Source organism: Neoarius graeffei, chromosome 6 (assembly GCF_027579695.1).
Source record: "Neoarius graeffei isolate fNeoGra1 chromosome 6, fNeoGra1.pri, whole genome shotgun sequence".
NCBI lineage: Eukaryota > Metazoa > Chordata > Actinopteri > Siluriformes > Ariidae > Neoarius > Neoarius graeffei.
The window spans coordinates 56,662,015-56,806,193 of NC_083574.1; the positions used below are offsets into that span (position 1 = coordinate 56,662,015).

At 41.9% G+C, this 144,179-nt stretch overlaps 3 protein-coding genes across 4 annotated transcripts in view; 1 reads left to right on the top strand and 2 right to left on the bottom strand.

Annotated features, from left to right (window-relative positions):
* Positions 1–7,021: 7,021 nt before the first annotated feature.
* On the bottom strand, positions 7,022–19,733 carry wnt2 (wingless-type MMTV integration site family member 2). 2 transcript variants are annotated; one of them, XM_060923912.1, is made up of 5 exons: positions 19,402–19,733; positions 18,228–18,448; positions 12,608–12,843; positions 9,650–9,914; positions 7,022–7,613 (listed from the first exon to the last, which is right to left on the bottom strand). In XM_060923912.1, exons 1-5 carry the CDS (start codon positions 19,482–19,484, stop codon positions 7,408–7,410), a joined length of 1,011 nt encoding a protein of 336 aa, XP_060779895.1. In that variant the 5' UTR covers positions 19,485–19,733; the 3' UTR covers positions 7,022–7,407. The 2 variants fall into 2 exon arrangements, with proteins under 2 accessions (XP_060779895.1, XP_060779894.1); XM_060923911.1 differs by having other exon boundaries at positions 12,608–12,885.
* Positions 19,734–27,467: 7,734 nt separating this feature from the next.
* Positions 27,468–90,051, bottom strand: asz1 (ankyrin repeat, SAM and basic leucine zipper domain containing 1). Its single transcript, XM_060922967.1, has 13 exons — positions 89,944–90,051; positions 89,697–89,787; positions 89,479–89,601; positions 75,547–75,661; positions 44,413–44,524; positions 44,031–44,165; positions 42,034–42,155; positions 41,844–41,916; positions 41,626–41,682; positions 36,768–36,880; positions 34,964–35,069; positions 32,049–32,162; positions 27,468–27,620 (listed from the first exon to the last, which is right to left on the bottom strand). Exons 1-13 carry the CDS (start codon positions 90,049–90,051, stop codon positions 27,468–27,470), a joined length of 1,422 nt encoding a protein of 473 aa, XP_060778950.1.
* Positions 90,052–109,470: 19,419 nt separating this feature from the next.
* Positions 109,471–144,179, top strand: part of cftr (CF transmembrane conductance regulator) — a 67,785-nt gene continuing 33,076 nt past the window's right edge. The window contains 11 exon segments of the mRNA XM_060922968.1: positions 109,471–109,523; positions 112,958–113,068; positions 116,433–116,544; positions 117,049–117,264; positions 117,393–117,482; positions 124,217–124,380; positions 124,828–124,953; positions 125,264–125,510; positions 126,036–126,128; positions 131,602–131,775; positions 131,953–132,144. Coding sequence (XP_060778951.1) covers positions 109,471–109,523; positions 112,958–113,068; positions 116,433–116,544; positions 117,049–117,264; positions 117,393–117,482; positions 124,217–124,380; positions 124,828–124,953; positions 125,264–125,510; positions 126,036–126,128; positions 131,602–131,775; positions 131,953–132,144 — 1,578 coding nt within the window.

The window sequence follows — 144,179 nt, forward strand, 5'->3', positions numbered from 1 at the left end:
AATCAAAATTGTTTACCTGCCTTAAAGCCACCTCACTGTGTACCAGTACTGTTACTCTTATTATACAGCAGTAATCTCATCTCATTATCTCTAGCCGCTTTATCCTGTTCTACAGGGTCGCAGGCAAGCTGGAGTCTATCCCAGCTGACTACGGGCGAAAGGCGGGGTACACCCTGGACAAGTCGCCAGGTCATCACAGGGCTGACACATAGACACAGACAACCATTCACACTCACATTCACACCTACGGTCAATTTAGAGTCACCAGTTAACCTAACCTGCATGTCTTTGGACTGTGGGGGAAACCGGAGCACCCGGAGGAAACCCACGCGGACACGGGGAGAACATGCAAACTCCGCACAGAAAGGCCCTCGCTGGCCACGGGGCTCGAACCCAGGACCTTCTTGCTATACAGCAGTAATGTAGAAGATAAAGATTAAAGAAAGCATTCATAAAACAGGGTGGCACAGAGGTGCAGTGGTTAGTACTGTTGCCTCACAGCAAGAGGGTTCCGAGTTTGAACCTTGTGACCAACTGGGGCCTTACTGTGTGGAGTTTGAATGTTCTCCTCACGCCTGCATAGGTTTCCTCCCACCAGTCCAAAGACATGTGGATTAGGTCAACCCATAGGTGTGAATGTGAGTGTGAATGGTTGTTTGTCTCTGTGTTCGCCCTGTAATAGATTGGTGACCTGCCCAGGGTGTACCCCACCTCTTGCCTGGAGTCAGCCGGGATTGGCTCTAGCTTCCCCTGTGACCCTGACAGATAAGTAGTATAGATAATGAATGGATTAATAAAATGCTGTAAAGTGTTTAGACAGTTTGTTTGCTACAGTAAAAACAAACCATAAATATTAGATCTTATTAAGTGGCCTATGACTATAAAAGCCTTTATGAAAAATCCAATTTAGTCTGATCAACTGCCAAAACATAGACTGCAATGGTCAGGCTGGTAGACAGGCTCTCTCTCTCGGTGTATGTGTGTGTGTAAGTAATTGGTGGATATTTGTTTGTGGCTATGTACAGATTGTGTGGTATGGTGTGGTAAATGTTTCCTTTCTACAATATCAGCTGGCAAAGACAGTCTGCTCACCCTATGCTTTGGCAGCTGGTCAGACTAAACTGTATTTTTTTTCCAGATAATTATTGACTGGCAGCAAATTCATTTTTGTGAAATAACTAAATTATGTAAGTTATCACAGAGAGCGTGAATGAATACAAAATGAACGCAGTTCAATAATCAGTTACTACAAAAGTTATTGAGTTATTGGATACTGAACAGGGCGGCACGGTGGTGTAGCGGTTAGCACTGTCGCCTCACAGCAAGAAGGTCCTGGGTTCGAGCCCAGCGGCCAACGACGGCCTTCCTGTGTGGAGTTTGCATGGTCTGCGCGGGTTTCCTCCGGGTACTCTGGTTTCCCCCACAGTCCAAAGACATGCAGGTTAGGTTAATTGGTGGCTCTAAATTGACTGTAGGTGTGAATAGTTGTTTGACTCTGTGATGATCTGGTGACTTATCCAGAGTGTACCCCGCCTCTCACCCATAGTCAGCTGGGATAGGCTCCAGCTTGCCCATGACCCTGTAGAACAGGATAAGTGGCTACAGATAATGGATGGATGGACACTGAACAGCTCTTTTGCTGCCCTCTAGAGGCAAAAAACACAAAAGTAAGCTACATTAGTAAAGATTTTATTTACATACAGCATACCTATTATTTTAAATATTGAATAACGTTTTCAAAGAAGAATCCCAGTGTTCCTAAGTTCACATTTTTTAAACAGATATTGCTTTCTCCACTCTGCATCTCAGATCACTTTGTACTCGCTATACCACAACCCCGATTCCAAAAAAGTTGATACACTGTGTAAAACGTAAATAAAAACAGAATGCAATGATGTGCAAATCCTTTTCAACCTATATTCAATTGAATGCGATACAAAGACAATAAATTTAATGTTCAAACTGATAAACTTTATTGTTCTTTGTAAATATTCACTCATTCTGAATTTGATGTTCCAAAAAAGTTCAGACAGGGGCATATTTACCAGTGGGTTACATCACTTTTTCTTTTAACAACACTCAGTAAGCGTTTGGGAACTAAGGAAACTAATTGTTGAAGTTTTGAATGTGAAATTCTTTGCCATTCTTGCTTGATATATGTCTTTAGTTGCTCAACAGTCCAGGGTCTCTGTTGTCGTACTTTGCACTTCATAATGCACCACGCATTTTCAATAGGAGGCTGGCAAGTCAGTTTAGCACCTGCACTCTTTTACTACGAAGCCACACTGTTGTAACAGGTGCAGAATATGACTTGGCATTGTCTTGCTGGAAGAAGCAGGGACATCCCTGAAAAAGAGATCTGGATGGCAGCACATGTTGCTCCAAAGCCTGTATGTACCTTTCAGCAGTAATGGTGCCTTCACAGATGTGCATGTTACTGTTACCCATGCCATGGGCACTAACACAGCTACATACCATCACAGATACTGGCTTTCGAGCTTTGTGCTGGTAACAATCTTATTTAGGTCACAGCACAACTATTAACTAATTTAGGCCAGAGGACACAACGTACATGATTTCCAGATACAATTTAAAATGTGGGATCATCAAACCACAGCACACTTTTCCACTTTGCGTCAATCCATCTTAGATTAGCTTGAGCTGAGGGAATATGGTGGCGTTTTTGGATGTTGTTGATATTTAACTTTTGCTGTGCGCAGTAGATGCAGTGACGAACTGTGTTTACCGACAACAGTTTTCTAAAGTGTTCCTGAGCTCATGTAGTAATATCCTTTATACAGTCATGTCAGTTTTTAATGCAGTGCTGCCTGAGGGCTCAAAGGTCACAGGCGTTCAATGCTGGTTTTTAGCTTTGCCCCTTACATGCAAACATTCCTCTGGATTTTCTGAATCTTTTGATATTATGGCTTGTTGATGCTGAAATCCCTTGCAATTGTATGTTGAGAAATGTTGTTCTTAAACTGTTGGACTATTTGCCCAGGCAGTTTTTCAGAAAGTGGTGAACCTCACCCCATCCTTGTTTGTGAATGACTGAGCCTTTCTAATTACCAGTCAACCTGTTGATCTGTAGAATGTTCCAACCAAGTGTTTTTTGAGCATTCCACCACTTTCCTAGTCTTTTGTTGCCTCTGTCCCAAATTTTTTGAAATGCATTGCAGGCATCAAATTCAGAATGAGTGTATATTTATAAAAAACATAGTTTGTCAGTTTGAAGGTTAAATGCTTTGTCTTTGTATTGTATTCAGTTGAATATAGGTTGGAAAGGATTTGCAAATCAGTGCATTCTGTTTTTATTTACTTTTTACATGGCACCCAATTTTTTCGGAATCGGGGTTATACATAGGCTTCTACTACTATTTGAGATCTACCCTCGCTTAGTACCTTCTGCCTGAATGTTTCAAAATGAAGCAAAGAATTCTTTACAAAGATTTGCATTTAGCCTCTTAAGATTAAGAACTTACCATATATATTAGAGCAATAGTCTACAATGTAAAATGTGTGCTGTATTCTCAAATCTATTTATATACAGTGGTGCCTGAAAGTTTGTGAACCCTTTAGAATTTTCTATATTTCTATGTAAATATGACCTAAAACAACATCAGATCTTCACACAAGTCTTAAAAGTAGATAAAGAGAACCCAGTTAAACAAATGAGACAAAATATTATACTTGGCCATTTATTTATTGAGGAAAATGATCCAATATTACATATCTGTGAGTGGAAAAAGTATGTGAACCTTTGCTTTCAGTATCTGGTGTGACCCCCTTGTGCAGCAATAACTGCAACTAAACATTTCCGGTAACTGTTGATCAGTCCTGCACACCGGCTTGGAGGAATTTTAGCCCGTTCCTCCATACAGAACAGCTTCAGCTCTGGGATGTTGGTGGGTTTCCTCACATTAACTGCTCGCTTCAGGTCCTTCCACAACATTTCGCCTGGATTAAGGTCAGGACTTTGACTTGGCCATTCCAAAACATTAACTTTATTCTTCTTTAACCATTCTTTGGTAGAATGACTTGTGTGCTTAGGGTCATTGTCTTGCTGCATGACCCACCTTCTCTTGAGTTTCAGTTAATGGACAGATGTCCTGACATTTTACTTTAGAATTTGCTGGTATAATTCAGAATTCATTGTTTCATCAATGATGGCAAGCCCTCCAGGCCCAGATGCAGCAAAACAGGCCCAAACCATGATACTACCACCACCACCATGTTTCACAGATGGGATAAGGGTCTTATGCTAGAATGCAGGGTGTTCCTTTCTCCAAACATAACGCTTCTCATTTAAATCAAAAAGTTCTATTTTGGTCTCATCCATCCACAAAACATTTTTCCAATAGCCTTCTGGCTTGTCCACATGATCTTTAGCAAACTGCAGACGAGCAGCAATGTTCTTTTTGGAGAGCAGTGGCTTTCTCCTTGCAACCCTGCCATGCACACCATTGTTGTTCAGTGTTCTTCTGATGGTGGGCTCATGAACATTAGCCAGTGTGAGAGAGGTCTTCAGTTGCTTAGAAGTTACCCTGGGGTCCTTTATGACCTAGCCGACTATTAGACGCCTTGCTCTTGGAGTGATCTTTGTTGGTCGACCACTCCTGGGGAGGGTAACAATGGTCTTGAATTTCTTCCATTTGTACACAATCTGTCTGACTGTGGATTGGTGGAGTCCAAACTCTTTAGAGATGATTTTGTAACCTTTTCCAGCCTAATGAGCATCAACAATGCTTTTTCTGAGGTCCTCAGAAATCTCCTTTGTTTGTGCCATGATACACTTCCACAAACATGTGTTGTGAAGATCAGACTTTGATAGAGCCCTGTTCTTTAAATAAAACAGGGTGCCCACTCACACCTGATTGTCATCCCATTGATTGAAACACCTTCAAATTAACTGCTAATCCTAGAGGTTCACATACTTTTGCCACTGACAGATATGTAATATTGGATCATTTTCCTCAATAAATAAATGACCAAGTATAATATTTTTGTCTCATTTGTTTAACTGGGTTCTCTTTATCTACTTTTAGGGCTTGTGTGAAAATCTGATGTTGTTTTAGGTCATATTTACGCAGAAATATAGAAATTCTAAAGGGTTCACAAACTTTCAAGCACTACTGTATACATTCACTGGCGATTTTAATAGTAACTTGTTCTTGAGTCTAAGATTCCTGTTCTTGGCTGGCAGTGGAACCCAGTGTGGTCTTCTGTTGTTGCATGCTGAGATGCTTTTCTGCTCACCGCGGTTGTAAAGAGTTGCTATGAGTTGCTATATCCTTCGTGGCAGCTCGAACCAATCTGGCCATTTTCCTCCAATCTCTCTTATCAACAAGGCGTTTCCACCTACAGAACTGTCGCTCACTCAATGTTTTTTTGTTTTTCGCACCATTCTGTGTAAACTCTAGACACTGTTATGTGTGACAACCGCTAGGGGATCAGCAGTTTCTGAAATACTCAAACCAGTCCATCTGGCACCAACACCCATGCCAAAGAGAAAGTCACACTTTGAGATCACAATTTTTCCCATTCTGATGTTTGAAGTGAACACTAACTGAAGCTCTTGATTTGTATCTGCATGATTTTATGCATTGTGCTGCTGTCAAGGGATTGGCTGATTAGAGAACTGCATAAAATGGCAGGTGGATGGGTGTTCCTAATAAAGTGGCCAGTGGGTATTTATGATCATATAAATAGCAATGACATGATTGTGGGTTTTCTGCTTGTATGGGTGTACTGTAACAGCACATAGTGCCAGTGCTGAATATACAAACAGTTCACCAACCAAAAATATCCAGTTTATAGTTGAGCTGTGACTAGAAACTGACACTGGTGAAGGGTGAAGGATTAACACATTTTGAATTTTGAAAAAGATGAGCGACAATCTTTAACCTACCTTGGTCCAGCAAGTCAAATAAATTGGTCAGTAGGCGTGGCCTGTTTAAAAACCCAACAACACTGCTGCACCTGATGCATTCATATTTTGACAAGAGGTTGATTTGATACTGATGGTGCTTTCACTACTTGTTTGATACAGTCTGTTAGCATGACTGCTTCCAGTGCAAGCCTAAAGAAGCAACATTTGGACACCAAAAAAGTCTTGGCATGAGTTAAAAGTAGACGGCCTTTCGATTTCATAAATTTAGTTCCCTTTGAAATTTGGTCATTGTGATATCTGTTTATTTTTGTAATATTTAAAAAAAAAAACCCACCAACAGGCCATTCTGTGGCTGGGAAGTCATTTAATTTAAGGGGATTCCCGAGCAAATAATATGCATGAAATCGCTCGCTTCGCGCAGTCAAGCAGACAGAGGAAGTCCGGTGTGCGCGCATGCGCAGGTTTACCTTTGACCGTGCACTGACCGTTCCATCATTCTGTCACTAAACGAACCGCTGATCACACCGAAGTGCTCGCTGACCGCTGATATTTATTAGTTTGGTCCTGTGTTTCATTTCCTTCGCACCATAACGTCTTTTCTTCTTGTTTTCCATTACTGTAGTCGGTCTTTCATGTTTCATTCGCGTCCTCCGTTTTTCTCTCCTGTTTCAAATTTGTATCCTTGCACAAACGGGGAAAGCCCACCACATGATGCATGATGTAGTATCTTGTATTGCGTCACGGTGAAGCAAGAAAAAATTGCAGAGAATTTAGGGCCACGTGGCCCTAAATTCATTAATTGTTCTATTAAAAAAACCCCGAATACATTCGTAAGTCTGTGATTCAAATTCAGTAGCTTTCGGTCCACTAAACAAAAATAATTGGGTGTCGGGGAAAATTCTTTTTATGACCTACACTTGAAAAATCAGAAAGGCAGTATAGCTTTAAGTAGAAAATTTGTTTAAACATCAGAATGATCCATTCTGATCACTGGGATTCTGGATAAATATCTGATCTGATCAGAATATGAATGAAACGCATAAACAATGCATATACATGTCAGCTTTATTTTAAATAATGTATAGCTTGTATTTACATTTCAACATTTATAATGCTGAAGATAATCACTCTTGATACAGCACTTAATAAATACATTTAATATGTTAAAAGGAACAACAAAAAGATGTTGGGAAAAAAAGTCTAGGATTTCTAAGACTTTAAACTTAGTTTACGTACAGATATGGTGTGTTTTGGAGTCAGGTATTGCTCATCAGCTCATTTCTTTTGTCCTAGTTTCTAATGATTGGTTCTAATATTAGACCCCAAAGCATTAATTGACATGGCTAAAATTTATAAAGGATATTAGTATGTGGGCTGAATTAGGGTGCAGTTCCTCACCTGCACTGTGATAGCTCTCATGAACAATAAAGCTAGTCACAAAACCTGATCCTGGATCAGTCCCATGCTACAAAGAGATGCTTTGTGAATACCAGCATCATGACTCTGGTTGGCAGTGGTCACGATTGGGCTTTGCATGTGTGGACGTCCACCTCTTCGTGGCAGTCCCTGCAGTGGACAGCGCAACACCAGTGGAACTTGCACTCACACTTGGTGGTGCGGCTCACACGGGAAGTGTCATAGCCCCGCCCGCAACACATGACCTCACAGCTGTCGGCTCCGTGTGAAGTCCGGTTGCACACACGCCCGCCTGTACCCACTGACCCTTCAAGAGAAGAGACAGACACATTCAGCACAAACGTGAACAATGTACAGTGTCGTATTTGAACACATAGTGATTCAAAGACTTTTTAAAAGACATTTTTTTATTTTACTGATGTCAATTAAACATGCAGTTCAGGCATACCACTCAAGGCATTTACATTCAACAATTCAACACACCTCATTATATCTTTCTTATCTCAGTAGTTAATACCAGAAGGAGTTTATGTCCAGCTTGCTGGTACAGTTACTTGAGATGTGTAATGCTGGGTTGAATAATTTGCCTGGCAGACGTCTGGCGCTCCTGAAGAAGCAGCAGAGCAGACTGCGCTGGGTAAGAAGATGACCGCTTGGTCCTTCATAAGATGAAGGACTGATGATAGAACCTATCAGCTGCAGCTGCAAGTCTTCATCGCGTGCTCATTTCAACAGCCCTAATCTAGACAACCCCACCCGACGTGGAGACTGGTGCGGCACTGATCGACCGCTGATATCGAAATTGTTAAAGACCTTGTATCAACCCTAGCTTTCATGTGGCATCCTGGGAAAATTCTCAAGGCTTTGTGCATGAGGGCTCTCAGAATGACGGCCCAACATAGCACTAGGAAAACAATCATGGACTATGAACACGTTGATATTAACCTTTACAAACACAACAGGGCATTCAAGCCAGCTGTGTCACGTAACCCTTTGAATTTGGAACTTGGATGATGAATGGATATGTTTTGAAGGTTCATTTAATTGCTAGTCCAGGCCCTGATTTGTCACTGCTGGTGCCTTGCACGTGATTACGAGCAGACAGGCATGTGCTTGGGTAAAGACCCTGCAGCCCCCATCCCCCACGCGACCATCCAAATGGCTGGTATACCAGGACGATTTTGGTTACATCATCACCTGAGGTGCATCTGCTTACTGAATTAAGATGTGAGGCATGCCACAAGATGATTTTAGCATGTGTGGTTATGGTAGGAGCCGGAATTGATTTCACACTTTCAAAGATGAAGAGCCCTAGCGGCTGCGTGTTGGGATTGCCCTCGAACAAACCTCTTCTTCCGAGTCTTTCTCATGCTGATCTGCACTGAGATCAATGTCAACACACTGTGCCATTTCACTTCAGCTGTGGTGTATCAAAACAATCCTGCCAGCATTTGTGCCAGGACACAAATGTCAAGGTGCATATGACTAAGGGTACCGGAATAACGTAGAATTTTCTGCATATCGGTATGTTATTTGATCATGCATTTTATTTATACATGGTCCTCTATACTTTCGGGAAAACATAATTCACAGTTCAGAAGAAGTTCAAAAAGCATGCGCCAAAAGATTTGTCAGAGAGATCATCATGCACCCTGTGGGAAGTTATGAGACATGACCTACGACTCGAAATATTTCTGCCCATTCAGGGGTAGACAGAAGAGAGGTGTGCTGGTGAGGCCAGTAATTTATAGTGGTTGAGAGCAGGGATCATGTTTCAGCTCCTGTGCTGTCCACAGATCTGTGGTAATGTGTCTTAAACACAGTGTTACTTGATAGCCCAGGATCATCTGTAGCCTGACAGGCACCTCCACCCGTCCCGCAGTCTACATAGGCACACCTGGTGTTATTCAGTACACTTCAACACAGTCATACACACAAGCACACGCACACATGAGAGATAGTCTGCTGCCTTGCGGGGACACTCGCCAACTGCATTCAGGTTTCTATTGTGACCACTATGACTGTTGTGAATGTAATAGCCAGCTAAATGGCTTCCATTCTCTGGTTACATTCTCACTGGGTTCAGGAGCAAGACTAATGCTTTACAGATTGCTCGTAGAGGAGCACAGCTGGTGGAGGAATACGCCAGGACTAACAAGGGCGTGTGATACTGGCTGGCAAACCCAAGTTTTTCCTCAATTTCTATCATACTTGTGCGTTCTCTCGCAGATAAAAGAATTCATGAAAGTTATACACAAAATAAACTCTATTAGGTGTGCACTGGCATGAAATATGTACAGTTTGTACGGTACAGTACGGTATACAATGCTCATCAAAGCTCACCAGATTCATGGTCCCATATGCAATAGTCAGGTGAGTCCTCAAAGTAGACCAGATCATTTTTTGTGGGCTTCCTGAACTTCCTGTGTGCGATGGTGAAACCCGTCCCATAGCGGTTCATCACCACCTGGGTGGCGCTGTTGTACTTCTTGCGCAGGTAGTCGCCTGTCTGTCTGAAGTCACCCATGGCTAGCCAGCATGTCCGAATGTTGCAGGACCCACTCACACCGTGGCATTTACATTCCAGAGTCATGAAACGTTTCACTGCCTGGATAATGGGGGAGCGGGAAAATACTTGGATTTAGGTGGTCCATATTATGAGCAAGTCAGTTATCATGGATGATTTTGTAATTGCGTTTTCATTGTGAATGGATGGTCTTAGATTATTGTTTAAAATTGTGAATTTTAAAATTGAGCTGCGACGTTTGAAATTCACAGCTAAGAACAATAATGTAGGGATGTGGAAGTGGTGCTTTATCATCTGTTACAAGCCAGCTGAGAATCTGCACGGGCACATGTTGCTCGCCTGTTTAAAAATATACTGTTGCAACTTTCATGCATATAGGAAGAGGTATGCACAGTTTTTACAGTGACATCCATCCATCCATCCATTGTCCGTAGCCGCTTATCCTTTACAGGGTCGCAGGCAAGCTGGAGCCTATCCCAGCTGACTACGGGCGAAAGGCGGGGTACACCCTGGACAAGTCACCAGGTCATCACAGGGCTGACACATAGAGACACACAACCATTCACACTCACATTCACACCTACGGTCAATTTAGAGTCACCAGTTAACCTAACCTGCATGTCTTTGGACTGTGGGGGAAACCGGAGCACCCGGAGGAAACCCACGCAGACACTGGGAGAACCTGCAAACTCCACACAGAAAGGCCCTCATCGGCCACTGGGCTCAAACCCAGAACCTTCTTGTTGTGAGGCGACAGTGCTAACCACTACACGACCATGCTGCCCTTTACAGCAACAATTCAATTCAATTCATTTTTATTTGTATGGTACTGAAGCATATTGCTGGTGGCACGGTGGTGTAGTGGTTAGCACTGTCGCCTCACAGCAAGAAGGTTCTGGGTTTGAGCCCAGTGGCCAACGGAGGCCTTTCTTGTGTGGAGTTTGCATGTTCTCCCCGTGTCTGTATGGGTTTCCTCCGGGTGCTCCGGTTTCCCCCACAGTCCAAAGACATGCAGGTTAGGTTAATTGGTGGCTCTAAATTGACCGTAGGTGTGAATGTGAGTGTGAATGGTTGTGTGTCTCAATGTATCAGTCCTCTGATGACCTGGCGACTTGTTCAGGGTGTACCCCACCTTTCGCCCGTAGTCAGCTGGGATAGGCTCCAGCTTGTCTGCGACCCTGCACAGGATAAGTGGTCACCAATAATGGATGGATGGATGGATGGATTATGTGAAACATTTCATGTAATAACATCATAATTTGGTATCATGTTATAACAGTTTGAATGAGGTGTACGGAGAATAAACTGGGTAATATGGCTCATTTATCAAGTTCTAAGTTTGCGCACCCTAAGAAGGATTTTAAAATACATGGGGCTGTACAGAAGGAAGAATGAGTCCGACCCACTGGAGGTAGCGTAATTTCTCTTTGATCAGCTGGAGAGGCACAGATGGCTCCATGGTTACAAGCTACCTCCAGTGGGTTGGACTCATTCTTCCTTCTGTCCGGCCCCATGTATTTTAAAATCCTTCTTAGGGTGCGCAAACTTACTACAATATCATCCACTATGTTCAGTAACAGCACAATCTCACCATATCTCAACCCAAGCATGAAACAGAACTTGATTAAATCATGTGAATGAGCCACATTACCCAGTTTATTAAATAAATTTAAATTTCATTGTATGTGAACATGCAGTGACCGTAAAGGGCATTCCGGCATTTATTCTCCGTACACCTCATTCAACCCACAGATTCAAACATGAGTTTAAATTTATCATATTATAATGTGATAAGCTTCATGTTTTAACAATATAAATGATCACACTATAACATGATGCCAAATTATCACGTTATAACTTAAAACATTTCACATAATAACGTGAATATTTCACATAATATTATTAGAACAATAAACTTTTCATGTCATTACGTGATACTGAATTTTTTTCTTTTTTCTGGTATGGCAGCAATATGCTTGTGTAGTATGGCACTTTTAACAAAAGATATTGTCATAAAGCAGTTTTACAGAAATCTGGCTATAGATTTAGGCCCCTAACGAGAAAGTCAGAGATGAAACTGTCAAGAAAAAATCTCCCTGAGGCAACATGAGGAAGAAACCTCAAAATTTTCATCCATCCATCCATCCATCCATCCATCCATCCATTATCCGTAACAGCTTATCCTATGCAGGGTCACAGGCAAGCTGGAGCCTATCCCAGCTGACTAAGGGCGAGAGGCGGGGTACACCCTGGACAAGTCGCCAGGTCATCACAGGGCTGACACATAGACACAGACAACCATTCACACTCACATTCACACCTACGGTCAATTTAGAGTCACCAGTTAACCTAACCTGCATGTCTTTGGACTGTGGGGGAAACCGGAGCACCCGGAGGAAACCCACGCAGACATGGGGAGAACATGCAAACTCCACACAGAAAGGCCCTCGCCGGCCACGGGGCTCGAACCCAGAACCTTCTTGCTGTGAGGCGACAGTGCTAACCACCGTGCCACCACCTCAAAATTTATTTTCTACAATTATATACTGTACTATAAACTGTTAAAACAATATTCAGCATAAGCATATTGTTAATAAGAGCCCTGGAATAAGCACAGGAATTCTTTTATAATCCCATCAGCAGTTCTTCGGAGAGATTATCTAGTGAAGCAAGGGTGAGATCTGAGCATGAACTGTTTTTGGGCGGAAACATGAGAAACTTACTGTTCTATGATTGTCATGAAAAAAAAAATGAAGCAAGCCATGCACAATTACCCTCCTTCCTGCACGATTGTTGTGCAGGTTCATGAGCGCTCGTGCATCCCTCTCCTTCTTCTCCTTGGCATCAACAAACGCCTGGGTGAACTTGATGGCGTGGTCCACGTGGTCACTACAGCCGCCCCAGTCAAAGGGCCCTTTGGCATCATGTGATGAGCCTTTTTTTCCCGGGTCACAGGAGCAAGAGTCCAGTTCGCCCTGACTGCAGGCTCTGGTCAGAGTGTGGACCATGCCTGCTGAGGAGATGGCGTACACAAAGGCAGCCTCACGACTGCCTGAGCATACGCAAGGTTGAAATATGAAAAACCGAAATGCAGGTAAGCATGTACAAGAAGTCGGCACAAAAAATGCCGAAAGCTTCGGCACATTCAATCAACTGACACATTTTGGCAGAGAAGCTTCACACTGTGAAGTACTCTTGCTATTGGTTTGCCTTCAAACCTGACGTAATTTTTTCCCCTGTTTTAGGATCAAAGACTCCCTAAAGCCGTATGATCAGGCTGTGGATCATGAGTGAGAGTGATCTTTGCGTGGATGTGCAAGTACAGTGGTGCTTGAAAGTTTGCGAACCCTTTAGAATTTTCTATATTTCTGCATAAATATGACCTAAAACATCATCAGATTTTCACACAAGTCCTAAAAGTAGATAAAGAGAACCCAGTTAAACAAATGAGACAAAAATATTATACTGGGTCATTTATTTATTGAGGAAAATGATCCAATATTGCATATCTGTGAGTGGCAAAAGTATGTGAACCTTTGCTTTCAGTATCTGGTGTGACCCCCTTGTGCAGCAATAACTGCAACTAAACGTTTCCGGTAACTGTTGATCAGTCCTGCACACTGGCTGGGAGGAATTTTAGCCTGTTCCTCCATACAGAACAGCTTCAACTCTGGGATGTTGGTGGGTTTCCTCACATGAACTGCTCGCTTCAGGTCCTTCCACAACATTTCCATTGGATTAAGGTCAGGACTTTGGCTTGGCCATTCCAAAACATTAACTTTATTCTTCTTTAACCATTCTTTGGTAGAATGACTTGTGTGCTTAGGGTCGTTGTCTTGGAGCATGACCCACCTTCTCTTGAGATTCAGTTCATGGACAGATGTCCTGACATTTTCCTTTAGAATTCACTGGTATAATTCAGAATTCATTGTTCCATCAATGATGGCAAGCCGTCTTGGCCCAGATGCAGCAAAACAGGCCCAAACCATGATACTACCACCACCATGCTTTACAGATGGGATAAGGTTCTTATGCTGGAATGCAGTGTTTTCCTTTCTCCAAACATAACGATTCTCATTTAAACCAAAAAGTTCTATTTTGGTCTCATCCGTCCACAAAACATTTTTCCAATAGCCTTCTGGCTTGTCCACGTGATCTTTAGCAAACTGCAGATGAGCAGCAATGTTCTTTTTGGAGAGCAGTGACTTTCTCCTTGCAACCCTGCCATGCACATCATTGTTGTTCAGTGTTCTCCTGATGGTGGACTCATGAACATTAGCATTAGCCAATGTGAGAGAGGCCTTCAGTTGCTTAGAAGTTACCCTGGGGTCCTGTGTGACCTAGCCAACCATTACACTCCTTGCTTTTGGAGTGATCTTTGTTGGTCAACCTCTCCTGGGGAGGGTAACAATGATCTTGAATTTCCTCCATTTGTACACAATCTGTCTGACTGTGGATTGGTGGAGTCCAAACTCTTTAGAGATGGGTTTGAAACCTTTTCCAGACTGATGAGCATCAACAATGCTTTTTCTGAGGTCCTCAGAAATCTCCTTTGTTTGTGCCATGATACACTTCCACAAACATGTGTTGTGAAGATCAGACTTTGATAGATCTCTGTTCTTTAAATAAAACAGGGTGCCCACTCACACCTGATTGTCATCCCATTGATTGAAAACACCTGACTCTAATTTCACCTTCAAATTAACTGCTAAACCTAGAGGTTCACATACTTTTGCCACTCACAGATATGTAATATTGGATCATTTTCCTCAATAAATAAATGACCAAGTATAATATTTTTGTCTCATTTGTTTAACTGGGTTCTCTTTATCTACTTTTAGGACTTGTGTGAAAATCTGATGATGTTTTAGGTCATATTTATACAGAAATATAGAAAATTCTAAAGGGTTCACAAACTTTCAAGCACCACTGTATATAAGTAACATTAATGTTTTGTGAGTGTGTGTGTGTGTGTGTGTGTGTGTGTGTGTGTGTGTGTGTGAGAGAGAGAGAGAGAGAGAGTAATAACAAAAGCAACTAATTCAGGAGAAGACCAGAGCAATAGGAGCAGGGGTTATGAGCGTTAGCTTTTCAGTTGAGAGCTTTGTCAGTATAAGGGAAGATCTGTGCCACCAAATCCCTGCAATTGTCCTAAATTAGTGCACTGACATTGACATTAAGTAGATTCTCGCAGCGCCACTGAGAAACCTTCCCTCTATAATGCCTTATGATGGGTCTGTGGCCTTCCTGGGAGGTCTGAATACCAAAGGGAATTATTAAAGACAGAGATTTAACTTAACTTTTATAAGTAGACCAGCTGAAAGGTCCTGGGAGACCGGTTTTGAGTGTCTATGTGGAATGGATGCTCCCGTTAATATGGTTTTACAACAGGAAGCGACAGAAAGTACTACTTAAACCTTGTCATGCACTGGAATTTTTTTTAAACACATTTTTAACAAGCTGCAGAGAAACTCACGAAATAAAACCACACACGTTTATTTATGCATACATGCTTCGCTAAGCACACTACTTTCTTAAAAGGATGATTTATATCAACTATCTGTTTTCAGAAGCAGAAGACTGATTAACTAAGGCGTGCCCCACTGAGCAAACAAAAGAAATTTAATCTGCTGTATCAGGTATGAGGTTTCTGTAACAGAGCCATGACATGATTATGGTTGAGGATTTTCACTGTGGATGCAGAGTCAGTGCAGTCCCAGTGGTATTATTTAGATCAGTGGTTTACTCTCTCTCTCTCTCTCTCTCTCAGAAAAAAAAAAGACTATCGTGTTAGGCTACATTGCAGAGATCAACTGGAGCATTATCATCCAGGGGTAAAAAGCAGTCCTTTTAAATAACATAAAGACACAGTATGGCTAAATCAGTTGTTTTGTGACATTCAGACACACAGAATATTTCTAAAATAGCTGAACGGGTTAAAGGGGAACCGAAGTCATTTTTAAACTTGCTTTATTTCTTCATTAGCGTGTTATTCAATTACATTTTCAGTTTTATTAACCTTATATCGTGACTCGTATTGGCATATTATATTTCACTTATCGGCCTTTTCGGTTTTTAGCCATGTTGAATGTAGTTCGTTTGGTCCACGGCAGGCGTCGCTTATCCGCGCGATCTTCACGAGACTTGGACGAGACTTCAAACGTGAAGTGTCAGTGCTGCCATTTTGAAAACTGTTTACACAGTGGCCAGATCGCCATATCATTCCGATTTAGATTAATTTTGAGATTCGACAGCTTCATCAGTGATGGAGATTATTCCATACGACTTCGAACCAACGTGGAGTAGAGAAGAGTTGGAAAGACGACAGGATCAGGACTTGGTGGGTTTTCAAAATAATAAATACATATTATACTGAGCACATTTCCCACATAATCGTCACTAAGGTTTCGGACAGCACTCCAAAATGGCGTCCCCACTATATAGCGCCCTGTATAGTGAGTAGGGAGTGACACAGGGAAAACTTCCGGCTTGATTACGTCAGCATTCGAAGGAGGGCACGCGCGTCTTTTGACAACGTTGGCAGATGTCGGTCACTTTGATTTCCGCTGTACGTTTTATTTCCGTCCTACGAAGTCTCGCACAGGTCTCTCTCAGCGAATCTCGTTTACGGCCATTGCTTTGACATACGGACTGATATATTCCATAGCGTATTTCAAACACTCATAACTTACTATAGCAGTGACAAAATAGCTGTCAGAAATGTACTCCTACATTTTATAAAATGAGAGAAATAGAATTTTGATGATAAAAAATTTGCCTTTGTCCACTTCTACACCGAGCTTGCTTATTTTAAAATAATGTTTGTCCTGTTAAACAAATATGGCTATATTAAAATTTTATTTCATTTTATTTTCAGTGCAGTTGAATTCTATTTTTAAAAAGCCTAAAACATAGCTGACACACCTTAATTATTACTGTATAATGTATTTCCCCCATGTGTGTGTGTTTTTAAAAAAACTAGAATTACTTTGAAATCATATGAGCAGATCGCATAATAGCTTACATACATCAACTCCAAAGAAAAAGAGTATGGGGAGAAGACATCATAATACAGAAACACATTCAATATCCTACATAGGGTATCAAAAAAAAAAAAATCAATGATCATACACAATGTTTTAAAAAATTATTAGCTTAATTACATTTCATAACATTATCAGGTAGAAGAGATCTCTTAGAAGTTGTTTTGTTGTAATTGATATCATAATGAAACAACCTTAAAGGGAGCCGTGAAGCAGCTTCAGCCCTAAATGGACAATAAATAAACTAAGATTAGGTTTGGAGGAACTTATCTTGGCTTTATGCAAGTGAAATTCCTCCAACCGAGATATTAAGTCTAATGGAATCATCAAGAGATGAAAAACTTGAGGAAAACTCATCAAGATAAAATAATATTTGGAAAGTTTGAAAAATCAGTGATGCTTCTTTACGGAAATCTGCTGCGTGAACACAAGGAAAGCACACAGTAGTTTTTCTGGTTCCAGTTCACGTGCATATCGAATTTTTGAAGTTAATGCATAAGTAAAGCTTGAGAAGAATCCTGAGATTGGTTTCCTTCTGTGCATTACTAGTCACAAAATGTGCATGAATTGTCTGGCAGAGTTGATACATAGGTAGCTGAGGAAAATGTCATTTCTTTTTGGGAATGTTATTGGAAAACAGCTCTGATTTGATTCCACTGTAGATGCTCAAACAATTCTGTGTGAATTCGTTGTCAGAGCGTGTTGATGGATTGGCTATGGATTTATGAGCCTCAGGTCAAAGTTGCAAAGTTCATTTTAAATTAGGCTACTAGTTTTTTTTTTTTAATGAGCGAAGACATTAGTGGCATTGAGTTAGTAACACAATGCCTAATAATGGCTGATAATATTACTGATAAGCAAGGACCTAATAAAGACTTTACACTTGACTGAATGGAGGATTTGTATGTTTAAACAGATGTAGTCTAATCCAGAGCAGGACTGATTGGAGGGTCGGGGGTTCAAGCTCCTGCACCACCAAGCTGCCACTGCTGGGCCCTTGGGCAAGGCCCTTAACCTTATCTGCTCAACCTCCCCACATGGAGCACACGAAGAAGAAGAAGAATGCAAATGTCTGAGCTACACACAGCATACACTCTCCGAAAATAAAGTACACTACTGTTCCTGTAGGGGTACAATGGCTTGTCACTAGGTTAATACCCTCTAAAGTACTTATTTGTACTCTTTATATACTGGTTAGGAACATATACATACCTTTTTGGCCCTAAAAAGGTACACATGAGGTCTAGAAATGAGCCCTAGGGGGTACATTAGTGTAGCTTGTACCTTGGGAGACAGATGGACTCCCACTGTACCCCATTTCTAACAGTGTAGTATGTGTGTGTGTACTCACTGCGGTGCAGGAGTTTCCCGAACACGCTATGGTCTCTGGCCACAGTGTTGCAGTTCCAGCGGTGATGGCGGAACTGGTGCTGACACTCACTGATCCACTCGCTCACTCCATCACTGATTGCCTGCATGATCCCGGGATGCTGCCTGCACATCTGCCGCTGCTTACTCACCAGACCCGGGATGTTGTCGCACATCACCTGCGAGCCCAGCGTGCCCATGTACCTGCGAGCAAAATTATCCGTTCATATATCGTCCTAAATGCAACACAAGCAGGCTACCAAACTGTCCGAGTCTACAGTACTGTGCAAAATTCTTGGGCACATGTAAAGAAATGCTGTCGACCAAAAATGGCTTAAAACGTAATGAAATCAAATGAAAAGTTTCAACATTAAACAAACACTGTAAACAGCAGTAAGCCATAATAAATGAAAGAGCCAATATTTGGTGTGAGACGACCCTTTGCTTAAAAAAAACCCAAAAAACCCACAAAAAATAGTAGTCTCAGGTACAATGAGTGCAGTTTGATAAGGAACTGAGTTGTAGGTTTTATTGAGCATCTTACAGAACCAGCCACAGTTCTTCTGGACACTTTGTCACAACTGCTGCTTAACTTTGCACCAAAACCCAGCAACCTTCATCATGTTTTCTTTTTTAATCCGAAAAGTGCTCTCTTGTGTAATATGCTGCTCAGATACAAACACTTTTTTCTGTAACATTTAATTTTGTGCTGGAAAATGAACGTTCGGACTCTAAAATGTTTTGACTCGATCATAAAATAGAAATTATAGCAAAATTTGCATGAAAAAAATAGTCTGACTAAGACTTGTACAGTACTGTATATTTTAGTTAATAAGTCTTGAAATAGGTGCTCTTATATTGATAAATGTTAACAACACACACAAAAAATGGTAACATTCTACTCTATAGACTGTTTAGAGGAATATGAAAATGCATTGCTGGAAAACATGATCACGGTCCAGGTATCTAGGACCTTAAATCTTTTTTTTTTTTTCCAAGGTTCAGACTTGCAGCTGAAAGACAGCTAGGCTATAGTAAAGATAAAAGTAGCACCCCAGACACAAAGAAAAGTGCAGTTTAGTATCCAGTTTTGCATGCAAAGAACAAAGTGTACATGGTAAGAGTAAATAATGTGCTCCTCTTCCTGAGATACTCACCACCAGGATGAGTCGACCCTTGATGTGAACCAGCAGGTTGCCACAGACAGATATAAACATATTCCACTTGGCAGAAAGTTCATATTACTAACTCCAGATTGGTGTGCTCATTCGTTCACACGCTCGTTTTCAATGGAACAAAAAAAAAAGATGAAGAAGGAGAGGTGATGGCTGGGAAGTGCGCTGGAGCCACGCACTGCTTAGTTGTCCTTCATCCACAAACCATCCTGGAATCAGACATGTCCCATTCAGGTTGCTGACGGTCCGCTATCAGGTCTGAGATTGCTTATAGAAGGGGTGGGAGCAGTGTGCTGTCTGGTATGAAGGGCAGGAATGAGATGGCTGAGTGGAAGCGGTTTATCTGTTCAGGCGGGTTTTACTTACACACACACACACACACACACACCAGCTCCAACTCGAAATGTGTAGAATGCAGTCTAACAGGGTTATAACTGACCAGATTTTTTTTTCTTCAGTGAGATGTGAACTGCTGGAGAACTGATGAGTACAGAGCCCCTAAAGTCCCAAAAGGTGATTTTTTTAAAATCCTGTGCACAAATCATCTATTGTGGACAAGATAATTATCTTGTCTTTTAAATAACTTGCGCACATGAGATAATATACTCATCTCATCTCATTATCTCTAGCCGCTTTATCCTTCTACAGGGTCGCAGGCAAGCTGGAGCCTATCCCAGCTGACTACGGGTGAAAGGTGGGGTACACCCTGGACAAGTCGCCAGGTCATCACAGGGCTGACACATAGACACAGACAACCATTCACACTCACATTCACACCTACGGTCAATTTAGAGTCACCAGTTAACCTAACCTGCATGTCTTTGGACTGTGGGGGAAACCGGAGCACCCGGAGGAAACCCACGCGGACACGGGGAGAACATGCAAACTCCACACAGAAAGGCCCTCGCCGGCCACGGGGCTCGAACCCGGACCTTGCTGTGAGGCGACAGCGCTAACCACTACACTACCGTGCCGCCAGATAATATACTGTAATAAATAAATAAATAAATTTACATTTTAGGAATTTCAGGGTTCCATAGATGACGATGATCATTAGCCCTTATATGTCCTCATTACTCCACAATTTTAAATGAAGATTTGTGTCTTTCTTGGTGATGTGCTCCAGGGTTGTTTCAGCAGGAAGAAAATACTGCATTAATAAATTAAATGAATTATAAAGCCAAATTATAAGTAACACTTTACCAACATCCATAACAAGAATATGTATCCAAAGGAATAAAGTTCTTTACTTGTCCATGAAAAAGCATACAGAAAGCTTTCATGTTGTTATACACCCCAAATTAGCCAGAAAGACTGTTTTATTGAGGTGGCGGGGATATAACTTACAAAACGAAAAGCTTAGTCACCTACCGAATCAGCCGCATTTTCAGCATAAAGCCAGTCATCATAATATACCATTCATAAGTTTCAACACTGAACAAAACCTCCGTTTCCAAGCAAGATGAGATAAAAGAAAGGGAAAACACTGATGGGAACAAAACTGAAAAATTCTCAGAGAGGCACTCTGAAGTGTGTTGCTTGTGACAGCTGGAGCAGTAATCCTGCTCTAAGCACAGCCACTATGAGCTGGTGTGGGAACTGAGCAAAGGAGATAGGAGGTGTAATCTGTGGGATCCTTCTCAAGGGCAGCATTACAAGGTAAATGGTCAGTCACAATCATTCATCAGGTTTTTGGGTTTGTTTGTTTTTTGAAAGTCACCAAAGGGATTTTCACACTTGGCTAAAACATTCTGCGCACACGGCACTGGAGCTTAAATATGTAAACAGCCAAGTGTCCTATATTCATTGCGTGCATATATATATAAATATATATACAACCCCAATTCCAGAAAAGTTGGGACAAAGTACAAATTGTAAATAAAAACGGAATGCAATGATGTGGAAGTTTCAAAATTCCATATTTTATTCAGAATAGAACATAGATGACATATCAAATGTTTAAACTGAGAAAATGTATCATTTAAAGAGAAAAATTAGGTGATTTTAAATTTCATGACAACAACACATCTCAAAAAAGTTGGGACAAGGCCATGTTTACCACTGTGAGACATCCCCTTTTCTCTTTACAACAGTCTGTAAACGTCTGGGGACTGAGGAGACAAGTTGCTCAAGTTTAGGGATAGGAATGTTAACCCATTCTTGTCTAATGTAGGATTCTAGTTGCTCAACTGTCTTAGGTCTTTTTTTGTCGTATCTTCCGTTTTATGATGCGCCAAATGTTTTCTATGGGTGAAAGATCTGGACTGCAGGCTGGCCAGTTCAGTACCCGGACCCTTCTTCTACGCAGCCATGATGCTGTAATTGATGCAGTATGTGGTTTGGCATTGTCATGTTGGAAAATGCAAGGTCTTCCCTGAAAGAGATGTCGTCTGGATGGGAGCATATGTTGCTCTAGAACCTGGATATACCTTTCAGCATTGATGGTGTCTTTCCAGATGTGTGAGCTGCCCATGCCACACGCACTAATGCAACCCCATACCGTCAGAGATGCAGGCTTCTGAACTGAGCGCTGATAACAACTTGGGTCGTCCTTCTCCTCTTTAGTCCAAATGACACGGCGTCCCTGATTTCCATAAAGAACTTCAAATTTTGATTCGTCTGACCACAGAACAGTTTTCCACTTTTCCACAGTCCATTTTAAATGAGCCTTGGCCCAGAGAAGACGTCTGCGCTTCTGGATCATGTTTAGATACGGCCTCTTCTTTGAACTATAGAGTTTTAGCTGGCAACGGCGGATGGCACGGTGAATTGTGTTCACAGATAATGTTCTCTGGAAATATTCCTGAGCCCATTTTGTGATTTCCAATACAGAAGCATGCCTGTATGTGATGCAGTGCCGTCTAAGGGCCCGAAGATCACGGGCACCCAGTATGGTTTTCTGGCCTTGACCCTTACGCACAGAGATTCTTCCAGATTCTCTGAATCTTTTGATGATATTATGCACTGTAGATGATATGTTCAAATTCTTTGCAATTTTACACTGTCGAACTCCTTTCTGATATTGCTCCACTATTTGTTGGTGCAGAATTAGGGGGATTGGTGATTCTCTTCCCATCTTTACTTCTGAGAGCCGTTGCCACTCCAAGATGCTCTTTTTATACCCAGTAATGTTAATGACCTATTGCGTTGCAATTTGGTCCTCCAGCTGTTCCTTTTTTGTACCTTTAACTTTTCCAGCCTCTTATTGCCCCTGTCCCAACTTTTTTGAGATGTGTTGCTGGCATTAAATTTCAAAATCTCTCACTTTCAACATTTGATATGTTGTCTATGTTCTATTGTGAATACAATATCAGTTTTTGAGATTTGTAAATTATTGTATTCCGTTTTTATTTACAATTTGTACTTTATCCCAACTTTTTTGGAATCGGGGTTGTATATATATATATATATATATATACACACACACACACACACACCAGTCAGTCTGTTTCCCAGAACTACAGCAAAATGAATTACAATCTGTTTACATTCCTCAGTATTTATCATTCCATTGTTTTTAACAGGACTCCCATATCTCTGACAGGAATTCACCCCTAGACAATGCCAGAACACTCACTGTGAATTTCAGACAGACTTTACTTGGGGCGGCACGGTGGTGTAGTGGTTAGCGCTGTTGCCTCACAGCAAGAAGGTCCGGGTTCGAGCCCTGTGGCCGGCGAGGGCCTTTCTGTGTGGAGTTTGCATGTTCTCCCCATGTCCGCGTGGGTTTCCTCCGGGTGCTCCGGTTTCCCCCACAGTCCAAAGACATGCAGGTTAGGTTAACTGGTGACTCTAAATTGACCGTAGGTGTGAGTGTGAGTGTGAATGGTTGTCTGTGTCTATGTGTCAGCCCTGTGATGACCTGGCGACTTGTCCAGGGTGTACCCCGCCTTTCGCCCGTAGTCAGCTGGGATAGGCTCCAGCTTGCCTGCGACCTTGTAGAACAGGATAAAGCGGCTAGAGATAGTGAAATGAGACAATGCCAGAACACTCACTGTGAATTTCAGACAGACTTTACTTGGGGCGGCACGGTGGTGTAGTGGTTATCACTGTTGCCTCACAGCAAGAAGGCTCTGGATTCGCGTCAACAGAGGCCTTTCTGTGTGGAGTTTGCATGTTCTTCCCGTGTCTGCATATCTCCCTGGTTTTGCCCCCAGTCCAAAGACATGCAGTTAGGTTAACATGGCCTGAGGTTGGGCTGAAATGCCATTGAGCAAGAACCTAACTCCCAAATGCTCCCTGGGCACTGTAGCGTAGCTGCCCAGTGTTCTGGGTATGTGTGTTCACTGCTTCAGATAGGTTAAATGCAGAGGTAAAATTTCACTGTGTGCTTAAGTCTGTGCTTGAATGTACATGAGACGAATAAAGGCTTCTTGGCAGCTCTTCTTCTGACCAAAAGAAAAGGAAATATGTATTCTAATAAGCTATAGGAATTTATCTGTAAAACCTTTAGAAATGGCCACATCAAACCAGGGATATAGGGCAACTGACAAACAGAACTGGTCTCGAATCATACTTCCTGAAATTGACCATACTGATCGAAATTCCCTCAAACCTGCATATTTTAGTGTTATCTCTACTCCCAACATACCTAATTCAACTAATCAGTTGAATGACACATATGATTGGGCTTTATTACATACAGTGGTGCTTGAAAGTTTGTGAACCCTTTAGAATTGTCTATATTTCTGCATAAATATGACCTAAAACATCATCAGATTTTCACACAAGTCCTAAAAGTAGATAACGAGAACCCAGTTAAATGAGACAAAAATATTATACTTGGTCATTTATTTATTGAGGAAAATGATCCAATATTACATATCTGTGAGTGGCAAAAGTATGTGAATTGCTAGGATTAGCAGTTAATTTGAAGGTGAAATTAGAGTCAGGTGTTTTCAATCAATGGGATGACAATCAGGTGTGAGTGGGCACCCTGTTTTATTTAAAGAACAGGGATCTATCAAAGTCTGATCTTCACAACACATGCTTGTGGAAGTGTATCATGGCATGAACAAAGGAGATTTCTGAGGACCTCAGAAAAAGTGTTGCTGATGCTCATCAGGCTGGAAAAGGTTACAAAACCATCTCTAAAGAGTTTGGACTCCACCAATCCACAGTCAGACAGATTGTGAACAAATGGAGGAAATTCACGACCATCGTTACCCTCCCCAGGAGTGGCCGACCAACAAAGATCACTCCAAGAGCAAAGCGTGTAATAGTCGGCGAGGTCACAAAGGACCCCAGGGTAACTTCTAAGCAACTGAAGGCCTCTCTCACATTGGCTAATGTTAATGTTCATGAGTCCACCATCAGGAGAACACTGAACAACAATGGTGTGCATGGCAGGGTTGCAAGGAGAAAACCACTGCTCTCCAAAAAGAACACTGCTGCTTGTCTGCAGTTTGCTAAAGATCATGTGGACAAGCCAGAAGGCTATTGGAAAAATGTTTTGTGGACGGATGAGACCAAAATAGAACTTTTTGGTTTAAATGAGAATCATTATGTTTGGAGAAAGGAAAACACTGCATTCCGGCAAAGGAACCTTATCCCAGCTGTGAAACATGGTGGTGGTAGTATCATGGTTTGGGCCTGTTTTGCTGCATCTGGGCCAGGACAGCTTGCCATCATTGATGGAACAATGAATTCTGAATTATACCAGCAAATTCTAAAGGAAAATGTCAGGACATCTGTCCATGAACTGAATCTCAAGAGAAGGTGGGTCATGCAGCAAGACAATGGCGCTAAGCACACAAGTCGTTCTACCAAAGAATGGTTAAAGAAGAATAAAGTTAATATTTTGGAAAAGCTAAGTCAAAGTTCTGACCTTAATCCAATCAAAATGTTGTGGAAGGACCTGAAGCTAGCAGTTCATGTGAGGAAACCCACCAACATCCCAGAGTTGAAGCTGTTCTGTACGGAGGTACGGGCTAAAATTCCTCTAAGTCGGTGTGCAGGACTGATCAACAGTTACCGGAAATGTTTAGTTGCAGTTATTGCTGCACAAGGGGGTCACACCAGATACTGAAAGCAAAGGTTCACATACTTTTGCCACTCACAGATATGTAATATTGGATCATTTCCCTCAGTAAATAAATGACCAAGTATAATATTTTTGTCTCATTTGTTTAACTGGGTTCTCTTTATCTACTCTTAGGACTTGTGTGAAAATCTGATGTTGTTTTAGGTCATATTTATGCAGAAATATAGAAAATTCTAAAGGGTTCACAAACTTTCAAGCACCACTGTATATTCTCAAGGTGTTCAGGTAGTGCTAATGTAAGCTGAATTAGTATATTAGTTTTTATTATGTGTGTGTGGTGAAACAGGACATAATTCACACCACCAATAACTCAGGCAAGCCAACCAACACCGTCACTGCACAATACACTGCCTTTGTGGTAGTCTTTAAGCTAAAGCAAGGTAGTGGGGCTAATTGTCTGGCATCGTAACTCCATCCAGACTTATAGATTGTTGAAGCATTACTGTACTGGTAATGACTGAGAACAAGTGTACAGAAAGGCTAATGGCAGTCCATGAGAAAAGCTATACAGGGGGCTGCAAAAGTAGGTATACAGTAATGAAAAACAAAACGTTTGCACAAAACGTTATTTTATTAATTATACAAACATCTCATTATCTCTAGCCGCTTTATCCTGTTCTACAGGGTTGCAGGCAAGCTGGAGCCTATCCCAGCTGACTACGGGTGAAAGGCGGGGTACACCCTGGACAAGTCGCCAGGTCATCACAGGGCTGACACATAGACACAGACAACCATTCACACCTACGGTCAATTTAGAGTCACCAGTTAACCCAACCTGCATGTCTTTGGACTGTGGGGGAAACCGGAGCACCCGGAGGAAACCCATGCGGACACGGGGAGAACATGCAAACTCCACACAGAAAGGCCCTCGCCGGCCACGGGGCTCGAACCCGGACCTTCTTGCTGTGAGGCGACAGCGCTAACCACTACACCACTGTGCCGCCATTATACAAGCATATCAATAATAAACATATTCATCCCTCAAATGTTCAAACTATTTGCCCCTGGCATTCACACACTCCACTTTGTGCCAGAGTGTGCATGTGGACACCATGCACACTCTGGCACAAAGGTGTTTATCAGCATCAATTTCCTGGCAAGCCTCCCATATGAACTGAATCATGGCATCAACAGAACGTGGCTTGCATGCAAAAACCTTATCTTTTAATGAATTCTAGTATTAAATAAAACCTAGCACCACTATTAGAATACTGGTAATACTGGAATAATCCTTACTGTATACCTACTTTTGCAGCCCCCTGTATATTGAAGCTAGACACAAGCTACACAGACATTTTAAAACAACAATGCTGATGATGGGACAGGAATGCACTGCACTGTGAAGATGCTCCTCTCTTCAAAACTTAGTCATGTTTTTACACATGAGGAGTTTGGTAAATTTCTTACGAGCTTCAGCATCCTTGCTGGCTCTACCCGAGAGCTCTAGAAGTATAAATACATTTCCATCATAGGTAATTTATTTTAAAATAAAGCCAAAAATTTACCTTTAGATAGAAGTGGAAATAAGTAAAGGGAGGGAGAGGTGTGTGAAAATGAACGGAAAAATGGTTTGGAGAAATCAAACATGTTTTTAGTTAACAAATAAAAGGCATTTCAGCACCATAGACAGCAGCTTGTATATGCATTCTCTGCTACATCCCAGAAAACAAACATACAAAAACATGGTTTAATAATGACCATTACATCCACAAGGCAGTCAAAATAAAGTTTATGAACGCAAGGACATATTTGAGTCAACTTATGATTGCAACATTAAGTGGAAAGAATTTTAACGAGGTGGCGCAAAATGGTTATTCAGAACGAAAAGCCTGTGATCGCCTTGATCAACTCAACTGCATAGTCAACATAAAGCAAGCCATCATAATCTATCATTCACAACTCTGAGGAAAAACTATTTACAAGCAGGTAACAATAAGAGATAATAAAAGTAATAATGGAAAGGCAAAACACTGATGGCAACAAAACAGAAAAAAGAGAATAATTCTCAGATGTAGGTTTTGAAGTGTCTTGCTTGAGACAACAGCAGTAGCAATCCTGCTCCAAGCACAGCCACTGCAAGCTTCTTTATAACTCGTCTCCTCCTGCTGGTGTGGGAACGAGGCAAAGGAGGATTGAAGGTGTAATCACTGGGATCCATCTAAAGGAGAGCATCACAAAGTTAAAATGGGCAGTCACAATCATTGGTCTAATGTTTTCGTCAATATTCATTCGATGAAATGTTTTCTGAAATCTTGTCATGTTTAAAGGTGAACTAAAGGCAATTTTTTTTATTACCAAAATTCTCTCTCATTTTATTAAACATAGGAATGCATTTTTGATAGCCATTTTGTCACTGCTATAGCAAGTTGAGTGTTTGAAATAAAATATCAGTCCATATGTCAAAGCGATGGCCGTAAACGAGATTCGCTGAGACGTGTGTGAGACTTCATAGGACGGAAGTAAAACGTGCAGCGGAAATCAAAGCGACCAACATCCGCCAATGTTGTCAAAAGACGCACGCGCCCTCCTTCGAATGCTGACGTAATCAAGCCGGAAGTTTTGTTTTGATAGCGATCAGGAAAGTTTGAAAAAAGTAGGCAGTAATAGTCATTTAAACTCGTTTTTGTGCAGTATTTTGTTTGGAAAACAGTTTTCAAAATGACGGCACTGACACCTGGCTGACACTTCACGGTTCGAAGTCTCACACAAGTCTCGTGAAGATCGCACGGATAAAGGTGACGCCTGCCGCGGACCAAACGAACTAAATTCAACATGGCTAAAAACCGAATAGGCCGATAAGTATCATATTTAATTGCAATTAGTTGCCAAGACGAGTCACGATATACGGTTACTAAAACTGAAAACGTAATTGAATAACACGTTAAGAAATAAAGCAAGTTTAAAAATGACTTCAGTTCTCCTTTAACAGAATGTGTCGCTCAGTGCAAATGACAATGGACTTGAAAATGAGCTTAAATACATAAACAGCATGTCCTATGCAATGCATCTGGGTTACAGGTGTAATGCTGACAGCAAGGTTTTTACCAGCCAGCCCTTTTTTCTGTTTTCCAAATGTATAGCATAATGAATTGTAATCTGTTTATATCCTTCAGTATTCATCATTCCATTGCTTCTGACAAGATCCCATACAGCACTGACTGGAATGCACCCCAGACAATGCCAGAACAGAACAGACGCACAATATACTTCTCATCAGCTCTTCTTTTGTCTTATTCGTGACAATCGGAATTAAGAAACTGAAATGTGGACTCCTGAATCATTGGACCTTCATCCCCCAGTTGCTGCACCAAGCTTTATAGTATTTAGCATACTGGCATCTCTGCTGATTTGCTGTTCTTATTCATAAGTCATCCTACGAGATAACCTTCCAGATGCAGGTTTTTTTGTCTTCCATTGCATTTTTCTCTCCTGTATCTTTTCTTCTCCCAGTTTGGTCATTGTTATTTCCCACCCACTGGCCAACTCTCCCAGATCACACAACAGCTAAAAGTCAGGCAGGGTGAGCACAAACATGGGTCATCCCAAGACACGAGCAGCACTACAACTACATCTTTTGCTTATGCAACATCATAGTGTAGCTGAACATGGAGGGGATGATACTTACCCTCACAAACGAACTCACAGACGTACATGACTGGCTAGTGTTCCTCTACCCAACAGGGGAGAGAGTAGTCAAGTCAACTTTATTTATACAGCACTTTAACTCCAGCCATGCTGACCAAAGTGTTTCACATACTACATAAAATCATAATAAAAGGCATAAAACCAACATGCACCATACGTACACAGTCTGTTCTGTGGCACAACACACCTACAAAACAATTATAAAATCATAAAAACCAATACCACCCATCCATCCATTATCTCTAGCCGCTTTATCCTGTTCTACAGGGTCGCAGGCAAGCTGGAGCCTATCCCAGCTGACTACGGGCGAAAGGCGGGGTACACCCTGGACAAGTCGCCAGGTCATCGCAGGGCTGACACATAGACACAGACAACCATTCACACTCACATTCACACCTACGGTCAATTTAGAGTCACCAGTTAACCTAACCTGCATGTCTTTGGACTGTGGGGGAAACCGGAGCACCCGGAGGAAACCCACGCGGACACGGGGAGAACATGCAAACTCCGCACAGAAAGGCCCTCGTCAGTCACTGGGCTCGAACCCGGACCTTCTTGCTGTGAGGCAACAGTGCTAACCACTACACGACCGTGCCACCAAAAACCAATACCAAAAATGCTACAAAAAATTAGATAAAACCAATAAAATATGATAAAACCATTATAATAAAGAAATGATAAGAGGCAGAAAGCCAGCACAGATTTACAGATTGCAGTCGTACATTTAAAATACTTCAACTGCAAGTGAAAACAAAAGGGATTTGAGTGTGGATTTGAAGAGGAGTGAAATTATAGAGGAACACTGAATGTGCAACGGTAAATCATTCTACAGCTTCGGTGCTGCCACTGCAAATATACGGTCACCCTTCAACCGTGACCCTGGGGTGTATAAAAGAAGCGGGTCAGAGGACCTCAGCGATCTTGGTGCAGTAAGTGGAGTTAGTAAATCAGCTAGACAAGAAGAAGCTATTTAATGCAACGCTTTAAAAATGACTAATACAATCTTAAACTGGATCCTGTACTGAACTGGGAGCCAGTGGAGGGAGGCCAAGACAGGAGTAATGCGGTCCCTCTTCTGTGTAGCAGTTAAAACCGTGCAGCAGCATTTTGGACTAGCTGTAGGTGGGCTAAGCCTGACTTACTGATCCCAGTGTACAGTGTACAGTAGTCTAAGTGAGATGAAATAAAAGCATGAACAAGTTTTTCCCTGTTCTGGGGCGAGAGGTATGATTCATTTTTGAAATTGTCCCAAGTTAGAAGAAGCTAGCCCTAACGACAGTGTGTGTTTGTCAAATTTAAAATCAGAGTTTAAAAAAAAAAAAAAAGTGCCCTATATAGTGAGCAGGGAGCGATTTCAGACACAGGGAAAGTGACCGGCGTCTACCAATGTTGTCAAAAGACGCGCGCGCCCTCTTTCGAATGCTGATGTAATCAAGCCGGAAATTTTGTTTGTTTTGATAGCAATCAGGAAAGTTTGAAAAAGTAGGCAGTAATCGTCATTTAAACTCACTTTTGTGCAATATTTCGTTTGGAAAACAGTTTTCAAAATGGCGGCACTGACACCTGGCTGACACTTCATGTTTCAAAGTCTCGCACAAGTCTCGTGGATAAGTGACGCCTGCCATGGATCAAACGAGCTAAATTCAGCATGGCTAAAAACCAAACAGGGTGATAAGTATAATATTTAATTGCAATTAGTTGCCAAGACGAGTCACGATATAAAGTTACTAAAACCGAAAGCGTAATTGAATAACACGTTAATTAAGAAATAAAGCAAGGTTAAAAATGACTTCAGTTCCCCTTTAAAAGTGTCTGTGCATGCCTGACGGGGAGGGGGGGGGTCTATAACAGGGCTAGTAAAATGAGACCTCATGTTTTCTATTATATCAATAAAATAGTTTAAGAAACACTCAATCATTTTTTTACAGCTCCAATTAGGCTCTGCCAACCACAAATGATTGTGGGATGTGCAAAATTCAAACTAGCCATCTCCCAACAATCACGCAAATGCTTTTCTGTCACCTTTATGACAGTTTGTCACTTCTTGAACGTCTAGTTTGGGCTTTCTTGTTTGGCAGCTGTTGTGTGACAGGTGAGTGCTAGCTAGTGGCTTAGAAATTTGCAAAATAACCAAACTGTTAGAAAACGGAGCAGGAAAAAACCCTTATTTAAAAAAGATACTCTTTACTCCGTGTCAAAGTGTGTCAGCCATTTTCAGAAGACACTGGTGTTTGTCATTGCAATCTTATTTACTAAATTCTACGTCAGAACACCTGGTCTAGCTAATGAACATCGAAGCTGAATCAGATATGCTGGTTGTGGAAATGAAAAGATACGCATGATTGGAATAATCCAGAAGCTTCAAAAAAGGGAATAACAAGGAGCTTCACAGAGGGATCTGAGAGCCATTTCTATATTCTTTTAGCAATGTCACAAAATATCAATTACCTTTCCAAAACCTGGAAAAAAAAAAAAAAAAAGTGTTTTACTTTTATTGTAATAACTAAGGGTTTTTTTGAACGGTCTAATCTTTGAAAAATGATTCCATACAGCTGACTAAATAAAGAGGTTAATTAAGAAGTGAACCAATAAGGGACATCAAGTTCCTCATGCAAGAACCATCTCGTGGGTTTTCCTATACCAACTCAACTGTGGTGGGATTGGGGAGACCTGTAGAAATGCTTGGCTCTCTCCCTGAAGAGAGTTAGAAGATAAGATAAACTACACTGATTGGGTCTTCTCTCAGCACATGGCCTCCATTCACTGTCAGATTCCAGCCTGACAGAGAGGGCACGCTGGCTGCCCTCTACGCTCCAATTCTCTGTACGAGACTGCACTGCTTCTGAGTTATGAGCTGCGAAGGTTTTGGCCATCACACGCTGTCCGGAGTGGATTCTCAATTTAGACAGATTATACAAAGAAATGTGAAAATGCTGCTGACCTTGCTGAGGAGGTCCCTGAGACAGACCACTTCTTTCTGCAGGTCTCCGGTCTGAGCCACTAGCTCTGTGCATATGGCCTGAGCCTCCTTCTTTGGATCCCACGTCAGAACTAGCTGCCGGATCAAATAAACTTTGAAAAAGTGGTTCATCATAGGAAAACGGTCGATAAAAATTTGTTTGAAATTATAGAAGCTATATGGAAAAAACAAAACAAAAACATTTTACAGGTTAGATAGGAAGCCAGAAATGAGAGTGATGTACTTTAAAAAAAAAAAATCTATGAAAATACTCTAATTAGCAAGAAAATTTGTTTTGGTATAAATCCATGTAAAAACATTGATTTTACAAGAAACCAGTGCTTTGCAATGAAAAAAAAACTACAACAAAATTCAATTCCAACACAATTCATCTACATTATTTATGAAGAGAATTTTGTTGTTAATCCCTTAAGACAGATGCCAGTCCATTTGATTTAGGAATACATAAAATATCGGAACCACATCTTTAACGACAGACAAATATGCACCTTACCTAGAGTGGCTAAATATTAAGTATTATATCCCTCATCAAAAAAATTCCCATGCAGGGATTGGCCAAAGATGGCTCAAGTGACATAAAATAGTTCCACCATAGATTAAGCAATGTACTGTATCTTGTGATGTCAAAAAAAAAAAAACCCAAACAAACAAAAAAAACCCCCCGAGTGTGCTCCGAGAGCACAATATCCCCCACTAGCAACTATACCATAACTCTGGTAAAATGCGACTGAATTGAACGAAATTGCAATACGCGTATTACTGACATATAACAAAGAATCCTGTCAAGTTTCGTAAAATACCTCCAAAAATTGTGAGCGGAGTTGATTTCAGAAGGTGAGTACCCTTCCTGGGATGGACGGACATCACTGCAACATAATCCCCCTTCGGGCCTTTCAGCCAGCAGGGGATAATAAAAATTGTGAGGGAATTGATTTCAGAAAGCAAGCACACCTGGATGAAATTGCCAAAGTATAAGTTTGTTAATAATCAAGGGCATAACTCTGGTAAAATTTGCCCAAATTAAATGAAATTTCAATATGCATATAACTGTCATATAACAAAGCCTTTTGCCAAGTTTGGTGAAATTCCTCCATAAATTGTGAGAGGAGTTGATTTCAGAAGAACGTACACCCTCATGAAATTGTCAAAGTACAAGGTATTTAATCAAGGGTCAAAACTGGTAAAATTTTCACAAACGAAATTAAATTGCAATATGCGTATTACCGTCATATTAACAAGGCCTTTTGCCAAGCTTCGAGAAATTCGTCCAAAAATTGTGAGAGGAGTTGGTGTCAGAAGGCGAGCACACCTTCATGAAATTGTGAAAATACAAGGTTGTTAATCAAGGGCCACAACTCTGGTAAAATGTGACTGAACTGAACAAAAGTGCAATACGCATAGTACCAACATACTGTATAACAATGCCTTTTGTCAAGTTTCATGAAATTCCTCCAAAAATTGTGAGGGGAGTTGATTTCAGAAGATGAGTACCCTTCCTGGGATGGACGGGCATTGCCATGACAATCCCCCTTCGGGCCTTTCAGCCAGCAGGGGCTAATAAAAATTGAGAGGGAAGCTGATTTCAGAAAGCAAGCACACCTGGATGAAATTGCCAAAGTACAAGTTTGTTAATAATCAAGGGCATAACTCTGGTAAAATTTGCCCAAATTAAACGAAATTTCAATATGCGTATAACTATCATATAACAAAGCCTTTTGCCAAGTTTGGTGAAATTCCTCCATAAATTGTGAGAGGAGTTGATTTCAGAAGAACGTACACCCTCATGAAATTGTCAAAATACAAGTTATTTAATCAAGGGGAAAAACTCTGGTAAAATTTTTCACAAATTAAATTAAATCGCAATATGCGTATTATCATCATATAACAGGGCCTTTTGCCAAGCTTCGAGAAATTCGTCCAAAAATTGTGAGAGGAGTTGATGTCAGAAGGCAAGCACACCTTCATGAAATTGTGAAAATACAAGGTTGTTAATCAAGGGCCACAACTCTGGTAAAATGTGACTGAACTGAACAAAAGTGCAATACGCATAGTACCGACATACTGTATAACAATGCCTTTTGTCAAGTTTCATGAAATTCCTCCAAAAATTGTGAGGGGAGTTGATTTCAGAGGACAACACCTCTCCTGGGATGGACAAACGGATGGACGTCGCGACGACATAATCCCCCTTCGGGCCCTTTCAGCCAGCGGGGGATAAAAAGGATATGGTGTGAGTCAATCATGGAATATCCTGGATGTACTATGAACTGACGTCACAATTTCAAGCTATACCATACGGCCGACTCGAGTCACAGCTGTGGCGCCGCGAACATTTGTGTGTGTGTGTGTGTGTGTGTGTGTGTGTGTGTAGATTTACGTATCATGATCATGCCTAGTGATGCAGGCGATAGCATGGTACACTGCACATGTGCAGGTCGAAGGTCATGCCAACGTAAACAAAAAGATGGCTGCGTCCAGGGAGTTTATGCTGAGATTCAATCTTAACACAGTTTGGAATTTTTTGATGAGGGATATAAAGCTAATATACCGTGCACTGAGGCTCCGGTAATCATGGATTCTCTTCAGTGACTGGCACAGTGCTAATTTCTTCGGCACTCCTCAGAAAATAGTACTATGCCAGTCACCTCAGAGAATCCATAATTTCAACTGGAGCCTCTCGGTGCACGGTATATTTGATGATTAATATTTGATGGCTGCCTAATGTTAAACCTTTAAACCATGTTCCAGATCATTTTTTGTTCCCGTTTTCTGCTACGAATTAGAAAGGCTGGTTTTGATTGTAAGGGTTATGCTACACAATGGGCTTGGTTATTATTAAGGAAATGGAAGTCTTAAGTGAGCGTGTGTATGCAAACCTGTGAGGTGCTGTGGGGGAACCTGCTAATGACATCCTGCACCGTCTCGGTTAAGTAACAACACTGTTGCCTCAGGCTGATCAAAAAATTATATAGCTCCTCACTCCTGCAAAATAAAAACACAGACGCAAAACCTGGCATTAGTGAATAACACACAGAATGAGAATCTGAGCTTGTAAACGAAGAGAGCTAGAGTGTGCACAATGCTGTTCATTTTTAGCATCACCCATTATTAAGTGTTATGAGGATTGTGGAACATGTTTCTAAAAATACAAAACCATTCCAATAACTTCAAGCAATATTAAGCGCTAATCTTGCAAATCGATGCAAATACTTTCTCGATGATGTGTAGCATCATTTGGTGATTGAATTCTTGAAGCACGTCTTCCATCACTTAGCATGTCAAACCCCTGTAATGGCTGACAGACCAAGTAATGCTGATAGCTCTATCTTAACAGAGAATCTCTCCAGGCAGCCGTTTTCTTCTCCTAACAGTCTGTCAGAGGCTGTGGTAAACACTGTCAAACCCTCTGGAGTTACTATCTCCACCAGAATGAAGAGATGGCTCAGAGTGTTGCTTTGTTAGTTTTTCTTTGACCAAATGAGAGACGGGATTGTGCCAGATGACTAAGTGGCTGGTAAGAGCCACTGTGCCAACACACACTATGAGCAGATCCATCATCTTACAGTCAGGCAATGATCCAAAAATCCACCTTTCGTAGCAATGTTCCTGAATTCAATCTATCAAGTAAAAGTTTTTGGTTTGGCGTCATTTTACCTTTTTTTTTTAATTTTTTTTAAAATTCACTGCAGAATTAAATATTCTAAATTACTACAGGGAAATGACATGTCCAATCATGTATTATACACACTTAAAATGACAAAGTATGTGTTCTTGCACATCCCATTACCCAGGAAATCAAGCCTTGCCATGGATTTCAGTGTAACCCGACATGCCTTTACTGTGTGTTTATAGACTACCTATCAGGACAGGATTAAATGTGGAATTTACTGGATGACCCCATGCCCTCAGGGAAGCCCCTTAGCTCTGAATAAAGAAAATCACAGATTGATTAGCTTCGTTAAGGTAACCCATGGCATATGCGCAAACCGCTCAGGACCATCTGTCAAACCATGAGCTTGGAGAACCCGCACTCACTCATTCCTCACTTCACAAATCATTATTAGAGCTTAAACCATTAAGACAGGTTTGTCTGGAAACCTTGTGGATACAGTGGGTCTTCCTAACTTCAAACAATGGGAATCTTACTAGATGCCATAAAGGTGGAGTTCAAGTCTATGAGTACATTTTCCTTTTGGTCTGAAGATAGACTCGGAGTGTCTCAGCCCAAGATTAAACGCAGAGAGGTCACATACAGAAGAGAAACAATAACAATCGTACATATTTCATTAGTACAAAATCTACGAGTGGGTTGTCTGATGAGTTGACTGACTAAGGCTTGTATGAAGGTCTGTATAATTAATTGGTCATGTAAATCTGACCAGATACATTTTAAACTTTTTTTTTTTTAAATGAGTGTGGACATAATAGATAGCATTTCAATAGCTAACACAGACTGGATGCCTCACAGCTCAATCCTAAACTCAAGTTACTATCTGTGTAGTAAAGATGAATTCCGCTCTTACTAAAGACGAGTAAATTAATGAATTATAAACTTTTGCTGTACCAAAAACATCATATGGTTATTAATGTGCAAATGACTAATCGGCTGCTAGACAATTAATCACAGAGCCAATTATCCATAACCATCTCTAAACAGGAGTACACAAGTTGGGATCTTACCCACTGTCTATGTTGTCAAGCTGGGTCAAGGTGTCCAGATCCACTCTGTCAAGGTGAATCTCATGAATTGCTTTAAGAAGTTTCTTTTGGTCTCCAGGGTCTGTTACTCCAATCTACACAGATGCATTAGAACACCAGGATTAGTCCATATTCATCAAAGTTGGGTAAAACTATGGTGAATTAACCTCAGCTACATGAAATTACAGTGGTGCTTGAAAGTTTGTGAGCCCTTTAGAATTTTCTATATTTTTGCATAAATATGACCTAAAACATGATCAGATTTTCACACAAGTCCTAAAAGTAGATAAAGAGAACCCAGTTAAACAAATGAGACAAAAATATTATACTTGGTCATTTATTTATTGAGAAAAATGATCCAATATTACATATCTGTGAATGGAAAAAGTATGTGAACCTTTGCTTTCAGTATCTGGTGTGACCCCCTTGTGCAGCAATAACTGCAACTAAATGTTTCCGGTAACTGTTGATCAGTCCTGCACACCGGCTTGGAGGAATTTTAGCCCGTTCCTCTGTACAGAACAGCTTCAGCTCTGGGATGTTGGTGGGTTTCCTCACATGAACTGCTCGCTTCAGGTCCTTCCACAACATTTCAATTGGATTAAGGTCAGGACTTTGACTTGGCCATTCCAAAACATTAACTTTATTCTTCTTTAACCATTATTTAGTAGAACGACTTGTGTGCTTAGGGTCGTTGTCTTGCTGCATGACCCACCTTCTCTTGAGATTCAGTTCATGGACAGATGTCCTGACGTTTTCCTTTAGAATTAGCTGGTATAATTCAGAATTCATTGTTCCATCAATGATGACAAGCCATCCAGGCCCAGATGCAGCAAAACAGGACCAAACCATGATACTACCACCACCACCATGTTTCACAGATGGGATAAGGTTCTTATGCTGGAATGCAGGGTGTTCCTTTCTCCAAACATAACGCTTCTCATTTAAATCAAAAAGTTCTATTTTGGTCTCATCCGTCCACAAAACATTTTTCCAATAGCCTTCTGGCTGTCCACGTGATCTTTAGCAAACTGCAGACGAGCAGCAATGTTCTTTTTGGACATCATTGGCTTTCTCCTTGCAACCCTGCACACCATTTGTTGTTCAGTGTTCTCCTGATGGTGAACGCATGAACATTTACATTAGCCAATGTGAGAGACGCCTTCAGTTGCTTAGAAGTTACCCTGGGGTCCTTTGTGACCTCGCCGACTATTACACGCCTTGCTCTTGGGGTGATCTTTCTTGGTCGGCCACTCCTGGGGAGGGTAACAATGATCTTGAATTTCCTCCATTTTTACACAATCTGTCTGACTGTGGATTGGTGGAGTCCAAACTTTTTAGGGATGATTTTGTAACCTTTTCCAGCCTGATGAGCATCAGCAACACTTTTTCTGAGGTCCTCAGAAATCTCCTTTGTTTGTGCCATGATACACCTCCACAAACATGTGTTGTGAAGATCAGACTTTGATAGATCCCTGTTCTTTAAACAAAACAGGGTGCCCACTCACAGCTGATTGTCATCCCATTGATTGAAAACACCTGACTCTAATTTCACCTTCAAATTAACTGCTAATCCTAGAGGTTCACATACTTTTGCCACTCACAGATATGTAATATTGGATCATTTTCCTCAATAAATAAATGGCCAAGTATAATATTTTTGTCTCATTTGTTTAACTGGGTTCTCTTTATCTACTTTTAGGACTTGTGTGAAAATCTGATGATTTTTTAGGTCATATTTATGCAGAAATATAGAAAATTCTAAAGGGTTCACAAACTTTCAAGCACCACTGTAGCTCCTATCTATCAGTCCCTGATTTCTAAAATCATATGCATAAAGCGCATTCCAGTTATCTCTCATCCATCTAATGTGGGGTGGCACGGTGGTGTAGTGGTTAGCACTGTCGCCTCACAGCAAGAAGGTTCTGGACTCGAGCCAAGTGGCTGACGGGGGCCTTTCTGTGTGGAGTTTGCATGTTCTCCCCGTGTCTGCATGGGTTTCCTCTGGGTGCTCCGGTTTCCCCCACAGTCCAAAGACCTGCAGGTTAGGCTAATTGGTGGCTCTAAATTGACCGTAGGTGTGAATGTGAGCATGAATGGTCATTTGTCTCTGTGTCAGCCCTGCGATGATCTGGTGACTTGTCCAGGGTCTACCCCACCTCTCGCCCATAGTTAGCTGGGATAGGCTCCAGCTTGTGTGCGACCGTGTACAGGATAAGCAGTTACGGATAATGGATGGATGGATACATCCATTAAGAGCCACCATGCACAGATGTCTTCAGAAAAGGGGCTACAACTGTCTCATTCCTAAGCTCAAGCCACTCCTGAACTAGACAACGTCAGAAGTGTCTTATCTGGGCTAAGGAGAGAAAGAACTGGACTGTTGCTCAGTGGTCCAAAATCCTCTTTTCAGATGAAAGTAAATTTTGCATTTCATTTAGAAATCAAGGTCCTAGAGTCTGGAGGAAGAGTGCAGAGGCACAGAATCCAAAGTGCTTGAAGTCCAGTGTGAAGTTTCCACAGATTTGGAGGTGCTATGTCATCTGCTGGTGTTGTACAGCGGTTAGCACTGTTGCCTCACAGTAAGAAGGTTCTGGGTTCAAGCCCAGTGGCCAATGGGGGCCTTTCTGTGTGGAGTTTGCATGTCCTCCCTGTGTGGGTTTCCTCCGGGTGCTCCAGTTTCCCCCACAGTTCAAAGACATGCGGTTAGGTTAACATGGGGTGGCCTTGGGCTGAAGTGCCCTTGAGCAAGGCACCTAACCCCCAACTGCTACCTGGGCACTGTAGCATAGCTGCCCACTTCTCTGGGTATGTGTGCGCACACACACACTGTTCACTGCTTTAGATGGATTAAATGCAGAGGACAAATTTCACTGTGCTTGAGTGTGCATGGCACAGATAAAGGCTGCTTCTTCTTCTCTTTATCAAGTCCAAAGTCAGCAGAACCGCCTACCAGGAGATTTTAGAGCACTTCATTCTTCCGTCTACTGACAAGCTTTATAGAGATGCCAATTTCCTTTTCCAGCAGGACTTGGCACCTCCCCACAGTGCCAAAACTAATACTGAATGGTTTGACCACCATGATTTTACTGTACTTGATTGGCCAGCCAACTTGCCTGACCTGAACGCCAGAGAGAATCTATGGGGTATTGTCAAGACCCAAACACCCGACCCAAAAGGCACATACTTTTCAGAAGCTGGACATTTCTGTATTGTAAATCTTTTTTTGATGCATCTTAGGAACCCTACAGGGATGCGTCCTCAGCCCCATCCTCTACACCCTGTTCACCCACGACTGTGTCGCCTCCCACAAGGACATCATCCTCCTGAAGTTCACAGACGACACCGCAGTGATAGGACGCATCGCTGGCGGAGACGAAATGGCCTACAGGAGGGCGGTGGCCAGTCTGGTGTCATGGTGTGAGGACAACAACCTCACCCTCAACATGGACAAGACGAAGGAGATGACAGTGGACATGAGGAAGGAGAGGAGACCTCATCGGCCACTGTTCATCCGGGAGCCTGAGATGGAGAGGGTGAGCAGCTTCAAATACCTGGGTGTTTGACATCAGTGAGGACCTCACGTGGACACCCAACACCACACAGTTGGTCAGGAAGGCTCAACAGCGACTGTACTTTCTGAGGAGGCTGAGGAAGTTTGGTATGTTGCCCAAGATCCTCAGCAACTTCTACAGCTGTGTGATTGAGAGCATCCTGACCAACTGCATCACTGTGTGGTACGGCAGCACTACGGCAATGGACCGCAAACGCCTGCAGAGGGTGGTGAAGACTGCTGAGAGGATCACCAGAACTTCACTGCCCTCTCTGCAGAGCATCTACCACCGCAGAGTCCACAGGAGAGCTGCCTCCATCCTCAAAGACCCCACCCACCCCCAGCATGGACTGTTCACACATCTACCCTCAGGCCGGAGGTACAGAAGTGTGAAATGCAGGACTGTCAGACGAAAGAACTTTTTCTTTCCCACCGCCATGAGACTCCTGAACAGCTGACAGGAGTCTATAGCCATGGACCTCCCTGTAAACTGTCCTTGACTGTTTACATCTGTTTGCACATTACTGCCCTTTTCGCTGCTACATTCGATCATTGCCTTATTTTTGTATTATACTGCCTATTTTGCACTGCATTACCTTTATTTTGTACTTTTTTTTGCACTATATTGCCTTTACTTTGTATTATTTCTTCCACCTATTTACTGTTGTAATTGGCATTCATGGTGGACGGCAAACGAAGAATTTCATTGTGCAAGAGGACATGTTCCTTACTGTGCATATGACAACAAACACTTTGAAACTTAGGAAATATTCTAATAATATGAGATACTGGATTTCTGATTATCATGAGCTATAAGATATAATGATCAAAATTAAAACAAACAAAAAAGGCTTGAAATATTTCACTTTACATGTAATGAACACAGGATATATTAAAGTTTACCTTTTTGAAGTACGTTACGAAAAGAATGAACTTTTTCATGATGATCTAATTGTTTGAGATGCACTAGTAAATATAAACCCAGAGGGTAGAGCTACAGGAAATGTTGGGAAAGCACAAACTTAAAAGAACATACGATACGGGGTGCGTTATTCACCCCCATTATTGTAACGCTCCATCAAGAGGCCTGCATAACAGCAGGTCTTTGCACTGGATTTGTCCCAGAAACTTCCAAATTCATTGAGCCATTGCTTCTTAGGGCAGTTCATAACATGCATTTTTCTATGGCATGAGACATTTTGCCACCTAGTTTTAAATGTTTAAGTGCTAGCAATGAGCTATTTATGCATTCTTTTAGTCAGTATCTTTTATTAATTGTAAAGTTACCTTTTCCAAGTCTTCTTTTTCCATTGTCAACAAGTGGCTCCAGGTGATGTCATTTCCCTGATCAATATGTACAGGAATGAAAAAACACTTAGAACAAGCTCCAAAATACACTACCATAACTTACTAGTTTTAAGTGTAAAATAGTCTAAAATTCTGTGCTGTTTAATCCACCTGGCATGACCCATCACCCAATCTGTATAATTTGACAGTTTCCTCACCATCATGATATCGGAGAGATACTCCAGATTCAGCCCGTGTAGTAGTAGTTCTATATCACATAGTTTAGTAGAACTGCAAGAAAACCAAATATAATGTGGCTACACAAAAATTATTACAGACCATCAGCTTTCCTTACGACCACAAGAGGGCATGCTAGCCACAGTCTGCAAGAACTAGGTTGGAATGTACCTCTCCTTTGAGACTGATAGAGGTTCAGGGTTTCGGTTGAGAAATTTTAACACTGTTTCGGCTTTGGAGGGCAGTGCACCATTAACAATGAAGTCACTTGGAGAGTCGAGAATCCTGCAGATCTGTTGAGAGATTGGTTTAATATTAAACTGAACCACTTTCAAAATTCAGAATAGTAACAATAATGCTCATAAACAAGATCAACTGTGAGCTACTGCTCACTTACGTATCCCCCCACTCTCGCTTATATCACAATGCAAGCAATTGAAGGAATAGGACACTTATTATGAATGTTGACTTCAACAAATAATTAACCCTGAAACAAGTAAGTAAAGAGCAGTGCTCTCCCCAGGGATTTCAGATAGCATCCTGATAAACTGTCATTTTGAAATAGCATTTTGCTTCTTGAAATAGTGTCAAAAACCACCCTATATGTTTCGTAAATACATTCAGTCAGTAAACAGGAAGTCGATGTGCGACAGACCTGAAAACGGTATACACGGTATAGAACCCCAAGCTGAAGCTCGCTACCAAATATCAAGCAGTTGTGATTTGTAGTTGTTGAGAGAAGTGTTACGAAAATTTTGTAAATCCACCCTAAATGTTTTGTAAAAACAATCAATCAGTCGGTAAACAGGAAGTCGATGTGCGACAGACCTGAAAACGGTATACACGGTATAGAACCCCAAGCTGAAGTTTGCTACCAAGTGGCTATGATTTGTGGTTGCTGAGAAAAACAGTGTTTTGGGAGGACGGAGATACGGACAGAGCTAAACCAGTATACCCCCCCTCCTTAGGAGCAGGGGTATAATAAAAATCTCTTACATCTTCAGAGTTAGACAATATTGAAAACCAATGCCAGATACCTACAGTCATGATTCTCAAACTGGGGCTCATGAAGAAAAGGCAGGATTATTAAATTTTGTTACAGTGGTGCAAATCACAGTAAAAACCATCAGGTTTATGGAGTTCTTATTAGCTGGCTGGACTGGTCACTTCAATGGAATGAGTTTAATCCAAACTTCAAAACCAAGCGGATCTATACACTCACTGGCCACTTTATTAAGTACACCCATATACCTGCTGTTTTGTGCAGTTCTTTAATCAGCCAACCCCTTGAAAGCAGCATCATGCATAAAATGATGCAGATACAAATCAAGAGCTTCAGTTAATGTTCACTTCTTCAAACATCAGAATGGGAAAAAATTGTGATCTCAAAGTGTGACTTTCACTGTGGCATGGGTGTTGGTGCCAGATGGACTGGTTTGAGCATTTCAGAAACTGCTGATCTCCTGGGGTTTTCACACACAACAGTGTCTAGAGTTTACACAGAATGGTGCGAAAAACAAAAAAAACATTGATTGAGAGACAGTTCTGTGGGTGGAAACATCTTGTTGAGAGATCGGAGCAAAATAGCCAGATTGATTCAAGCTGCCAGGAAGGATATAGTAACTCATAGCAATGCTTTACATCCATGGTGAGCAGAAAAGCATCTCACTTCAGATGACATTGGGTTCTGCCCCTGCCAGCCAAGAACAAGAATCTTAGAATCAAAAAAAAAAAAATCCTATTAAAGTGGCCGGTGAGTGTAAGTAATCTTGAATCTAATGACGATCTCAAAAAATGTGTACTGAATGAAACATTCAGGAATACGAAACTCTATGAATCCAAAAAAAAAAAATAGTTGGATTATGTTCATACTAAAGTGAGGGAGTTCACAGAATTTTAAAATTAAAGGGGTCCCTGGTTGCAAACGTTTGAGAGCTGCTGACATACAGTTCGGATCCCTAAACACATCACAAGGAGAATAATCTCATTTCAAATAAATCCACATCACAATTGCTTCTTACAAATCTTGCGTATCTGTGACGATTCTTTAAACATGAAACGTCAGAGTTTTTAGGTGTCCTTCAGTGCATAATGGCTGATAATGGGCCATTTTTAAAATGTACAAAACGCCACGTGACTGATGAGGTCTAAGGTCATGGTTCACATACCTGCAGGTGTTTGAATGATTTGGCCAGGTCAGCAGCTGTATTCCCTGTCTTGCTTTTAATGGACTTGTCAGCTCCGAGCTGTAGTAGTTTTAGAACTGCAGCTTCATGCCCGTACTGCACAGCTAACATGAGCGCCTAATTTTAGCAGAGAGTCTCATTTATTATTCCTGCAAACACCACAATCCTTGGCCTTATATTTCTAAAGAAGGGTACATGTTAAGTGTGACACCACTTGGACCTGCTGGCGGACATGAGACATATTGTGTTTAATCAGTCCATATATGTATGACTGACCTGTGAGGTAAACTTGAAACATTTAATTTACTTTCGAGACAAGAATTCAAATGTTGATTAGGAACCGTGACTGATGTGTGAAGAGTACCGTGTGGCCGCCGTCATCCTGAAAGTTCAGCTCTGCTCCATGAGACACCAGCAGATTGATCACCTGAGAGTAACCATCCCTGGCAGCCAGCATGAGACACGTCATGCGACTCCTGGCCAAAAGGAAAACTGCCGCAAGTCAATGCATTCCTGCGTTTACCGTTTTGCTGAGTTTCAGAGTAGCTCATGGGCTAAGTCCAAGTCCAATCAGGTACAATTTAACACAAGGTTCAACTATTAACTCTTGACAAAACAGACCGACCTGTGAACAGTGTTGTACTGAAAGAAAAGGTTAACAGGGTAAAACATTTGACATACTTTGACACAAGTACCTATAATCCAGCTGAAACTTTTCCTGGTATTCTATTTCAGTGCTACAACTACAACCCCGATTCCAAAAAAGTTGGGACAAAGTACAAATTGTAAATTAAAATGGAATGCAATAATTTACAAATCTCAAAAAACTGATATTGTATTCACAATAGAACATCGACAACATATCAAATGTCGAAAGTGAGACATTTTGAAATTTCATGCCAAATATTGGCTCATTTGAAATTTCATGACAGCAACACATCTCAAAAAAGTTGGGACGGGGCAATAAGAGGTTGGAAAAGTTAAAGGTACAAAAAAGGAACAGCTGGAGGACCAAACTGCAACTCATTAGGTCAATTGGCAATAGGTCATTAACATGACTGGGTATAAAAAGAGCATCTTGGAGTGGCAGCGGCTCTCAGAAGTAAAGATGGGAAGAGGATCACCAATCCCCCTAAGGCCATCCTTAAAAAAAAAAAATTCGTTTCCTGTCCACCGGGTGGGCAAAAAAAATTTCAGTCGGGAGGGAGGGATTTTTTTTTTTATTATATATGGATGGATAAGAAACCGCAATGCTGTGTTTGCTTTTTCTTTCAGTACTTTTTTTTATTACAAAAGCAGACACATTTAATAAAATATGACAGTTAAATCAACTGAAACTTGTACAAAAACTTTAAGTTAGCATTTTAAATGCTGACTGCAACATTTGCAAAACTTTTACAAAAGGTACTTAAAATGTCCGACACACGGGCTTTTTGTAGTTCTAAATTGACCGTTAGGCCTAGTTCGGATGAAATTACACTATTAAAATGATCACTGAATGATTTGTTTTTCTGAATCTTTACTATTTTGTTGTTCGCTAGAATACCATTTTGCGATTTCACACTAAGCAAATGTTTGAAAACTCCGGATCTCCTTCCTTCATGGTGGCTGCCATTTTTTGTGCCGCACGGCGCATGCGCAGAGCTGATTCGACAGGGCTTTCCACAAGCGCCGGCCACACAATTAAGTCCAGCTGGCTACTTTAATGACTATTTTTGTAGCCCACAGGCTCTAAATATTAATTTTCGATTTTAATAAATGTTTATCTAACGGACTGACAATAATGTCAAACTGAACCGTTGATCAAGGGAGAGTAACTCATCCGCGCCCCGACATGCGGTGTGCGCGCGCACTCGGCGCATGCTCAGTTGCGTGAATGTGTCATGCACCAAAAATAAGAGATTTACAAGCCAGGAGCGCCTCATGATGCAATACGCAAGAAAAGAAAGATTTACTGCCATTTTACTTTGTATTTGAGTAAAGTGAATAAATAAATGGTCTGTGGAAAATACACTTAACCCTGGGAACTGCGTGCACAGGAGTTTATTTTGTGTTTACTCCCCCCAGCTGGCTACTTATTTGTCATGGCTGGCTACTATGAGCCTTAGTGGAAAGCCCTGGGAATGCGGAAATGTCAAGTTCGATTTTAGATTTACGAACCTGAAAAAAATGTCGAAAAACCGGCGTTTTAAAAAAAAAAAATTTCACCCGCACAAACGGCACTCACCCGGCCGGTGGACCGGAAACAGAACATTTTTTAATAATGGCCTAATTCTGCGCCGACAAATAGTGGAGCAATATCAGAAAGGAGTTCGACAGTGTAAAATTGCAAAGAGTTTGAACATATCATCTACAGTGCATAATATCATCAAAAGATTCAGAGAATCTGGAAGAATCTCTGTGCGTAAGGGTCAAGGCCGGAAAACCATACTGGGTGCCCGTGATCTTCGGGCCCTTAGACGGCACTGCATCACATACAGGCATGCTTCTGTATTGGAAATCACAAAATGGGCTCAGGAATATTTCCAGAGAACATTATCTGTGAACACAATTCACCGTGCCATCCGCCGTTGCCAGCTAAAACTCTATAGTTCAAAGAAGAAGCCGTATCTAAACATGATCCAGAAGCGCAGACGTCTTCTCTGGGCCAAGGCTCATTTAAAATGGACTGTGGCAAAGTGGAAAACTGTTCTGTGGTAAGATGAATCAAAATTTGAAGTTCTTTATGGAAATCAGGGACGCCGTGTCATTCGGACTAAAGAGGAGAAGGACGACCCAAGTTGTTATCAGCGCTCAGTTCAGAAGCCTGCATCTCTGATGGTATGGGGTTGCATTAGTGCGTGTGGCATGGACAGCTTACACATCTGGAAAGACACAATCAATACTGAAAGGTATATCCAGGTTCTAGAGCAACATATGCTCCCATCCAGACGACGTCTCTTTCAGGGAAGACCTTGCATTTTCCAATATGACAATGCCAAACCACATACTGCATCAATTACAGCATCATGGCTGTGTAGAAGAAGGGTCCAGGTACTGAACTGGCCAGCCTGCAGTCCAGATCTTTCACCCACAGAAAACATTTGGCGCATCATAAAATGGAAGATACGACAAAAAAAGACCTAAGACAGTCGAGCAACTAGAATCCTACATTAGACAAGAATGGGTTAACATTCCTATCCCTAAACTTGAGCAACTTGTCTCCTCAGTCCCCAGACGTTTACAGACTGTTGTAAAGAGAAAAGGGGATGTCTCACAGTGGTAAACATGGCCTTGTCCCAACTTTTTTGAGATGTGTTGTCATGAAATTTAAAATCACCTAATTTTTCTATTTAAATGACACATTTTCTCAGTTTAAACATTTGATATGTCATCTATGTTCTATTCTGAATAAAATATGGAATTTTGAAACTTCCACATCATTGCATTCTGTTTTTATTTACAATTTGTACTTTGCCCCAACTTTTTTTGGAATCGGGGTTGTACATTTGGAGCAAACTGAGAACATTTGAACTGATTAACGCAGATGGTGCGAAATAAAGTACTACTGTATTGTCTTGCTTTACCTGGCACCTCAAGCGCTATCATGGGCAAAGTATATTAGCATGCGATGTGTGCATGTGACTCAATTATGGAACTGCGCTGGAAAGCAGAAGCTCTTGTCAAACATTACACAGCATGGCGAGGCCGGTGTGCGACTGTAGCATGGGTCTATGGGAAAGTCCTTAAGCCATTTATCACAATACCTGACATTTCCCAGAGAACAAACATCCAAACTTCAGCATATCATCATCATGTACTAGTGAGGGCGGGCACATTTAGTCCTCAACATGACACTATCCACGCACATGTTCTTGTGACAAACTGTGTGACGGCTTACATTCACCTTTTCCCAGGGCAGCGTAACAATCAGGATGTTTGCTCAATCAATTCAGGAAGTTTGCTTAATCAAATGATTCAAAAACATTACTGCCAATATTCTCCTTTTCGGAAAAAAGGTAATAGTGAATAATACGTTACAGTTACTGCAAGATGTAAAAAGACGTTGAGCTACAGAAAGTTTACTTCATGAAACGGCCCATTAAAACAGAAATGTTTCTGACTTATTTCACGTGCTAATCAAGTCACAGAAAAATGCCTCCGTTTGCTAACATTTGTTTGATAATATTGACGCAACAAATCGTCATCATAAAAACGACAACCATAACTACTAGTTATCAGGAGTTACCATTATCATGCCTTCTTGTGCAATGCATTATCACAATAACTTTGTTCCTACACACTGCAACAACCCATATCTGATGTTACCTTCAATTATTAAAATTCACTGGGGAGAAGAACCTAAAATCGTTTCCTTAACATTCACCATTATTCAAAGCCACAGACTTGACTAGGAAAGTTCTGGAGTCTGGTGGAACATTATTAAGGACAGGATTTCGAAAATCAGTAATACAGGTAAGTTATTAACTCAAGGGAGAACAATGCAAACAAGAATTAATTTATCAAGATGAAAGAAAATATGACAGCAAGACACCAACTAGGTTCAAAACAGGACATTCAAAATGTCTCTCTAGAAGGGACAAAAGAATCTAACCCATCCTATGATGATAAAAATTATAGAGCGGCGGCTACAATTATCGACACCTTAATCTTTTGGCCATTGCAAAAGTAGAAAAGACTTTCAATACATAAATTGTGCGTGAATAATTACTCAAACTTCCACTGGGGGGAAAAAAAAAAAAAAGAGTTGATTCCTGATTACTTAGCGTATCAGATCACGTGACACTGTTCCACAATTATCGACATCCAGATGATTATTTAAATAAATAAATAAATAAAATCAGTATGTACGGTAGTATTAACAAAACAGTTTTTATTTAAAATTTGTTTTCCATAGTATATTTAGTACAAAATATCTTTTATATAAATATAGCCATGTCAGTGCTTACGTAAATGAAGTAATTCTAATGTTTGTAAACAAATGAACTGATAATGTTTAACCTGCGTCAGAAAATCTTTTTGTTCCACTTTAAGTAGTTTCGTAGATCACACTGTTAATCATTTGTTGCTTGCATTCATTTCTAGTTTTGTAGTTTACCAATAATTCAAACTACGCTCTAATTTGTTGCAATTAGATTCGGATTAGTGAAGCTTCAGTATTTTCAAACAAGTAATTTTAACTGAGATTTTAAATTTACATCTAAAAATATAAAATATCTACTGATATTGTACTATGTGGTAGATATTTACAACAAACTGCAAAAATATTGTCTGAATGGAATAGAAAAATCTGAATATTTCAAGCATGTAATTTTTTTATATGCTAGGAATTTAATTCTGTTCTAATTCTATTTATTGCAATCAGATTGCAAATACTCTATAAACATTCCATTCTGTTATGAATCAGGAAAAAAAGTATTATAAATCACAGAATTTTATTTTTTAAAAGTACTTCATCTACAACCCCGATTCCAAAAAAGTTGGGACAAAGTACAAATTGTAAATAAAAACAGAATGCAATGATGTGGAAGTTTCAAAATTCCATATTTTATTCAGAATAGAACATAGATGACATATCAAATGTTTAAACTGAGAAAATGTATCATTTAAAGAGAAAAATTAGGTGATTTTAAATTTCATGACAACACCACATCTCAAAAAAGTTGGGACAAGGCCATGTTTACCACTGTGAGACATCCCCTTTTCTCTTTACAACAGTCTGTAAACGTCTGGGGACTGAGGAGACAAGTTGCTCAAGTTTAGGGATAGGAATGTTAACCCATTCTTGTCTAATGTAGGATTCTAGTTGCTCAACTGTCTTAGGTCTTTTTTGTCGTATCTTCCGTTTTATGATGTGCCAAATGTTTTCTATGGGTGAAAGATCTGGACTGCAGGCTGGCCAGTTCAGTACCCGGACCCTTCTTCTACGCAGCCATGATGCTGTAATTGATGCAGTATGTGGTTTGGCATTGTCATGTTGGAAAATGCAAGGTCTTCCCTGAAAGAGACGTCGTCTGGATGGGAGCATATGTTGCTCTAGAACCTGGATATACCTTTCAGCATTGATGGTGTCTTTCCAGATGTGTAAGCTGTCCATGCCACACGCACTAATGCAACCCCATACCATCAGAGATGCAGGCTTCTGAACTGAGCGCTGATAACAACTCTGGTCGTCCTTCTTCTCTTTAGTCCGAATGACACGGCGTCCCTGATTTCCATAAAGAACTTCAAATTTTGATTCGTCTGACCACAGAACAGTTTTCCACTTTGCCACAGTCCATTTTAAATGAGCCTTGGCCCAGAGAAGACGTCTGCGCTTCTGGATCGTGTTTAGATACAGCTTCTTCTATGAACTATAGAGTTTAACTGGCAGCGGCGGATGGCACGGTGAATTGTGTTCACAGATAATGTTCTCTGGAAATATTCCTGAGCCCATTTTGTGATTTCCAATACAGAAGCATGCCTGTATGTGATGCAGTGCCGTCTAAGGGCCCGAAGATCACGGGCACCCAGTATGGCTTTCCGGCCTTGACCCTTACGCACAGAGATTCTTCCAGATTCTCTGAATCTTTTGATGATATTATGCACTGTAGATGATGATATGTTCAAACTCTTTGCAATTTTACACTGTTGAACTCCTTTCTGATATTGCTCCACTATTTGTCGGTGCAGAATTAGGGGGATTGGTGATCCTCTTCCCATCTTTACTTCTGAGAGCCGCTGCCACTCCAAGATGCTCTTCTTATACCCAGTCATGTTAATGACCTATTGCCAGTTGACCTAATGAGTTGCAATTTGGTCCTCCAGCTGTTCCTTTTTTGTACCTTTAACTTTTCCAGCCTCTTATTGCCCCTGTCCCAACTTTTTTGAGATGTGTTGCTGTCATGAAATTTCAAATGAGCCAATATTTGGCATGAAATTTCAAAATGTCTCACTTTTGACATTTGATATGTTGTCTATGTTCTATTGTGAATACAATATCAGTTTTTTGAGATTGGTAAATTATTGTATTCCATTTTTATTTACAATTTGTACTTTGTCCCAACTTTTTTGGAATCGGGGTTGTACTTCAATGATGTTACACAAAGATCGATCCATAACAATTGTAAATGTCACTTAATTCCACAGGGTGTCGATAATGGTGGACACTGGTGAAAGTGATCACTATTATCGACACCTCACGTGACTTCTCAAATGCGCGTTTAGATACAAAATGCCGAGTGTCAAATGAAAGAGTAAGAAACAAAGAAGGTTTCGACAAGGAGATCATGAAATATCGGTGAATTTGAGAAGTAAAAAAAACGTGTCAGTGATCTTTCCACCATGCTTAACTACAATGATAAGGTCTGGGATTTCCTCAGATTGCTGATCGTGCTAAAGATATTCCATCTCAGGTAACAAGCTGCGTCATCAAACGATAAGATCAAAGGGCGAGGCAGGTCTTCCGGTTGATTAATTAACCAATAATAACTGTTGTAACTGAAACTCACCTTTATAAAATTGCTTTTTATTGGTAAATCTGAGAAGGTGTCGATAATTATGGACTGTCAATAACTGTAGCTGCCTCTCTAGTTCACTGCTGAAAAATCTCATCATAATCAAGATAACTAACTGGTGAGTGTTTTGGGCATAATTAAATGCTGTTTGGCACAAGGTACTTTTCTTGTATCATGTGGAAACTTCACATCTGCTATGCATGCACATACACTCACTGGCCACTTTATTAAGTACACCCATCCACCTGCCATTTTATGCAGTTATCTAAATCAGCCAATCCCTTGACAGCAGCACAATGCATAAAATCATGCAGATACAAATCAAGCGCTTCAGTTAATGTTCACTTCAAACATAAGAATGGGAAAAATTGTGATCTCTGTGACTTTCACTGTGGCATAGGTGTTGGTTTGAGCCAGATGGACTGGTTTGAGTATTTCAGAAACTGCTGATCTCCTGGGGTTTTCACACACAACAGTCTCTAGAGTTTACACAGAATGGTGCGAAAAACAAAAAACACCGAGTGAGCGACAGTCCTGTAGGTGGAAATGCCTTGTTGACAAGAGGGATCAGAGGAAAATGGCCAGATTGGTTCGAGCTACCAGGAAGGACATAGCAACTCTTTACAACCGTGGTGAGCAGAAAAGCATCTCAGCATGCAACAGCAGAAGAGCACATTGGGTTCCACTCCTGCAGCCAAGAACAGGAATCTTAGAATCAAGAACAAGTTCCTATTACAGTGGCCGGTGAGTGTAAAGTCTAAATGTTTCCCATACAGTGATGCTATACTGTATTATACACTGCCTGGCCAAAAAGTCACCATTTGGATTTAAATAAGCAAATACTTAAGAGCCTTTGGTTGGATAATGACTGCAGTGATGAACATGTTGCAGCTGGTACATTTTTTTTAACCCTAACTGATGCAGTGAGTAGCTTCTCATTTCTTTAACAACCATGTTGGAAGATGTCGCCCATGGTTGTGGAAAAACGTGATTGTGTTTCAGAAGAGTCACATTACTGTCCTGCATGAAGCAAAGAAACCAACTAAGGAGATCGCTGAAATGGCTGGAACTGGGTTAAGAACTTGTCCAATGCATTATTAAAACCTGGAAGGACAGTGGTGAATATAGTCAATTTCACAGAAGACATGTGGTCAGGAAGAAAGGGGGGAAAAAATTGACTGACCAAGATCAGAGATCACTTAAACACTTGAAGGTAAATCACCCAAAGACAGTATAACTCACAGCTATATTTAAGTTAAAGTAAGAGCATTTTCACATACATAACATGAAGAGAACTCACAGGATTGGGATTAAACATCTGTGTAGCCAAAAGAAAACCATTTGTTAGTGAGGCTAATCGGACAAAAAGGCTTCAAGGGAGCATAAAGACCATTTCAGAGCAATAGAAAAAGGTCATGTGGTCTGATGAGTCCAGATTTACCCTATTCCTGAGTGATGGGTGTGTCAGGGTAAGAAGGGAAGCGCATGAAGTGATGCATCCATCATGCATAGTGGCCACTGTACAAACCTCTGGAGGCAGAGTTATGATCTGTGGTTGCTTCAGTAGGTCAGGTCGAGGCTCAGCAACGTGATGGGGCAATAAAATGAAGTTGGCTAATTAGCTGAATGGACTGATTGACCAGGTTATCACATCAATGGATTATCTCTTGCCTGATGGCATGGGCATAAAATTAGGCCTCAAACTGTGAATGAGTGGTACAGGGAGCATGAGGAATCACTTTCACAGATGAATTAGCCACCAGAGTTCTGACCTTAACCCCACTAAAAGTCTTTGGGATGTGCTGGAGAAGACTTGACAGACTCTCCCATCCTCAACACAAGATCTCGGTGAAGAATTAATATAACTTTGGATGGAAATAGAGTGGTGCTTGAAAGTTTGTGAACTCTTTAGAATTTTCTATATTTCTGCATAAATAGGACCTAAAACATCATCAGATTTTCACACAAGGCCTAAAAGTAGATAAAGAAAACCCAGTTAAACAAATGAGACAAAATTATTATACTTGGCCATTTATTTATTGAGGAAAATGATCCAATATTACATATCTGTGAGTGGAAAAAGTATGTGAACCTCGAGGATTAGCAGTTAATTTGAAGGTGAAATTAGAGTCAGGTGTTTTCAATCAATGGGATGACAATCAGGTGCGAGTGGGCACCCTGTTTTATTTAAAGAACAAGGATCTATCAAAGTCTGATCTTCACAACACATTTGTGGAAGTGGATCATGGCATGAACAAAGGAGATTTCTGAGGACCTCAGAAAAAGCATTGTTGATGCTCATCAGGCTGGAAAAGGTTCCAAAACCATCTCTAAAAAGTTTGGACTCCACCAATCCACAGTCAGACAGATTGTGTACAAATGGAGGAAATTCAAGACCATTGCTACCCTCCCCTGGAGTGGTTGACCAACAACGATCACTCCAAGAGCAAGGCGTGTAATAGTTGGCGAGGTCACAATGGACTCCCAAGGTAACTTCTAAGCAACTGAAGGCCTCTCTCACATTGGCTAAGGTTAATGTTCATGAGTCCACCATCAGGAGAACACTGAACAACAATGGTGTGCATGGCAGGGTTGCAAGGAGAAAGCCACTGCTCTCCAAAAAGAACATTGCTGCTCGTCTGCAGTTTGCTAAAGATCACGTGGACAAGCCAAAAGGCTATTGGAAAAATGTTTTGTGGACAGATGAGACCAAAATAGAACTTTTTGGTTTAAATGAGAAGCGTTATGTTTGGAGAAAGGAAAACACTGCATTCCAGCATAAGAACCTTATCCCATCTGTGAAACATGGTGGCGGTAGTATCATGGTTTGGGCGCGTTTTGCTGCATCTGGGCCAGGATGGCTTGCCATCATTGATTTAACAATGAATTCTGAATTATACCAGCGAATTCTAAAGAAAAATATTAGGACATCTGTCCATGAACTGAATCTCAAGAGAAGGTGGGTCATGCAGCAAGACAACGACCCTAAGCACACAAGTCGTTCTACTAAATAATGGTTAAAGAAGAATAAAGTTAATGTTTTGGAATGGCCAAGTCAAAGTCCTGACCTTAATCCAATCGAAATGTTGTGGAAGGACCTGAAGTGAGCAGTTCATGTGAGGAAACCCACCAACATCCCAGAGTTGAAGCTGTTCTGTACGGAGAAACGGGCTAAAATTCCTCCAAGCTGGTGTGCAGGACTGATCAACAGTTACTGGAAACATTTAGTTGCAGTTATTGCTGCACAAGGGGGTCACACCAGATACTGAAAGCAAAGGTTCACATACTTTTGCCACTCACAGATATGTAACATTGGATCATTTTCCTCAATAAATAAATGACCAAGTATAATATTTTTGTCTCGTTTGTTTAACTGGGTTCTCTTTATCTGCTTTTAGACTTGTGTGAAAATCTGATGTTGTTTTAGGTCATATTTATGCAGAAATATAGAAAATTCTACAGGGTTCACAAACTTTCAAGCACCACTGTAAATGTAAATGTCATGTTGCATAAGGTTGCTGAAATAATGTCTTGGGGAATGCGTGCCATTATCAAAGCTGAAGGCGGTTCAACATAGAGGTCTGTGCGGGTCGAATTTTTCAGTCCCGCTCCCGCCCGCGCCCACATTGTGCAGTCCCGCTCCCGCCCGCACCCGCAAAGAATTATGATTTTCAGTCCCGCTTCCGCCCGCGCCTGCCATATTTTGTCCCACTCCTGCCCGCAAATCCCGCATGATGCAGACGTTCGCGTTATTTCTCAGGAAAGTTCTTGTCTTGACACAGCGTGATGGTGCCCCGCCCCCTACTTTGAGTGGATTTGAGCATAAATATCTACAGCTCACATTCACGTTTGTTATTTACCTTGTTTCTGAATTCAGCATGTAGTGTCTATAATAATAATAATAATAATAATAATAATTAGTGCTGTCAAGCGATTAAAATATTTAATCGCAAATCGCACATTATCACATGAGAAACCATTGTAATTCTCTGATCAGCATAAAAAAGTGAATGGGCTTGCTTTGTACCAATGGTTTTTTTTTTATTGCAAAGCAGAGCTAGTAAGAGAAGTGAATTGATTTGCTGCTTGAGTTAGTCTACAACTCTAATCAGAGAGACAGGTTACACAGTGACGGTAGGCTTGACTCAATGCTATCCCAGAAAACCTTCCTGTAATATGCAAATTTGGCCACCTCTGATTGGACAGCCAAATTTGCATATTACAGGAAGGATTTCTGGGATAGCATTGAGTCAAGCCTACCGTCACTGTGTAACCTGTCTCTCTGATTACAGTTGTAGACTAACGCAAGCAGTAAATCACTTCACTCATGGTTCTCTTGCTAGCTGGGTGTGAACTGCGAGTCATTAGAGTGATCAAAGGATTTCCCGTTAGGGTGATCAATGGCAAATTTAAGATGCCATTCCTCACTCAATCTGGCAATCTGACTCTCTCTGCAAATTTAGGCATCTTAAAATGTTTTTATTAATGCCAAATAAAATATCCAGCACAAATTATATATGATACACATAAATTAATAATTTATAAATTTTATTTCAAACACGTTTTTAGTTAGCGGGACTGCAGCTTATCACCGCTCCCGCCCGCGCCGGATATGTGCACTCCCGCTCCCGCCCGCGCGCATATGTGCACTTCCAGTCCCGCCCGCGCCCGCAATGAGCTTTCAAAATTTGTCCCGCGCAGCACTGCTTTGCGGCGGGTCCCGCGAGTCCCGCGGGACTCCCGTGGGAGTGCAGGGCTCTAGTTCAACAAAATATTACGGCATGGGATTTTTTTTTGTTTTGGCCATGCAGCGTACGAAGGTTAGCTCTGGTCCACTAATTTGACTGGACAAACAGTTCAAGAAAGCGGATACTTAGTACAACAGTCCTGGTACACTGCAAGTTGCTCGCATGGCATTTACAGTGTTTATTTGTTCATTTCTAGTAAATGCTGTACTTTTTCTCAGAGTGGTTTAAATAAAAAAAGTGCTTATGTTTTGGGGAAAAAATGGTTGAATTCATGAGGAAAATATTGTGGTCAGGTACAAACAAAAAATGTGGGAAGGAACAGAATTGGTCAAACTTTCTGTGGAAGCAGGAGAGACTGGGATTTAAAAAAAAAAAACAAAACCCCACACACATCCATGTACATCTTTACACCAGTGGGATGCGTTTATATGGGATATGTAAAACCATCATGATCAGCCAGCCAATATTCACACAATCCAATACATAGTTTTGTATAGTTTAAAAAAAAAAAAAAAGTGTCTATCCCCTATAAAGTTTAAAGCCCAAATCTCATCTCAATATCTCTAGCCGCTTTATCCTGTTCTACAGGGTCGCAGGCAAGCTGGAGCCTATCCTAGCTGACTACGGGCAAAAGGCGGGGTACACCCTGGACAAGTCGCCAGGTCATCACAGGGCTGACACATAGACACAGACAACCATTCACACTCACATTCACACCTACGCTCAATTTAGAGTCACCAGTTAACCTAACCTGCATGTCTTTGGACTGTGGGGGAAACCGGAGCACCCGGAGGAAACCCACGTGGACACGGGGAGAACATGCAAACTCCACACAGAAAGGCCCTCGCCGGCCACGGGGCTCAAACCCAGACCTTCTTGCTGTGAGGCGACAGCGCTAACCACTACACCACCATGCTGCCTTAAAGCCCAAATGTCTCAAAAAATTGTGTTATTCTCTTGAAAGACTCCAATCAGTCTGGAGTTAACAGTAGAGCCTATTACTGAGTCATTAAAGCATTAAAGGCCTTTTGATTTCATATAAAATCGGTGAAATTTAGTTTCCCTTGAAATTTGGTCATTAGGACGCACGTTTATTTCTGCAATATCTAAAAAAAACAAACAAAAAAACCCCCACACAAAACCCAGGCCATTCTGTGGCTGGGAAGTTATTTAATTAGAGGGGATTCCTGAGCAAATAATGTGCATGAAATCGCTCGCTTCACGCAGTCAAGCAGACAGAGGAAGTCCGTGTGTGTATGCACAAGTTTACCTGCTTCTTCTTCTTTTGGGTTTTATGGCAGCTGGCATCCACAGTGTTGCATTACTGCCATCTACAGGTTTACCTTTGACCGTGCACCGACAGTTCCATCATTCTGTCGCTAAACGAACAGCTGATCACACCGAGGTGCTCCCTGACCACCGATATTTATTAGTTTGGTCCTGTGTTTCCTTTCCTTTGCAACATAGCATCTTTTTTTTCTCGCTTTCCGTTACTGTAGTCGGTCTTTCATGTTTCATTCGCGTCCTCCATTTTTCTCTCCTGTTTCAAATTTGTATCCCACAATGCCTTGTGCGAATGGGGAAAGCCCACCATGTAATACATGATGTAGTATCTTGAATTGCATCATGTTGAAGCAGGAAAAAATAGCGGAGAATTTAGGGCCACATTAGAGGTCTGCGCGGGACAGAATTTTCAGTCCCGCTCCCGCCCGCTCCCGCATTGTGCAGTCCCGCTCCTACCCGCTCCCGCAAAGAATTATGATTTTCAGTCCCGTTCCTACCCACGCCTGCCATATTTTGTCCTGCTCCCGCCCGCAAATCCCGCATGATGCAGACGTTCGCGTTATTTCTCACGAAAGTTCTTGTCATTGGCTTGGGGAATTAAACATGCTGAGCTTAGCTGAGCTCTCCACTGACCGATCCTTCATTTATTGTAAGTTTATTGTTTAGACTCTGACATTCTGCTGACACATTCCAAGTTGAGCGCTGCATGCGCTCATGATTGACAGCTCTCGCTTTGATTGACAGCTCTCGCTTTGCGCACTCGCACTCCCACTTCCGAGTCTGTGGCGTTATCATTCCAACCGCGATTTCATTCTCCTCTCATATGAAGTGCTGCGCAACCACAACCAGCTCCTCAGATTATACACTGTCTATTTCTAGCTTTAAATTGAACAATCTGTGCGATACACAGTCCTTTTTAATACTAGTTAACAGGGCCGGTTCTGGAGGGGTAGCAACGGTAGCATTTGCACCCGGGACTGGTGTGGAGTGGGGCCCCAAAAAATAAAATAAAATAAAAAAATAAAGAGTTCTCTCTGTTCCTGAATAAGTGCATTACTGCGTGTCTCTGAGCAAAGGAGAGCCTGAACGTTGCAACCTCCCTATTGGCTGTTTATTGGTTGTTTGTAAAAATGTATCAATTGTTGCCCTTCCCACGGGAATCATCACGGGCTCGAGAGACGAGACCTGACGAGTTAATTCGTTGGTAGCAGAACAAAATGTCTGGACACAAATCGGGTTTTCAGAAAAGGAAAGAAAATAAACACAGGGTCGAAAATACAAAAAAGGAGGCAGAAAATGCAAAACGAGTATATACTTCTTGGCTTAGTAGACGAACAGAAGAAATCGAGGACGCAGGGATGGTTACTTTTTAAGGCAGCCCACCGTGGCTGCAGGCTTATTTATTACACCGTAGCCCATTTAGTTAAAATAGTTGATGTAAAATGTTTATAGTTATGTGATGGTTGTCCTGATTTAGACTGGTGTGCATGTTTTTTTTTTTGGGGGGTGTGTGTGTGTGTGTGTGTGTGTGTTGTGCGATGTTGCACCCGGGTCCAGATTAGGGCAGAACCGGCCCTGCTAGTTAATACTTTTTTAAATACTTTTTAATACTTAGGACTAATACTCTTGACTTTTTAACGCTAAAATGTACCCCTTTTTAAAGCAGCACTTACTTCTGAAGCACTGTGAGCTTCACTAGAGGAGCTCTGCTCTTCTGCCATGATCGGAGATCTCAAATACGGAAGAGCGGAAAGGAATCGGAAACGTACGCGAGATTAAACCACATCCGCAAATTTAGGCATCTTAAAATGTTTTTATTAATGCCAAATAAAATATCCAGCACAAATTATATATGATAGACATAAATTAATAATTTATAAATTTTATTTTAAACACGTTTTTAGTTAGCGGGACTGCAGCTTATCACCTTTCCCGCCCGCATTGTGCACTCCCCCTCCCGCTCGCGCCCGCAATGAGCTTTCAAAATTTGTCCCGCGCCGCACTGCTTTGCGTCGGGTCCCGCAGGACTCCCGCGGGAGTGCAGGGCTCTAGGCCACATGGCCCTAAATTCATTAATTGTTCTATTTTAAAAAAAGAAAACCTAATAACATTGGAAGTCTGTGATTTGAATTCAGTAGCTTTCGGCCCACTAAACAAAAATAATTGGGTGTCGGGGAAAATTATTTTCATGACCTACACTTGAAAAATCTGAAAGGCAGTATAGCTTTAAGGGTAAGTAGAACAGCTTGTAAAAAGTAGTAAAAATGTGCACTAGGGTTCACACTCATTCTCTTCAATAGAACTGTCAAGGGGCGGCACGGTGGTGTAGTGGTTAGCGCTGTCGTCTCACAGCAAGAAGGTCCGGGTTCGAGCCCCGTGGCCGGCGAGGGCCTTTCTGTGCGGAGTTTGCATGTTCTCCCCGTGTCCGCGTGGGTTTCCTCCGGGTGCTCCGGTTTCCCCCACAGTCCAAAGACATGCAGGTTAGGTTAACTGGTGACTCTAAATTGGCCGTAGGTGTGAATGGTTGTCTGTGTCTATGTGTCAGCCCTGTGATGACCTGGCGACTTGTCCAGGGTGTACCCCGCCTTTCGCCCGTAGTCAGCTGGGATAGGCTCCAGCTTGCCTGCGACCCTGTAGAAGGATAAAGCGGCTAGAGATAATGAGATGAGAACTGTCAAGGAGCAATGGGAGCATGTTATAATTTTACAACCCCCACCCAAAAAAAGTCTGCTAAATACAAAATGCAGAATTTCAACTGACATAATTAGAAACCCTGCAATCCACCAATGGAAAAAACTGACTTTTTAGGGGATTAGGCACTGTTTGGACAATAGTGACTTCAATATGCAAACACAACCTCATTTTAGATTTTTATCCCCCAGCATGGAGCAGTATTCAAAAATGTTTGCAAAGCTGGTATATGAAAGAAACTTTGAGACTTTGTTCCCCACAATCCCCAAGTTATGTGTTGTGTGTTTATTTATGGAAGAAAATCCTACAGGAAATCCTACAGACACGCAGCATGTCAATAAATGTGGTGACTACGGACTTGGTTTTCCAAACCTGTTATTGGCATGCAGCTGTCAAATGCCAGTCAAGTGCAGTCTTCAAAAGACTGAGAAGAAGGGCAGTGCTTCACAACCGTCATCGCAGAGCCACTTCCCTCTGCATCTTGTTACCACTTTTCAAATATTTTGTCTGGACAGGATACAACCACTTTCATACCAGTCAACACAGCAAAGTGCTTGTTGATACTGGGTCATGTGCACAGCTTGGGCTACAGATGATGTGCAGCTGGAGGCCAGTGAAGAGCTACTTAGTGTCTGTGGGTGCAGTACAAGTGCACAATCACCACCCCCATTCCTACATCAAGCATCAAACATTGTCCAAATGTTTCCAAAAAGTCAGCAAAAGAAAGTGCAAACCATGAGTTTCCATTGCATTTTGGTATGTGGACATATTGTATAGGGTGCAATTAGATTACATATTATGACAGACAAATACAAACACTGGTAGGATATGACTAAAGTCCAAAACAAATGGCATTTCAAAATGGCTGACCACTTGAACACATTGGATTGTCTAAGTTGCAACTAATTAACTAGCCATTTGTCCTGACAAGTTATGCCTGTGGTGTGATCTTTATATAGCTTTCAAACAAATTGCACAGTTCAACCTAAAATAGTCCCCCAAAAACACAATGATCAAACTGAACCATCACTGAAAATTACCCCAAGGATCAAACTGTATGTGGCTGTTAAATCACTCAATTCAAGAGTATAGCAGATAGACATGATCAACAGCTCTGACGTCCAGTTTCATGAGATTTACACATCAGGTGTCTGGTCGAAAGACCTAACTCTTCAACATGCACTTAATTTAGCACTTATGTAATTTATTTTATTTATTTAGTGTACTAGCATGAGGATACATTATTGATGGAGACGACAAAGCACCACTCCAAGTCACTCTGGAGAAGGGATCTGCCAAACGCTGTACCGTAACTGGACTTATAAAATGTAAATGAATTGAAAATGTTGGGAATGAAGGAGAACATTGTTTTGCGTTGAGCTTGGTTTTGTGGAAAATAAGAATTTTGAAAACATTACGCCAGAACCTTCTAGACAACCCAATGCCATATAAGAAGCATTTTATCCAGCCACAGAAGCATTTAGCAATAGCAAACCAATTCATGTTACCAGGTCAACTGACCACCGCCTGTGGCTACGTCCAAAACGGCATTCTGTCCTAATAGGGCAAATCACTAGAATTCAGAAAATGGTCCTGCCTGACCATGTCAGATTTGCTTCATACTTCCAAAGATTAATGTTATTAGTCACAATAAACAGTGTACAACATTTCAGCCTTAGACTTTTATTAGTTTTTGAGATATAGGAGCATGAATAAGGGGATGTGGCTCGAATTTAACCGTAAAAACGAGTGCTATAGAAAAAAGTCTGAAGTTCCATAAGCCATAAGTTTTGAACTAGAGCAGTGGCTACAATTATTGACACCTTTTCAGATTTACCAATAAAAAACAATTTTACATCAAAAGCCTCAACTTGTGTACTAGATCCCTTACCTACACATCTATTCAAACAGATAATACCTGAAGTAATTGAACCGCTTCTAAAAAATAATAAATTCTTCTCTTACGATTGGCTATGTACCCAAATCCTTTAAACTAGCAGTTATCAAACCCCTGATTTAAAAAAAAAAAAAAAAAAAAAAAAAAGACCTTGATCCCTGTCTGCTGTCCAATTATCGGGCAATATCAAACCTCCCCTTTATCTCCAAGATCCTTGAAAAAACTGTGGCACAGCAGTTATGCTCATATTTACATAGGAATAACTTCCATGACATGTATCAGTCAGGATTTAGACCTCATCATAGCACAGAGACAGCTCTGGTTAAAGTAGTAAACGACCTACTGTTGGCATCTGATCAGGGTTGTGTCTTGCTGCTTGTGTTGCTTGACCTTAGTGCAGCATTTGATACCATTGACAGTGTTTCCCCTAGAAAATGTTTGAAGGTGCGGTGGCAAGACCTGCGCTCAGACGTCCCACCCCAGTACGAGGATAAAAACAGCCAACAGCACAGAAGGCTATACATAGATTAATCCATCGGTCATGACTTTAGCCCACAACATGCCAGCACATAACTGCGCAGAATAAAATGCTAAAACAGCCAACAGTACACAACAAAAGCACCTCGGTAGTAGGCTAACTCAACTTAAACAACTTGCTTGTATCAGTACCAATGCAGTATAGAAACATTGAAAACAGAGGAAGCAGTGCACTCGGCGGTGCTAATAGAACACAGTAACTCTGGATGGCCTTTGTGTTTCTTCACGTGCAGCAGTAAAAGACCTCAGAGTGATTACTGACCCCAGTCTTTCATTCGAAACTCACATTGATAACATCACCCGGATAGCTTTCTTTCATCTCAGAAATATTGCTAAGATAAGAAATTTAATGACGCGGAAAAACTAGTTCATGCTTTCGTTACCTCCAGGTTGGATTATTATAATGGCCTTACTGTCTGGATGTTCCAATAAAGTGCATAAACAAGTTCCAGTTAGTTCAAAATGCAGCAGCAAGAGTCCTTAGTAGTAGTAGGCACCCGTCGGTCTCGAAAGACTATGGGTTTCACGCAGTAGGAGTCTTGCAGCATTTGGAGTGGCTGCAGAGGCCAATGCGGGAATGGCAATCCTTTCCACACCACTGGCAGATGTACGTGGAGGCTTCTACCATTTGACTCCTGGCCTTTCTTTTCTGCCTTTTTGTCTCATTAAGCAAAACCCGCCCCTCTTCAAACTTGGAGATGCCTTGCTGTAGAGTGCGCTTCCAGGAAGATCTCTCGGAGGCTAGAGAGTTTCCCATGAGTCGATGTCAACCCCCATGGCTTTGAAGTCTCTCTTATAGGTGTCTTTAAAACGCAAGAGGGATCTGCTTAAAGGTCGTTTTCCCTGGATGTGCTCTCCATACAGCAGATCTTTGGGGATTTGCCCCTCGTCAATCCTCACAACATGGCCCAGCCAGCGCAGGCACCTCTGCTTCAGCAACGCAAACATGCTTGGGATTTTAGCTCTCTTTAGGACATTGTTGTTCAGTATCTTGTCCTGCCAAGTGATGTTTAGTATCCGTCTGAGGCAACGCATATGGAAGGCATCCAATATTTGTTCCTGCTGGCTACGTAGAATCCAGAACTCACTACCATACAGGAGGGTGCTCAGGACGCATGCACTATAGACTTTGACCTTGGTGTGCTCCGTAAGTTTCTTGTTTAACCAGACTCTCTTTGCTAGCCTTGACATGGTGGTAGCTGCCTTACCGATGCGCTTGCTCAGCTCTGAATCAAGAAGCAAGAGTCCTTACTAGAACTAGAAAATATGACCACATCACCCCTGTCTTATCCACACTGCATTGGCTCCCAATCAAATTTCGTATTGATTATAAAATACTACTACTGACCTTTAAAGCACTGAATGGTCTCGCACCACAGTACCTGAGTGAACTTCTGGTCCTCTATGACCCGCCACGCCTACTTAGATCAAAAGGTGCAGGCTATCTGCTGGTACCTTGTAAAGGAACGGCTACATCAGGGGGAAGAGCCTTTTCTTACAAAGCCCCACAGTTATGGAACAGCATTCCAAGTAATATTCAGGAATCAAACAGTCTCAGTGTTTAAGTCTAAGCTGAAAACATATCTGTTTAGTCAAGCCTTTTGCTAATGGAGTTTATGAGGTAAAGGTGTAGATCTGGAGGGCCCTCAAAGAGTGTTTTGGTAAACTGGGATATATGGATGCTGTCAGTCCCCCACTCGCTTGCTCACTCGAGTTTGTTGACGGTGTAGTGGCTGCTGCTTTATGTCCCAGGGCTCCCTCATGCCTGTGTTACCTTCTGGCTCTCCCCTTTTAGTTATGCTGTCATAGTTAGTTGCCGGAGTCCCTGCTTGTACTCAGTGCTATATGTATACTGTTCCTACTTATTCAGGTGACATTGGGCATACCTAACAACCTGTGTTTTCTCCCCCCCCAAATCTGTCCCTCTGAGTTACATGTCGGTCCTGGGATTGAGATGCTGACCTCTTCTGCTCCTCGGACCTGCCTGATCCATTCTGGTGCCCTGTGTCTGGTTGGAGTCTCATCGCATCGCTCCTGTGGAGGACAGCCCCATGTGGACAGTTGAAAGTCACACCTGGAGGACGCTCTGGACACTTACAGTAATGCTTTTATGACTGAGGACAACAGTTGACTTGCTAACTTTAGGACTGCAGTTGTCATGAACAGTTTTGCACTCAAGTTTCCATCAATGAAGAGTTATAACATCAACGAAACTGACTTCATGTTAAAACTGTTAAATGTTATAGGTCATGTTGTCTGTTGTTGCCCAAATGAGGATGGGTTCCCTTTTGAGTCTGGTTCCTCTTGAGGTTTCTTCCTCATGTCGTCTGAGGGCGTTTTTCCATGCCACCGTCGCCACAGGCTTGCTCATTGGGGATAGATTAGGGATAAAATTAGCTCATGTTTTAAATCGTTCAAATTCTGTGAAGTTGCTTTGCGACAATGTTTACTGTTAAAAGCGCTATACAAATAAACTTGACTTAATTAATCAACTGGAAGACCTGTCTCGCCCTTTGATCTTGTCGTCTGATAACACAGCTCGTTACCGGAGATTGAATTTTTTTTAGCGCAATCAGCAATCTGAGGAAAACCCAGACGTCATCATCGCAGGTAAGCATGGTGGAAAGATCATGGACATGTTTTTACTTCTCAAATTCAAGGGATCTTTCATGATCTTGCCAAAACCTTCTTTGTTTCTTTCTCTTTCATGCGAGAGTCACCATTTTGTATCTAAACGTGCGTTTGAGAAGTCACATGAGGTGTCAATAATAGTGATCACTTTCACCGGTGTCCACCATTATCGACACCCTGTGGAATTCAGTGACATTTACAACTGTTATGTATCGATCTTTGTGTAACAGTGTTGAAGTAGATAAAGTACTTTAAAAAATAAAAGTGCTGTGATTTATAATATTTTTTTTTCTGATTCATAACAGAAAGAAATGTTTATAGGAGGATTTGGAATCCTATTGCAATAAATAGAATTAGACCAGAATTAAATTCCTAGCATATAAAAAAAATTACCCCCTCCTAGAACTGCCACCTTATTGTGGTGGAGGGGTTTGTGTGCTTGAATGATCCTAGGAGCTATGTTGTCGGGGGCATTATGCCCCTGTCAGGGTTTCCCCCAAGGCAGACAGGTCCTAGGTGACAGGCCAGACCAAGAGCAGTTCACCAAAACCCCTATGGAGAAAAAAATCAAGGACCGTGACGGCGCCCGGTATGACGCAGCCGGGGCCCCACCCTGGAGCCAGGCCCGGGGTTGGGGCTCGTATGCGAGCGATTGGTGGCCGGGCCTTTGCCCATGGGGCCTGGCCGGGCTCAGCCTGAAGAGGTGACGTGGGCCCGACCTCCTGTGGGTTCACCACCCACAGAGGTAGCAGTAGGGGATTGGTGCAGTGTGGACTGGGTGGCAGTCGAAGGCAGGGGCCTCGACGACCTGATCCCCGGACACAGCGGCTGGCTGTTAGGACATGGAAGGTCACTTTGCTGGGGGGGGAAAAAAGCCTGAGCTTGTGCGAGAGGTTGAGAGGTACCGGCTAGAGATAGTCGGGCTCACCTCCACGCACACCTTGGGCTCCGGAACCCAGCTCCTCGAGAGGGGCTGGATTCTCCATTTCTCTGGAGTTGCCCGTGGTGAGCGGCGGCGGGCTGGTGTGGGCTTGCTTATAGCTCCCCAGCTCAGCCGCCATGTGTTGGAGTTTACCCCAGTGAACGAGAGGGTCGCCTCTCTGCGCCTTCAGATTGGGGAGAGGGCTCTTGCTGTTGTTTGTGCCTACGGGCCAAATAGCAGTATAGAGTATCCGGCCTTCTTGGAGTCCCTGGGAGAGGTACTGAGGGGTGCTCAGGCTGGGGACTCCATTGTGCTACTGGGGGACTTCAATGCTCATGTGGGCGACGACAGTGACCCCTGAAGGGGCGTGGTTGGGAGGAACGGCCTCCCCGATCTGAACCCGAGTGGTGTTTTGTTATTGGACTTCTGTGCTAGTCACGGTTTGTCCATAACGAACACCATGTTCGAGCATAGGGGTGTCCATAAGTGCACGTGGCACCAGGACACCTTAGGTCGGAGGTCGATGATCGACTTTGTAGTTGTTTCATCTGATCTCCGGCCCTATGTCTTGGACACTCGGGTGAAGAGAGGGGCTGAGCTGTCAACTGATCACCACCTGGTGGTGAGTTGGATCCGCTGGCGGAGGAGGAAGCTGGACAGACCAGGCAGGCCCAAATGTATGGTGAGGGTCTGCTGGGAACGTCTGGCCGAGCACTCTGTTGGGGAGGTCTTTAACTCCCACCTCCGGGAGAGCTTTTCCCAGCTTCCGAGGGAGGCGGGGGACATTGAGTCTGAGTGGACCATGCTCTCTACCTCCATTGTGGACGCAGCTGTTCGGAGCTGTGGCTGCAAGGTCTCCGGTGCCTGTCGTGGCGGCAATCCCCAAACCCGGTGGTGGACACCGGAAGTAAGGGATGCCGTCAAGCTGAAGAAGGAGTCCTATCGGGCCATGTTGACCTCCGGGACTCCTGAGGCAGCTGACGGGTATTGACAGGCCAGGCATGCTGCAGCTCGGGCAGTTGCGGAGGCAAAAACTCGGAACTGGGAGGAGTTCGGGGAGGCCATGGAGAAGGACTATCGGTCGGCCTCGAAGAAATTCTGGCAAACCGTCCGGCGCCTCAGGAGGGGGAAGCAGTACTCTGCCAACAGTGTTTACAGTGCGGGTGGGGAGCTGTTGACCTCGACTGGGGACATTGTCAGGCGGTGGAAGGAATACTTCGAGGATCTCCTCAATCCCACCGTCATGTCTTCCACTGAGGAGACTGAGGCTGATGACTCAGAGGTGGACTCGTCCATTACCCAAGCCGAAGTCACTGAGGTGGTTTGCAAGCTCCTCGGTGGCAAGCCACAGGGGGTGGATGAGATCCGCCCCGAATATCTCAAGTCTCTGGATGTTGTGGGGCTGTCTTGGCTGACATGCCTCTGCAACATCGCGTGGCGGTTGGGGACAGTGCCTCTGGAGTGGCAGACCGGGGTGGTGGTCCCTCTTTTTAAGAAAGGGGACCGGAGAGTGTGCTCCAATTATAGGGGAAATCACACTTCTCAGCCTCCCAGGGAAGGTTTACTCCAGGGTACTGGAGAGGAGAATTCGACCAATAGTCGAACCTCGGATCCAGGAGGAACAATGCGGTTTTCGTCCTGGTCGTGGAACACTGGACCAGTTCTATACCCTTCATAGGGTGCTCGAGGGTTCATGGGAGTTTGCCCAACCAGTCCACATGTGCTTTGTGAATCTGGAGAAGGCATTCGACCGTGTCCCCCATGGTATTCTGTGGGGGGTGCTTCGGGAGTATGGGGTTCGGGGCTCTTTGCTAAGGGCTGTCCAGTCCCTGTACGAACGGAGCAGGAGTCTGGTTCGCATTGCCGGCAGTAAGTCAGACCTGTTCCCAGTGCATGTTGGACTCCGGCAGGGCTGCCCTTTGTCACCGGTTCTGTTCATAATTTTTATGGACAGAATTTCTAGGTGCAGCCAGGGGCCGGAAGGAATCCTGTTTGGGAACCACAGGATTTCATCTCTGCTTTTTGCGGATGATGTTGTCCTGTTGGCTTCTTCAAACCAGGACCTTCAGCATGCACTGGGGCGGTTTGCAGTCGAGTGCGAAGCGGCTGGGATGAGAATCAGCACCTCCAAGTCCGAGGCCATGGTTCTCGACCGGAAAAGGGTGGCTTGCCCTCTCCAGGTTGGTGGAGAAGTCCTGCCTCAAGTGGAGGAGTTTAAGTATCTCGGGATCTTGTTCACGAGTGAGGGAAGGATGGAGCGCGAGATCGACAGGCGGATCGGTGCAGCCTCCGCAGTGATGCGGTCGCTTTACCGGTCCGTCGTGGTGAAGGAGCTGAGCCAAAAGGCGAAGCTCTCAATTTACCGGTCGATCTACATTCCAACTCTCACCTATGGTCATGAGCTTTGGGTAATGACCGAAAGAACAAGATCGCGAATACAAGCGGCCGAAATGAGTTTCCTTCGCAGGGTGGCTGGGCGCTCCCTTAGAGATAGGGTGAGAAGCACAGTCACTCGGGAGGAGCTCGGAGTAGAGCCGCTGCTCCTCCACATCGAGAGGAATCAGCTGAGGTGGCTCAGGCATCTTTTTTGGATGCCTCCTGGATGCCTCCCTGGGGAGGTGTTCCAGGCATGTCCCCCCGGGAAGAGGCCCCGGGGAAGACCCAGGACACGCTGGAGGGACACGCAGGGGCGGACAGGAACCTGATCTGCTCCGCCACTACCAAGAGTCTGGGAATCCCGCTACTTGCTCTCGACATTCCTCTCATTGTCCTGACACTCAATGGCACCAGCTTGACCAGCATTACCCACCTTACCACCCCGCTCACCCTAAGGATTTCCGGTAACCATCCAGCTTCACATCATGAACAACCTCCACGTACCCATTGTCCTAGGATTGCTGTGGTTAACACAGCACAACCCCCACCTTAACTGGGCTGACAACACCATCCTAGGCTGGAGCCAGTCCTGCCTAGCTTCCTGTCTGAACTCCGCTTTGCCTCCCGCCAAACCACCGCAGCCTTCAGCCAGTGAGTTCCCTGACCTCTCTCACGTGCCTTTGGAATATCTGTATCTCAAACTCATTTTCAGCAAGACCTGAGCAGTGTCCCTCTCTCCTCACAGACCCTAAGACTGTAGAATCGACCTTCTACCTGGGACAGCGCCACCCAAAGGACGACTCTACTCTACTCTTTCCTGTTGAAAGGCAAGCCATGGAGAAGTACATCTCTGAATCTTTGGCAGCTGGGATCATCCGCCCTTCCTCCTCCCTAGCAGGGGTGGGATTCTTCTTCATGGAAAAGAAGGACAAGTCACTCCGCCTCTGCATTGACTATCAGGGTCTCAACGCCATCACGGTCAAGAACTGCTACCCACTACCGCTCATGACCACAGCCTTTGAATTACTCCAGGGAGCCAAGGTATTCACCAAGCTAGATCTACGCAATGCATATCATCTCGTCAGGATCAGGGAGGGGGATGAGTAGAAGACGGCCTTTAACACCACCACTGGCCACTACGAGTACCTCATGGTCCCTTTTGGCCTGACCAATGGGCCCACAGTCTTCCAGGCACTTGTTAACAATGTCTTAAGGGACTTCCTAAACATCTTCGTTTTTGTGCACCTGGATGACATCCTGATCTTCTCCCGCTCCCTGGAGGAACATCGGGGTCATATCCAGCAGGTCCTCCAGCGCCTGCTAGAGAACAAGTTGTTCGTCAAGGTGGAAAAGAACGAGTTCCACCAAGGCTCTGTCTCGTTCCTGGGGTTCATCATCTCTCCAGCAAAGATCCAGATGGACCCCCTCAAGCTGGAGGCAGTCGCTGACTGGCCCACCCGATCTTCAAGATGAGAGCTCCAGTGCTTCCTGGGGTTCGCCAACTTCTACAGGCGCTTCATCCGTGACTTCAGCATGGTGGCCGGACCTCTGTCAGCCCTGACCTCGACCAAGACCAAGTTCAAGTGGGGGGAGGAAGCAGATAAAGCCTTTTCAAAGGCCGTGAAACTAGCCTTGGAGGAGTGGAGGCACTGGCTCGAGGGGTCTGATCTCCCTTTCCTAGTCTGGACTGACCATAACCTGGAGTACCTCAAGTCCGCCAAACGTCTCAATTCCCGTCAAGCCCGTTGGTCTCTCTTTTTCTCCCGGTTCAACTTCATGCTCTCCTACCACCCAGGCTCCAAGAATGGCAAACCCGACACCCTGTCCAGGATGTTCTCTTACCACCAGGAGGAGTCCAAGCCACCTGAGACCATCCTTCCTCCATGCTGCCTGGTGGGAGCCGCTATTCTAGAGGTTGAGACGCTCGTGCAGAAGGCCCTGGAGCAGGATCCCGGTGAAGGTAACTCCAACAACATTCCTTGTAACCATCTGTTTGTTCCCTGTCCTGTGCGAACTCAGGTGCTGCAGTGGGGTCATGGCTCCAAGCTGGCCTGTTGTCCGGGAGCCGCCTGAATCCTGGCTCTCATCCAGCAGTGCTTTTGGTGGCCATCCATCAAGGAGGACATCCAGGAGTTCGTGGCAGTCTGCGACACATGCTCCCGAAACAAGACAGCCAATCGACGCCCTGCTGGCTGACTAAGACCCCTTCCAACTCTGCATCGACCTTGGTCTCACATTGTCCTGGACTTCATCACAGGACTCCCCAACTCAGGTGGCAACACATGCATCCTCACTGTTATTGACCGTTTTTCCAAGACAGTCCATTTCATTCCTCTACCCAAGCTCCCCTCAGCCAAAGAGACCGCAGAACTGCTCGTCCACCACGTTTTCCGCCTACATGGTCTGCCTACCGACATCGTTTCTGACCGGGGTCCTCAGTTCACTGCACAGTTCTGGAGAGCCTTCTGCAAACTCATCGGAGCCACCTGTAGTTTCTCCTCAGGCTTCCACCCACAGACCAACAGCCAGGCAGAACAGGCGAACCAAGCTTTGGAAGTTGCACTCAGGTGCATGTCGTCCAGGGATGCCAGTTCTTGGAACAAGTACCCACCCTGGATCGAATATGCACATAACACTCTCCTTTCCTCTGCCACAGGTCTCTCTCCGTTCCAGTGCTCACTAGGTTACCAACCACCACTGTTCCCCAGCCAAGAGGAGGAGGTTGCCGTACCCTCAGCCCAGGTCTTTATATGCCGCTGCAGGAGGACGTGGGCATTGGCCCAGAGAAGACTCATTCACTCCGCACTCGCATCCAAGAGGCAGGCTGACAAACGTCACTCCAAGGCACCCACCTACCGAGTAGGTCAACGAGTTATGCTCTCCACGCGCCACCTGCCACTTAGGACTGTCTCTCGCAAGCAAGCATCCAGGTTCCTTGGACCCTTCCTCATCAGAACCCATGTTCTGTTAGACTGGCATTACCACTTACCATGCGAAGTGTTCACCCTACCTTTCATGTATCTCAGCTTAAACCTCTGGTCTCTAGTTCCACCGGCAACACCCTGACGCTCTTCCTAAAGTGCCTGGAGGCGCTCGTTGGGGGTGGGGGGGGTGGGGGGGTTACTGTCATGTTCCGCCCCGGACATCCACTCCAGAGATTATGGATCTCTCACGCCAGCGCCGATCCGGATCCGGGACAGGAATTCCTTCTCAACTGCATTCACTTCCTGGTTTTCACCGCTGCTTATAAATATGCCGTTCTCAGACTCAGACCTTGCCAGAACGCCTCGTTTGCTTCTCTAGCCGTTTCTGTGCCTCTCTTGCTTCTCATGGTTTTTCTCTCTAGCGATTTTTCTCTTGTTCATGGTTTTTGCACTAGCATTTTTCTGATTCATGGTTTCTTGCACTAAGGGTCTTTTCTTGTTCAGGGGTTTTTGCGCTAGGGTTTTTGTCTTTGCCTGTCTCATGTTTTTGTCAAGGTGTTTGTTCTCATTTTGCCCGGACTATTTTTGCCATTTGTTTTTTGTCCTGTTTACCTTTTGCCATGCCCTTTCTTCCCTGTATTAAATCATCTTATTTATTGGATTACTGTGTTCTGCGTTTGGATCTGAACTTCACCATACCTCCACTCACTCTAACAATATGTTTAAATACTGCAGCTGAAGATCCACAACGGCATATTTACCACTTTATGTATTGTTGAAATCCATATCTCCACAGTTAAACATGTGAGAACTTTCAAATTCTGGCATTTATTTCTCATTGTAGTACTGTTTGGTAACCAAGTATTTGTTTAAAAGAAATCAAACTTTTGCGTTATAAGCCATTACACACACAAAAAAAAAAAAACCACCACAAATAGTGTGCCACTATTTTACATTTCTCTCTGTAGTAAAATGAGGCATATTTGATCCCTTAATAAATATAGTTTGGTTGAAGATACCAACTTCATATTTTGTGTGTATGCTAAGACCTGCTCTTTTCAGTGGTGCCACTCTTTTTATGGTAGACATGAGCAGCATGCATTTGAAATATGGGTACGAAATGACTATTTTAATGGCTCATAACTCAAAGTTTGATTTCTTTTAGACAAATACCAAGTGAGCAAAACAGTACTACAATATGATAAATAAATACCAGAATTTGAAAGCTCTGGCATGTGGAGATACAGAGCGCCAAAAATGCTCCAAAGCACAAAAATTTTTTTGTAACAGATTTTAACAATACATTAAGTAGTTAAATAATCAATTGTGGCTCTTCAGTTGCAGTATTTAAAGATATATTGTACCTAAGAACAATTCCTGAAAATTTCATGCATCTAGCTTAATAAAGTGACCAGTGAGTGTATTTAAGTACACCCATACACCTGCTGTTTTATGCAGTTCTCTAAATCAGCCGATCCCTTGACAGCACAATGCATAAAATCATGCAGATACAAATCAAGAGCTTCAGTTAATGTTCACTTCAAACATCAGAATGGGAAACATTGTGATCTCTGTGACTTTCACTGTGGCATGAGTGTTGGTGCCAGATGGACTGGTTTGAGGATTTCAGAAACTGCTGATCTCCTGGGGGTTTCTCACACACACACACACACACACACACACACACACACACACACACACACACAGTCTCTAGAGTTTACACAGAATGGTGTGGGGACTGCTCTGAGAGCACAATATCCCCCACTAGCAACTATACCATAACTCTGGTAAAATGCGCCATCATTGAACGAAATTACAATATGCATATTACTGACATATAACAAAGAATCCTGTCAAGTTTCGTTAAATTCCTCCAAAAATTGTGTGCGGACTTTATTTCAGAAGGCGAGTACCCTTCCCGGGGCGGATGGACATCGCCACGACATAATCCCCCATCGGGCCTGTCAGCCAGTGGGGGATAATAAAAATTGTGAGGGAAGTTGATTTCAGAAAGCAAGCACACCTTGATGAAATTGCCAAAGTACAAGTTTGTTAATAATCAAGAGCACAACTCTAGTCAAATTTGCCCAAATTAAACAAAATAATGTGTATAATGGTCATAAAACAAAGCCTTTGGTTTGGTGAAATTCCTCCACAAGTTGAGAGAGGAGTTGATTTCAGAAGGAAAAGACACCCTCATGAAATTGTCAAATTATAAATTGTTAATCAAGGGCTGTAACTCTGGTAAAATGTGACAGAATTTAACGAAATTACAATATGCGTATGACTGACATATAACAAAGAATCCTGCCATGTTTTGTGAAATTCCTCCAAAAATTGTGAGGGGAGTTGATTTCAGAAGGTGAGCACCCTTCCCGGGAGGGAGGGAGGGACAGACATCGCCACAACATAATCCCCGTTCGGGCCTTTTGGCCAGTGGGGGATAAAAAAAAAAATTGAGTCAGCGACAGTTCTACGGGAGAGGTCAGAGGAAAATGGTTAGATTGGTTCGAGCCGCCAGGAAGGATATAGTCACTCATATAATCACTCTTTACAACCGTGGTGAGCAGAAAAGCATCTCAGCATGCAACAGCAGAAGAGTACATTGGGTTCCACTCCTGCCAGCCAAGAACAGGAATCTTAGAATCAAGAACAAGTTCCTATTAAAGTGGCCGGTGAGTATAGCTCAAAAGTTACAATTTATGGAATTTGAGTTTTTTTGATAGTGCTCGTTTTTACAGCAAAATTCAATCCACACCCCTTTGTTCATGCCCCTGTATCTCAAAAACTAACAAAGGTGCAAGGGTGAAATTGTGTACACTGTATATTGGGATGAATGACAATATTTGAAAGTATGAATCAAATCTGACATGGTCAGTCCGGAGGTGTTTGGCGAGATCACATGGATTGACCCAATAGTCAAAATATTTCACCGCCACAAGACAGTTATTACAGGGCACATACTGTTGTGAAGCTTAGGAACAAGATTAAATAATATGCCTGGCAAGTTAAAGCATGAAGTGTCATGTTGCGCTGCGAGTTGAGCTATTTTAAACTAAGATTTTAGAGCGCGCAGAAACACACTTTCTGTAGATCATGTAAAAAATAAATAAATAGATTTTACAGCGCAAGGTCTCATATCTGATCTAGTGTCTGTCGGTGACACTCTGCCACAGCTGAGTAAGCACACTGCATTTTCTCTGCAGAAATGCAGTCTAGTTCCAGCTCGTACTCTCTTTTTAGCATCATTGTGGCATTTATAGACTACACAATGAGGCATACTTATTTAAAAACTGATAAATTCAGTAAAATACCTGTAAAACTAGCAAAACTACAATGTAAAGCAGAGAATATAAACAGTCGAGTTGCTCCAAGCGACTGCTACCTGGCGCTATTGCATGCGTCACCACCGCAGGAAGCCCATCTGGCATTTTAAAGGCAATTCATTTTTTCTCAAACACTATTTGGTCTTTGAAAATGAAAGTTTGATTTTTGAAATCCGCGACTACTTAAAATAAATTTGAGAATAAATCTGCTGGAGGATCCCTTTAAAATCATTTTCACAAATTACTTAAGTATTTCTGGGATCTCCATTCAGGAGTTCAAAGCATAAATTTAAAATCTATGAATCATTTCTCTCAAATGGGCCTTTTGACAAACATGTAAAAAAGCCATTTTTATGAAAGCATTTCATGCATGCACAGATACACGTCTTACAATCCTTCTGAGGATTTACCATTGACAATTTACTAATGCAGCTAATTAATGCTATAACGCCAAAATCTAACTCGAATCTTAACCTCAGTAACCAAAGGGAAAATTAGAGCTTATTCATTCATTCATTCATTATAATAATAATAATAATAATAAAAAAGCAGTTTTCCTCATGGGTAACACAAAACAGATATTCCCATCCCTGTAGGGACAGTTGCTTCCTAGCAGATATAAAAACGTGTCTCTCCCCCAGTCCCTCCCACCCCTACACACTTTACCTGCTGTAGACGTTTGGGTCAGCATTGCGGCTCAGCAAGAGAGCCACACACTTGCTGATGTTCTCTTCAGTGGCAGAAATTGCAGTGCAAGCTGCCATTAGCACGGTATAATGATCTGAGTGCAAGCAAAAAGAGAGAGGAAAGGAAAACAAGCTCAAGATTACAGTCTGCAAACTGTGGCAGTAACAGAGAACATGAAATACTTTTGATAGTACAAAAGTAGTGTTGAGGTAACATTAGAAATCTTTTGCAGTAACAAGGAATATATTATGAAGCAACAGCAACTGGGCAATTCCATGTAAATGTCAACCTCACCATGCAAAAATAAAGCAACATGTAATACATCAAAACCACTCCCAGAGATATCACCTAGGCCTGTATTTTACAGATGTGAATAAGTTGAACCAATTTGTAGCCAACCTAATATGTCACTGTCAGTCTTTCTTTCTTATAATGTAAAACCCAAGCTAAAATCAACTTTGATCGTGTACAATTCTATATTATTGCCACAAGCCACAGAAATGTATGCTAAAATCCACAAAACAGCAAAACAATAGCCATCCTAAATATTATTTAAGAACTTTGATAGTTTTAGCTGATATTTAGAGAGTTTTTCAAAGGGTTATGCTGGTTAAATTGCTGATTTTCTAAACATATGCCATGTCTATTTCAGACGCGTCACATCCATAACGGAATTTCGTCACATCCATAACGCTGACTTTTCCTTCCAAAACTCTGCATGAAATACAAAATATTTTAAACAAAGATTTTTTAATATTCACCTTGGACCCCTCTATCAAACGGATATCTCCATTTCGACATTAGGTTTACAATTTCACAGAGTTTGATAAAAATGTACAGTCACCCAAGAAAAGTGATACTTTTTCTGTCACATCCATAACGCATCTTTTATTGGCATTTTCTGGCATGCCCTAGATGTACTATGGGAATTGTTCTTGTTCTATCACTTCTCCAGTACGGTACAGCCTTAAAATATGCAACACCTGTTTAAATACTGGGAGACAATAAAACATGCACTGGGTCATTTGTTGCCATTTTGAGTTCAAGTGTCACGTCCATAACGCTGGAATTGCTCAACTGTGGAACTCCATAAACAACAAATAACATGACTGCATTAAGTGTAAAAGGGTACCTGTAGCAAAAAATAAACATGGGCCAGAAACGTTACACAAATGCATTTTGACTCCCCTGTATTGTCACACGGTGCTGCTTTAAAATTCTTTTGCATTCCTGCTCATTTCAGGTTGCAGCCATAATTGCTATTTTGTGGGCGGGGTCAAAGATCAGCATGACATATCGTTGTATCTCGATTGGCTCACTGCTCCTGACACCACGATGCAGCTGGATCAACAAAACATGGTTGAAAAATGGGGACGTGCAAAGCTAAATGCAAAAATAAACGTTATAATAAGGGAAAGCTTTTTTTTGTGTGCGCGTGCGTGTTCATTCCATTGCCGACAACCGGGCAACGTAAACGACTTGCTAAACAACTTGGGAATAGGACACACTTTAGAAACACTCTTCTTTGGTAGAAGTTCTGTTGTTTTTGAGCCCAATTGCTTTGAAAGGAATCTTCAGGCTGAGCTCTTGGGCTAGGCATGTCGCATTAGACTCAAACACGATGCTGTGTTGATAATACTCCGACACTGTTCACAGAAAAGGGATTCAGATCAGGCAAGCTGAAGTGAGAAGAAATGCAAGCAAGCTATAACATTCATTAGTGCACATGTAATAAGTTAGACTTAACTCTAGATCTAGGCCAAGTTAAAAAAAGTTGCCTTTATTATCTCGCTCATTATATATATATATATATATATATATATATATATATATATATATATATACACACACACACACACACACACACACACACATATACACACACACACACACGAGAGCGGAGTGCAAAATTTATTAGTAAATAATCCCATGATTTTTTTAAAGCAAATTAAAAATAAGCTATGGATAAAAACACATATGTAAATAAAAATATGAAAATTTTGTTGGCTGATGGTCAAGTGCCTATGAGATACATTGCCTTGCACTTACGATCGGGTTCCCTGTGTTCAAAAAGCCATCTCCAAAAAAAAAAGAATTTTATTACACACACACACACACACACACACACACACTACTTGAAAGTTTGTGAACCCTTTAGAATTTTCTATATTTCTGCATAAATAGGACCTAAAACATCATCAGATTTTCACACAAGTCCTAAAAGTAGATAAAGAGAACCCAGTTAAACAAATGAGACAAAAATATTATACTTGATCATTTATTTATTGAGGAAAATGACCCAATATTACATATCTGTGAGTGGCAAAAGTATGTGAATCTCTAGGATTAGCAGTTAATTTGAAGGTGAAATTAGAGTCAGGTGTTTACAATCAATGGGATGACAATCAGGTGTGAGTGGGCACCCTGTTTTATTTAAAGAACAGGGATCTATCAAAGTTTGATCTTCACAACACGTTTGTGGAAGTGTATCATGGCACGAACAATAGAGATTTCTGAGGACCTCAGAAAAAGCGTTGTTGATGTTCATCAGGCTGGAAAAGGTTACAAAACCATCTCTAAAGAGTTTGGACTCCACCAATCCACAGTCAGACAGATTGTGTACAAATGGAGGAAATTCAAGACCATTGCTACCCTCCCCTGGAGTGGTTGACCAACAAAGACCACTCCAAGAGCAAGGCATGTAATAGTTGGCGAGGTCACAATGGACCCCAGGGTAACTTCTAAGCAACTGAAGGCCTCTCTCACATTGGCTAATGTTCATGTTCATGAGTCCACCATCAGGAGAACACTGAACAACAATGGTGTGCATGGCAGGGTTGCAAGGAGAAAGCCAATGCTCTCTAAAAAGAACATTGCTGTTCATCTGCAGTTTGCTAAAGATCACGTGGACAAGCCAGAAGGCTACTGGAAAAATGCTTTGTAGACAGATGAGACCAAAATAGAACATTTTGGTTTAAATGAGAAGCGTTATGTTTGGAGAAAGGAAAAACACTGCATTCCAGCATAAGAACCTTATCCCATCTGTGAAACATGGTGGTGGTAGTATCACGGTTTGGGCCTGTTTCGCTGCATCTGGGCCAGGACGGCTTGCCATCATTAACGGAACAATGAATTCTGAATTATACCAGCGAATTCTAAAGGAAAATGTCAGGACATCTGTCCATGAACTGAATCTCAAGAGAAGGTGGGTCATGCACCAAGACAACGACCCTAAGCACACAAGTTGTTCTACCAAAGAATGGTTAAAGAAGAATAAAGTTAATGTTTTGGAATGGCCAAGTCAAAGTCCTGACCTTAATCCAATCAAAATGTTGTGGAAGGACCTGAAGCGTGCAGTTCATGTGAGGACACCCACCAACATCCCAGAGTTGAAGCTGTTCTGTACAGAGGAACGGGCTAAAATTCCTCCAAGCCGGTGTGCAGGACTGATCAACAGTTACCGGAAATGTTTAGTTGCAGTTATTGCTGCACAAGGGGGTCACACCAGATACTGAAAGCAAAGATTCGCATACTTTTGCCACTCACAGATATGTAATATTGGATCATTTTCCTCAATAAATAAATGACCAAGTGTAATATTTTTGTCTCATTTGTTTAACTGGGTTCTCTTTATCTACTTTTAGGACTTGTGTGAAAATCTGATGATGTTTTAGGTCATATTTATGCAGAAATATAGAAAATTCTATAACTGTATTCTCACACACACACAAAATAAATAAATAAATAAGCTTCATAGCTAGTATGCACACACGCATACATAAACACGCGCGCACACAGATTCTATATATAATTGGCTGGTGACCGATTTGTGAGTTCTCCATCTATCTGGTGCTGGCCCTCTCACATTCCTGGCAATCATGGCCTGTATATAGTCCATTTCCAATGCAGGCTTGTGTGCAACAGACATTTCCAAACCGGGTTTATCCCTAAAACAATTTAATGACTGTGCCTGTATTGTATCACATAAGTTCATGCTCTTTACAACAAACACATTCAATGTCCGTTTTCCGCTTGGCACACTTTCCACATCAGCATCAGAATGCTGCCGAACCCTCTGACCTGCCTTCCTGACTTTGCGCTTGCAAAGTACCACCGATTTCATCATTAGAATCATCTAATTATTCGCTGCTGACATCATTTCCCAGATGTGGATAGTCCTTTTTCCGAGGTTCATACAGATATCCGGTTTCTCCACTGTCCATACTGACTTGAAGACAACTCCTTTTGTCTGACTAAATCCAGGCTAACAAATATGTTTACGTTGGGTACACTTAACTTCTGGTACCTGGCAATCACCGACTTGACTGAGGCCCATATCGGTTGCCCATGTGCTTTTGGACTTTTAGCACTTAAAGCTACTTATGATGGCTAATCAGGTGGCTGCACTTGTGTGTATTATAATTAGGGCTTGTCCTATTGACATTGATCATGTTTAAATGCTGTACAGGTACCCTTTAAAAGCACTTTTTCAAAGGCCCAATTGTGTACACAACTGTGTGCGAATGCAGTGTGTACACAGTCGTGTTGCAGACGTTCTTGCCCTGATTAGAGGCAGGTTTAGGCTACATGAGTAAGTCTGGTCAAGAGTACGATGCAGACTCAGAATGGTTGTGTCTGCAATGGAGCAGGAAAATAAATAAAACATCAGTATTGGGCCAGCGCAATGACGTCAGCATCACGCTCTGTATACTAGCATTATCCATCACTGCTGCATATTTCTCTCTCTATGCAGAACACAAGCTATGAAGCGGCAGCTGGTTTCACATTTAATTATTTCCTTCCAAAGCCCCCAAACACAGACACTCTGATACACACAGAGACTGAACATGGAGGAAATGCCTAAATTACTTTGCTCATTCTCCCCACCAGTGTGTAAACTGAACACACACTAGCAGATTAATTGGATGTTTTCAATAACCTTGTTTTTGCGTCACAACTATTAAGTGAAGTCAGATGAAGCAAGCTGAAAAAGCTCTGGGATAAAACTGAACTCACACACAGCTCTGTGTATAGCGTAAAGATTCATTCTAGCCTTAAGAGCATTAAAAGTAGCTATAAATAATTAAAAAGCACAATGTGTCATTCACACACTTCCAAAATTAAAGCTATACTGCCTTTCAGATTTGTCAAGTTTAGGTCATAAAAAGAATTTCCCCCGACATCCAATTATTTTTGTTTACTGGACCGAAAGCTACTCAATTCGAATCACAGACTTCCAGTTTTATTAGGGTTTTTTAACAGAACAATTAATGAATTTAGGGCCATGTGGCCCGAAATTCTCTGCTATTTTTTCCTGCTTCACCATGACCCAATTCAAGATACTACATCATACATCACGTGGTGGGCTTTCCCCATTCACACAAGGCATTGTGGGATACAAATTTGAAACAGGAGAGAAAAATGGAGGACACGAATGAAATGTGAAAGTTCAACTGCAGTAATGGAAAGTGAGAAGAAAAGGCATTATGATGCGAAGGAAAGGAAGCGTAGGACCAAACTAATAAATATCAGTGGTCAGTGAACACCTCGGTGTGATCAGCTGTTCATTTAGCGACAGAATGATGGAACTGTCAGTACATGGTCAAGGTAAACCTGTAGATGGCAGTAATGCAACACTGTGTATGCCAGCTGCTGTAAAACCCAAAAGAAGAAGGTAAATGGCAGCCAGCTTCGGAATTTAAGAATGCACCAACAGAGCAAGGTAAAACGGATGCCAGGACAACTACTGCACCAAATATTTTACAGGCACATGAGAAGGCACATTCATTCTTGTGTGCCTGTAAAAAGCTATAAAATATTCGGTGCGGTAGTCATCTTGGCATCCATTTTGCCTTGCTCTGTTGGTGTATTCTTAAATTCCAAAGCAGACCGTCACAAATTAAATCATTCCTGTATAACTGGAACAACTAAACCTGGCACTTTTAAGGATAAAACCCTTCACACTGAACATGTTTCTTTTCCGTGAGGGACAGGGTTTTTATGTGGACGTGGTGCCAGAGAGTATTTTTGCATTAATCAACGAATGGTTTCTCTCAACTGATTTGAAGAATACCAGAGAAAAATGTTATGATCCCTTCCACATGCTCCAGAGCATTCTAGGAACTCACTGCTTCTGTATCAACGTTTTGCAAAAGTGGAAACATATGAAGAGAACCATGATGGCATTTGGCAAGCTAGTAGCACTAGAATTATTGTTTATGCAAGTTAGAATTCATATTTCTAGGACCTTGTCAACACTTAATTTTTACACTTTTTTAAAATTGCACATGTTCGTCAAGTTTACCAATTTCACCAATATTGTCTTCCATTTGTAAGAAAATCTAGCGCCTCTTTGTGATTAAAAACTAGTGGTTTTCGCCTGGACACAGCAAAATACAAGAAGGACAAGAAGACAGAGTCATCTCTATCCCCTACCCTATAAACCAACTATATACCAAGTTTCAAGATATTATTTCTCACATTTTTCAAGTTCTGCTGCAGGAAACCAACCCTCCCTCTTTACACTGACCTCAGCAGCCCATGGAATACTGTAAGCCCACTGGACCTTTGGTCCAGGTGAGCTAAAAATTTAAATTTCTCACATTTCTTAGTATCAAAAGGCACAAATACATGACTTAATCAACACATATACCAACTTTCAAGACCATACCACTCACAGTTTTCAAGTTCTGCTCCGGAAACAAAACCTACCCCTAAGACTAACCTGAGAGACTAAGTCTAAAATTGTTTCCATGGAAACATGAAAAATTTAAATTTCTCAAAATTTCTTAGTCTGAAAAGGCACATCTACATCACCTTGTTAACATGTATACCAAGTTTCAAATCCGTATCATGAATAGTTTTGGATATATGCTCCGGAAACGAACATTGCTCTTAGAAACTAAGTCAAAATCTACTTTTTATGTAAAAATTAGAAATTTTTTTTTTCAAAAATCCAAAATAGCAAAACACCAGTTCACATGTTGCCTGATACGTATACAAAGTTTCATGAAGATATCTTCAGTAGTTTTAAAGACATGGCCCGGAAACGAAAACGTGACCGGACGGACGGACGGAACCCATTTCTATATAGATAAAAGCAGAAGTGTATAGTACAAAGAATTTTTGAGAATTTTTCAAAATACTAGTTATGAGCAGTAAAATAGATGATTTTTTTAAAAGTTACTAAAAGTAGAAGCGATATCTGATGCCCACAGTGACATTAGTGTCGGGAGAACCAACATCTGTAATAATCCAGCAAGGTTCAAGTCTCTGTCTACAATACTGACCTTTCCATGAGCATCTGAAAAGTACTTCAGAATGACTGCTTTGTGTAAATTATGTATTTTTGGCCATTTTGAAGTGGAGAAAAAAAAAAAAGTGAGATGCAGCCTTGCTATGCGCTAGACTACCCGAGAAGTACACGGACACTGTCCAGAAATATTTACAAGAGCACAGCTTTGTAAGATCATAAAAACAGAAGCAACCAAACAGTGAATAAAGATTCAACTTGTTCAAAACAACTGTATATAATTATAGCGCTTGAAAAGCACTATATTGTTATTTCCATTATTAGAAACGGATGGCTAGATCGTTACAATATTTAAGATGCGTCAGTCCTTTGTACCAAACTTTATGTACTAAAGGTTTTAGCAAATTCTGAGATCATGGTGCAACCACTTCTGGTTAGGTTGATATGGAATGACCAGTATAGTAACAGAGTGTGTGGTTTAGGACATGTCCACAGTGGAATGATGACAGGACATTGACAGTGGGGCTTCTTATGACCCTGTTCAGACTTGGTTTCAACATCTGTCTCCAGTAAGCACCATTACCACATCGCTATCAAAGTTATGCAACCACACTGACAACTGACAGACAGTGTGGCATTCACACTGCAAAAAATGTTATCTAGTATGTTTATGACTGGATTACGAGGAACCAAATACAAGATTACAAAAAACTATTTCTAGACATTTTACTCATTTCTAACATCACATTTTCTTGTTACGTAGGCAGATAATTTTGCTTCTTTCTAGAAATTAAATGCCTAAAAGGCTATTTCACGCTTGAAATTAGTAAAACAAACAAAGAAAAAAGGTAAGGAAATAGGTTTCAGTAATCATATTGGTTTGCTGTTATCCTGTAAAAGATATTTTGATATTTTCACTTTCTATTTCACACTGCAGCTTTCATGTAACTATACCCGCTTCATGTGCTTTTACACAATCACAGCTCTTAATTTAAAGAGATAGAAACTGAAGTCAAATGTGTCGGTGATTAGTGACAACGGGTATCATCGACAGATTGAAACAGTCTCTTGAAAAGATCCACAACAAAATAAACAAAATGGTCCACACCAAAGTAACCGTTACAAAGGAGCTTTCAATATCCCTCAAGTAGCCAATTTAAATATATAACCATCATTGAAAATGTGCAAATATTTGGTACATCTGTGTGGCACAATGTACCAAGTAACGGACATATTCATATTACTGGTAGGAGCAAGTACTTGTAGTAAAATGGGTTCAGGCAGTTATTTTCAGCTGCACAAGACCAGGCACCCATCTACTTGAATGGGGAGACTCAAACCGGAAACAGTTCTTTGACACTGATGTGAAATCAGTGTAAAAACCTGACAAAAACTGCTTAATGAATTGGGATTTATTTATCTCTCTAGCCGTCACTAATGCTACAAGAGGTCAGACGAGGAGGCCTGCTGTGCACTCTGCGTTCCAGTTCGTTCCGAAGGTATTCAGTAGGGTTGAGGTCAGGGTTTTGTGAAGACTACTTGAGTTCTCCCACTCCAACCTTGGCAACCATGTCTTCATAGAGTTTGCTTTGTGCACAGGGGCATTGTCATGCTGGAACATGTTTGAGGCTCAGTTCCAGTGAAGGGAAATTGTAATAAAACATACAAAGTCATTCTACACAACTGTGCGCTTCCAGCTTTGTGGCAACAGTTTAGATACAGTGATGCTTGAAAGTTTGTGAGCTCTTTAGAATTTTCTATATTTCTGCATAAATATGACCTAAAACATCATCAGATTTTCACACAAGTCCTAAAAGTAGATAAAGAGAACCCAGTTAAACAAATGAGACAAAAATATTATACTTGGTCATTTATTTATTGAGGAAAATGATCCAATATTACATATTTGTGAGTGGCAAAAGTATGTGAACCTCTAGGATTAGCAGTTAATTTGAAGGTGAAATTAGAGTCAGGTGGTTTCAATCAGTGGGATGACAATCAAGTGCGAGTGGGCACCCTGTTTTATTTAAAGAACAGGGATCTATCAAAGTTTGATCTTCACAACACATGTTTGCGGAAGTGTATCATGGCACGAACAAAGGAGATTTCTGAGAACCTCAGAAAAAGCGTTGCTGATGCTCATCAGGCTGGAAAAGGTTACAAAACCATCTCTAAAAAGTTTGGACTCCACCAATCCACAGTCAGACAGACTGTGTACAAATGGAGGAAATTCAAGACCATTGCTACCCTCCCCTGTAGTGGTCGACCAACAAAGATCACTCCAAGAGCAAGGCGTGTAAGAGTCGGCGAGGTCACAATAGATCCCAGGGTAACTTCTAAGCAACTGAAGGCCTCTCTCACATTGGCTAATGTTCATGTTCATGAGTCCACCATCAGGAGAACACTGAACAACAATGGTGTGCATGGCAGGGTTACAAGGAGAAAGCCACTGCTCTCCAAAAAGAATATTGCTGCTCGTCTGCAGTTTGCCGAAGATCACATGGACAAGCCAGAAGGCTATTGGAAAAATGTTTTGTGGACGGATGAGACCAAAATAGAACTTTTTGGTTTAAATGAGAAGCGTTATGTTTGGAGAAAGGAAAACACTGCATTCCAACATAAGAACCTTATCCCATCTGTGAAACATGGCGGTGGTAGTATCATGGTTTGGGCCTGTTTTGCTGCATCTGGGCCAGGACGGCTTGCCATCATTGATGGAACAATGAATTCTGAATTATATCAGCGAATTCTAAAGGAAGAGGTCAGGACATCTGTCTGTGAACTAAATCTCAAGAGAAGGTGGGTCATGCAGCAAGACAACGACCCTAAGCACACAAGTCGTTCTACCAAAGAATGGTTAAAGAAGAATAAAGTTAATGTTTTGGAATGGCCAAGTCAAAGTCCTGACCTTAATCCAATCGAAATGTTGTGGAAGGACCTGAAGCGAGCAGTTCATGTGAGGAAACCCACCAACATCCCAGAGTTGAAGCTGTTCTGTACGGAGGAATGGGCCAAAATTCCTCCAAGCCAGTGTGCAGGACTGATCAACAGTTACCGGAAACGTTTAGTTGCAGTTATTGCTGCACAAGGGGGTCACACCAGATACTGAAAGCAAAGGTTCACATACTTTTGCCACTCACAGATATGTAATATTGGATCATTTTTCTCAATAAATAAATGACCAAGTATAATATTTTTGTCTCATTTGTTTAACTGGGTTCTCTTTATCTACTTTTAGGACTTGTGTGAAAATCTGATGTTGTTTTAGGTCATATTTATGCAGAAATATAGAAAATTCTAAAGGGTTCACAAACTTTCAAGCACCACTGTACTTTTACTCATACTTCTGGCCATGTAGAGTGTGTGCACTACAGACGAAAAAACATGGACTTCTGCTCCCTTGAACATTCGCTAATCTACCCATTATGTTTTACTTTCATGAGAAATCAAACCTTTTAGGGAAGAAGCTAAAAATGTAATAGTAATGTATTAGCCAGAGTAATGCTTTATATATTTAGGAATCAGGCTCATTTATAGCTCATCAGTCTTTATGAACATGTCCACGCAGCTAATTAAAATGTATGTAATGCCTCTAAACCCCACTTTTTTCCTTGTACAAAGCAACAATCATTATGCGCTGCAAAAAATTGAAAACTGAATTTGAGGAGAAAATTACTTAATACTAGTGAAATTATCTTGCTGCATGGACATATTTTGACTTGATAAGACACCTTAGAATAAGTTGGTTGCAATCTAGAACGAAGTTTAATAATCTCAGCATTGGTGTCTTGTATTCTAACAAGAAATGCTAGATCGTTTCAACCATTTTCAAGATATTTGCACTTGCTAAAACTTTTTTTTTTTGCAGTGTGTTGATTGACCATGTGTTTTTGAACCACAGCTGATCCAAAAGGCCATAAATGAATGGAAAAATCAATAAGATCAGCCGATTTTCACGGAATCTGCCAAGACTGAACCAGAAGATACTGAAGGGGTGCATGACGTCACACGTGTAATAATCCAGGTATCAATTTTGCTCACGTGCGCAGCAGTGGTTAGACCAGTCTCGATATGGAGTCATATTTTGGAGAGAATGCTGATAGTGATTGGGATTCTTATACAGTGGTGCTTGAAAGTTTGTGAACCCTTTAGAATGTTCTATATTTCTGCATAAATATGACCTAAAACATCATCAGATTTTCACACAAGTCCTAAAAGTAGATAAAGAGAACCCAGTTAAACAAATGAGACAAAAATATTATACTTGGTCATTTATTTATTGAGAAAAATGATCCAATATTATATATCTGTGAGTGGCAAAAGTATGTGAACCTTTGCTTTCAGTATCTGGTGTGACCCCCTTGTGCAGCAATAACTGCAACTAAACATTTCCAGTAACTGTTGATCAGTCCTGCACACCAGCTTGGAGGAATTTTAGCCCATTCCTCCGTACAGAACAGCTTCAACTCTGGGATGTTGGTGGGTTTCCTCACATGAACTGCTCGCTTCAGGTCCTTCCACATCATTTCGATTGGATTAAGGTCAGGACTTTGACTTGGCAATTCCAAAACATTAACTTTATTCTTCTTTAACCATTCTTTGGTAGAACGACTTGTGTGCTTAGGGTCGTTGTCTTGCTGCATGACCCACATTCTCTTGAGATTCAGTTCATGGACAGATGTCCTAACAGCTTCCTTTAGAATTTGCTGGTATAATTCAGGATTCATTGTTCCATCAATGATGGCAAGCGGTCCTGGCCCAGATGCAGCAAAACAGGTCCAAACCATGATACTACCACCACCATGTTTCACAGATGGGATAAGGTTCTTATGCTGGAATGCAGTGTTTTCCTTTCTCCAAACATAACACTTCTCATTTAAACCAAAAAGTTCTATTTTGGTCTCATTCGTCCACAAAACATTGTTCCAATAGCCTTCTGGCTTGTCCATGTGATCTTTAGCAAGCTGCAGACGAGTAGCAATGTTCTTTTTGGAGAGCAGTGACTTTCTCCTTGCAACCCTGCCATGCACACCATTGTTGTTCAGTGTTCTCCTGATGGTGGACTCATGAACATTAGCCAATGTGAGAGAGGCCTTCAGTTGCTTAGAAGTTACCCTGGGGTCCATTGTGACCTCGCAGACTATTACACGCCTTGCTCGTGGAGTGATCTTTCTTGGGCGACCACTCCTGGGGAGGGTAACAATGGTCTTGAATTTCCTCCATTTGTACACAATCTGTCTGACTGTGGATTGGTGGAGTCCAAACTTTTTAGAGATGGTTTTGTAACCTTTTCCAGCCTGATGAGCATCAACAACGCTTTTTCTGAGGTCCTCAGAAATCTCCTTTGTTCGTGCCATGATACACTTCCACAAACGTGTTGTGAAGATCAGACTTTGATAGATCCCTGTTCTTTAAATAAAACAGGGTGTCCACTCACACCTGATTGTCATCCCATTGATTGAAAACACCTGACTCGAATTTGACCTTCAAATTAACTGCTAATCCTACAAGTTCACATACTTTTGCCACTCACATATGTAATATTGGATCATTTCTCAATAAATAAATGACCAAGTATAATATTTTTCTCTCATTTGTCTAACCAGGTTCTCTTTATCTACTTTTACGACTTGTGTGAAAATCTGATGTTGTTTTAGGTCATATTTATGCAGAAATATAGAAAATTCTAAAGGGTTCACAAACTTTCAAGAATCACTGTATGTCACAAATATTTCAGGTGGAGTTTTCCTTTAAAGTCATGACCATCACTTAGACATCTGAAGTTGAACAGACAGCTACCTGACTGACATTTACTTTCCAAAAAACAAAATAATAAAAAAAAAAGTGGCATGAAATACATTTGGACTTGTGTGAATGAACAGCATTACAACATCATCCTTCGACCATGGGGGTGGGTGAGATTTCCATGACTGACTCTCTCCAGACACAGCAGTCCTGCATTGCTGAACCGAGGTCTTCAATATCAATGCCCGAGTCTCTGGCAATGGTGTCTGGGTATGTTAACTTTCTGGATAAGAGAATTCATCATAGTTATCCTTTCGATGGCTGATTGTTTCGAATGCTCCACGCTACTGGATACATCCAAGGAGAGTTGGTAATATCAATTACCTTAAGAGCCTCCCCAACCCATTGGTTTTGTATCTGCATTTTCCTTCACCTAGATGGATTGCCTTCACTATGGCTAAGAGCCCCATCTACCCCTTGTGTGACCGTATCCCTGGTTAAGTGAGGCTTAGAGTGTATTGACACTTGCCCAAGGTGTGCACCCAGACTAGCGGATGGAAAAAGTCGCCTTACTTCTCCATTCTAGACCGGCTCCAAGCAAAGTCTGCTGCGTGTCCGCCTCTCGATCAGGAGATCACGAGTTCTACTCACGGTCGGGTCATACCAAAGACCATCATAAAAATGGTACCTGCTGCCGTCTCGCAAGGCACGCTGCAATCCAGGTGCGAGTGGGGAGTCAAACTCTTGTGGTTACCAGAGGACTAGCCCCCCACTGTAACCCTAGCTATGTAACAGGCGAGAGGCCAAGGGCTACTGAAACGGAGATCGGCGCCACATGGCGCGATTTGATTTTGATCCAAGCAAAGTCTAGCCACTGCCCTATAGCATTACAGCTTTATAACTTTTCACTTTACCTCTGCTGAAGTTGGCACTGGCTCCACGTTCCAGCAGCAGCTCGGCCAGATCACAGCGACCAACATGGACAGCACACATGAGAGGAGTCCACTCAAAGCCCAGACGTGTCTCCACGTCCATACCTAAAAACAAAAGAGACACTACTGGTCTTCGGGAAACCCAAATATTCCACAAAACACAACAGTGGTCTCGTTTTATTCAAAATAAAGCTACACACCATTGTCCAGTAACTGCCGCACAAGATCGACGTCCCCTGCTGTAATGGCCCTTTTCAGAAGGGACACATTGTCCTCAGGGGCCAATATCGCCTTAGACACCTGCCAAAAAAAACAAAAAAACAATATTAGAACAGATAACCGCATGCTCTCGAACTGGATATTCACATAAAAGACAGCTACAGAGTGTGTAGAAAAAGAAAGAATAGCTACCAGGTCAGCTGAGCATGCTTATAAATTACATTTTACCTCAGGGTCGAGTTTCTTGCTATCAGTAGTATACCCAACATCCCATTCATCACTACTTCCATCACTTTCATCACCCGCAGGAAAGGCATAGTCAGTGTTATCCAGCATGTTTATCCGTGTGCTGTAACTGTTTAAAACAACAACAACAATAATAATAATAAAAAATCACTAAGACATACAAACACATCAGGTAGCAATAACATACAGCTGCACAATCATGTTTACTGCACGCTGTGATGACACACAGAGAAACAGTTTAACATGGTTCTTACAAATTAACAAAGAAGTCTTCTCTTTTGTTCCTTCAATTTGGATACAATTCATTAATATCCCATTTAAAAACAGTTAAACACGTCTACACTTCCCAAACACAGCTTGCTGAGTTTCCGTATCGCTGAGTAGCGCCGCCACACGGCCAAAAGATAAACTACATCTAAAAACGCAGACTGGTCTACTACTGGCTTGAACATTTTCTGACATTTTATCTACTTGGTCTTATGGGTTGTTTTGTGCCAAAATGTTCATACAATACTTTTGAAATATCAAACAAAAACGACAAATCAAAATACAAAAAAAAGTCAATTTCTTTTAGACTGGCAAACAAATTATTCGTGTAATCGTGCAAAATATCAGTCTATTACTCTTCAGAAACCTTTTATTTTTGTTCCGCGTCTTTCTCAGTTTTGTTTGATGTAATTTATTTTGGTTGCGATTCCAGCTTTCTCGTCTGCAGTTTTGGCACAAACTTCACGTGTGGGCGGGCTGTTCAGGAATGCATTCCCATTGGCTAACTTGTGTTTGACTGACAGCTACGGAGGCTGTTGCGGCCATTTCCTACTCGGATTCTGGCGGATTGTTTGATCTCATCTCATCTCATCATCTGTAGCCGCTTTATCCTGTTCTACAGGGTCGCAGGCAAGCTGGAGCCTATCCCAGCTGACTACGGGCGAAAGGCGGGGTACACCCTGGACAAGTCGCCAGGTCATCACAGGGCTGACACATAGACACAGACAACCATTCACACTCACATTCACACCTACGCTCAATTTAGAGTCACCAGTTAACCTAACCTGCATGTCTTTGGACTGTGGGGGAAACCGGAGCACCCGGAGGAAACCCACGCGGACACGGGGAGAACATGCAAACTCCACACAGAAAGGTCCTCGCCGGCCACGGGGCTCGAACCCGGACCTTCTTGCTGTGAGGCGACAGCGCTAACCACTACACCACCGTGCCGCCCGGACTGTTTGATAGTGATGGGAATTTCGGCTCTTTTTCGGGAGCCGGCTCTTTTGGCTCTTCTTACTATAAGGAGCCGGCTCTTTCGGCTCCCAAACGGCTCCTGAGATTTTATTTTTGATTTAATTGCTGCAATTAACTAGTTAATTAATTACATTATTATTTATATTTTATCAATAGGATGTTTTCCATTTTATTTTTTAGTTTTTGTAGCCATTGTAAAGCTTTGTAAAGTATAGCAGTGTAACAATGTTCTAGCTATAGAAATAAAACTTACTTACCAATTAATAAATTATTTTCTCACAAACATAATGCAAAACTGTGTTATATTACCAATATAAAATACACAGAAGACATCAACTGTTTATCCTTTATGGCTTTATTTCACACTCGACCTTGAACAAAATGCCACAAAATAAATTTTGAAGTATAAATCAGGCCTAAGAAACTATGAAGCAAAGTTGGAAATTATTTTAACAAACACAGAACAATGTGCAACAAAATATTTTATTAAATAAAATATTAAATAAATATATAAAATAAGTATAAAAAGTATAAAGTACAATGAACAAAGAAGTAAAAATTACAAAGAAGTGTCAATAACAAAAAACTATTTACATTAAGGCTGCACAAACTCCCAGAATAAGTCTTTAGTGGAGATTGGCATTGAGGAAAACCAAGTGTCTCAGCTTGGAAGGGCTGATTTCTCCTCTCAGTTATAATCATGAGAAGCCGCTGGAACAGCAAATATGCTCCTGTTATAATGACTGCTGTCTCGTTGTATACCGCAGATTAATCTGGCCATGCCAAGGCGGTTGCCGACCGAACCTGTCAATTTATGAGCGACAATTTATATCATGAGCTTTAGGAATTCACGGCAACAAAACAATGATCATGGTTGTCAAATAGACAATCATCCTTCAGCTGAACTGAACGAACTCTCTCTGTCTCTCTCTCTCTCTCTGAGGCACCTAAGGACAAAAAACTAATTCGGCTCCCCAACTCGGCTCCCACCGAAGAGCCGGCTCCCGTCGTTCACTTCAAAGAGCCGGCTCTTTGAACCGGATCGTTTGCGACCGACACATCACTACTATTTGACGAGTGACCGATCCATTGACGGTAAACAAGGATCGAGTGGACTTCAGTGGCGACTATGATATTGAATTAATTCAACAAAGTGTAAGTGCGGGACAAATGTGCTGTATGTGTTGCAGTAGTGCACATTATGCAGGTGTGTTTAACGTTAGCAAGGCAGCTATTATATTGGGTAGCGGAGCTAAGGCTAACATTTGACTTGCCACGAAACACCTGCATAATGTGCACTACTGCAACACATTTGTCCCGCACTAACACTTTGTTGAATTAATTAAATATCATAGTCGCCACTGAAGTCCACTCGATCCTTGTTTACCGTCAATGGATTAGTGTTGTGACGTTTGCGAACGAACCGATTCTTTTGAACGGCTCCTAGGCATGAACGATGAGAACCGAGTCTCGAGCTGGGGGAGCCGTTCTTTCTGTCGTTCTTTTTCTGTACTGTGTTTCAGATGAAAAAGCTTTTGCCCAAGGACAAGAAGTAGGCTAAACAGTATTTGCCTTTTATTTATTCAAGTTTTATCTGTTTGCCTAATAGTTCAAATTGTTTTGTATATAGTTTATAATGTTGTGTGATATTAATGATAATATTGTGGGAAAACTACTTCGCACGGACGTTCATTTAATTTATTCTATCGTCATTTTGTTTGTTCTATTTTTGTGTATTTTATTTATTTATCTGTTTGTCTAGTTGTATAATAATTATTTTTTGCATGAATAGTTTGTTTTTTCCTATTAAAATAATATTGTGTTCTTGTTATAACTTTATTTATCTGACTGTTTAGTCGTATCTATTTTTGTTACAATTTCAATATTTTTAATATAGAAAGTTTGTTTTTTTCTATTAAAATGTTCTTGTGTGATAACTAGTTCTTGTGTTATATTTATTGTAGTTGTATCTATTTTGTATCTCAGACTTAAATATTTTTGTAAAACAAGTGTTTTTCTATAAAATATTCTTGCGTTATTGATAACTATGTTCTTGAGTGGGTTCTTTCTTTTTCTTTTTTTTTTACAGAAAAGCCGTTCTGCATGGACATTCATTGAAGCCCTCATTGTTTTTTAATGGTTATTTATGAGCGTTTAGGGGTTACAATAATGTAAGTCTAGGTTGCTTTATATACAGTAAAAGGTATGTCCAGAAATATTGATGTCACTGTCTAAGCAGAGGGATCTGGCTTCTTTAGACGCTGTCTTCTTAAAACTGAATAAATATTTAAAAAGAACCAAATGAGCCAGTCTTTTGAACGGCTCTTTTCAAAGAACGGATCACAAAGATGCGGATCCCATCAAATAGCCATAAATCCCATCTCTACAATGGATCGGTCACTCGTCAAACAGTCCGCCAGAATCCGAGTAGGAAATGGCCGCAACAGCCTCCGGGGAATGGCTGAGCGTAGCTGTCAGTCAAACACAAGTTAGCCAATGGGAATGCATTCCTGGACAGCCCGCCCACACGTGAAGTTTGTGCCAAAACTGCAGACGAGAAAGCTGGAATCGCAACCAAAATAAATTACGTCAAACAAAACTGAGAAAGCCGCGGAACAAAAATAAAAGGTTTCTGAAGAGTAATAGACTGATATTTTGCACGATTACACGAATGATTTGTTTGCCAGTCTAAATAAATTGACTTTTTTTTGTATTTTAATTTGTCGTTTTTGTTTGATATTTCATGAACATTTTGGGGTACGCAAGCTAAAAATCACATTTAACACTTATTATCTTCAATATCAAAAGGCTTGACTAAATAAACTTGGTTGTTTATTGTAGCCCTGTGATAGCTCTATTTACCATGCAAAAAAAAAAAATTTGGTGATAACGTTATTTTTGGTGAATGTTTGGCAATATATGTCATATTTAGCAAAATTACTCGTGTCATTTAGAAAAAGTGCTTTTTTGACCACAGGTAGCTCCAAAAGGGATGCACTTCAATCATTCTTTATACCATAAAACACATATTTGGTTCCATATCATTGGAAACATAGTTAAGTTTTAATGTTGAATGCCAGTAAGTTTTCAAACTTTTTTGATCAAATTAGTATGTAATTGTGTCAAAAAATGTCCTCTCCGAGACAGCTAATTTTTCAATATAAAATAACATATCTAAAATGGTGGGTGGCACAGTGGTGTAGTGGTTAGCGCTGTCGCCTCACAGCAAGAAGGTCCGGGTTCGAGCCCCGTGGCCGGCGAGGGCCTTTCTGTGCGGAGTTTGCATGTTCTCCCCGTGTCCGCGTGGGTTTCCTCCGGGTGCTCCGGTTTCCCCCACAGTCCAAAGACATGCAGGTTAGGTTAACTGGTGACTCTAAATTGACCGTGAGTGTGAATGGTCGTCTGTGTCTATGTGCTAGCCCTGTGATGACCTGGCGACTTGTCCAGGGTGTACCCCGCCTTTCGCCCGTAGTCAGCTGGGATAGGCTCCAGCTTGCCTGTGACCCTGTAGAACAGGATAAAGCAGCTAGAGATAATGAGATGAGATGAGAAAATGTGGTCAAGATATCGGGACATAAATATTAGAGACAACTAACACAAAGCTTACAGCCTTATATTTAAAAGCACTATGGAAGTAGTGGATTCTGAATTGTCAAAAAAAAAATGTCCTCTCCAAGGATCACTTCATTTGTTTCTCCCAGCCCTGCTTAAAGCTACACTTAATCTTCTTTATCTTATAGCAGATTACACAAAACTACCATACACATATGTCAAAAAAATTACCTGAAATCTGTTCTTTAACTTGTCCTTCACTTAAAAACTGGTACAAGAACCAGTTTGAATCAATTTGAATTTTGGACCCCTGTGACACAAACTTTGTACCCTGATTGTAAAACAACCACATTCAAGCCACAAGTTAAACCTTTTTGGAATCCCCAAGATGATTACTAACCACATAAAAAAGATTAAATGCAGGTTAATTAAATACTAGGTGAACTGGTGGCTCTAAAATGAGTGTGAATGGTTGTTTGTGTGTCAGCCCTGTGATGAGTGGTGACTTGTCCAGCGTGTACCCTGCCTCTCCCCCATGGGCAGCTGGGATAGGCTCCAGCGTGACCCCACATGGGATAAGCGGTTACAGATCAAACAAACATCGAAGTACTTTTATGAATACTTTTATCCATCCATTATTCGTAGCCGCCTATCCTGTGCAGGGTCGCAGGCAAGCTGGAGCCTATCCCAGCTGACTATGGGCAAGAGGTGGGGTACACCCTGTACAAGTCGCCAGGTCATCACAGGGCTGACACACAGAGACAAACAACCATTCACACTCAAATTCACACCTACAGTCAGTTTAGAGTCACCAATTAGCCTAACCTGCATGTCTTTGGACTGTGTGGGGAACCGGAGCACCCGGAGGAAACCCACGCAGACACGGGGAGAACATGCAAACTCCACACAGAAAGGCCCTTGCCGGCTGTGAGCCCAGGACCTTCTTGCTGTGAAGCAGCAGCGCTAACCACTACACCACTGTGCCGTCCAGATTAGGAAATCATAGTGCCATAAATTCTTATTGTGTCTTGCGAAACTGGCAACACTACAGGTTTGACCCTCAGCAATCATTGCTCACATCATTGTGCGTCACAGGGGAGGAAGGTCAAGAAATAATAAATCACAGTTTTCCAGGAAGATGCAGGAGTTTTCTAAATAGGTGACAAAATGCACAAAATATTCTTACTGTATATGCTAGACTTTTCATCAAGGTGTTGTGGGGCCACATCACTGTTATTCGATTGAGTCACACTATAAGGTCCATTCGTCTTTCCTGGCATTCGTATTAGGGCCTGATGCCAGGAAGTTTGTCTGCCACAACAAAGTTGTTTTAAAATTGGGCTGAATTTGTGTAGTCTGATCCCGGCACAAAAGTTATTATGTGCTTTATTGTCTCATTAGATGTCTGTTCAGATAACTCAAACATCCATCCATCCATTATTCGTAGCCGCCTATCCTGTGTAGGGTCGAGGGCAAGCTGGAGCCTATCCCAGCTGACTATGGGCAAGAGATGGGGTACACCCTGGACAAGTCGCCAGGTCATCGCAGGGCCGACACATAGAGACGAACAAACATTCATACTCACATTCACACCTACGGTCAATTTAGAGCCACCAAATAGTCTAACCTGTATGTCTTTGGGGGAAACCGGAGCACCCAGAGGAAACCCACACAGACACAGGGAGAACATGCATGAACTTCCTCCACACAGAAAGGTCCCCGTCAGACACTACTTTTTTTATTTTATCAACTTGGTCTTATTCCAGTGTCAATTTAACACATTCAAGTCCACAAGTTAAACCTTTTTAGAATCCCCAAGATGATTACTAATCACATAAAAAAGATTAAATGCAGGTAACATACTCGGAGGAGCCAAAACTTATAGTTTAGCGACGTCTTTTTTGCTAATTTGGCAAAACACACGTCAGTATCTGGGACAGATTTATTATTTATACTAATGCACTTTATCATGTACATAATCTTACTCCTTCATTTGTACATATTACCTCAACAATTCTGTTTTTTCTCAATAATTTTGTTCTACCTCAATTTTACTGTGTATATTTGTGTTTGTATTACTTTTTTATTGAAGTACTTTTATGAATACTTTTATACTTTAGTAAATTTAACTGACCATCTGCTGGCTTGTTCCAAACGACATCTCACTCTACTTGTACAGCAACAATAAAGGCATCTTGTACCTTAGGTTTCTCAGACCAAACAAAATGTAATGGGTGTCAATATTATGTATTTATTTATTTAAAAAACCGCTGTTTTGTTATATACAAGTATTGTGTTATTTTATAAAATATCAGCCTACATGATACTTTTGTTCTTTAATGATGGTCACCATGTCAGATTAGGAAATCATAGTGCCATAAATTCTTATTGTGTCTTGCGAAACTGGCAACACTACAGGTTTGACCCTCAGCAATCATTGTTCATGTCATTGTGCGTCACAGGGGAGGAAGGTCAAGAAATAATCAATTACAGCTTTCAAGGAAGATGCAGGAGTTTTCCAAATAGGTGACAAAATGCACAAAATATTCTTACTGTACATGCTAGACTTTTCATCAAGGTGTTGTGGGGCCACATCACTGTTATTCGATTGAGTCACATTACAAGGCCCATTTGTCTTTCCTGGCATTTGTATTAGGGCCTGATGCCAGGAAGTTTGTCTGCCACGACAAAGTTGTTTCAAAATTGAGTTGAATTTGTGTAGTCTGATCCCAGCACAAAAGTTATGATGTGCCTTATTAGATCTCTGTTCAGATAACTCAAACATCCATCCATCCATTATCTGTAACCTCTTATCCTGTGCAGGGTCACAGGCAAGCTGGAGCCTATCCCAGCTGACTATGGGCGAGAGGCAAGTTACACCCTGGATAAGTCACCAGGTCATCACAGGGCCAACACACAGAGACAAACAACCATTCACACCTACGGTCAATTTAGAGCCACCAATTAGCCTAACCTACATGTCTTTGGCCTGCGGGGGAAACCGGAGCACCCAGAGTAAACCAACACAGACACGGGGAGAACATGTAAATTCCACACAGAAAGGCCCTCCTCGGCTGCTGGGCTCGAACCCAGAACCCTCTTGCTGTGAGGCGATAGTGCTAACCACTATGGCACCCTAACTCAAACATCATTTTAAAAATAATAAAACCATCTTTTTCAATAAAAATGCTTTGAATGTATAGGGTAGCATTGACTTGTAGCACGTAGCACTGACGCTTTACAGCTTCAGGGTCCTTGACTTGATCCTGAGCTTGGTCTGTGTGGAGTTCCTTTTGTTCTATCCACATTGGTTTCTTGCACATTTTCTGGTTTCCTCCCATCTAAAATTCAAACTACTAATTTAAGGTCAGACAACCTAAGTGACAATTTAAGTAACCTTGTAGTTAACAATATAACTGTATAAGATCAGCAATTAGAATGTTTTACTCCCCTTAGAGAAACTGAACTACTTTCATTCATCTCCGCACCAAAATCCTCAACTTGTGTACTAGATCCCTTACCTAAATGTCTATTCAAACAGATAATATCTAAAGTAACTGATCTGCTTCTAAAAATAATAAATTCTTCTCTTAGGATTGGCTATGTACCCAAATCCTTTAAACTTGCAGTTATCAAACCCCTGATTAAAAAAAAAACTGACCTTGATCCCCGTCAGCTGTCAATTATCAGCCAATATCAAACCTCCCCTTTATCTCCAAGATCCTACAAAAAGCTGTTGCACAGCAGTTATGCTCATATTTACATAGGAATAACATCCATTAAATGTATCAGTCAGGATTTAGACCTCATCATAGCACTGAGACAGTACTGATTAAAGTAGTAAATGACCTACTGTTGGCGTCTGATCAGGGTTGTGTCTCGCTGCTTGTGTTGCTTGACCTTAGTGCAGCATTTGATACCATTGATCATTCCATTCTTCTGGATAGACTAGAAAATGTTGTGGGAGTTAAGGGAATGGCCTCCTCCTGGCTCAGTTCTTATTTACAGTGGTGCTTGAAAGTTTGTAAACCCTTTAGAATTTTCTATATTTCTGCATAAATATGACCTAAAACATCATCAAATTTTCACACAAGCCCTAAAAGTAGATAAAGAGAACCCAGTTAAACAAATGAGACAAAATATTATACTTGGTCATTTATTTATTGAGGAAAATGACCCAATATTACATATATGTGAGTGGCAAAAGTATGTGAACCTTTGCTTTCAGTATCTGGTGTGAACCCCTTGAGCAGCAATAACTGCAACTAAACGTTTCCAGTAACTGTTGATCAGTCCTGCACACCGGCTTGGAGGAATTTTAGCCCATTCCTCCGTACAGACTCTGGGATGTTGGCGGGTTTCCTCACATGAACTGCTCGCATTGGGGATAGATTAGGCATAAAATTAGCTCATGTTTAAAGTCATTGAATTTCTGTAAAGCTGCTTTGTGGCAATGCCTATTGTTAAAAGTGCTACAAAAATAAACTTCACTTGACTTAAAAACATGCCATTGGCGGATTGTCTATGCTAAATTTGCCCTAGGCGTGAATATGTGTGTGCAGGATGTCCTTCCCTTGTGCCCAGTGTTCCTGGCATATAGGATTTTCTGCAACCTTGAGGATGGTAAAGTGGTGACTACAGATAAATGATTGAATGCATCAACCTAAGAATAACGTGCTAGATGTATTAGTTTATACACATTGAACATTAGAACCAGGCTAAATATAAGTGTCACAGGTTACCCCTTCCTAGTAAGGCACGCTAGGGATATATTTAATCATTGATCACATCATTAACCTCTGCACATGTTCTGTGAAACCAATCCTTGTCTGTTGATTTATCTTCCTATTTCTCTCCTTTATCTCGCCCCCCAGTCTCTTTGTAACCTTCTTTTTGAATTACCCTTTGTTCCCACTCTCATCTCTAGCCCATCTCACTCTTTATCTCTAGCCCAGGGGTTTTCAAAGTGTGGGAGAGTCCCCCCCCCCCCGAGAGCAAATAAACAACAGCGCCCCCCCTACAATTTTTGTTGTTGCTATACTTAATGTTCCATTCGTATTTAAAAAAATGGTTGCTGTACACATTTTTATTTTTTTCTTTTACACATTTTAAACATCTGTGCTTTTTTAAAACCTCTTTTTTTTTACACATTTTAAACATCTGTGCTTTTTTAAAAAAAATATCTTGTTTTACACATTTTAAACATCTCATAGCATTGTTAGCTAGCACCTCTTGGCAGACAACACACTGTGGCAGTGGAGCATCTTCAGATCCAGTCCATGAAAATCCAAACTTTAAATAATCGTGCTCATACTTCCTTTTTTTGCTTGGCCCAGACTCTGTCTCCTCACTCACTGTAGCTTTAGGTACTAAAAATCGATCCATTTTGTCTCTGGCAAAGGGTAGCTGAAGTTCGCTAAATGTCCGCAATAGTAACTTATTCTGGTTTATTTTTCCTCACGTTGCGCCCCCCCTGAAGAACTCTGGCGCCCCCTAGGGGAGGCGCGCCCCACACTTTGAAAAGCCCTGCTCTAGCCGCTTTATCCTGCTCTACAGGGTCGCAGGCAAGCTGGAGCCTATCCCAGCTGACTACGGGCGAAAGGCGGGGTACACCCTGGACAAGTCGCCAGGTCATCACAGGGCTGACACATAGACACAGACAACCATTCACACTCACATTCACACCTATGGTCAATTTAGAGTCACCAGTTAACCTAACCTGCATGTCTTTGGACTGTGGGGGAAACCGGAGCACCCGCAGGAAACCCACGCGGACACGGGGAGAACATGCAAACTCCGCACAGAAAGGCCCTCGCTGGCCACAGGACTCGAACCCGGACCTTCTTGCTGTGAGGCGACAGCGCTAACCACTACACCACCGTGCCGCCCCTAACTAGAAATTCTTACTGAAAAATATTTTGAAATTAATATAAAAAGCTAAAATACTGTATGAAATGACACCCTTAAAAATATTCTTAAGTGGTTCTTATGTTGTAGGGTTCTACATAGAACCATTAAGGGTTCCACTTGAGGAACAACCAAAGAACCGTTAAAGGTTAATACCGTTAACTGTATAAGAGGGTACTGAGGACTAAATTATCAATCAACTATGTCTGAAGCTTCAGGATTTCCCTTAATGCATACTACCCACAAACAACCTGTATGACTGTCCCAGAAAACCCAAAGCATTTTGTCCCACTTTTTAAAAGTATTTCATAAAGAAGGACAAAATTCTTCACACCTTGAATGCATACATTATTGCTTGAATATATAACTTTTTTATTTAAGAAATTGCACTGTGGTCAAAACTTATGCATGCACCTTTTCCAGAGGCTTCCTGTATAATGATTTCCCCGCCCTCCATTGTGACCTGATAATCATGAAATGATGTGATTTCAGTCATTTAACAACACTACTAGTTTATTTAGCAATCTTGTTGCTTAGCTTTAGAACAGGAAATAAACACACCAGAGCATAGATATCTGACTTTATCAAATGTCACCAAATTTGCACTTTGAGACAGTGGGCGAAGTGAAATATACTGTTTTAATTTAGTTTTGACATCTATTAAATTAAATTTGAAACATTTAAACTCTATCAAAATATCTGCATATAGCCTACATAATTACTTTTGACCAGAGGTTGAATTCTAAAAAAAGATTTACTTATAAATATCCTTCTTTATTTTGAATCCAGTGTCAATCACTGTAATAATGAAATAACGATTCCAGTACAAATATATAACTAATCTGCTTCGTAAGAAAAATAATAAATAATAATAATCAGGTGAATTTATATAGTGCCTTTTTCATACCCAAGGCCGCTTTACAATTAAGGGGAAAAAAAAGAGTCCACCAAAAGAAGGTCAGGATGTCATTCCAATGGTGTAGCTATCACAGTCCTGCCAAAAGGTGCATGAAAATAAGTCCCACACCGTCTGCACAGACACCGGGCAACATTGCTTGGAACACTGCGCCATGGATCCACAAAGCAAGCACAGAAGCACCACCACGCAGAGCGCTGGTATGTCCCAAACCACCTGCACAGCTGCCGTGATGCCACTGAGCAACCTTGCTCAGAACACCACACCAAGCACAAAAGCACCGCCACACAGAGTGCTGGACAACCATGATGTTAAAAGAACAACGAGCTCACTGCAGTCCATAGCGAGGAGTACAGACATCACCCACGGTGAACCAAGGCCTGATGGGAACCAACGCCCCAAACTGGGTCCGGAGCTACACCACAACCTGCGGACAAAACACTCAAACAAAAACAAAAAACAAACATCAAGCTACACAAACACACAAAAAAAGAAAAACAAAAGGGAAAATTAAAATAAATAAATAAAAAGCTCCTGTGAGAAGCGGCAGCCAAAATGTGCACAGCGTACTCTCAATCAGAAACGGAAACATATTCAGAAGGATCAGTCCTAACAATAAAACTTTGTAATTGTTGTAACTTTGACCTTATTCATAATTCTCAGAATGAACTTTCAGTTGTTTTGTCTGTATTTGCAGTTATTTATGTACACTACCCTATGAATATACAGTGGTGCTTGAAAGTTTGTGAACCCTTTCAAATTTTTTATATTTCTGCATAAAGATGACCTAAAACATCATCAGATTTTCACACAAGTCCTAAAAGTAGATAAAGAGAACCCAGTTAAACAAACGAGACAAAAATATTATACTTGGTCATTTATTTATTGAGGAAAATGATCCACTATTACATATCTCTGAGTGGCAAAAGTATATGAACCTCTAGGATTAGCAGCTAATTTGAAGGTGAAATTAGAGTCAGGTGTTTTCAATCAGTGGGATGACAATCAGGTGTGAGTGGGCACCCTGTTTTATTTAAAGAACAGGAATCTATCAAAATCTGATCTTCACAACACGTTTGTGGAAGTGTATCATGGCACGAACAAAGGAGATTTCTGAGGACCTCAGAAAAAGCGTTGTTGATGCTCATCAGGCTGGAAAAGGTTACAAAACCATCTCTAAAGAGTTTGGACTCCACCAATCCACAGTCAGACAGATTGTGTACAAATGGAGGAAATTCAAGACCATTGTTACCCTCCCCAGGAGTGGTCGACCAACAAAGATCACTCCAAGAGCAAGGCGTGTGATAGTCGGCGAGGTCACAAAAGACTCCAGGGTAACTTCTAAGCAACTGAAGGCCTCTCTCACATTGGCTAATGCTAATGTTCATGAGTCCACCATCAGGAGAACACTGAACAACAATGGTGTGCATGGCAGGGTTGCAAGGAGAAAGCCACAGCTCTCCAAAAAGAACATTGCTGCTCATCTGCAGTTTGCTAAAGATCACATGGACAAGCCAGGCTACTGGAAAAATGTTTTGTGGACAGATGAGGCCAAAATAGAACTTTTTGGCTTAAATGAGAAGCGTTATGTTTGGAGAAAGGAAAACCCTGCATTCCAGCATAAGACCCTTATCCCATCTGTGAAACATGATGGTGGTAGTATCATGGTTTGTGCCTGTTTTGCTGCATCTGGGGCAGGACGGCTTGCCATCATTGATGGAACAATGAATTCTGAATTATACCAGTGAATTCTAAAGGAAAATGTCAGGACATCTGTCCATGAACTGAATCTCAAGAGAAGGCGGGTCATGCAGCAAGACAACGACCCTAAGCACACAAGTCGTTCTACCAAAGAATGGTTAAAGAAGAATAAAGTTAATGTTTTGGAATGGCCAAGTCAAAGTCCTGAGGTTAATTCAATCGAAATGTTGTGGAAGGACCTGAAGCAAAGAGTTCATGTGAGGAAACCTACCAACATCCCAGAGTTGAAGCTGTTCTGTACGGAAGAACAGGCTAAAATTCCTCCAAGCCGGTGTACAGGACTGATCAACAGTTACCGGAAACATTTAGTTGCAGTTATTGCTGCACAAGGGGGTCACACCAGATACTGAAAGCAAAGGTTCACATACTTTTGCCACTCACAGACATGTAATGTTGGATCATTTTCCTCAATAAATAAATGAGCAAGTATAATATTTTTGTCTCATTTGTTTAACTGGGTTCTCTTTATCTACTTTTAGGACTTGTGTGAAAATCTGATGATGTTTTAGATCATATTTATGTAGAAATATAGAAAATTCTAAAGGGTTCACAAACTTTCAAGCACCACTGTATGCTATGAAGATCTCATGCACTTTCACCTGTAGTCAGCTGGGATAGGCTCCAGCTTGCCTGTGACCCTGTAGAACAGGATAAAGCGGCTAGAGATAATGAGATGAGATGAGATGAGATGAGATCTCATGCATACATATAATTTTACATGGACTGTTATAATGCGATATGAAAATTTGGGAGACATTTTGTATTTTACTGTTCTTTTCAATTAAGTCTATACTTTTAATTCCTAAATTATAGATGATAAAATTATATATGGGCCCTTTAAAAAAATTGCCTAATTTTTTCCTGACCAAACTTCATTGTCATCATTAGCCTCCAAAACAATGAGTTAAATCAAAGAATCTAGATAACTGCTTTTAAAAATTATGTTATATTATATCAAGTTTGAATGTAGTCCAAATGCAGCTTATCAAATAATCATGACATCAAACTGGTCCATAAACAGTATTAATTTTTACGAGCATTTTAGCTTTGACAATAAGGGGGGGGGGGGCTTTCTGTGTGGAGTTTGCATGTTCTCCAGGTGCTCTGGTTTCCACAGTCCAAAGACATGCAGTTAGGTTAACATGGGGCAGCCATGGCCTGAGGTTGCACTGAAGTGCCCTTCAGCAAGGCACCTAACTTCTAACTGCTGTAGCATAGTTGCCTGTGTACATGTGTTCACTGCTTCAGATGGGTTAAATGCAGAGGATGAATTTCACTGTGGGGCGACATGGTGGTGTAGTAGTTAGCACTGTTCCCTTGCAGCAAGAAGGTTCTGCGTTTGAGCCCAGCGAGGGCCTTTCTGTGTGGAGTTTGCATGTTTTCGCCGTGTCTCTGTGGGCTTCCTCTACAGTCCAAATTAGTCATAGTTCAGTCTGGGAATCAGACTGAACTATGGGGATTCCTTTCAAGAATAAAACATGCCAATTATACCATTTGGGGCCACACAGTGGTGTGGTGGTTAGCACTGTCACCTCAGAGCAAAAAGGTTCTGGGTTCAAGACCAGTGGCTGATGAGGGCCTTTCTGTATGGAGTTTGCATGTTCTCCCCGTGTCTGTGTAGGTTCCCCCAGTCCAAAGACATGCAGGTTAGGCTAATTGGTGGCTCTAAATTGACCGTAGGCGTGAATGTGAATGGTTGTTTGTCTCTTTGTCAGCCCTGCGATAACCTGGTGACTTGTCCAGGGTGTACCCTGACTCTCACCCATAGTCAGCTGGGGTAGGCTCCAGCTTGCCTGCAGAACAGGATAAGTGGCTACGGATAATGGATGGATTGATGGATGGATGGATGGATGGATGGATGGACGGAATTTCACTGTGAGTTTAAGTCTGTGTTTGTTTGTTTTATCTGTAACCACTTATCCTGTGCAGGGTCGCGGCGCAAGCTGGAGCCTATCCCAGCTGACAATGGCTGAGAGGCAGGGTACACCTTGGACAGGTTGCCAGCTCATCGCGCAACCACTCATGGTCAATTTAGAGCCAGCAATTAAACTAACCTGCATATCTTTGGACTATTGGAGGAAACCCATGCAAACTCCATGCTGGGTTCGAACCCAGAACCTTCTTGCTGTGAGGCGACAGTGCTAACCACTATGCCACCATGTGCTTGAGTGTCTCGTCTCGTCTTGTCTTCTTCTGCTTATCCGGGGCTTGGTTGCAGAGGCAGCAGTCTGAGTTTGGAAGCCCAAACTTCCCTTTCCCCAGACACCTTGGCCAGCCCCTCGGGAAGAACACCAAGGTGTTCCCAGGCCAGCCGAGAGACATAGTCCCTCCAGCGTGTCCTGGGTCTTCCCCGGGGCTTCCTCCCGGGGGGACATGCCTGGAACACCTCCCCAGGGAGGTGTCCAGGAGGCATCCAAAAGAGATGCCCGAGCCACCTCAGCTGATTCCTCTCGATATGGAGGAGCAGCGGCTCTACTCCGAGCTCCTCCCGAGTGACTGTACTTCTCACCCTATCTCTAAGGGAGTGCCCAGCCACCCTGCGAAGGAAACTCATTTTGGCCGCTTGTATCCGTGATCTTGTTCTTTTGGTCATTACCCAAAGCTCATGACCATAGGTGAGAGTCGGAATGTAGATCGACCGGTAAATTGAGAGCTTCGCCTTTTGGCTCAGCTCCTTCTTCACCACGACGGACCGGTAAAGCGACCACATCACTGCGGAGGCTGCACCGATCCTCCTGTCGATCTCACGCTCTATCCTTCCCTCACTCATGAACAAGATCCCGAGATACTTAAACTCCTCCACTTGAGGCAGGACTTCTCCACCAACCTGGAGAGGGCAAACCACCCTTTTCCGGTTGAGAACCATGGCCTCGGACTTGGAGGTGCTGATTCTCATCCCAGCCGCTTCACACTCGACTGCAAACCACCCCAGTGCATGCTGAAGGTCCTGGTTTGCAGAAGCCAACAGGACAACATCATCTGCAAAAAGCAGAGATGAAATCCTGTGGTTCCCAAACAGGATTCCTTCTGGCCCCTTGCTACGCCTAGAAATTCTGTCCATAAAAATTATGAACAGAACCGGTGACAAAGGGCAGCCCTGCCGGAGTTCAACATGCACTGGGAACAGGTCTGACTTACTGCTGGTAATGCGAACCAGACTCCTGCTCCATTCGTACAGGGACCAGACAGCCCTTAGCAAAGAGCCCCGAACCCCATACTCCCGAAGCACCCCACACAGAATACCACGAGGGACACGGTCAAATGCCTTCTCCAGATCCACAAAGCACATGTGGACTGGTTGGGCAAACTCCCATGAACCCTCGAGCACCCTATGAAGGGTATAGAGCTGGTCCAGTGTTCTGCGACCAGGACGAAAACTGCATTGTCCCTCCTGGATCCGAGGTTCGCCTAATTCTCCTCTCCAGTACCCTGGAGTAAACCTTCCCTGGGAGGCTGAGAAGTGTGATTCCCCTATAATTGGAGCACACTCTCCGGTCCCCTTTCTTAAAAAGAGGGACCACCACCCCAGTCTGCCACTCCAGAGGCACCGTCCCCGACAGCCACGTGATGTTGGAGAGGCGTGTCAGCCAAGACAGCCCTACAACATCCAGAGACTTGAAATACTCGGGGCGGATCTCATCCACCCCCGGTGCCTTGCCACCGAGGAGCTTGCAAACCACCTCAGTGACTTCGGCTTGGGTAATGGACGAGTCTGCCCCTGTGTCATCAGCCTCCACTTCCTCAATGGAAGACATGACTGTGGGATTGAGGAGATCCTCGAAGTATTCCTTCCACTGCCCGACAATGTCCCCAGTCGAGGTCAACAGCTCCCCATCCGCACTGTAAACAGTGTTGGCAGACTACTGCTTCCCCCTCCTGAGGCGCTGGACAGTTTGCCAGAATTTCTTCGAGGCTGACCAATAGTCCTCCTCCATGGCCTCACTGAACTCCTCCCAGTTCTGAGTTTTTGCTTCCGCAACTGCCCGAGCTGTGGCACGCCTGGTCTGCCGATACCTGTCAGCTGCCTCAGGAGTCCCAGAGGCCAACATGGCTTGATAGGACTCCTTCTTCAGCTTGATAGTATCCCTTACTTTCGGTGTCCACCACCGGGTTCGGGGATTGCAGCCACGACAGGCACCGGAGACCTTGCAGCCACAGCTCCGAACAGCCGCGTCTACAATGGAGATAGAGAATATGGTCCACTCAGACTCAATGTCCCCCCCCTCCCTTGGAAGCTGGGAGAAGCTCTCCTGGAGGTGGGAGTTAAAGACCTTCCCGACAGAGTGCTCGGCCAGACGTTCCCAGCAGACCCTCACCATACTTTTGGGCCTGCCAGGTCTGTCCGGCTTCCTCCTCCGCCAGCGGATCCAACTCACCACCAGGTGATGATCAGTTGACAGCTCAGCCTCTCTCTTCACCCGAGTGTCCAAGACATAGGGCCAGAGATCCGATGAAACGACAACAAAGTCGATCATTGACCTCCAACCTAAGGTGTCCTGGTGCCACATGCACTTATGGACACCCCTATGCTCGAACATGGTGTTCGTTATGGACAAACTGTGACTAGCACAGAAGTCCAATAACAAAACACCACTCAGGTTCAGATCAGGGAGGCCGTTCCTCCCAATCACGCCCCTCCAGGTGTCAATGTCGTCGCCCACGTGAGCGTTGAAGTCCCCCAGTAGAACAATGGAGTCCCCAGTCTGAGCACCTCTCAGTACCTCTCCCAGGGACTCCAAGAAGGCCGGATACTCTATACTGCTATTCGGCCCGTAGGCATAAACAACAGCAAGAGCCCTCTCCCTAATCCGAAGGCGCGGAGAGGCGACCCTCTCGTTCACTGGGGTAAACTCCAACACATGGCGGCTGAGCTGGGGAGCTATAAGCAAGCCCACACCAGCCCGCTGCCGCTCACCATGGGCGACTCCAGAGAAGTGGAGAGTCCAGCCCCTCTTGAGGACCTGGGTTCTGGAGCCCAAGGTGCGCGTGGAGGTGAGCCCGACTATCTCTAGCCGGTACCTCTCAACCTCCCGCACAAGCTCAGGCTCTTTCCCCCTCAGCGAAGTGACATTCCGTGTCCCAACAGCTAGCCGCTGTGTCCGGGGATCAGGTCGTCGAGGCCCCTGGCTTCGACTGCCGCCCAATCCACACTGCACCAGCCCCTTATGGCTACCTCTGTGGGTGGTGAACCTCTGTGCTTGAGTGTACGTGTGAGAAATAAAGGCTTCTTCTCTCTTAGAGTGTCCCAGGTCTGGATGTACTCGACGTAACCAATACCTCAGATGTTTGTCTGATGTTTTCCTACAATATCCCCCACCCTTCTTTCCTTTTTTTTTTTTTTTAGAATGGCCATCTCTTTAAAACCTGTCCGTGTTGTAGGAGTGACATGACCGTAGGATGTGTGCACTAGGAGCTGGAGAGTGGCCATTTCTCACTTGGTTTTGTGCGAAGTCGTGTGACTGAAGGAAGCAAGCAAGCAAGCGCACACACTCAAAGCTTCTCATCAGCGTGGCGACAGACAGGATCTGTGCGCGCGCGCACGCACCCTCACTTTGGCTTCAGCTTCGTCTGAAGCCCACGAGCGGTTCGGCGGTGAACAGTGTGAGCGCTCTAATAGCGCACTGACTCTCTAATAGCGCACTGAATCTGAACAGTGTGAGCTCTCTAATAGCGCACTGACTCTCTAATAGCGCACTGAATCTGAACAGTGTGAGCTCTCTAATAGCGCACTGAATTTGAACAGTGTGAGCTCTCTAATAGCGCACTGAATCTGAACAGTGTGAGCTCTCTAATAGCGCACTGACTCTAATAGCGCACTGAATCTGAACAGTGTGAGCTCTCTAATAGCGCACTGAATCTGAACAGTGTGAGCTCTCTAATAGCGCACTGACTCTCTAATAGCGCACTGAATCTGAACAGTGTGAGCTCTCTAATAGCGCACTGAATCTGAACAGTGTGAGCTCTCTAATAGCGCACTGACTCTCTAATAGCGCACTGAATCTGAACAGTGTGAGCTCTCTAATAGCGCACTGAATCTGAAAGTGCACAGCTGTGAAAGGGGATTCCTCATGTCTAAGCAGCAAGGCTTCCATGTTTAGCAGAGGCGCTCCTGGGCTTCTTCTTTTAGGATGCAGAGATCACCTGTGGATGATGCCGGCTTCCTCTCGAGATACTTTTTCTGGTAAGGTCCAGCTGGAGTGTTCACATAGCAGCACAAAGTGTCGAGTTACTGTAATGCATAAATCTATCTATCTATCTATCTATCTATCTATCTATCTATCTATCTATCTATCTATCTATCTATCTATCTATCTATCTATCTATCTATCTATTTGTCGGTATCTATCTGTCTGTCTGTCTGTCTGTCTGTCTGTCTGTCTATCTATCTATCTATCTATCTATTTGTCGGTATCTATCTATCTATCTATCTATCTATCTATCTATCTATCTATCTATCTATCTATCTATCTATTTGTCGGTATCTATCTATCTATCTATCTATCTATCTATCTATCTATCTATCTATCTATCTATCTATCTATCTATTTGTCAGTATCTATCTATCTATCTATCTATCTATCTATCTATCTATCTGTCTGTCTGTCTGTCTGTCTGTCTGTCTGTCTCTATCTATCTGTCTGTCTGTCTGTCTGTCTGTCTGTCTGTCTGTATCTATCTATCTATCTATCTATCTATCTATCTATCTATCTATCTATCTATCTATCTATCTATCTATCTGTCTGTCTGTCTGTCTGTCTGTCTGTCTGTCTGTCTATCTATCTATCTATCTATCTATCTATCTATCTATCTATCTATCTATCAATCTATCTATCTATTTTAGTTATCTCCACTCTAACACTGTTGCTCTTTCTACACTCTCAGAAAACAAAAAAACCCCAAAAACTATCCACTCAATAGTCCATTGTTTTTAACATTAGTGTGTATCATTTTGACCTCAGAAGTTACATGTGGTGCAGCTTTGAAACTTTCCTCAGACATGCCATCATTTTTAAACACCTAAAACTACAATATATCCACATTTCCAGGTGAAACATATTTTGCAATATTAAACAAAGTCAAACAGTTTCTAGATCACAATTCACCCCGGATTCTTTACTGTTCCCTGGTTTCACCTTATTTAAGTTACTGTGCAGAGGTATGGGGCAATAATTACAAAAATACAATATATTCATTATATTCATTCTCCAAAAAAGAGCAATAAGGATTATACACAAGGCTGGTTATCAGGATCATACAAATATATTATTCTTACAGTCAGAAATACTGAAATTTGCAGATCTGGTGGACTATCAAACGGCACAAATCTTATTCAAAGCAAACAATAATCAACTACCACATAATATTCAAAAACTGTTCACTGAAAGAGAAAGGAGTTATAATTTAAGGGGTTTATTTAAAGTTAAAAATTATAGGGTGCGCACAACCAAGAAAAGTTTTTGTATTTCTGTTTGTGGGGTGAAGCAGTGGAACAGTGTGAATGAGGAGCTCAAGGGATGTCCAGACATGAAGCAGTTTAAAAAGATGTACAAAAATTTGATTTTCGCAAGGTATAAGGATGAAGGGGATTAATCATAACTGGCTGTTTACTGTGTATTTTTTTTAATTTTGTTCTTTTTTGAGTCATCGTCTGTTTGTTTTGTTTTTATCTTGTTCTTCTCCATTGTGAGCGTGGTATTAGTAGTAAACTTATGTGTAGACATATGGATATACATATATAATTAATTATATGATATAGTCATAGAGAATTGATATCTGAATAGTTAAAGTAATAAGTAATATACAGTGTATGTATGTATGTGTATATATATGTATATATATGTGTATATACATGTGTGTATATACACTACCGTTCAAAAGTTTGGGGTCACTTTGAAATGTCCTTATTTTTGAAAGAAAAGCACTGTTCTTTTCAATGAAGATCACTTTAAACTAATCAGAAATCCACTCTATACATTGCTAATGTGGTAAATGACTATTCTAGCTGCAAATGTCTGGTTTTTGGTGCAATATCTCCATAGGTGTATAGAGGCCCATTTCCAGCAACTCTCCCTCCAGTGTTCTAATGGTACAATGTGTTTGCTCATTGCCTCAGAAGGCTAATGGATGATTAGAAAACCCTTGTACAATCATGTTAGCACAGCTGAAAACAGTTGAGCTCTTTAGAGAAGCTATAAAACTGACCTTCCTTTGAGCAGATTGAGTTTCTGGAGCATCACATTTGTGGGGTCGATTAAATGCTCAAAATGGCCAGAAAAATGTCTTGACTATATTTTCTATTCATTTTACAACTTATGGTGGGAAATAAAAGTGTGACTTTTCATGGAAAACACAAAATTGTCTGGATGACCCCAAACTTTTGAACGGTAGTATATATATATATATATATATATATATATATATATATATATATATATATATATATATATATATATATATATAAGGAAGCTAGATAATCAATTTATATTGACTAAAGAAGAGGGATGGGATTAAATAAGTTTTTACTTCAGCCCACTCCTTTTCGGACATGTAAACTCAAAACTGCTTAGTTCGTCCTTGTTTGTATTTTTGTTTTGTTTTGTTTTGTTTTGATTTTAATATTATATTATTATTACCTATATTATTTATGGTTTATTTTCTAATTTAGTGGCTTTTTACGTGTTCTTGTTGCAAATGCTGTTTTGCTTTTCTTGTTTTCTGCTTATTTATTCATTGTTTGTTTACATGTTCAAAATAAACTATCATCATCAAACATAACAAAAAAACAAGGAAAGGTACAGTTTAGGACTATTTCTTTTTCTCATCTCATCTCATCATCTCTAGCCGCTTTATCCTGTTCTACAGGGTCGCAGGCAAGCTGGAGCCTATCCCAGCTGACTATGGGCGAGAGGCGGGGTACACCCTGGACAAGTCGCCAGGTCATCACAGGGCTGACACATAGACACAGACAACCATTCACACTCACATTCACACCTACGGTCAATTTAGAGTCACCAGTTAACCTAACCTGCATGTCTTTGGACTGTGGGGGAAACCGGAGCACCCGGAGGAAACCCACACGGACACGGGGAGAACATGCAAACTCCGCACAGAAAGGCCCTCGCCGGCCACAGGACTCGAACCCGGACCTTCTTGCTGTGAGGCGACAGCGCTAACCACTACACCACCGTGCCGCCCCTATTTCTTTTCTTTTTCTTTTTTTTCTTAATTATTCTCATCAGGAAGAAATTTCCCACCTCTTTGTTCGCATCCATATCAAAAACCTTAAATCTTTTCACATTCAAATAACGACATTATCATTAACCCACACTAAACTAGACATGATATGAGTCTTTTAAGAAACATGGTGCACAGAGGAATTCCCAAACTTGTGTCAAAACTTGTGTTTAACTAGACCTACGGTCTAATGATCTAACCTCACTATTAATTTGACACTTTCGTCTTGCTGAAAGGGTGAAAAAAAAAATACTGTAACAGCTTTTGGGTTTAACGTCTGAATGACCTAACCTCACTGAAGCAGCTGTGTAATTCTGAATAATGATGATATTCATGCAAGAAACTGGTGTGAAAAATAGCGCTTTTCTGGTTGTTTTACAGGTGGACAAGCCCTCTTATGCGAAAGGGTTTTAGGGAAAAGCTGAAGCCATCAGATGTTTATCAGACTCCGTCACAGGATGCTGCAGATGTGCTTGCAGAACGTCTGGAAAAGTTTGTATTCTCAACACACCATGCTAGGTTATTTCAATACTGGGGAAATCCAAACGTGCAATGCATATATTATTTGTAGATTACTCACTATGTGTAGCATGTGTTCAACACCTTCATATCCAATCTTCAGTGACATAAACCACAACTTTCATGCATGAGAGCACAGGTAATTGGATCAAGCACAGGTTGAATAGTGTATATAAACTTATCTGGAAAAATAAATGTGTACTAAGAGGACAAAAATGTGATTTCATGGCGCAAACAAATGTTTGTTACTGGGGTAGGTCCTTAAACATCCAGAGGAACAAAATTGTAGCAGAACATTATTCACGTACATTACTGGACCTTATAAAACACTGTTGTACCATTGAGGGTACATGTACGATGGTTGAAAGTTTCAGGCATAGTGGTGCAACAGACAGCATTGCCACCTCACAACTTCAGGGCTCCTAGCTTGGTCCTGAGCTTGGGGTTATCATATGTGTGGAATTAAAAAAAAAAAAAAGATGTGTTTTTGGAAGTTTTATCAGGAAAACTTTTAATCACAAAAGTGCTCCTTTTATTTTAAACAAATTGCTATTAAGGCACTTCGATTTTAAAAAGCTGGGCTGCCAACTCTCACGCAATGAGCGTGAGACACACGCATTTGCTTGTCTTCACACGCTCACACGCCATACCTCCGATTTCTCACGCTAGAAAAAAATCTAGTTTATCTATCTGATCTAGGTTACTCATTGCGTCGCGCCAACCACTTGCGATTGATCAATTATGCCTTACGCACGGCTAAACAGGCAGAGAGGTGTTCCCTTCTGTACACACTCCCCTATGGTAGGTGGAGCATCTAATGATGCTGCACTCGCCGGAAGTTGGATAATTGCCTACCGTCAATTTAGAGGAAGAGGAGAGAGAAGAAGATATCCGAGTTGAAGACGGGTGTCTCAGACAGGTTTGTATATATGCACGCCAATGTGTGGTGTTACTGGCGTAATTATGAACTTATATAAAGTTTCTTAATCGTTTTAGCCTATAAGTGTTGTGAGAATATTTAATGCCATATCGAGAGCTGTGTACTAGGCATGCTAAATCATTATAGGCCTCCTGCCGTGCCACAGCCTCTATCTTCCCCAACAAGCAGCACGGGAGAGCACCTCCTTAGCACACGTTTATTAAGGCGCATTTTTAGTTTGTTTACTGTATGTTATCATACTTTATGACTTTATTTGAAGCCATACTGGAAATATTGTAAAATAAAGCAAGTAAGAGATAATATTACAAATGCAAGAAGAGCCATTAGCCACCATACCTATTGTTTATTTACAGGGTATTTATTTTTAATTATTTATGATGTATGTAATTGCTCAGTTACAGTAAATAGAGCATGGTCACCTGTAATATCAAAGGACTTGAACTTGTGAATAATTAAAAAAAAAAGACAGAGAACAATATACTGAGGAGACAGGGTTTCAAAGAGGGCAAGACAGGTAGAGAATATTTGTCAGATAACAGGCCCTGACGAATGCTCTATTACTAATAAGGAACATAGATAAGGAATAAATTAATAAGAAATATATTAATATAGGGGCGGCACGGTGGTGTAGTGGTTAGCGCTGTCGCCTCACAGCAAGAAGGTCCGGGTTCGAGCCCCATGGCCGGTGAGGGCCTTTCTGTGCGGAGTTTGCATGTTCTCCCCGTGTCCGCGTGGGTTTCCTCCGGGTGCTCCGGTTTCCCCCACAGTGCAAAGACATGCAGGTTAGGTTAACTGGTGACTCTAAATTGACCGTAGGTGTGAGTGTGAATGGTTGTCTGTGTCTATGTGTCAGCCCTGTGATGACCTGGTGACTTGTCCAGGGTGTACCCCGCCTTTCGCCCGTAGTCAGCTGGGATAGGCTCCAGCTTGCCTGTGACCCTGTAGAACAGGATAAAGTGGCTAGAGATAATGAGATGAGATATTAATATAGCTTATTTAAGTATGACCAAAATTTTTAAGCCCAACTTTGTGTGCACATTCCCACCTATGGCCAAGGTTCAGCTTTTTGTGTTTCAATACTGTTCAAACTTAATCATTTTAATGTTTCTTGTAGCACATGCACATTTTGCTTACTGTTTAAGCATTTTATTTGTTCTTTTGCTGTTGATATTTTTCCCCATGCCAATCTTCTGCTGAACCCAGTGGTGGGGAAAGCCCTTAAATGCATAATGAATAGTCAGTGAGGGACAATCTTATTTTTTGCAACAGTTATTAAAAACTTAACATTTAGTTTCAATTCAGAAGGTGTTTAGGCTTAGCTGATGAAATATTTTCAAACATTAACTTGCCTTTAAATCTGAAACACAGGTCTATAGGGCTACAGGAACATTGGCAGTCATCTGTAGTTTTCTAGTGTGGGGGCTTTTAAGCCAAAACTTGGTGCTTTTGTTGGCCATGAGCTGAAGGCCTGGCAAGTCAGGGTGTGTAAGAATGTAGGTATGGCACAGCAGGCCACTCCAAAAATCCACCAGAATGCAGGAACATCTACTAAATCCAAAATCCCCCCCCCCCCCCCCCCCCATTGTCCATCTCCAGCTGGACGACCCACAAACAAAACACCAGAATGCAGGGGGACAAGTGAATATCAAACTGAATACAAAATTCCCACTTACTGCGTGGTGTGCGGAAAAATTTTGCCATCGAGACCCCCCCCCCAAAAAAATCTCACTCCAAGGAATTTTGAAAAGTTGGCAGCCCTGTAAAAAGGGGTTTTGTGAGAAATATTATTCTGTTACTTGTTGCAACGTTTAGTGTCGAGGTGCTGTTTCATTCAGTGTTGGGGTGAAAGACTGGAGGTGTGACTCAAAACTTAAACATGACTGTATTTACAGCATGAGAAGATCTACTAACAGGACACGTTTCTCCAGTTCCTATTGTCTGCCCCAGAAGTCTAAAAGCTTAAATGTCATGCCTTTGAGTCAAAGTATTAATGTGGTGTTTCAGGGTAACAGGGTAAATGCCACTGTGCTTCTTCCAGTCAACCCCCCTTGCACAGCATCACCAACATGTTTGCTTGGGTTGGGGTGCCAATTTAATGGGCATCAAACATGACCTTTAAAAGTGCCAGGCCCCTAGTGGGTGATAAATGGTGTGCAGTATTTTTAAGTCCTCAAACACTCATGTCTTCTGGGAATTTGAACTTTTTGTGCAATGAAGAGCTTGGAGCAGTCTCCTGTTTGTGAAGGGCTCTTTGCCTTGTTTAATAAGTGAGCAAAATCACCGTGGTTATATACAAGTGTCCTAAACAATGTGGACTCCACCATTTTTACAGTGAATGGGAGGATGTGGGGAGTTGTTTAATTATTCCTTTTGGGCTTGCTTTATCTTCTCACACAGAGAATGGGACAGAGAAGTTATATCTGCGAAGAAAAAACCCAGTCTTTTACGAGCACTTTCCCGATGCTTCATTCGACCCTTCATATTATTTGGAATCCTCCTTTATTTTGGGGTAAGTGTCTAAAAATCAGATTATGTGAGAATTCGTACTTAATGTTATATGCCCTGTCACTTTCTGCCTTTATCTGAAATACAGCAACTTGTGTATATGCTACTACATGTGCTAAAACAAAAAGGACTAGAAGTCTGAATGCATTTGCATATTATGAGTGCTAGTTTATGGCTGGCAACCTGCCGCTTCTCTGTGGTTATGTCAGAGTAGTCAGGCTATTGATGGTGCAGCTCACAGCCAAGTGTGAATCTGTTCATGTGTTTGACATTAACTTCAATGGGTTGATCCTCCTGTTGCCATTGGTCATGTAGAAAATGCCACACTTCGTGTAAAGGTGCAGTAGCCATTTATTCACTGTTCAGCATATAATGATGTGTGTATTCTGGTAGAGTATTCACTCCAAATGCCCTGTGTGTAAATCAGAGTTTGTGTTATATTGTCTAATTGTTTACTGTAGAAGTATTTTGTGGCTAGCTATCCCATGTTCCCATTTTTCTTGTGCAGGAAGCCACAAAAACTGTGCAGCCACAGCTCCTGGGCCGAATCATCGCCTCATTCGACCCTCACCATGAGCCAGAGAGAGAACAGGGCTACTTCCTGGCCCTAGGCCTAGGCCTGCTGTTTATCACCCGCTTCCTCCTTCTGCAGCCCGCCATGTTTGGGCTGCACCACCTGGGCATGCAGATCCGCATTGCCCTTTTCAACTTAATTTATAAAAAGGTTTGCTGCAGTAACCTCAAATGTCCTCGAATATCAATTTGTATTTTGGATATGCTGGTTCATTATTGTGAAGAAAGTATGCTGTTAGGTTAAAGACTAAAAAATGTTTCTTTATTCTTGGTCCTAAGACACTAAAGCTGTCCAGCAGGGTGTTGGACAAAATCAGTACAGGGGAGCTGATCAGCCTGATGTCAGCCAACCTGGGCAAGTTTGATCAGGCAAGTACAAGTAGCATTTGTTTCTGTTTATACAGTACCCTCCACGATTATTAGCACCCCTTGTAAAGATTAGTAAAAAGGGTTAGAAAAAATCCACCTTTTGGTGAAGTAGCTTCATCTGACACTGAAAAAATGAGAAAAATTCAAACTTTAATTGAAAGAAATTTATTCAGAAAAAAACAAAAACAAATCATGATTATTGGACTCCTGGAAATGATAGTGAACACAATGTAACTAAAGCATGATTCCCATTTAAACTGTACATTTTTGAGTTGACTGGAGTGTGTAGGAACTTTCTAGCTGTAATCCACAACTTCTTGATTAACCGCTTGATTAACTGGTGTGCAAATACGAGGTGACACAGAGACCAAATTCCCTTAGTCATCCATCAACACGGGAAAGATAAGAGAACACACAAACCAAATGAGGGAGAAGTGTGTTGACCTTCATAAGTCAGGGAATGGTTATAAAAAAAAAAAAGAAAAGCCACTCGCCTGAAAATGTCAATTTCTACTGTTAGGGCAATAATTAAAAAGTGGACACCAACTGGAAGTGTTACAAACCTACCTGGAAGAGGACCCAAGTTTATTTTGTACAGTGAGGATGATGGTAAGAGAGGCCAAAAAAAAAAAAAATCCCCAAGGATCACTTTTGGTGAATTACTAGCAAACGTAAAATCTTAGCATTTCCAAGTCTCCAAAACCACCATCAGACTCTGCCTCCATACCAACAGATTATTTGGAAGGTATGCCAGAAAAAAGCCTTTTCTGTCGGTTAACCACAAATGTAAGCACCTGAAGTTTGTGAAACACTACTACAACTTTGACTGGAACTGTGTTCTATGGTCAAATGAAACAAAAATGGAGCTTTTTGGCAATAAACACTCATGGTGGGTTTGGCGTATAAAGAAGGATGGCTATAATAAAAAGAACCCGATCCCAACTGTAAAATATGGTGTAAGTTCTGTGAAGTTCTGGGGCTGTTTTCCCTCCAAAAGCCCTGGAAACCTTGTTTGGGTACATGGCATCATGGACTCCATGAAATACCAGGACATTTTTAATCAAAATCTGGCTGCCTCTGTGAGGAAACTAAAACTGGGTCATCATTGGATCTTCCAGCAGGTCAGTGATCTGAAGCATATGTCCAAATCAACACAAAAATGGCTAACTGATCACAGAATCAAGCTTCTGCCGTGGCCATCTCAGTCCACTGAAAACCTGTGGGGTGAGCTGAAGAGGAGAGAGCACAAGAGAGGGTCTAGGACCCTGGATGATCTGGAGAGATTGTATAAAGAGGAATGGTCTCAGATGCTCTGCTCTGTATCTCCAACCTTCTAAAGGAAGTACGAGAATCAGTGCTGTTGGCAAAGGGAGGTTGTATAAAGTATTAAATACAGGGGTGCCAATAATAGTGGCACATGTGATTTTGTTGAAAATAATTATTTCTTGATGAGGGATTTGTTTTTCTCTGAATAAATTTATTTCAATTATAAAAGTTGGGTTTTTCTATTTATTTATTTATTTATTTATATTTTCAGTGTGAGATGAAGCAACTTCAACAAATGGTGGATTTTTTTTCTAACCCTTTTTTAATCTTTACAAGGAGTGACGATGATCATGGAGGACACTGAATACAGTGGGGCAAAAAAGTATTTAGTCAGCCACCAATTGTGCAAGTTCTCCCACTTAAAAAGATGAGAGAGGCCTGTAATTTTCATCATAGGTACCCTTCAACTATGAGAGACAGAATGGGGGGAAAGAATCCAGGAAATCACATTGTAGGATTTTTAATGAATTAACTGGTAAATTCCTCGGTAAAATAAGTATTTGGTCACCTACAAACAAGCAAGATTTCTGGCTCTCACAGACCTGTAACTTCTTCTTTAAGAGGCTCCTCTGTCCTCCACTCGTTACCTGTATTAATGGCACCTGTTTGAACTCGTTATCAGTATAAAAGACACCTGTCCACAACCTCAAACAGTCACACTCCAAACTCCACTATGGCCAAGACCAAAGAGCTGTCAAAGGACACCAGAAACAAAATTGTAGACCTGCACCAGGCTGGGAAGACTGAATCTGCAATAGGTAAGCAGCTTGGTGTGAAGAAATCAACTGTGGGGGCAATTATTAGAAAATGGAAGACATACAAGACCACTGATAATCTCCCTCGATCTGGGGCTCCAAGCAAGATCTCACCCCGTGGGGTCAAAATGATCACAAGAACGGTGAGCAAAAATCCCAGAACCACATGGGGGGACCTAGTGAATGACCTGCAGAGAGCTGGGACCAATGTAACAAAGGCTACCATCAGTAACACACTACACCACCAGGGACTCAAATCCTGCAGTGCCAGATGTGTCCCCCTGCTTAAGCCAGTACATGTCCAGGCCCGTCTGAAGTTTGCTAGAGAACATTTGGATGATCCAGAAGAGGATTGGGAGAATGTCATATGGTCAGATGAAACCAAAATAGAACTTTTTGGTAAAAACTCAACTTGCGTTTGGAGGAGAAAGAATGCTGAGTTGCATCCAAAGAACACCATACCTACTGTGAAGCATGGGGGTGGAAATATCATGCTTTGGGGCTGTTTTTCTGCAAAGGGACCAGGACGACTGATCCGTGTAAAGGAAAGAATGAATGGGGCCATGTATCGTGAGATTTTGAGTGAAAACCTCCTTCCATCAGCAAGGGCATTGAAGATGAAACGTGGCTGGGTCTTTCAGCATAACAATGATCCCAAACACACCACCCGGGCAACAAAGGAGTGGCTTCGTAAGAAGCATTTCAAGGTCCTGGAGTGGCCTAGCCAGTCTCCAGATCTCAACCCCATAGAAAATCTTTGGAGGGAGTTGAAAGTCCGTGTTGCCCAGCGACAGCCCCAAAACATCACTGCTCTAGAGGAGATCTGCATGGAGGAATGGGCCAAAATACCAGCAACAGTGTGTGAAAACCTTGTGAAGACTTACAGAAAACGTTTGACCTCTGTCATTACCAACAAAGGGTATATCACAAAGTATTGAGATGGACTTTTGTTATTGACCAAATACTTATTTTCCACCATAATTTGCAAATAAATTCTTTAAAAATCAGACAATGTGATTTTCTGGATTTTTTTTCCTCATTTTGTCTCTCATAGTTGAGGTATACCTATGATGAAAATTACAGGCCTCTCTCATCTTTTTAAGTGGGAGAACTTGCACAATTGGTGACTGACTAAATACTTTTTTGCCTCACTGTATATTGGACACTGTCTGTACATCTCATCTCATCTCATTATCTCTAGCCGCTTTATCCTGTTCTACAGGGTTGCAGGCAAGCTGGAGCCTATCCCAGCTGACTACGGGCGAAAGGCGGGGTACACCCTGGACAAGTCGCCAGGTCATCACAGGGCTGACACATGTTCCTGAAACTGATATTTAGTGACATTTTACACTTATACAATCACTTTAGGACATGCAGGTTAGGTTAACTGGTGGCTCTAAATTGACCGTAGGTGTGAGTGTGAATGGTTGTCTGTGTCTATGTGTCAGCCCTGTGATGACCTGGTGACTTGTCCAGGGTGTACCCCGCCTTTCGCCCGTAGTCAGCTGGGATAGGCTCCAGCTTGCCTGTGACCCTGTAGAACAGGATAAAGCGGCTACAGATAATGAGATGAGATACAATCACTTTAGTGCACTACTTCACTGTCGTCAACAACTAACACGCACTTTGACACTCAAAAGCTTCTTTTTCTATTTGAAAGTCAATAGGTAAAGTGTTTTTATATCAGAGTTTGGTGTGATAGTTGAGCATCACTGTGCAAGTAAAGCAAAGGAGGTTGAGTTTTAGAACCCTTCAGGAAAGTTGAGCCAGGGTGATGAATTTTGATGCACCTTGCAAGTTCTCTAAGGCAATTATCACCTGTATTAAATGTGGTAGGTGTGAAACTTTTTGTCTCAGAGACCACACACAAATTGTGACTTTTTAATGTGTGGTTCTGAGGGAGCCCAAACATCCCACCGTTCCCCTAACAGCCACTCAGACCTGTCCTTGCTTGTGTGTATTTGTGTGTCTAAAAGGTAAATGTGTTGCACTAAGGTGCATTGTGAAGTGTAGATTAATTTTGTGGCAGCCAGCAAAATGAAATATTTTCAAATGGACTATTTTACTTCTGTTCATAATATTCCTGGTCATGTGACCATTATACAGTTTGACTGTTTAAACTGCTATTGCACTTCATAGACTATTATGCTGTTACCTATTACCTATCTGCTTCATTTCTCGTGGCACATAAGACCTTCACAGAGTCTCTCCACTTCTCCTGATTAGCCGCCGCAGCCTGCACCTCATCCCGTGTTCTCCAACCTGCCACTTTCCTCTCTTTTTCTAAAGTGTGCCTCCAAGTGGTCTTGGGCCGTCCTCTCTTTCGTTTCCCCTTCAGCGCCCAGGTCATTGCTATATTACAGTGGCTCTCCTGTTCCTGTCTTAGTATGTGGCCGATCATCTTCTGCCTTTGTGATTTTTACTTCTTCGCTCAGCGGCTTCATATCACTTTTCCTCAGTAACTCTTCCCGTGCTAACATGATCCTGCCATTGGATTTGTAGAGTTTTTTGCAGGTACTTATTTTGAAACACGTCCATTGCCTTGTCATCTCCCTTATTCATCTTCCACCCATATAACAAGACTGGCACTACCAGGGTCTTATACAGACTGTTATGCACTTATCAAATAAATGCAGTGAACAAGGAATTATATTGCATAATACTGTCCAATTATTTCCTTCTTTCTTGAACTTGAACTGTGTTTTCATCATACTCCTGTTAAATTTGAATGCATTCTATTCTGCTGCTCTCTTATTTTTGCCAGTGAAACTGTATATGTAACTCATTTGTATATGTGTGAAATTATATAACATACAGTGTCTTGCAAAAGTATTCATCCCTCTTGGTGTTTGTCCTTTTTTTAAAGATTTTTTTTGGGCCTTTTTCACCTTTATTGGATAGGACAGTGTAGAGACAGGAAATGAGCAGGAGAGAGAGATGGGGAGGGATCGGGACATGACCTCGGGTCGGAATCGAACCCGGGTCCCCGGATTTATGGTATGGCGCCTTATCCACCTGAGCCACGACGCCCCTGTGTTTGTCCTTTTTTGTCACATTACAAGATAGAATTAAAATGGATTTTTGGGGGATTAGCACTATTTGATTTACACAACATGCCTACAACTTTGAAGGTGCAAATTGTTGTTTTATTGTGACACAAACAATAATTAAGATGAAAAAACAGAAATCTGGAGTGTCCATGGGCATTCACCTCCTTTCATATGAAACCCCTAAATAAGAGCTGCTCCAACCAATTCACTTCATAAGTCACATAATTAGTTGATTAAGATCCACCTGTATGCAATCAAAGTGTCACATGATCTGTCACATGATGTCTGTATAAATCCACCTGTTCTGGAAGGACCCTGACTCTGCAACACTACTAAGCAAGCAACATGAAAACCAAGGAGCCTCCAAACAGGTCAGAGACAAAGTTGTGAAGTATGGATCAGGGTTGGGTTATAAAATTTTTCCCAAACTTTGAATATCCCACGGAGCACCATTAAATCCATTATAGCAAAATGGAAAGAACATGTCACCATGACAAACCTGACAAGAGAAGGCCACCCACCAAAACTCACAGACTGGGCAAAGAGGGCATTAATCAGAGATGCAACACAGACACCAAAGATAACACTGAAGGAGCTGCAAAGATCCACAGCAGAGATACTCCTATGGAGTATCTGTCCATAGGACCACTTTAAGCCGTATACTCCACAGAGTGGGGCTTTATGGAAAAGTGGCCAGAAAAATGTAATTGCTTAAGAAAACACGTTTGGAGTTTGCCCAACAGCATGTGGCAGACTCCCCAAACACATGGAAGAAGATTCTCTGGTCAGATGAGACAAAAATTGATCTTTTTGGCCATCATGGGAAATGCCATGTGTAGCGCAAACCCAACACCCTGAGAACACCATTCCTACAGTGAAGCATGGTGGTGGCAGCATCATGCTGTGGGGATGTTTTTCATCTGCAGGGACAAGAAAGCTGGTCAGGACTGAAGGAAAGATGGATGGCACTAAATACAGGGCAATTCTGAAGGAAAACCTGTTTGAGTCATCCAGAGGTTTCAGACTGGGACGAAGGTTCACTTTCCAGCAGGACAATGACCCTAAACATACTGCTAAAGCTACACTGGAGTGGTTTAAAGGGAAACATTTAAATGTCTTGGAATGGCCTAATCAAAACCCAGACCTTAATCCAATGGAGAATCTGTGGCATAACTTGAAGATTGCTGTACACCAACGCAACCCATCTAACTTGAAGGAGTTGGAGCAGTTTTGCCTTGAGGAACGGGCAAAAATCCCAGTGGCTAGATGTGCTAAGCTAATAGAGACATACCCCAAGAGACTTGCAGCTGTAATTGCAGCAAAAGGTGGCTCTACAAACTATTGACTTCGCTGTGAATACTTATGCACACTCCAGATTTCTGTTTTTTCATCTTAATGTGTCACAATAAAACAACAATTTTTACCTTTAAAGTGGTAGGCATGTTGTGTAAATCAAATGGTGCTAACGCCCCCAAAAATCCATTTTAATTCCAGCTTGTAATGTGACAAAACAGGACAAACACCAAGGGGGATGAATACTTTTGCAAGACACTGTACCTGACGGTATGCTGAAAATTAACCAGAAACTGTGTTTGCTGTACAGAGCCTGGGAATGGCCCACTTTGTATGGATTTCTCCTTTGCAGTGTATCCTGTGTGTGGGACTAATTTGGGAGCTCATAGAATTCAACAGCTTCTGTACCCTTGCTGCAATCTCCCTGCTGGGGGTCATCCAGGCCTGTCTTTGTCATAAAATGGGACCTTACAAGTACGTTTTCACCGAGTTAGTTTGTAGTATTATATTATATAGTACAATATTTGTAGTATTGCATAGATTTGTGCTTTGGATTTGTACATTTTTTTCCTATTATCTCATTATTTCACTCCCACCAAAAACCACATTCCACCTGAGTCTGATGCTGGGTGGGCCTTTTGATGAGTTAGAACAGGTAGCTAAGATCTTGTGTTCTAATCAGGGCCTTGGTTTACTTTGTGCTTTTAAGAAATGTAAACATAGCTGGGAAGAGCTGGTGCGGGCATCTTTTCAGCTATGTTCAATTCAGGCAACATGTTTTGTGTATTTACAATTACATCTGTATTTCCAATGTGAGGTATTCTTTCAAGTTCAATCTCTGTGCCCAGCCAGATGACCAAAAAAAAAAAATTGATCCTCTCCATCCTGAATGTATTCTCTCTTCTTGTCTTTTTAAACAAGAGCACAAAAGGTACTGCTTACTAATAAGCGTCTTGCCCTGACCTCGGAGATTATGGAGAATCTGCACTCAGTGAAAGCCTATGGCTGGGAGGAGATCATGGAGACCATCATCAGGAATATCAGACAGTAAGACAAAATGTGACCAAAACAGTATTTCCTGCACTGCAAAAAAAAAAGATGCATTAGAATTTGAAAATGCCCTGCAAGCAAGAAACTTACTCTTTCCCTGAGATACAGTTTCAACCTTTGTTTATTACAGTTGTTTTTTTTTTTTGCTCTGCATCCACTGCCTTTGTACATTTATTTTCAGTTGTGAAAATTGTGACGCGATGGCTCATTTCCTATTAAACAGGATGCTAGGTCTCTTTTGGGTTTTATTCAGTGAATTTAGAGTTCAACAGAATTTTAAGGCAATTTGTTTTGCTTTCAACTTCAGGGATGAGGTCAAGCTGACCAGGAAGATCGGCTCTCTGCGCTACTTCTACAGCTCTGCCTACTTTTTTTCTGCTATTTGGGTGATCATGGCAGCAGTGGTGCCCCAAGCTCTCACCACAGGCATCACTATACGACGCATCTTTACTACTCTGTCCTACTGCATGGTGCTGCGCATGACTGTCACTCGCCAGTTGCCTGCTTCCATCCAGATGTGGTACGACACCATCAGGCTTATCTGGAAAATTGAGGTAAAGAATTTTCCATCTAATATGGCATGTGTGTCAAGCTCAATTAGCCATGGTTTACTTGTGGCATGGTTGGTATGAGCAGCATTGGTTTATGGTTATTGTTTGAGACCTAAATTATGAGATGTTGTGGAATTGAAATATCAGAGAAGTAAGCACTTATTTTCAATATGCACAGAGAAGGGACAGTTCTAAACATTTCTGCAGTGATTCCAAGGCCCAGTGAAACTGATAAAAGCTGGCTTAGCTTGGTACGTCTAACAATAAATTTTCAAACGTGCCTAAACTGGCATCTGTTTTTCACACCACAACGCTTTAACCAAAAAGACATGAACTGTTGTGCTGTGGTCCAGCACTGCTCAAAACTGCACAGCATGGCAGATTCTTTGTATCATTGTGTAACTGTTTGTACTGTCCTGAAACAAGGCCCAAGGTAACTGCTTCTATCTCAGACTGTATCCAAAACTATGCCTCAAAACATATTTACTTTTCTTTGTTGTTTTTTTCTTCCCCCACTGTGGCTTTTAGGATTTTCTTAGCAAAGAAGAATACAAACTGATGGAGTATGACCTCAGCATTACAGACATGGAACTTGAAAATATCACCGCTTCCTGGGATGAGGTAGTCTTTTCAGCGAACTGTTCTCTCCATCTGAAAATTTAAAAACACTAATATTTTGGGGGCCCTGTAAGCTTTGAATTTCATAAATTATTCTGGAAATTTAAAAAGAAGTGGAAATACTTTGGAAACCCAAATAATTTGGAAACGGTTTTATGGCAAAATCAGACATTTATTAAAGCTTGATGTGTTATTTTACACATGCTTTTGTCTCATCTCATCTCATCATCTCTAGCCGCTTTATCCTGTTCTACAGGGTCGCAAGCAAGCTGGAGCCTATCCCCGCTGACTACGGGCGAAAGGCGGGGTACACCCTGGACAAGTCGCCAGGTCATCACAGGGCTGACACATAGACACAGACAACCATTCACACTCACATTCACACCTACGGTCAATTTAGAGTCACCAGTTAACCTAACCTGCATGTCTTTGGACTGTCGGGGAAACCGGAGCACCCGGAGGAAACCCACACGGACACGGGGAGAACATGCAAACTCCACACAGAAAGGCCCTCGCCGGCCACGGGGCTCGAACCCGGACCTTCTTGCTGTGAGGCGACAGCGCTAACCACTACACCACCGTGCCGCCCACATGCTTTTGTAATGGAAAAAAAAAAGGTTGTTTGAGTGGCAGTCTGGATGTTGGGGGTGTACTTCTCAGACTGTGCGAGCAGATCCTCACTGAACCTCAGCCTTTAAATGGTGGGAAGAGACGGTTAATTGCTGTGTCCTTTTGTCAGCTGTTTTCTTGTTTCATTTGAATAAGAAATGCATGCAGATATTAATCAGTGAGCTGCTGTCCAACACAGCCTGACAAAAGTCAATGATTAAGCCGGAGTCACACCCACTTCTCTATTCCAGGGTAGTTCTCACGCGTCCACTCCAGCGAGACTGCACAGAGCAATAGTACAAGCTTTTTGTGTGCTTTTGTAGGATGTCTGTCCTTGCCTGTGACAAAAAAAAAAGAAACAAACAGTTCAGTCTACCCGTAACTAAGACAAATGATTGTACTTAACATGATCTTTTTACAGTTGGTGTAACAATTATGTTATATTTGTCATATAACCATTTAGTATAAATACACAAGTGATTATAGAAAATCGTGCGTGCTGATCGGTTGAGAAATTCGGACTACTTCTCGATAATCACCTTGAGCGACTTGTCAAAATGGCTGCCAATTGCTTTGGGAAGAAGAATGAGAAGTTATGAATGAAAATACTCTACCTAAAAGCACTAAAGATGCTCCGAAGTTTGGTCTAAAACTATTCAAAGGTAAGGTGGAATTGTGATTTATTTTATCTATTTCAAAACAAAATATTTTATGTGAGTCGGCATAGATAAGTGACACAAGTCTGCACGCACCTTTATTGCATTTGCATGCTGCTTTGGGAGTTTAAAGTAAATGATTTTTTAAATACAATTAAACAATTTTTTTTAAATAATCACCTGTGTATTTATACTAAAACCCACCTCAGGCTCAGGGAATATCTAAGAATAATAACCTCGACTTCATCTTGGTTATTATTCACTGATATTCACTTCACCTTCAGCGAATAATTGTTAAATAACACAGTCATGGGTTTGGATAGGAGCTTTAACTAGTTAGTAAAGGTCATTTACCAGTCCTGGTCATGGCATGCTGTGAGTCATTTTAACAGCCTATGAAAAGCAAATTCGGCTGGTTTTATTTACAGTAAAAGCAATCTCTGTCAGCTGGACACAGACTTATAATAATCACAAAGATACTATAGACCCTTTTCACTCACGTGACCTTCGTAAGCGCGACCGCCATTTTGGACATGAAGAAATAACGGTTTATGGCACAGACCCTTTCGGTTCTCGCTCATCTAGCTGCTACAATGACTGCTTAGACTGCAACAATAATACCTAACACACATTTAAGTATCCGTCGTAAAGACGTGAAACTCGTCGAGTGATGAGTGTGTTCATTGATAAGCTAACACAATCTAAAAGTAGACATACCATCACACTGCCCTGGCGCTGTGTACAGTTAGGGTGACCAGACGTCCCGGTTTTACCGGGACAGTCCCGATTTGGGGTCGTGTGTCCCGAGTCCCGACAAAAGTCTGTCGGGACACGGATATGTCCCGGTTTTCGCCAGTCGCGACATTTGCGACTGAGCAGTGTGGGAATCATTAGCGGAGAAATGTCTGCATTTACTATTTTGATGAATGGACAGGAATCGCAAACTTTCCTGGTTACTGGCCCTGTGGCATGGGTGTTTATTTAGCCACATTACTCCAGACAACAGAACGGGTTGCCATGCAACAATAAAATAAACATTAACTGGCGCGAATGTTCTTTGTCTAGCAGCAGTAATGCCGCAGCAATTATGCCGGAAAGAAAATGTACCTTTTCCAAAGATTTACAGGGCACCTACCCCTTCCTCCGAGAGGTGCAGAACAATGCGCACGAAGCCTACTGCACACACTGTAAAGGCCTCTGCATGCTCTTGCGACAAGGCTTTCGCAGACAGCTTTTCGCAGACAGTTGTAATTTATCGTTGAGTGGGGAGTAATAGACGTGCGCGATGTTATTCACCGCCACAATGCAAGGGGGCGCGAAGTCGCGAAATCGCTAGGAGTAGTTGGTGGGTGTGGTTAGTGGAGTGTTTATCCTCCGGTTACTTATAATGACTAGAACCGGAGTCGTATAGATGTACGTACTTCCTCGATCAACCGCTCTTCGTGCTGCTCCATCTTCGCTCGTGTTTTAAAAACGGCGGTAGTGAAAACAAAACAAACCGGGAAAGCAGGGAAGCGGAAGTGCGTGTACAGCGGATGTAGAGTGGACCAATCAGAGCCCTCTCGTCTGCGACGCTGTCTGCGAGGCTTCTGCGGTGGTCACAATTTTTGGGAGGTGCTCGCAGAGCGTCTGCGAGGGGGGGCTACGCAGACGCCATCTGCGACGCCATCTGCGACGCCATCTGCGAGGACTACGTTGTCAGCATAAATTGGCCTTTACTGCCCCCTGGCCCTGTGGCATGGGTGTTTATTTAGCCACATTATTCCAGACAACAGAACGTGTTGCCATGCAACAATAAAATAAACATTAACTGGCGCGAATGTTCTTTGTCTAGCAGCAGTAATGCTGCAGCAATTATGCTGAAAAGAAAATGTACCTTTTCCAAAGATTTACAGGGCACCTACCCCTTCCTCTGAGAGGTGCAGAACAATGCGCACGAAGCCTACTGCACACACTGTAAGTGCTTTGTTCTTGTACTGAGTTGGGCAGCCTATGCTGCAAATGCTGTGCGCTCCTGTGGGGGCTTTCCTCGGGCTGTCGCCCCTCTCCTCCTTTACTGCTGTTTTGTTTGAGTGTGTATTTAGGGAAGCCGCGAGAGGCCCTTCATATAATCTTTTTTTATTCACCTTGTTATCCCGAGATAATGACATAATTAATTCAGGATCTCGAGAAAACAACACAACTAATTTGAGATCTTGAGAAAACAAAACAATTATTTCATGATCTCAGCTGGATCACTGTATCTCCGTGGGTAGAGACGAAGCCGGGCCAGTCTTCTGCAGAGGTGCCGCGAACTAATTTTGAAATTATCCCTTATTAAAAGACTTGATGCAATCTCTCCCTGTGTCAACCCCTGATCAAAATATTGCCTTATTAGGTGATCGATTATTCTAGACATTCTAATGACCAAAGTTGCGTCTGTACAGAATGAGAAATAGCCCCAAAGTCAGCATATCACAAGTCTCTTGGCGTACCTGAATGAACCATTTCTCAGCTGTTTACTCGAGATCATGAAATAATTTTGTTTTCTCGAGATCTCAGAATAACGGTTTTGTTTTCTCAAGATCTCGAATTAGTTGTGGTGTTTTCTTGAGATCTTGAATTAATTATGTCATTATCTCGGGATAACAAGGTGAATAAAAAAAAAAAAGGATTCTGTTTAACATTCTGACAGTTTGGCCATATTGCTGTGTTGAACAGCTTGTTGCACCTTCCATTAAAGTGTTCACTTTTGTACACATTTTCTTGCTTTATTCATTCAGTTGTGGGGAATGGTTAGTAAGGTTGATTCTGACCTAGGCTATGTTGAGGTCACATATCTACTTTTTAAGTTCATGCTATAGTGCATACAATTTTAGAGCTATAGCCTACATGTGCATATGCATTCTTCTTGGTGTTCTTACAAACAGGTGAAATAAATCAGTTTAAATTTGGCCTATGGACATAGCCTAGCCTATTCTCAGCCATTACAAAATCTGTTGTCTGACCATAATTTAACTGATCTGTATACCACTATGCTACTAGATAACAAAATGCCTGTTTGTTTTATTTCATGTGAGATGTTGATAAATGTGAGCTTCAACAAAATAAGAGCACCTCTCTGAGTGTCACGTTTATGTAAAAAAAAAAAAAAAGTGTGCGTGCACGAGCATGGTCGCGCGCAAAAGTGTCCCGGTTTCAGACTAGGGAAATCTGGTCACCCTATGTACAGTTTACCTTCTATGGTTTGTGCACTCACTATTTGCCATTACTTTCTCCAACCCAGTGTTCGAACTATGCCAATATTTTCGGGGGGTCCCTTTTTTTCCCTTGGGGGGGTGCTTGCGCTCGTCTCAGAGCGCAGATCTCCAAACACATGAGAAGCCTATCTTACGCACATCACGCGGACTCCACACCTCCACACACGCATCGCGTCTGAAGTCATAACTCATCAGGGGAAACCGTGTCCGCATTGGCATGTTCAAAAAACAACCTCGCGTCAACAATGATACCACACGCAAGAAAAAAAAAAACAGTCAGGCTACTCAACACATCTGATCCACAGCAGCACCAAAGCATCACTGGAAATCAGGTCAACAACCAATCTTCCATTTCAACACGCGTCAACAAACAAATGGCACCACAAACATGAACGAATCAGTCAGGCTACCGATTCCAAACCCACAGCAGACGAATAATTAAATGCATCCTTAAAGCAGAATCGACCACAAAGGAAGTCTGTTGGCACACTTCCTTTCTACTAGTTTGTGTCCCCAACCTGGCAGCAGCAGTCGTTGTCATATCGGTTTATTTTATCTTTGATGTAAACAAAACACTTCGGATATGCAAATGCTTCCCGTTACACACAATTGCTATGTCAATAAACATCATTTTGCCAATATTTTAGAGACCATCCATCTTCTCCGTCGGTCAGCATCTGTCGGGATCCGATAAAATGATAAATCTTGCCTTGTGTGTTGATGGTTACTACATCCAGGTGCACAACAATATAATGGCATGATGGAAGTCTTGCTGAAAGTAAAAACTTTCTTTGATGGCTATATTCCTTTTGATGCTTCGCCGTCGTTCCTCGTTGTTGGCTATGGTAGACTACTGGTAGTACATGTCCAAAATGGCGGCCGCGTTTGTCGTGACGTCACGTGAAAAGGGTCCATAGGGACATGTAACAGTATAGGGGTGTGCTGTGTTTGAGAGACTCTCTGTTATGGCAGGGTATTGGTGAGCTCTTTGAGAAGATTAAGCAAGAGAGCAAAGCAAATGGCTATTCAAATGGAGATGGACTCTTCTTCACCAACCTCTACGTAACACCCGTGCTTAGGAATATCAGCTTACACTTGGAGAAAGGTGAAATGTTGGCAGTGGCTGGATCCACAGGATGCGGAAAGGTAAGATTATACTCATAAATTATCTTTTTAACTTAAATATTCTAAGTAAGACACTCAATACTTTATGCAGAGAAAGAAACACTACACCTATTTCCTGAGTGTTCTATTGCCTGAGGTTACCAAGTAAATCACCTCAATCTTTGACCTGTCCTATACCCTATACTTCGGTTTGGGTAGAGCTCCCTGTTAATGACTATCCTGGGCGAGCTGGTCCCTTCCTCAGGAAAAATCCGACACAGTGGCCGTGTCTCCTACTCCTCCCAGACTGCCTGGATCATGCCTGGCACCATCCGAGACAACATCCTGTTCGGGCTAACCTATGAAGAATACCGCTATAGCAGAGTGGTTAAAGCATGCCAGCTAGAGGAGGTAATTTATAACTTTTGATGAACTCACTTAGTTTTATTGTTCTGTCTTTTTATTTCTCTTACTCCCACTATTCCTCCCTGTGTCTGTTATACAGTGGATATAAAAAGTGTACACACCCTGTTAAAATTATAGGTTTTTCTGATGTAAAAAAATGAGACCATGATAAATAATTTCAAAACTTTTCCAACCTTTAATGTGACCTATAACCTGTACAATTCAATTGAAAAACAAACAAATCGGTTCAGGGGAAAAATAAAAAAAATTTAAAAACGTGCAATAAGCTGGTTGCATAAGTGTGCACACCCTTAAATTAATATTTTGTTGAAGCACTTTTTGATTTAATTACAGCATTCAGTCTTTTTGGGTTCACACCTACCATCAGTTAAAATGACTCTGATTAACCCCAAATAAAGTTCAGACATTTACTCCGTTGCATCCTCCAGCAAAAGCCAGGGTTCACAGAGAGCTTACAAAGCATCAAAGGGGTCTCATTGCTGAAAGCTATCAGTCAGGAGAAGGGTACAAAAACATTTCCACGGCATTAGATATACCATGGAAACTTTCAAGAAAAAACTAAAAACTTATTTGTTTAATCAAAGATAACCATTTGACATCGTTGATCGATATTTTTAGATACAGTGAATATGTATTTTAATACAACATATTTTTACATATCATATTATCTCTATTTTGTAAGAGCATTGAGATTTACATGGAATGCGCTCAGGAAATTTTTATTATTATTATTATTATTATTATTATTATGGAGCACAGTGAAGACAGTCATCAAGAAGTGGGGAAAATATGGGACAACAGTGACATTACCGAGAACTGGACGTCCCTCCAAAATTGATGAAAAGACAAGATGAAAACTGGTCAGGGAGGCCGCCGAGAGGCCGACAGCAACACTGAAGGAGCTGCAGGAATTTCTGGCAAGTACTGGTTGTGTTCTACATGTGACAACAATCTCCCGTATTCTCCGTATGTCTGGACTATGAGGTAGGGTCAAAGAAAAAACATCCAGGCCTGGCTAAATTTTGCAAAAAAAAACAAAAAAACCATCAACTCTCCCAAAAGCATGTGGGAAAATGTATTATGGTCTGATGAAACCAAGGTTGAACTTTTTGGCCACAATTCCAGAAGGTATGTTTGGCGCAAAAATAACACTGCATCACCAAAAGAACACCATACCCACGGTGAAGCATGGTGGTGGCAGCATCACGTTTTGGGGTTGTTTTTCTTCAGCTGGAACAGGGGCTTTAGTCAAGATGGAGGGAATTATGAACAGTTCTAAATACCAGTCAATTTTGGCCCAAAACCTTCAGGTGTCTGCTAGAAAGATGAAGATGAAGAGGAATTTTATCTTTCAGCACAACAATGACCCCCCCAAAAAGTTTTGGAACGGCCCAGCCAGAGCCCAGACCTAAATCCAATTGAAAATCTGTGGGGTGACCAGAAGAGGGCTGTGCACAAGAGATGCCCTCGCAATCTGACAGATTTGGAGCGCTTTTGCAAGGAAAAGTGGACAAATATTGGCAAGTCTAGATGTGGTAGGTTGCTAGACTCCGACCCAGAAAGACTGAATGCTGTAATTAAATCAAAAAGTGCTTCAACAAAGTATTATTTTAAGGGTGTGCACACCTATGCAACCAGCTTATTGTACATTTTTTATTTTTTACATTTTTCCCCCTAACAGATTTGTTTGTTTTTCAATTGAATTGTACAGGTCATAGGTCACATTAAAGGTGGGAAAATTTTTGAAATTATTTATCGTGGTCTCATTTTTTTTATATCAGACAAGCCTATCACTTTAACGGGGTGTGTACACTTTTTATATCCACTGTACCTGCTCGTAATTCTCTTTTTGAACCTCCCACTTTCTATTTGGTTACGTTTTTTTTTTAAAGCCTTCACTCTCTGTCTGTCTCTCTCTCTCACCCTGTCTCACTAATCTCATGCTACTCAGAATGTTCAGCTGGCAGTTGAACTGAGAATCTTTGGTAGATACAGTGCTGCATTACTGTGTCATATTACCCAGTATGGCTCACCCCCTCACCTGCAATCTCTTGATACCAAAACAGCCAATCATATGCAGCCAACAGGCATGATGAGTGACAGCGCCCCAGTTTAATCGCGTCTCTTGTGAAAAGATGCTCACAGATCTGAAATGCTTCATAAACTGCATAGTCATATTATGTTCTTGACAAGCTGCTTATCTCACATCAAAAATTTTGTGACAGTCACAACCAACTTTGCTTTAAAAAAAGAAACAGTTCATTGTGTTTTATCTCATCTCATCTCATTATCTCTAGCCGCTTTATCCTGTTCTACAGGGTCGCAGGCAAGCTGGAGCCTATCCCAGCTGACTACGGGCGAAAGGTGGGGTACACCCTGGACAAGTCGCCAGGCCATCACAGGGCTGACACATAGACACAGACAACCATTCACACTCACATTCACACCTACGGTCAATTTAGAGTCACCAGTTAACCTAACCTGCATGTCTTTGGACTGTGGGGGAAACCGGAGCACCCGGAGGAAACCCACGCGGACACGGGGAGAACATGCAAACTCCGCACAGAAAGGCCCTCGCCGGCCACGGGGCTTGAACCCGGACCTTCTTGCTGTGAGGCGGCAGTGCTAACCACTACACCACCGTGCCGCCCCATTGTGTTTTATTCTTTTTATTAAAGTATTATAATTCTGGAAGAGCAAGAAATTTGCTAATACTATTATTTAGGTTGTATCACTATGGTTGTATATGTTCTCCTTAACTTTTTAAATTTATCTCATAATAAAATGATATAATAGACATATAATAATGCATATGACGCTTAGAAATTGAAAATCTTGGCTCAGAAATACAACATGAAAAATAAAGAAAACTGGGTATACTGTATACACTAACTGGTGATTAAACTGATGAGACAGAAATGGATGTAGGTTAAATGACACTAGTGTAGCTTCCTTGCAGTGGGTGTACATTCTGTTTAGTTATGTAAGGAATAAAACAAGACTGGGCATGCTGTTAGAGGAAAATAATCAATGACGAAGTGGTGTGATTCCAACAAAAACTGCATCCAGAAGTGTTTTGTTACAATTATCATTACAATTTTAAATTAGTTGATGAATGGCACATCAAGATTTTTATCCTTTTGTAGGTACATTTAATGAAGCAAGTTAGTTCTTGTTATCACTTACATTATAGCTGCTATAAACAGTTTTTCTTTAACCAATCTCACATCATCTCCCTCTTGAACTTAATAAGACAGAAAAAGCATGTCATGCTATGGGAAAATCAGAAAGCTCAAAGTCCTCTGTTAGGAAGACTCTCCCATGGCAGAAAACATACTAACTGATTTGATTTGATTTGATTTATTGACACTGCTCAAGGTTGATACAAAAAAATAAAAAATAAAATAAATAAATAAATAAATGGTGCTTATGTACCTTGCACATATGTCAAAAGGATAACACAAAAAAGCTCAGATGAACTCATTTCCATTGTGGTCCTTATGCATAAAAAAAAAAAATTAAAATGTATGTCTAAAAGTGTACAACTAAAATCAGTATGGTGTACAATGTATGTGTAAAAAAAATAACACATGCAATACATACAAACATAACAACAAAGACAATAAATAAGTACATTTGAATTACCTTTATGCCATTTTGCTAGACAACCACTTTTTTAATGCTAACTTAAAGGTACTATTGGATGCCATGTTTTTAATATGGTCAGGTAGGTTGTTCCATAGGACTGCCCCTAAATATAAAAAAGAACTTTTACCCATTCGCGTATTGAATCTATGCAAAACAAGATCAGTGGAGCTTCTCCTTGTGGAGTAGCTATGCACCTCATTTACTCTGTTAAAATAATTAAGATAGATTGGGGTCTCACTGTTGATAATTCTATGTACCATATTCAGGTTAAAATATGTTACTCTATCCTCTACGGTTAGCCATTTAAGGCTTCTGAAATGGCAAGGTAAAAGATGGGTGCGTGGGTGTAGATTAAGAATCAACCTGATTAATTTGTTTTGAGAGGTTTGTAACTTCTTTTTAAGTAATTTAGGCAAGTTGTTGTACCAGGAGATGCAGGCATAGTCAAAGTGTCCTTGAACTAAGGCCCCTGCCAGAATCTCCATGGCTTCCCTGTTGATAAAATTAGTTATTCTTGCCAGGAATTTAATTTTCTGATTTAATTTTGTAATAACCCTGGATGCCATACCCTCTCCTGTCATTTTGCTGTCAAGAACACATCCTAAATACAACACAGTGTCCTTGGATAAAATTTCAATATTACCTACTTTAATGTTCAGACCTGGTGATCTCTGTAATTTTACACAGGATCCAAACAAGATTGATTCAGTTTTGCCTAGATGAAGGGACAATTTATTTTCAGCTAGCCATATACTTACTTTCTGTAGTTCAGAACTAAGTGTTCGCTCAACTTCTTCTTTATTATGATGGGATACCAAGAGAGCTGAATCATCTGCATAAAGTAACAAATTGCAGTCACAAGCTGCCTTCATATCATTGATGTACAACAAAAAGAACAGGGGCCCCAAAATGCTCCCCTGGGGGACACCACAAGAGAGAGGAAGGGGCTTGGAAAGGGTTCCACTAACATCTACTACTTGATCCCTCCCGCCCAAATATGACTGTATCCACTGAATAGATGCATTACTAAAACCCATAGCCATAAGTTTAGTTAAAAGAATATTATGATTGACTGTGTCAAATGCCTTCTGAAGGTCCAGTAGTATCATACCACAATATTTCCCTTCATCAATCTCTTTCTTAATAAAATCTGTTAAATAAAGTAAGCATGTATCTGTAGAATAAGATTTTCTAAAACCTGATTGAAACTCATAGAGAAGGTTGTGAGCAGTCAAATAACTGTCAACCTGTTCAAAGACAACCTTCTCTATTATTTTTGAAATACAACATAGGATGGATACTGGTCGGTAGTTACCCTGCTCTAATTTACTATCTTTCTTATACAGAGGGATAACTCTTGCCCTTTTAAAGTCCACAGGGAAAGTGCTTTGTTCAATGGATAAATTAGTGATATGTGTAATGCATGGAGAAATAATTTCAGCTGCGTCTTGAATAAATCTCGCAGGAATATTATCAAGCCCGGTTGCTTTATTTGGATTGAGACCTTTCAGCATTTTAAGAATTTTGTCATTGGATACCTTAACCAGAGAGAATGAGTCTGCCGAGGCTCCCTTACCCTGATAAAATGACTGTAAAAAAAACTGAGTCATATAGTCCCATTTGGCTGGGCAACTTTTTTACTAATGTGTTGGCTATAGTTGTAAAATAGTTGTTCAAATTATTGGCCACTTCAGATTTATCAGATATGACTTTCCCTCCGATATCCAAACTCAGATTCAATTATTTTGTTTTAACTCTATTACTATATCCCACAAGCTTTAAGGTCTTCCATAATTTCCTTGAATTATTCCTATTCTCAAATATTTTCTCATTGAAAAAACTTGACTTCGCTTTTTTTATCAGTTGAATTACCTCATTCCTTTGTTTTTTATAATTGACAAACATCTGCTCATCCTTGTTTTTCCTAAATATATCATAAAGATTATTTCTCTTCTGTATAGCTTTTAATATATCTCCATTCATCCATGGCTCTGTCCTGACTTTGATTCTAATATTTTTTACTGGGGCAACTATGTCAATGGCCTTAAGAAACATATATTTAAAAAGAAACCAAGCTTTATCCACCTTTGTACTATTGAATATTGGAGACCATTCTAAATTCTTTAACAGGTCACAGAAAGCCTCTTTACTGTAGTTTTTAAATGATCTTGCTTTACTTGTATTGTGACAATTAAACTTGTGTTTCTGAATTTTACGTGTACAGTAGATCATTGAATGATCACTAAGACCATATTTTAAAACTCCACTATTAGATATTTTAGATTTATCTGAGACCAAAATTAAATCTATGATGGTTTGAGTATTAGTACAGACCCTTGTAAACTGAGTGATAAGCTGCTGAAAATCAAACAAGTTACAAAAATGCTTCAGACTTTTACATATAGAAGAGTCAGCTTTTAAAACATTGGTATTAAAATCTCCGATCAAGATCACTTCAGATTTAACAAAGTCCATCATTTTTATACAATTGTCTTCCAGAAGCTCATAAAAGTTATTTTGGTCAGGTGGTCTGTAACACGTCCCTATCAGAATAGGTTTGGATTTGGGCATTAAGATGTCCACCCAAACAATTTCCAAGTCATTGTGTTCCAAGTCCAGTCGCACATTAAAACCAATATCCGCGCGTATGTAGACACATACTGTTGCAAAGTGGTGACAAGACTGCTTCCATCCATCCATCCATCCATCCATCCATCCATCCATCCGTTATCTATACCACTTATCTGTCAGGGTTGTGAGGGAAGCTGGCGCCAATCCCAGCTGACTTGGGGCAGGGGTTACACCCTGGACAGGTCACCAATCTATTTCAGGACTCTTCCATAAATGGTAAATAAATGTCTCTTTACAGAAAACTTCAGCATCTCAACAATTATACAGTTTTCATTATACAACAACACTTTTGTGTTTATTTATTATTGGGCATAGATTATATGGAGCATCTACCATACAGGTTCCTGTGACTAAGCTGGTGCTAGCAAAATAATAAAGTATTAGAACAAGCACAGGGGTGACACGGTGGTGTAGTGGTTAGCACTGTCACCTCACAGCAAGAAGGTCCTGGGTTTGAGCCCAGCGGCCGATGAGGGCCTTTCTGTATGGAGTTTGCATGCTCTCCCCATGTTTGCGTGGGTTTCCTCTGGGTGCTCCGGTTTCCCCCACAGTCCAAAGACATGCAGGTTAGGTTAACTGGTGACTCTAAATTGACCGTAGGTGTGAATGTGAATGGTTGTCTGTGTCTATGTGTCAGCCCTGTGATGACCTGGCGACTTGTCCAGGGTGTACCCCGCCTCTCGCCCATAGTTACCTGGGATAGGCTACAGCTTGCCTGTGACCCTGTAGGACAGGATAAGCGGCTACAGATAATGGATGGATGGATGGATGGATGGATGGATGGATGGATGGATAGAACAAGCACAGTAATATAAACCTATCACTTGAATTACAGCCAGCACTATTGTCAGAGCTGCTCTTATAGAAAATTAATCAACATATCTTTTGATCAGGCAGATGCACTGTGAGAGAAAAGTTTCCTTCCAGGAAACGTGAGGCAGGATAATGACTGCAATATTTACACTTTTTTGTTAATTACAGTGTTTTAAGAATACTATTGTGATGACAGTGGCTCATGCTACCATACTGCCTTAGCAATCTTTTATTCATTGTTTCACTATAATAAATTTCTAAAAAAAGTTTCTGTGTATACTAACTGGAGGGAATCCACATCATGGCATTTTTACAGTGCTATCATGGCAATTTTACAGTGAATACCTATCAGCCATAGCATTAAAACCACCTTCCTAATATTGTGTAAGTGCCCCCTGTGCTGCCAAGACAACTCTGACCCATCGAAGCATGGACTCCACAGACTTCTAAAGGTGTGCTGTGGTATCAGGCACCAAGACATTAGCAGCAGCTACTTTACGTCCTGTAAGTTGCAAGGTGGGGCCTCCATGGATTGGACTTGTTTGTCCATCACATCCCGCAGATGCTCAATTGGATTGAGATCTGGGGAATTTGGAGGACAAGTCAGCACCTTGAACTCTTTGACATGCTCCTCAAGCTGTTCCTGAACAATTTGTGCAGTGTGGCAGGGCACAACAATGCATAGGTAGGTGGTACATGTCAAAATAACATCCACTTGAATGCCAGGATCCAAAGTTTCCCAGCAGAACATTTCCCAGAGCATCACACTGCCTCTGCTAGCTTGCCTTCTTCCCACAGTGCATCCTGGGGCCATTTCTTCCCCAGGTAAGTGATGAACACACACCCAGCTGTCCAAATGATGTAAAAGAAAATGTGATTCATCAGTCCAGGCCACCTTATTCCATTGCTCCTTGGTCCAGTTCTGATGCTCATGTGCCCATTCTAAGCACTTTTGGTGGTGGACAGGGGTCAGCATGAGCAGTCTGACCGGTCTGCAGCTACAAAGCCCCATATGTAGCAAGCTGTGTTCTGTGTGTTCTGACACCATTGTATCATAGCCAGTATTAGCTTTTTCACCAATTTGTGCTACAGTAGCTGTTCTATAGAATTGGACTAGACAAGCTAGTCTTTGCTCTGCATGCTCATCAGTGAACCTTGGGGCCCACAACCCTGTTTCTGGTTCACCGGCTGTTCTTACTTGGACCACTTTTGATAGGTACAGTGGGTACGGAAAGTATTCAGACCCCTTTAAATTTTTCACTCTTTGTTTCATTGCAGCCATTTGCTAAAATCAAAAAAGTTCATTTTATTTCTCATTAATGTACACTCAGCACCCCATCTTGACAGAAAAAAACAGAAATGTAGAAATTTTTGCAAATTTATTAAAAAAGAAAAACTCAAATATCACATGGTCATAAGTATTCAGACCCTTTGCTGTGACACTCATATTTAACTCACATGCTGTCCATTTCTTCTGATCCTCCTTGAGATGGTTCTACTCCTTCATTGGAGTCCAGCTGTGTTTAATTAAACTGATTGGACTTGATTAGGAAAGGCACACCTGTCTATATAAGACCTTACAGCTCACAGTGCATGTCAGAGCAAATGAGAATCATGAGGTCGAAGGAACTGCCCAAGGAGCTCAAAGACAGAATTGTGGCAAGGCATAGATCTGGCCAAGGTTACAAAAGAATTTCTGCAGCACTCAAGGTTCCTAAGAGCACAGTGGCCTCCATAATGCTTAAATGGAAGAAGTTTGGGACGACCAAAACTCTTCCTAGACCTGGCCGTCCAGCCAAACTGAGCAATCGTGGGAGAAGAGCCTTGGTGAGAGAGGTAAAGAAGAACCCAAAGATCACTGTGGCTGAGCTCCAGAGATGCAGTAGGGAGATGGGAGAAAGTTCCACAAAGTCAACTATCACTGAAGCCCTCCACCAGTTGGGGCTTTATGGCAGAGTGGCCCGACGGAAGCCTCTCCTCAGTGCAAGACATATGAAAGCCCGCATAGAGTTTGCCAAAAAACACATGAAGAACTCCCAGACTATGAGAAATAAGATTCTCTGGTCTGATGAGACAAAGATTGAACTTTTTGGCGTTAATTCTAAGCGGTATGTGTGGAGAAAACCAGGCACTGCTCATCACCTGCCCAATACAATCCCAACAGTGAAACATGGTGGTGGCAGCATCATGCTATGGGGGTGTTTTTCAGCTGCAGGGACAGGACGACTGATTGCAATTGAAGGAAAAATGAATGCGGCCAAGTACAGAGATATCCTGGAAGAAGACCTCTTCCAGAGTGCTCAGGACCTCCGACTGGGCCGAAGGTTCACCTTCCAACAAGACAATGACCCTAAGCACACAGCTAAAATAACAAAGGAGTGGCTTTGGAACAACTCTGTGACCATTCTTGACTGGCCCAGCCAGAGCCCTGACCTAAACCCAATTGAGCATCTCTGGAGAGACCTGAAAATGGCTGTCCACCAACATTCACCATCCAACCTGACGGAACTGGAGAGGATCCCTAAATCCAGGTGTGAAAAACTTGTTGCATCATTCCCAAGAAGACTCATGGCTGTACTAGCTCAAAAGGGTGCTTCTACTCAATACTGAGCAAAGGGTCTGAATACTTATGACCATGTGATATGAGTTTTTCTTTTTTAATAAATTTGCAAAAATTTCTACATTTCTGTTTTTTTCTGTCAAGATGGGGTGCTGAGTGTACATTAATGAGAAATAAAATGAACTTTTTTAATTTTAGCAAATGGCTGCAATGAAACAAAGAGTGAAAAATTTAAAGGGGTCTGAATACTTTCCGTACCCACTGTAATAATCACTGCGTACCAGAAATGCCCCACAATACCTACCATTTTGGAGATGCACTGACAGTCATCTAGCCATCATAATTTGGCCCTTGCCAAAGTTGCTCAGATCCTTATGCTTGCCCATGTTTCCTGCTTCCAACACATTAACTTTGAGAATTGACTGTTCATGTCAGATTTTTGCAGGCAGCTGATGGATGCAATTGTGAGGGACAGTGTGTGTGAAGCAAACTGACAAATAAATCCAAATTGAGATCCACAAACACAGTCAGGGCAAAGCAAGGGTCGAGTTGGGCGCAGTCAGAATGTCAAAGGGAAGGCAGAAATCAGAGTCAGAAAACATGGAAGCTACGGTAAGTCAAAATTGGGGAGAATCAGCATAGAGAATAAAGGCCTGGCATTGTTAAGTAAGGCACACTGAGCGATACTTTGCAATGAGCAAACTGAGGAACTGTTCTTAAATAGTGTGTGGTGATTGTGGGAAATGAAGAGCAGGTGTAGTGCAGATTAGAATTTGGGAGAGGGAGGGCAGTGTGGTGTCTGTTGGTGGTTGTAGTCTGCGTTGGCCATGTTTGAAGGTTGTCGTGAACTCCAGGCTTCCGCATCCTGCACAAGTGTTGACATGACAGACAACACTTTCGTGTACTTGACATCCAAGTATGCACTGAAATTGGGTGAGCTGTGTGGCTGAATGTTTCAATGAATTCTGCACATATTCTGCCCATTGTAGGAATTGAGCCTAATCCTTTTGAGTTTCCAAGCGAAACACCTGATTTCTTTGTTGGCCCGTTCCACCTGGCCATTGGATTGTGGGTTACAGCCAGACATTAGGATTATTGATACCCCCAGTTTGTCCATGAACTTGGACCATAATTTGCATATGAATTGAGGACCCCAGTCACTGACTGTGTCCTCTGGGATGCCAAAGTAAAGGAAGACTTGTGTAAAAATAAGTTCTTCTGTTTCCAGAACTGTGGGTAGGCCAGGTAATGGGATGAGCCTAAGAGACTTGGAAAAACAGTCAGTGATCACCATGACGGTTGTATGGTTCTGGGATTTGGGAAGATCTGTGATGAAATCGATTGCCTGGTGGGACTGGGGGCATTAGGGTGTGGGGAGGGACATTAGTTTTCCTGTAGCATGCTGGCATGTAAACGGTGCTGCTGGGATCGGGACTTTCCACTGAGGTGGGGGCCAGGGTGAGCTCAGGCAGATGGACACACTGCTGCTAGCAGGAGGTGGGCCATTGGAGAATTTCTCTGTTTTGCCAGGAGATGTGAGGGTCATGGAGCTGCAGCCAGGAAATCTTAGAATGATGGCTTGGTTTTGGATTCGGGTGACAAAGAAGGAGATTGTTTATCTGTGTAAAGTGCTGACCTGGCGTTCCAGTGGTTGTGTGTGTGTTGTAACAACCCCCTCACAGATGGGTCCACCAATGGCTTTGATGTTTACAGGTTGCAGAAGTTCTTGCATGGGTATCCAGAGCCTCTGGATGACCTCACTGTCAATGAAGTTGCCACCAGCCCCGGAATCTATCAGAGCAGAGAGAACATTTCGATAGGTTTAAAAGTACATTTAACTTGAGAAATAAGTAGTGGGGAGAAGTAGTGGGACTCACTGGGAAAGAGGTGGGGTGCTCATCGTTCACTTGGTTCTGGCAGGTCTCCTAGGGACTATGAGCCGGACAGGACAGTTGGCTAGGAGATGGTTGGCTCCTCTACAGTAAAAGCACAAGCCCTCTTTGCGTCTCCATTCCTGCTCAAAGCATGCTATATGGGTGTTAGAAATCTCCATAGGTGTAGGAGCTGCTGTGGCCAGAGCATTCACTGAGGAACCTTGCAGTGATGGCCTGTGCCAGAGGAGGTTGTCTAAGCTGATGGCTAGGTCCGTGAGAGAATCCAGGGTTTGCTGCTCATCATGGCAAGTTCAAATGAGCAGATCGCCCCGAAGAAAGGTGGCCTTCAGGTGCAGTTCTTTCCACCCACTCCCAGCAGCAAGTGCACAGAAATCCAAAGCATATTTGGCTGCTCGTCTATCCCCTGCTGTAAGGTTAAATAGTATGTGGTGATTGTGGAAAATGAGGAGCAGGTGCAGCAGAGGTTACATTAC

Coding starts and splice junctions, on each gene's coding strand:
- wnt2 (XM_060923911.1), bottom strand. CDS start 19,484: ATGAACTTTCTGCCAAGTGGAATATGTTTATATCTGTCTGTGGCAACC. Junction 12,886..18,227: donor CGGGAAACTCCTGCACCGCA/GTGAGTACACAC, acceptor GCGTATGCTCAG/GCAGTCGTGAGGCTGCCTTT. Junction 9,915..12,607: donor ACAATCGTGCAGGAAGGAGG/GTAATTGTGCAT, acceptor CCCATTATCCAG/GCAGTGAAACGTTTCATGAC.
- asz1 (XM_060922967.1), bottom strand. CDS start 90,051: ATGCTGGATAACACTGACTATGCCTTTCCTGCGGGTGATGAAAGTGAT. Junction 41,917..42,033: donor CTATCAGTCTCAAAGGAGAG/GTACATTCCAAC, acceptor GTTTTCTTGCAG/TTCTACTAAACTATGTGATA. Junction 35,070..36,767: donor CTTGACAACATAGACAGTGG/GTAAGATCCCAA, acceptor TTTATTTTGCAG/GAGTGAGGAGCTATATAATT.